Consider the following 121,896-nt stretch of genomic DNA (forward strand, 5'->3'; position numbering starts at 1 on the left):
GCTACCCAAATACTTCTCAGACAAACTTCCTCTCTACATACCAAAGAGAATGCTATGCTCCCAAGATGAAATATGCTTTACATACACCATCAGGACACTCCTGCCAACTCCAGGCAGCCTGGAGACGATCCTATTCCCATTTCTTACCAAACCGAGAACAGCCAACCGTCTCATATCAGAGCCCTTAAAGAACTTCTTAACTTTAGAAAAGCTGTAAAAACCGCCCTTTTTGCCTGGTCAACTCTGCACCAGCATCAGTAAGTAATCATATATGAAGATGTATTGCAACACACAGTATGTAAACCCTATATTGTAACACTGTGAATGTAAATTAATCCATTCTGAGCTCTTTGGGGAGGACAGGATATAAATTAAATAAGTAATCTAATCCTTCTCTTGAAAAGTTTGGGAACACCTTTAAAGCTGCCCATAGAATCCTTTGCTTTTTCTTTGTGCCTTTTGTCCTATGTGCCCCTGCCTTGGATTAGCTCCGCACAAGATGGACCCATCTTCCAGGCCCTTATGGTTCAAAAACAATATCTGGGTGCTCAGTGATGATTATTCTCCATTCAGATGTTTACCCCGATTATGTGCTTTACCCAGGCATGGCTTCGGGATGGCTGGAAAAGAAGACACTTGCAGCCAGGACATAGAGATGCACATTAATGCAGAGCACCTGCCTTAGAGCTAAAATTCAACAGGCATGCACAAGTATGAGACATGAATGTATAGACATGCATGCTTCCACTAACACCAGCACTTTTCATTCACAGAATTCCCCAAGCAACATAAGTGGTATTAGCAATCCGCCAGGCACTCCACGGGACGACGGTGAGCTGGCAGGCAGCTTTCTCCATTCATTCCAGAATGACAATGTAAGTCTCTTCTTGCCAGAAAGGAAAAAAAAAAAAAATTGGAAGGGGTCATTTATTCATTAGCAGAAGACTCCTTATGAAAGAGTTGATGAAAAACCTGATGGTGCACACAACCTTGTGGAGTCTCATGAGGACTGGGGTGGGAATGAAATTCACTTCAGTTGCAGAGGAAGTTTGTAGGAGAGATTTTTGAAGGGTCTAGATAAGTGATGGACTGGGGCAGAAGCAATTTTGAGAAAGGGGTAGTGTAATGAAAGTATTTTTGGGAGGTGGAGCAGTTTGCATGTGTAAGGCAAGGAGGGAAGGGTTTATAAGATGGAGCAGTTGGAGGATAAATTTTATGGACGTGGGGTGGTTTGTATGGTGGTGGAGCAGTTTGCATGATATTGGTAAAGTTGTAGGCAGCAGTTTATGGGGTTTGGGGCAAGTTCCAGGAGGGTAGTTTTTAACGTTGGAGGTAGTTGGGGTGGTAGCGCAGTTGCACAGGAGTATTTTTGGGGGGTGGAGCAGTTAGGAGAAGTAATATTTGGGGGTGGGGCAGTTTGTAGAATGTTTGTGGGGAGGTAATTTAGGGGGTGGGGCAGCGTGCTTGGTAGTAGGACAGTTGTAATAGTTTTTGGGGATTGGCAGCAGTTTCTGGACTAGTGGGGCCACTTCAGTCTATTTTAATTTTTGTGCCATGGAAGTTGGAACCTTCTTCCATAGAAATGCATTGGGCATTTCTGGGAGATGGGGGGAAACTTATCTTTGGAACCCCTGATGTAATTTTGTCTGTGTTTAAAGTCAGTGTGCCTCTTTACGTTTTCCAAGGCACCCATTCCATTTTATTTTTGGACTGTTGCCTCCAGGACTATGGAGTTTGGACACCAAACCTTTGACTCTTGAGTCTTCTGTTTTTCTACTGTCCAACTCAGACTCTTACTATATATAGTAAATGTAAGAAAAATTTAATTAGTTACAGAAAAATAGGATATTTATGTACAAAATTAGGACTAATAGACTATAAAAATATATTTATTTGAAGTTTCAACAAAGAGCCCATTACCACTACTACTTCCAAAGAACCCAAGGTGAAAGGAGTTAGGAGTTGAAAGTTATCTCATGGTGCGCTCAGGGAAGATAACGCCATAGCAGAGAGACTGAATGAATTATTTGCTTCGGTCTTTACAGAAGATGTAAGAAATCTACTTGAACCGGAAATTATTTTCAAGGGTGATGAGGCGGAGGAATTGAAAGAAATCTCGGTGAACCTGGAAGATGTACTAAGCCAAACTGACAAGTTAAAAAGTGATAAATAACCTGGACCAGATGATATACATCCCAGGGTACTGAAAGAACTCAAACATGAGATTTCTGATGTGTTGTTAATGATCTGTAACCTGTCGTTAAAATCGTCAGTAGTACCTGGAGGGTGGTCAATGTTACGCTGATTTTTGCTTGATTTCTTTGAAGCTGTGAATAAACATGTGGATAAAGGCAAGCCAGTTGATATAGATTTCCAGAAGGCTTTTGACAGAGCTCCTCATGAGAGGCGTCTGATAAAATTAAAGTCATGGGATAGGAGGCAATCTTCAATTGTGGATTAAAAACTGGTTATCGGACAGAAAACAGAGGGTAGGATTGAATGGCTATTTTTCTCAGTGGAGGAGGGTAAATAGCGGTGTGCCGCAGGGATCTGTGCTGGGACCGGTGCTATTTAACTTATTTATAAATGATCTAGAAATTTGAACTACGAGCGAGGTGATTAAATTTGCAGATGACACTAAACTGTTCATATTTGTTAAAACGCATGCAGACTATGAAAAATCTGCAGGAAGACCTTAGGAAATGGGAAGACTGGGCATCCAAATGGCAGATGAAATTCAATGTGGACAAGTAAAAAGTGATGCACATTAGGAAGAATAATCCAAATCGGATGCTAGGGACTACCTTGGAGGTCAGCGCTCAAGAAAAGGATCTGGGTGTCATCATAGACAATATGCTGAAGCCTTCTGTCCAGAGTGCGGCAGCAGCCAAGAAGGCAAACAGGATGCTAGGAATTATTAGAAAAGGGATGGTTAATAAGACTAAGAATGTTATAATGCCTATGTATCGTTCAATGGGGCGACCTCACCTTGAGTATTGCATTCAGTTCTGGTCTCCTTATCTCAAAGATGTAGCAGCACTAGTTAAGAGTGACCAAGAAGGGGATGGAACTCCTCTCGTATGAGGAAAGATTAAAAGGTTAGGGCTCTTCAGCTTGGAAAAGAGACGGCTAAGGGGAGATACGATTGAAGTCTACAAAATCCTAAGTAGTGTAGAATGGGTACACCCCATCAAGATTTATAAAGACTAGGGGACACTCGATGAAATTAGAGTAATACTTTTAAAACCAATAGAAGGAAATATTTTTTCACTCAGAATAGTTAAGCTCTTTAACGCGTTGCCAGAGGATGTGGTGAGAGCAGTTAAGGTAGCTGGTTTTAAAAAAGGTTTGGACAAATTCCTGGAGGAAAAGTCCATTGTCTGCTGTTGAGCCAAACATGGGGCAGTATCATGGAATGCTGATACTATTTGGGTATTTGCCAGGCACTTGTGACTTGGATTGGCCTCTGCAAACACGGGATACTGGCTAGATGGACCATTGGTCAGACCCAGTAAGGCTATTCTTCTTTCCTATCATACCTTTAGCATCTGCTGTGGTAGATCCTCTGTCCTGGGACCACTTCTTTTTTCCATCTACATGTCTTCCCATGGTGTTCTAATCTCCTCCCATGGCTTCCAGTATCACCTCTATGCCTATGACTCGCAGATCTCTCTCTACACCTGAAATCTCAACAGATATTCAATTTCCAGGATTGCTTGTCTGACATTGCTACGTGGATGTTTCTTCGTCATCTAAAATTAAACATGGTCAAGACTGAGCTCCTTATTTTTCATCCTAAACCTGTCTATCCTCTTCCCCCCATTCTCTGTTTCTTTGAAAATCACCCTCATCTTTTTCATGGGCTTGCAATCTTGGGGTAATCTTTGATTTCTCTCTCTTTCTCTTCATATATCCAACAGACTGCCAAAACCTGTCATTTCTTTCTCTACAATATCATTAAAATCTGACCCTTCCTTTCTGAGCGCACTGTTAAGACAACTCATCCATACCGTCATCACTTCTTGCCTAGGCTACTGCAACCCGCTTCTCACTGGCCTTCTGCTAACCCATCTCTCTCCCCTTCAGTCTGTTCAGAACTCTGCTGCATGCCTCTTATTCCACCAATGTCGCTATGCCTACATTAACCCTCTCCTCAAGTCATTGGCTCCCTATCCATTTCCGCATACAGAAACTGCTGCCACTCCCCAAAAACTACTACAACTGCCTCACCCTTCTCTTATTCTCGATACAGAAGGCCTTCTAGCACCTGGAAAAAAATGTACGTATGAAATGATAAATTTATGTTGTAAATTTTTATTTTGAATCTGGGGTCAGTCTGTGTATTTTTAAAAGTCTGACATCACCCATAGCCCACAGATCGGTAGATATTCTCAACCCGGTGATGGGACTAAATTGCGGGAGACAACGGTGCGCCGACAACTGAGCGCAAGGTTGACGGTGCGCCAAAGAAAAGCACTATTTTAAAGGGCTCCGACGGGGTGGGGGGGGAACCCCCCCCACACTTTACTTAACAGACATTGCACTGGCGTTGTGGGGGGTTTGGGGGGTTGTAACCCCCCACATTATACTTAAAACTGAACTTTTTCCCTAAAAAACAGGCAAAATGTTCGGTTTCAAGTATAATGAGGGTGGTTACAACCCCCCAAACCCCCCACAATGCCAGCGCGATGTCTGTTAAGTAAAATAGGGGGGTACCCCACCAACACCCCCCGTCGGAACCCTTTAAAATAGTGCTTTTCTTCGGCGCGCCGTCAACCTTGCGCTCAGTTGTCGGTGCGCCGTTGTTTCGCGCAATTTTGTCTATGAACCTCTCAACCCTTTTTATATAATTCTGACTTTCTTTGGGTTGGAAAGAACAAAAAGATTTTGTCACAGTGCTCTGATCCATATGATACATTTATATTTTGTTAAATGCTCGTTTTTAAATATTGGACACCCCTCCTCCCTTAATCTCTTTTGAATAAGTTTGCTAAGCCCTTTCAGGTATAGTTACGAAAAAGAAAAAAAAAAAACCAAACATCCTAAAGTTAATTACTGGAGTCACTGAAATTAGGATTTTATATTCCCAAGTACATCCAAAAGTAGCTGTGTGTACCTACGTGTTCATGGTTTTTGTTTGTTCCTTCTGACCTCAGCTGTCTTTGGGGGGTTTGGCTGGGTACTACACCTCAGTGGTGTAAATCTTGGTATCATCCCAGACAGGACCAGAATTGCAAGTGTAAGGAGCAAGATTTTAAAAAGACAGAGAAGCAATTGAAGAGGCAAGTTCCAAAACAATTTAAAATCATACCAGAAACAGACTGCCTTTTTGTGCAAATTTTATACATCCTATGGTTATCTATAAGGGTATTTATTCATAAGGTGTATGATATTCAGTGAAAGAAATGTTCTTATGTTGGACTTGCATTTATTTAGAAGACAGCTTTTTGCACATGGCAGGTTTTGGAACTCCTTTTGATGTCCTGATTTTTGCCTTCTCCTCCTGATCACCTCTTCTCTGAATCTCTTACAGTACTCCCCCAGCATGACCATGAGCGTCTGATCCTCTGCACTCTCCTCCTCTCCAGGACTACCCACAGCCTGCCGCTGCCTGCAAGACTAAAGACTTTATGCAAGGAGAAACTGAGTATACTGGCAAGGAAGATGGGGGGGGCAGCGCCCCTGGGTTTTGTTTCATGCAATAGAAAGGCTGAACTTTTTATTTCATAAAACATGAAGGACAACAATGAAAGGATTTAATAAACAAAAACAAACAATTTCAAGTCCCTGACAAGTCCTTCTTCTGGAAGGATTATAAATGTCGACATGACACTTTTTTTTTCCACTTTCCTTTTTTTTTTTCCCCCTATATGGAAAGACATGGAAGCCTCTAGCACCCAACTCCACCTTTCTGCTGTATCCCTTTTAAAGCTGTGCATTTGTGCTGTGCTAAGCAAGGAACCTAGTCTGCATTTGAAATCTCATGTCTCCATTGTAGCCTTTTTTTTTTCTTTCTTTTTTTTTTTAATTTTAAATAAACTGGACCGTTTACATGTGGTGGTTTTTATTTTTAAATGCTTTTAGTTTTTTCTTCCTTCCTTCCCCAAATGGAACATGTCCTCCAGCTACAAGGCACCTGTTTGTACAGTGGTCTGCAGCTTTCCTTGTCACCCCTCCCACCCACCCCCCTCATAAGGTCACATGGTGGAGAGTTAATCCTAAGCTGCTTAGCTGTGACTCTGATATGCACAGACTGGGCTTCTCCCATCCTAGAGTATACAGTGGTGATAGCACTGTCCAGTGACACACTCCAAAACTGGTGGTCCACCCCAGCCCCCTAAAAAAAAAAAGGAAGAATAGGGTGGTTGGGCTAATGATCTGGGACTTCTGTTGCTGTGATCTCACAATCCAGATTTTATTTTTTAACTGAACATGTGATCGCATCGAAGGTAGCATGTTTTGGAACTGGATACATACATGATCTTATTTTTAAGAGACCATGTACTTGCTAACCTATAGGTTGGCTAAGAAATGATATCCCCATGAAGAGGAAGCCATAGGAGGCGTACAGAAGAGTGGGGATTTACAGACAGGACTACACACGCCTTGTAGCTGGTCTTTCACTTTTTTGTTAAATTGCCATCTCTAATTCACGTGTATCATGCTATGTACCATAGTATCTGCCTGGACAAATGTTTGTGCGGATTCTTGAGAACATTGTAACCGTTTCTGTGTTTTCTTACCTTGTAGTCTTGACTCTAAGAAGAAAACAAACGAGCAATTCTGTGTTGTAGTTTGTGTTCGATATTTGTTGATAATGTTTTATCAAAGGGATGTTGTTTTCTGCACCCCTTCATGAAATGTTTTTGGGAACATAGGATTTATTTTTTTGTTTGTTTTGGGTTTTGATTTTTAAATACTGATTGCAAATACATGAGAGGCTGATCATTTTTCCCTCTGAAAGGGTGTGATAGGAACTTTTTTAAATTATCATTTGCCATCTTTTCTTAGATATTTTTACTTGTGCTTTATCTGTAGGGAGTTACATGGGGGGAGGGGGGGAGGGAAAAGAATTAGGGGAGAGCAGGGGGAAAAATGTCCATCTCAGAATTGCATTCATTTCAGTGTATAAAAGGTAACCTCAAAAAATTTTAAAAAGGCAGGAAGCAAACCAAGATTTGTTGTATTGTTAATACAGGCCTGGTTTCCAGGGCAGACCATTAACATGAGAAACAAGAGGCTGGTTATGTATTTTTAAGATGGGTAGCTAAGTTATTGTCTGTGTGGGGGATGGTTTGGTATGAATTGTTCTTACTCTGCCTCCCCCTTCATACTGTAATAAATATAAACCTGAATATTTTGTTGCTGTTTTCCTTGTTAATTCCTGATGGGCAGGGATGGGATCTGGTCAGATAAGCATGGTGCCATAATTGAGTGTGGGGAGGGGGGTGGCTGGCCTAGAAATCTGAGGGTGCAAGTATAGGTCTTCTCTTCCTTCAGGCTCTGCAGCTTGCCCATTGCCTTACCTTCACTTGTCTGGCAGTGGTTTTCAAGATTTGCTGCATGTGGTTTTATATGCCAAGATGTTCTGCTGAGCCATCAGTTATAGAGACTCTCTCTCTGCATGTTGTCGTAAAGGATCAGGATTCTTTTTGAACAAGATTTTGTATAAGTCTGAAGGCCTACAAGAAAAGTAAACCCCTTCTGTGTTACAGTTTATCAGAAGTCAAGCAGGCAGCATATTTTCATATGTGGGTGATGCCATCCACGGAGCCCAGTACGGACAGTCAAAAAGAATACTGTCACTTTAAGTCTTTTGAAGACTGCCCATGTTGCACATGTCCTGGTGCCTTCCCGCCCAACACTGGTTCGCGGGACCATCAGTTTTCTGTGGAGCTGAGAAGCTGTTCTTTGGCTTTTCTCCAAGCGTGTAAAACTTTTTCACATTTTTTTTGCCTTCCAGTTTTCTTCTTTTCTGTTTTATTATTTTTCTTAAGTTCAAAGTCCTGCACTTCCAGCATTGACACCGATACTGGCAACATCAACAGTCCATGCCACTTCTGATTTATCGGTGCTGCCTTCCTCAGGGAATGTTAAAAAAAAAAACTAACGCCTGTCTCTCTCTAGGCATGCCTCGACTTCATCCCAGGCATCGACCCCTATTGAACAACTCAAAACATAGTCACACCGAAATTAGTTCGCCATCACTTCAATTGGTGTCTCCTCTGAGGTGTGCCTTGACATCGAGGTGTACCAATGCCTCGACCCTGCAAATACCTGTGCCCCCTGTACTGCATGTAACATCTACCAATGCTGTTCTGCAAAGTCAGCTTCAAGAGCTGCTGCAGAAGGAGCTTGCTGAGACGCTGCAGTTGCACACTGTGCAAATGCCTGCTCTCATTTACCCAGCCTCAGTCCAGTCCAAGCCCTGCCCAGAGTCTTTGAGGGACCATTCTTGGACACCACACCATTGATGCTCCTATTCAAAGAGACCTGTCTCTTCCAGGGAGCATAGTTCTTTGTCCCAACTTTCTTGTGTTCCTCTGGCCAATCCCATCAATGCACGCCTCAGTGTTCATCTTGGGATACAACTCAATGCTCTTCTTGACATCTCCCTTGACCTTCTTCATCTCAAAGACCTGACATCGAGGGATATGATTCTGACTTGGCTCCTCGTTCTTCTTCAGACTATCCAGAACTTTCTGTAGAGTAGTTTTATGATATATCATCTGATCCATGTCCTCCACCTCCTTGTAGAAGGTCTTCTGAAAGTCTATCTTTTACAAGATTTATTAAGAGGCTTTGCCTATCAGTATGGAGTCAGAAACAGAGCCCTGGGCAAAACTAATGGAGGCTCTAGACTACAAAGAGTGGCTTAAAGATTGTGTAAAACTACCTGTACACAACTTAATGAAAGCTTTGTACAAAATCTGAGCAGCACCACTCTCAGTCCCAGTGGCCCATGTAAGTTAACAACAATTTAGCAATCAATATGGAGAGCGTGAAAAATCTCTCACCATATACAACCCACTACAAAGAGGTTTATACCATGCAATATGGGAATGCAAATCAAACTTAGAAATTTATAGGGAACAGACCTCAGCACTGAGGAACTAAAGATTCTATAAGACCCCCCCAGGCTGACAACTTGTATGGGAACAAGCCCTATAATGTAAAATGAGTCTGCCCCGTATCATGTCTGTGTCTTTTTAATGAAAGTTATAAGTGAAAAATCACCATCCCAAAATTAGTAAAACTATATATACATGGTATCCCCTCTTTGAATATCAGCTTATCTGCATTGCAAGGAAAGGCCGTTCTTGCCCGACCGAGCTCTGTTTCGCTGTCTTCCTCAGGAGCCGAACCCCCTTAAATTGATGTCCACAAAAATCATGGCCGATTCAAAACGATGGTAAAAACCTATTTCAAAAGCATTGAAGGTGAGCTCCCAAAGGACTTTACTCCCTCCTTCAAAGAGGGGATACCATGTATATATGGTTTTACTAGTTTTGGGATGGTGATTTTTCACTTATAACTTTCATTAAAAAGGCAGACATTATGATGTAAGGAGGCGGACTCATTTTACATTATAGGGCTTGTTCCCATATGAGTCATCAGCCCGGGGGATCTTATAGAATCTTTAGTTCCCCAGTACTGAAGTGTGTTCCCTATAAATTTCTAAGTTTGATTTGCATTCCCATATTGCATGGTATAAACCTCTTTGTAGCGGGTTGTATATGGTGAGAGTTTTTTCACACTCTCCATATTGATTGCCAAATTGTTGTTGATTTTTCTAAAAGTTATTGGCAATCTTAGGTTTTTTTTGTTTTTTGCCCATGTAAGTTAGACATCTTATACAGGATTCAGTCTTGTCCTGGCTTTGACTGACCACAGCTGCAGCACCAATAATTAGTAGTGGAGTTAGCACTTAAAAAGGCAAACAGTTCTAGAATTTATGCCAGCACTTCTCCGAGAAGAGAAGGCAGGACTCTAGATAAATTTAGCCGTAGGATATTCCAGAGCAGTATGTTGACTAATAGAATCCTCAACTACAACTAGAATTTTATTTTATTTTATTTTAGTATTTATATACCACTTACATTCAGGTACTCAGGCATAGTCCCTATCTGTCCTGGTAGGCTCATACTCTAGCTAATGTACCTGGGGCAATGGGGGATTAAGTTACTTGCCCAGGGTCACAAGGAGCAGAGTGGGATTTGAACCCACAACCTCAGGGTGCTGAGGCTATGACTCTTAACCACTGCACCACACACCTGAAGTCTCTTATACAAAATATGTTCTTTTATGAATATTATATACCTTCAAATCATATAAACTCTTGCCAGCATCTCGCCAATATCCTTTTACAGACCAAGAAATATATGGTACAGTCCATCTTTGACACTTGACATGCATAGGCAGGTCTGGCTTTGAATTTCTAACCTAGATGCCAACGTACAGGACCGTCTCTCAACTATTCCCTGTATGTGAGATGATCTTTTCGGACATTGTATAAATAGCAGGAAGCAACTCAGAAAATTAAAAAGCATGAAGATTGTATGACTACTTTATCATCTCCTAAGTCATGCCAACCTCAGCTGTCCAGGAAATATTCCAACACTTCCAGACACTCCTCCTATTATCCCAAACATAGATATAATCAGCCTGCCATGTCCAAAGACATCCAGGACAAGAGTACTCAGAAGACTCAATCACAATTGCAGCACAAACTGCAAGTCTCTTTGACTCCATCTTACAAGGCCTAACCAGTATTTCACAACCTCTTTCTCACACTTTACCCATAGGAGGTTGGATCTCCTACTATTACCATTGCTGGTCCATAATGTCAGACCACTGGGTCCTTCAGCTATTGAGACAGGGATATGCCCTTCATTTACAAAAGAGACCATCCTGTTTCAACTCCCATCAAAACACCCGCCTTCACCAGGAGCTGTCAGTCCTCATCCAGATCAGTGCTATAGTACACATACCCCTGCAGGAGAGGGGCCAAGGGCTCTACTCACAAAGTATTTCCTCATACTGAAAAAGACGGGCTATTGGTCCAATTTTAGACTGAACTCTCAACAAATACTTGGTGAAGGAGAAATTTTGAATGGTCTCTCTGGGAGCCCTGTTACCACTATTGGAAAAAGATGACTGCTTTGCTCTCTGGACTTCAAAGAAACCTACACACATTCCTATCCTCCCAGCCCACAGAAAATATCTTCTTTTACAAGTGGGAACATTCCACTTCCATTACAAGATGCTTCCATTTGGTCTAGCATCAGCACCCAGAGTGTTCACAAAATGTTTAGTAATACTGGCTGAAACACTCCAAGCCTGTGGCTTTCATGTGTTCCTTTATCTGGATAGCTGGTTATCAAGGCCCTGACACATCAAACAGCTTGTCTAGCCATGGATTCAACTGTACATTTTCTCAAACTTCTCTGTTTTGCAGTTAGTTATGAGAAATCTTACAACCCACTCAAACTCTATAATTCATTGGAGTACTTCTAGACATGGCTCAGGCTTGTACCTTTCTACCAATTCATAGGCTACACACTCTGATGCACATCTGTCAAAAACATTTCCAGTCTTCAGTGCATCGCTGCACATCAAATGATGCACATGCTAGGCCGTATAGCAGCTACAATACATGTAACTCTGTCCGTCTACATCTCAGCCTCAGTGGATTCTCTCAACGCAATTGTCTCAGTCCACCAGAATGCTGTCCCAACACATACAAGTAACCTCAGACCTTCATCATTCTCTCCAGTGGTGAATGTTACCAGCCAATCTCTCCAGAGGCTTCTTCTTCCATACTCCACCACATGAAAAACTATTAATGGTGGATGCTCCAATGCTAGGACAGGGAGCCCACCTTGACGGTGTCTATGCTCAAGGCAGCTGGAGTCCTCATGAGAAAACTCCCATCAATCTCCTCAAGCTTCAAGTTATCTGAAATGCTCTCCGCACATTCCAGGATCACCTTCTTAAGTAGTACTTATTTGAATGAACAACCAGGTAGCTATGTACTATGTGAACAAGCGAGAAGGCACAGGATCTCATTCTCTTTGCCAAGAAGCAATTCAGATTTGGTCCTGAGCTATCCCTCGCAACAGTTTCATGAAAGCAATCTACCTAGCAGGAAAACAGACTATCCTAACTGACAAGTTGAGCGAACTCTCAACTATACGACTGGTAATGCAACACCACCATTTTGCATCAGATCTTTGTGAATTGGGGGACCTCAGAAGTGGATCTCTTTGCTTCTCCCCACAATCACAAACTTCCAGTCTTCTGATCCAGACTCTACACACTCAATTGTCTTGAATCAGATGCTTTCCTTCTTAACTGGAGGGACATTTTTCTCTATGCTTTCACTCCAATATCTCTACTTGGGAAGACTTTACTCAAACTTCACCAAGAAAAGGCCACCATGATTCTCATAGCACCTTGGTGGCCTCGACAACCATGATTCCCTCTCCTCCTACAATTCACTGTATAGGAACCTATCACAATTCAAGTCTTCCCAAAACTGCTCACACAAAACGAGGGCTCTCTTCTCCATCCAAATTTATGTTCATTAGCTCTAAGTATAGTGTGTCTCTACAAGCCAATAGATACGTTTACACTATCTGCATCAGTGTCAGTCGTCATAGAGGCATCTAGGAAATCCTCTACTCTGCGCTACTATTGTTTCACAAATCTGTTATAATCTCAACTCCCTGCATCCAACCACTTGTCCACTACCAGAAGTTCTGGACTATCTTCTGAACCTCTCTAACTGTGGTCGCAAAACTACTTCAGTCGGAGTTCATCTCAGTGCTGTAAGTGCTTTCCATACACTTCTGGATAAAAAGCCATTATCAGTACATCCTCTGGTTTCTATATTCATAAAAGGCCTTTTCCATACTAAACCACTAATCTCAAACCTCCTTCAGTTGCTTGGGATCTCAATGTTATATTTTCCACTCTAATGAAGCCTCCTTTTGAACCACTTGTATCTTCAGCACTCAGCTATCTCACTTGGAAAGTAATATTTCTAATATCTTTCACGTGATCAGTGTGGTAAGCTTTAGTAAGGAAAGATTGATGTCTGCATAATATTTGTTGTTATGCCTTTATTTTTATTTTCCATGACTCTATAGAACTTTTAATTGTTGTATGATGATTTTATTATGTATTTTACATTGTGCCCTGCTTTGTGAAAGGCGGATTATAAATAAAACAAACAACTGCACACTGTCAGTGAATGGCAAGCATTGGTATCCGTTCTACCATGACGGGGTGTTTCTTCACACTCATCCCAACTTCCTCACAAAAGATGTGTTGGAATTTCATCTCAACCAGTCTATAGTTCTTCCTGTCTTCTTTCCATGACCACACTCTCACCTTGGTAAAACTGCACTTTACACATTGGACTGTAAATGTTCTTTTGCTTATCACTTAGATCAGACCAAGCCTTACAGAACTTCTTCTCAGCTGTTCTCTCATTTGATCCCATCAGATTTGGAGCTTCTGTCACCAAGAGAACCATCTCCAAATGGCTGGTGGACTGTATCTCCTTTTGCTGTGCTCGGGCTGGACGGATACTTGAACGGCACATAAAGTTTGAGCAATGGCAACAGCAATAACTCATCTACGTTCCACTCTCATTGAGGACATCTGTAAAGCAGCCACCTTGTCCTTAATTCACACATTCACATCCCACTATTGTATGAAGAATCATTCCAGATAGGGTAGTTGGTTCAGCCAAGCAGTTCTACAAAATTTATTTTCTACTTAGATGCCAACTTCCCTCCAACCCATTTGGTTTCGCCAGGCTTATGGATTACCCTTAGCGCCATGATCCTGGCAACTGGGGGACTCATGTAAGACTATGTTGCCTGTGTGTATAAAGCATAGTTGCTCACCTGTAGCAGGTGTTATCTGAGGACAGCAGGCAGATACTTTCACAACTGTCCCACCTCCCTTAGCTGGTTTCTTAGCTTTATTACTGAATTTGTAGTCCTGTGAGCTGACTTCGGGTGGGAAGGCACTAGCGATCTTCAAAAGACTTAGTGACAGTACTTTTTGACTGTCCTTACCGGGCTCTGTGGATGACATCACCCACATGTGAAAATATCTACCTGCTGTCCTCAGCTAACACCTGCTAAAGGTGATCATGCTATTTCAGAACTACTCAGGACAAATGTGGATTCTTTGAATCAGCTGAACTACAAACTTATATTTACTTACTGCAGCATTATCACAATTGATCTCAAATCAGATGTAACTTTCCCTATTTACCCTTTCTTACCCCACTTATGATTTTATAAACCTCTTCTCCCAAGCTGAATGCCCTAATCTATTAGCATTTCTTTATAGGAAAGCTGTTCTATTCCCTTTATCATTTTGATGCTCTTCTCTTTACGTTTTAGAGTTCTGCTGTATATTTTGAGATGGGGCAACCAGAACTACACCATACTTAAGGTGCAGTTTCACCAGAGATTGAAACAAATACATTTCTTCAATTGACAAATGGGAGCTATGGCAGCACACTTACTGATGACATCCTCCTGACAGTTCTATACTGGTGCCATCCCCTAGCTCAGGGAACCTTTTTGCTTCTAGATCCCTCAGCAGGAGCTTCTCATCATCTTCATAACTGCTCCCACCCCAATTTTTTTTATTTTATTTTCTCTGCAGTCTGTATAAATGCCTCTGCAGTCACAGTACAAATTTTGGGAAAAAGAAATAGAACTTTACTATAGATCTTGATAATGTTGGTGACTTGATTTGTGAGCATATAATATTTCTCCTCGGGGTAAGTAAAAAAAACAAAACCAACCCCACCTTTGGAAGGCACTTCACATAAGCAGCAGAAACTGGCTCATCTGTAAGAAATCAAGCTTCCACTCCAGCTCCTCCATGGCCGAGGTGCAATGCTAGTGAATACTTCACAGGAAGAAAACTCAAGAGTGAGACACACACTAAATCCAACAGCTGCCCTGAAGGCTGTTGAAAAAGAAAACCCACTCTTCTCACTGCCTAAATTGCATGACTCAGTCTCTAAGTCACATGAAAACTGTCCCCCCTCCCCATCTAAGCCCTCTGTTTTTTTGGCAAGACTTCTCTCCTTGAAATTCCTGAATTGTATCTCCTCGTAATATCTGCTCCTCCACAGCATTATGTGGACAATCAGAATACAGCTATTCTAATATGACAGATGTTTCTTAAGGTGAGCTCAGTTTTGCTTATGTGCTCTTTGAGTGAGCAAGGGTATAATCCTCATGCCACTTCTACCTCACACAGCATTGATTTTCAGGAGGGGAATGTTCAATTAATTCCCCACAGTACAAAAGGATATTTCCTCCTCATCGGATTTTGTTACAACAATTACCGACCCAGATGTTTGTATGGTGAGATTAGATTGTAAGCTTTGTCAAGCAGGGACTGCCTCTTTACATGTTTTGTGTACAGTAGTGGTATAGAAATAAGTAATAGTATGATAAGGACCCCACAGATATTTTTTTGCTCCTGTCAGCTTATGCAGAGAGAAGCAATCCCTTAACAGAAATCAAAAATAGGTATGTAAGTTATTACATGTGAAAGGTGAGCATATTCAGTGATCTGTGAACCTATGGAATGCATAATATGAAACTGCTGATGTGGGCGGCTATTCATAATAAGTTCTCTTTGCTATCATTTATTCTCTCTTTAAAATACATGGAGACCATGAAATTCAGTGTTTTTTCTGCTTAGACTTAGCATCCTTTATACATAGGTAAGTGTCCAAAACTTATTCTTGAGAGTAAGACTCAAATAATAAATCTACCAAACAAAATGTTAGCTTTAGACCAGCCCAGTATTGAGGACTGTCTGACAGAGTACAAGGTTTTGGTATTTCTATCAGAGACAAGGAACTTCATGGGCCCAGGGAAGAGTCATCTGCTTTTTCCAAACTGACGGCATCTCACTCTTTGTTGGACATGGAAAACTTGTTAGAAAAGATGCCCAGTGTCCCTGAGAGATGTTCCAGCTGCAGCTCTGCTTCTACCCAAAATCCTAGTAGCCAGACAAAACACGAGGGTTTTTGATGTTTGTTTTTTTTTTTGGGGGGGGGAGGAGAGCTAGAAAGAAAGCCCCTGCATTACCTTTCCCGTGAGGTTCAGCTTCTTTCCCGTGCTGCCTGCTGACCCTTTTGCATCCTGTTTCCAGAGCCCCCTCCCCCAAGATGCCTGTCTTGTCTACCCACAGGAATTTTTTTGCTGGAAGCAGATAGAACTTCTCCGAGATGGAAGGCATCCTTTGTTGGATTAGTGTTTGTCCCTAAAGAAGGAAATCTAGAAAATAGGGTATTCTGTTGGACAGCCCCCAATGACTGGTTTAAGCAGATAAGTGACCTTGCTGACTAACATTTTGTTTGGAAGATTTGTTTGCTAGTTATTGGGTCTTAATCTTAAGAATAAGTTTTGAACATTTACCTATATACAGGTAAACATGCTGAATGTCATCGTACTGTATACTAGAACTGCCTGATTCACCATCCAAATCAATTTGCCGATTCACTCTGGCTGAATCAATTTGTTTTTTCAAATTGTCTTTCGGTTTCTCCTCATTCCCTCCCCCGCACTCCTACCTTCCCCGCCAACAGTGCGTTGCCTTACATGCAAGCACTGCCAGCTGCTTGTCTGTTCAAAAACCAATGCCTTAATCCACAACAGAATATTGCCTCCTATTCCTTGACTCTTTAACCTTCCTAGGAGTCTCTCATGAGGAACTTTGTCAAAAGCTTTCTGAAAGTCTAGATACACTATAGGCTCCTTTTACTAACCCCTGCGCTAGCCGAAAAACTACCGCCTGCTCAAGAGGCGGTAGCAGCTAGCGCGGGCTATTACGTGCGTTAAACCGCTAATGCAGCTTCATAAAAGGAACCCTAATGTCTATCATCTCTCCTTTATCCACAGCACATTGGTGAGGCAAGACTTCCCTTGGCTGAACTGCAACCCATTTTTATCACACTTCTCTGCACCTTTTCTAAGACATAGTGACAAATTGCACACATTTGAAGTACAGTTGCACCATGGAGTGATGTAAAGGCTTTATAAACTTGTTGCAATTTATCCTCTGAGCAAACTCCATTTACCACAATCCTTTGTCTCCTAAACCAACTTTTAATCCAGTTTATTTATCAATAGCCTATGTGGCACCATGTTGAAAGCTTTGCTAGTCTAAGGCCTAGATTCACTAAACTTACCAATCTGGATTGTTGTTGGGCGATTCTTGGCCGCGTGACCGATTCACAACAGATTCTAAAACCTTACTCTTCAAAAAAACACGTTAAACCATCCAGCACAAAAATCCTAACCCAACATCCAACACTCTATAAACCCTTAGTACTCTCTAATTTTCTAGTTACCAAACATTTTCTAAAACCCATAATTCTCCCTTAAAATTATATCTCATCGTTTATTCTATTACTTCAAGTTGAAATGTAATTCTTGTTTTAGTTTGGATGTAAACCGCCTTGAACCGCAAGGTAATGGCGGAATAGAAATCACTAATGTAATGTAATGTAATTCTACATGCAAATAATCTGATTGGTCCATGTTGAAGAAGCATTTTAAAGAAGTTAAGCAAAATTGAATACTAAGTAAAAAAAATTCTTTAAGAAAAGATACAAGACCATTTCTGAGAAAGCTTTGTTTTCAAGTCTGTACTGCAAAGCAAAATACAACTTAGGGGACTATTGTTCTGAGCTCTGGGTAACAATTGTCCACTTCTGTGGTTGATTCAAGCCTCCTTGTCAATGGAGAATAATCTACTACTCCCTTTTAAGCAGGTACAATGACTTAAAAATTGGCCATGGAAAGCTGTGCAAAAGGTTAAATCCCAACGTCGGGTCACTCCTGGAGTGCTGCAAAAGCAACGTCCACAGCCCTGTTTCAATCCTGGGAAAATCTGTTTAGTTGGAAATAAAAAGCTCATAGTGCCAGAATGCCAACTGATGGAGCTGAAAAAAATTGTGCGCTTTTGGAATATTTTCTTATGAAATACAGCCACGTCCATGTCCTTGAACTGGCATCACCACGTACAGAATATCTCCAGATTATTTTTCTTTGCAAAGTTGTTGCAGAAACATCTTTAAAAAAAAAAGATTTTTTAGTCAGCCTGCACCTGCCACAAAAAAGTTTATAAATCTATATATATTAGATCAGTTGTTCCCCAACTTCAAGAAAAGGCCCATCTATGACATTTCGATTCACCAAGAGAGCTCACTAAGCCATACTACTTTCTTCAGGTGGTGGAACCAGTGCACCTCTGAGATTCAAGGGGCAGATCACAACCACTATGCTGTAGGCTGAACTGTAACTAAAAGAGCCCAATAACCAGTTTTTCCTTAAAAGATAGAGGAACTACAGAAAGAGGTTTGGAGCAAATACGGAATCTGGAAGGACTACATCTCCCATAACTGGAGCGGAGAGTAGCCTAATGGTTAAAGCAGCAGGCTGAGAACTGGGAAAGCTAAAGTTCAAATCACATAACCTGCAGGAAACTATCCCCTGTCATTCTTTTGTGTCTCTCTCAACCTCAGTCCTTCTTACACCAGCATCCTTCAATGCAAGGCTTGAGGGTCAATGGCTGTGCCCATTCATACTCTGATTCTTCCCTCTCTCCTTAAAGAATGACACGGGGACGGGAACAAAATATGTCCCTGTGTCATGTTCTATGTTTCAGGTATAAACGTAGATTGTAAGCCCTCCAGGGGCAGGGAAATTCCTGGATGTAATTTGCCTTGAAGTTGCAAACAAAATTCAAGTCAATGGGGTAAGTCTAGTGAGACTAAGGTGATGGTAGAGCTGGAATATATGCAGGTGAGCTCATTAAGACCAACAGTTCCAAGAGAAAAGGAAAGATTTTCCTTGGAAGTGACAGCTGTGCCTGAAGCCCAAGGAGAAAGTTATTTGCCCCTAACCTCAGAAAGGACTTTGAACATAACCAGAGTAGGAAAGCATGCAGACTGAAGAGCAGAGAACTTTTCATTTGTGATGTTCAGATCTGTGAAGTTTATTTTTCGCTGCTCATGTTATGAGACTCACCCTCAAATTGCAAGTATTTTAAAACAGTTTTTGGAGTTTTATAAAGCTTTGTATTCTTCTGAGTCTTATTCAAATAATGAAAATGAAGGTTTAGAATTTTTGAATTTAATTAAGGGACCAAAATTTCCTGATCATATAAGAGAAAGTCTTGAGGCACCTATATCAATGAAAGAATTACAAACAGCGTTAAAGTCCCTTAGAGTTGGATCCGCTCCAGGTGGTGATGGTTTCACTGTAGAGTTTTACAAGTCATTCCAAATTACCCTATTACCTCATCTTTTAAATTTATATCAGGCTCAACCAACTAAAGGTTGTGTATCAGGTACTATGGCAGAATCGTTAACTATTGTTTTACCAAAGCCAAATAAAAATCCAATATTGGTTTCAAATTACAGGCTTATTTCTTTGATAAATGTGAATGGAAAACTTTTGGCTAAGTTATTGGCTTTACGCTTGGCTAAGGCTCTCCCTTACATCATTGGTATGCATCAAAAGGGGTTTGTTGCTCAAAGGCATTCTTCTAATAACACTAGATTGGCTTTTCATATGTTGAATTTAACAAAAGCCATGGATGATCTGGCTTTCTCTGTTTCTTTGGATGCAGAGAAGGCCTTTGATCGTGTGGAATGGACCTTTATGTATCAAGCTATGGATTGGTTTGGTATTGGTTCTAGATCTATACAAATGATTCAAACCTTGTATAGCTCCTCCTTTGCCAGATTATATATTAATAATACTTTTTCAGAACGCTTTCGTCTGGAGAGGGAAGTTAGACAGGGATGTCCATTATCTCCTCTGCTGTTTGATATTGTTTTGGAACCCTTGTTATTGGCTATTCAACAGGCAGAGGAGATTCAGGGTATTCTTTATGCAGGTCGGGAATACAAAGTCTCTGCTTATGCAGATGATATTTTGCTTCATTTGAGGAATCCTGAAACAACATTCCACATTTATTTAATATGATTGATAGATTTGGGAAATTTTCAGGATATAAGATAAACTGAAGTAAATCAGAGGTTCTTCCTTTAAACATTTATTGTTCCAAAGGATTATTTAATAAATTCCCTTTCCTATGGAAGGAAGAGGGCATAAAATATTTAGGTATTTGGATTCAGAAAACGTTGGAAGAAACGATAAAAGTAAATGAAAAATCCTTATTGCTGAAGGTCACTGAAATGTGTGAGCAATGGAACCCATTACATTTGTCATGGTGGGGGAGAGTTCAAACAGTAAAAATTATGAATTTGCCTATGGTTTGTTATCAAATGGGTATGATACCAGTTTATTTTCAGGGGTCCTTTTATAAGAAACTAAATAGTATTCTTACAAAATTTATTTGGCTGGGGAAAAATGCAAGAATTGCTTTAGTATCTTTGCAAAAACCAATTGCGGAGGGTGGGGTAAATTTTCCTAACTTTTATAGGTATCATCAGGCCTATATAATGCGCCAGGGAATGTATTGGATCCTCCCCAAGCTCATGGAACATCATCCAGATTGGCTATATCTAGAATGGAAAATTGTCTCCTAGATATGCTAAAGATAACAATAATAATATTGGATACATGGAAAACAATTAAATTTATTGATAAATTAACAGATATTCCTATAATAAAATCTATTTTTCAGTCCTAATGGTTAAACTCCAAGATACAAGTGGGCAGTGATGGGATCTCCTGGAAGAATTGGATGCAGGCAGGTATTCGAACATTGGATGATGTTATTTCTAATGGAAAACTGCTTGATTTTATACAACTACAACAATCATTTGGCATTTTGAGGTCTCAACAATATAGGTGGTTGCAGTTGTAGCAGGCCATTCGGAGTGGGTTCCCTGAATGGAAAAATTTAAAAAATTATTACAGCTTGCAGATCCTTTGCTACCAGGCAGATTTAGTAGGACATCAGACTGCCCAGTGGTATAAATTAATTTCTAAATTTTTGAATAAAAAGGCAAAAAATAGTCTTAGAGACATTTGGAGCATCAAGATAAAACAGTATATTTCTGTATCTCGTTGGCCACGAATTTGTTCTTGGAGGTTGAAGTGTACAAGGTCAGCATCTATGAGACAAACTTGGTTATCTTTATTGCTTAGGATTTTTTGGACCCTCAGTTCGTTTACAAAAGTTAGATAATTCCAGGTCTAATCGATGTTGGCATTGTCATAATGATATAGGGACTTTGGATCATCTGTTATATTATTGTCCTTTGATACTTAATTTCTGGAAATCAATTTGGAGACAAATTAATCTTATTCTTGATTCAGCAATTCCCCTAACGTATGAAGCCATAATCTGGGGTACGCTTTTACATGTCAAGCCTTCTTTGGATAAATATAAAAGTCAACTTTTTATGATAATGACGGGAATAGCTATTCAATTGATTACACATAATTGGAAGAGATATGACAGACTAAATTACACGTTTTGGTGGACAAATGTTTGTACCACGTATAAATATGAAAAAATGAATGCAGAGTGTTTGGGGTTTAGCAGTACATTTAATAGAGTGTGGAGTCCATTGACTATATTTGTAACATCATAATAATTGTAATGTATTTATTTATTTATTTTTTGAGGTTGGTAGAATTCCTTACACATCTAGGAGAGGGAGGGGGAGGGAAAGATATTTTGTTTATTAAAATACTTAATTATAATATTATAATTACATAAAGCACAGTTACTTACCGTAACAGGTGTTATCCAGGGACAGCAGGCAGATATTCTTGACTGATGGGTGACAGCACCGACGGAGCCCCGGTACGGACACTTTTAGAGTGATTGCACTCTAAGAACTTGGAAAGTTCTAGAGGCCGCACCGCGCATGCGCGAGTGCCTTCCCGCCCGACACAGGCGCGCGGTCCCCAGTTATGATAAGCCAGCTAAGAAGCCAACCCGGGGAGGTGGGAGGGACGCAAGAATATCTGCCTGCTGTCCCTGGATAACACCTGTTACGGTAAGTAACTGTGCTTTATCCCAGGACAAGCAGGCAGCATATTCTTGACTGATGGGTGACCTCCAAGCTAACAAAAAGAGGGATGGAGGGAAGGTTGGCCATTATGAAAACAAATTTTGCAAAACAGATTGGCCGAAGTGACCATCCCGTCTGGAAAATGTATCCAGACAATAATGTGATGTAAAAGTGTGAACTGAGGACCAAGTGGCAGCCTTGCAGATTTCCTCAATAGGCGTAGAACGGAGGAAAGCTACAGATGCTGCCATAGCTCTAACTCTATGGGCCGTGACGGAACCTCCCAGTGTCAGTCCGGACTGAGCAGAGCAGAAAGAAATGCACGCTGCTAACCAATTTGACAGCGTACGCTTAGAAACAGGATGACCCAATTTATTAGGATCAAAGGACAAAAAAAGTTGTGGCGATGATCTGTGGGGCTTAGTACGATCCAAATAGTAAGCTAAAGCTCGCTTACAATCCAAAGTATGCAAAGCCTGTTCCCCAGAATGAGAATGAGGTTTCGGAAAGAAGACAGGCAGAACAATGGATTGGTTGAGATGGAATTCAGAGACAACCTTAGGGAGAAACTTTGGATGTGTACGCAGAACCACCTTGTCATGATGAAAGACCGTAAAAGGTGGATCTGCAACTAGTGCATGTAGCTCACTGACCCTCCTGGCAGAGGTAAGAGCGATAAGGAAAAGTACCTTCCAAGTGAGAAACTTGAAAGTGGCTGTCGCCAAAGGTTCAAACAGGGGCTTCATCAAAGCGGAGAGAACCACATTGAGATCCCAGATAACAGGAGGTGCTTTAAGGGGTGGTTTAACATTGAAAAGACCTCGCATGAATCTGGAGACCAGGGGATGAGCTGTAAGGAGTTTCCCATGGACTGGCTCATGAAACGCAGCAATAGCACTGAGATGGACTCTGATGGAGGTAGATTTGAGGCCAGAGTCAGACAGAGAAAGCAGATAATCCAACAAGGTCTCCATTGGAAGAGACGTAGGATCATGATGATGAAGAAGACACCAGGAAGAAAATCTTGTCCACTTCTGATGGTAACATTGCAGAGTGGCTGGTTTCCTGGAGGCATCTAGAATGGAACGAACGGGCTGAGACAAAAGAGTATCATAAGAAGTCAGCCCGAGAGATACCAAGCTGTCAGGTGCAGAGAATGGAGGTTGGGATGTAGAAGGGTCTCCTGATGCTGTGTAAGTAGAGAAGGAAACAGTGGAAGAAGAAAAGGTTCCCTGGAACTGAGATGAAGTAGAAGGGAGAACCAATGTTGCCTGGGCCACCTCGGAGCAATCAGAATCATGGTGGCTCGTTCCCTCTTGAGTTTGAACAAGGTTCTCAACATGAGAGGTAGAGGAGGGAAAGCGTACAGGAACAGATTGGACCAGTCGAGGAGAAATGCATCCGCTGCCAGACGGTGAGGAGAGTAGAGTCTGGAGCAGAATAGGGGCAGCTGGTGATTGTGAGGAGCTGCAAAGAGGTCTATCTGAGGAGTGCCCCATTGAGCGAAGATGGACTGTAGAGTGAAAGGATTGAGCGTCCACTCGTGAGGCTGGAGAATTCTGCTGAGCTTGTCCGCTAAGTACAGGGAGAGTCCCCCTGGACTGGAAAACAGCTAACGTCGTTCCTCTGCACAAAAAGGGTTGCAGAGCGGAGGCTGCAAATTACAGACCAGTGAGTCTCACATCAATAGTGTGTAAACTCATGGAAACACTACTTAAATGTAAATTAGACACGATTTTGGATGAGGGGAATCTAAGGGATCCTAGTCAACATGGATTCACTAAGGGTAGGTCATGCCAATCCAATCTTATCAGCTTCTTTGATTGGGTAACAGGAAAGCTGGACTCGGGAGAGTCTCTGGACATAGTGTACTTAGACTTCAGTAAAGCTTTCGACAGCGTCCCACACCGTAGACTATTAAACAAGATGAAATCAATGGGGTTAGGTGAGACACTAATTGCATGGGTCAAAGATTGGCTGAGTGGAAGACGTCAGAGGGTGGTGGTCAACGGCACCCTCTCTGAGACATCGGAGGTGACCAGCGGAGTGCCACAGGGCTCGGTCCTGGGTCCACTCCTTTTTAACAAATTCATAAGAGACTTGACCCAAGGGCTTCAGGGTAAAGTAACTCTATTCGCTGATGACGCCAAACTATGTAATATAGTAAGTGAAAGCAATCTGCAGGATAGTATGACGCAGGATCTGCTTATGTTGGAAAACTGGTCCTCGACATGGCAGCTGGGCTTCAACGCTAAGAAATGTAAGGTTATGCATCTCGGTAGCAGAAATCCATGCAAACCTTACACCTTAAATGGAGAAACACTAGCTAGGACTTCAGAAGAAAGAGACTTGGGAATAATCATCAGTGCAGACATGAAGGCCGCCAAACAAGTAGAGAAGGCCTCATCCAAAGCAAGGCAACTTATGGGATGTATCAATAGAAGCTTCGTTAGCCGCAAATCTGAAGTCATAATGCCACTGTACAGAACCATGGTGAGACCTCATCTGGAATACTGTGTGCAATTCTGGAGGCCACATTACCGTAAAGACGTGCTTAGAGTTGAGTCGGTTCAGCGGATGGCCACTAGGATGATCGCGGGGCTCAAGGGTCTCTCGTACGAAGAAAGACTAAACAAATTGCAGCTCTACACTCTAGAGGAGCGCAGGGAGAGGGGGGATATGATTGAGACATTTAAATACATCACGGGACGTGTCGAGGTGGAAGAAGACATCTTCTTTCTCAGGGGACCCTCGGTCACAAGGGGACATCCATTCAAACTCAGAGGAGGGAAATTCGATAGTGACATAAGGAAGTATTTCTTCACAGAAAGGGTTGTAGATCACTGGAACAAGCTTCCAGAGCAGGTGATCAAGGCCACCAGCGTTATTGACTTTAAGAATAAATGGGATGCCCTAGTAGGATCCTTACGAGGGTCGAGTTAAGGAACTAGGTCATTAGTACTCAGACTTAATGGGGTGGGTCAGTAGAGTGGGCAGACTTGATGGGCTATAGCCCTTTTCTGCCGTCATCTTTCTATGTTTCTATGTTTCTATAAGGAATTCTGTTCTCCCTGAATGTAGATAGCTTTCAGGAATAGATGGTGATTTATGGCCCAAGTCCAGATTTTCTGGGCTTCCTGGCACAAGAGGCGAGAGCCCGTTCCACCCTGCTTGTTGATGTAGTACATCGCAACTTGATTGTCTGTGCACAGCAGGAGAACTTGAGGGACGAGAAGATGTTGGAAGGCCTTGAGGGCATAAAACATTGCTCCGAGTTCCAGGAAATTGATGTGATGCTTCTTTTCCTGGGCTGTCCAAAGGCCTTGAGTTTGGAACTCGTTCAAATGAGCTCCCCAGGCATAAGGGGAGGCGTCGGTGGTGATGACTAGTTGATGAGGAGGTAGATGGAGCAGAAGACCTCTGGAGAGATTTGAGGATATCAACCACCATTGTAGAGACTGACGAAGAGATGATGTCACAGATATGTGACGTGAGCAAGGATCCGTCGCTTGGGACCACTGGGTAGCAAGGGTCCATTGAGGAGTGCGCAGGTGAAGACGTGCGAAAGGTGTTACATGAACTGTGGAAGCCATGTGACCTAAGAGTATCATCATCTGTTTGGCAGATATGGAACTCTGAAGAAGTACCTGCTGACAAAGAAATTGGATAGTCTGAAGACGGTTGGTCGGTAGAAATGCTCTCATGAGGACTGTGTCTAGCACTGCTCCAATGAATTGAAGTCTCTGAGTGGGGATGAGATGAGATTTGGGAAGATTGATTTCGAACCCCAGAAGTTGTAGAAACTGGATGGTTTGGTTGGTGGCCAGGAGAACTGTCTGAGATGACTCGGCTTTGATTAACCAATCGTCCAAGTAAGGAAAGACTTGAAGGTGGTGAGAGCGTAGAAAGGCAGCTACCACAATCAGACATTTGGTGAACACTCTTGGAGAGGAGGCAAGGCTGAAGGGCAGTACCTTGTATTGGTAATGACAGCGGTTGATCATGAAGCGGAGGTACTGTCTGGAGGTCAGATTGACCGGTATGTGAGTGTATGCCTCTTTGAGATCGAGGGAGCATAGCCATTCGTTTTGATTGAGAAGAGGGTAAAGCGTGGCTAAAGATAGCATCTTGAATTTCTCTTTGACCAAGCATTTGTTGAGATCGCGAAGATCTAGAATTGGTCTGAGGTCTCCTGTTTTTTTGGGGACCAGAAAGTAACGGGAGTAGAATCCCTGCCCCTTTTGATCTGGAGGAACTTCCTCTATGGCGTTCAGAATGAGGAGGGATTGAACCTCCTGAAGAAGGAGGGAAGACTGAGGAGAGTTCAAAGCAGACTCTTTTGGTAGATTTGGGACCGGGAGGTTCTGAAAGTTGAGAGAGTAGCCGTGGTGGATGATGTTGAGGACCCATTGGTCCGAAGTGATAACTTCCCACCGGCTGAGGAAAAAAGAAAGACGACCTCCTATAGGTTGAGGTTGCAGGGAAGATGGTTGGACGCTGGCTATGCCCTGGAGAAGTAAGTCAAAAGGGCTGCGTGGATTTCTGTTGAGGAGGCGGCTTGGCAGGCTGTTGCTGTTGTGGTCTAGGTGTCTGCCGTTGCTGCTGACGCTGTCTTCTAGGTTGTTGTGGAGCTGACTGCAGAGGACGAGCCACATAACGGCGTTGGTAAGCCGATTGTTGTCTAAAAGGCCGTGCCGGTGGAGGTTTCTTTTTTGTCTTGAGGAGAGTATCCCAACGTGTTTCATGAGCGGAGAGCTTTTGGGTAGTTGAGTCCATAGACTCTCCAAACAGCTCATCCCCTAAGCACGGAGCATTAGCTAACCGGTCTTGATGGTTGACATCAAGCTCGGATACCCTCAGCCAGGCAAGGCGGCGCATGGCCACAGACATAGCTGTTGCTCGAGAGGTAAGTTCAAAAGTATCGTAAATAGATCTTACCATAAACTTTCTCAGCTGGAAAAGTGACGAAGAACATTGGTGAAAAGCCAGTCGTTTTCGCTCAGGAAGGTACTGCTCAAAGGAAGCCATGGTGGTAAGGAGATGCTTTAAATAGAATGAAAAATGAAAAGCATAGTTGCCAGATCTATTGGCGAGCATTGCATTCTGGTAAAGACGCTTACCAAATTTATCCATGGCTTTACCCTCTCTGCCAGGAGGGACAGAAGCATAAACACTAGCTCCTGAAGACTTTTTAAGTGTAGATTCCACAAGAAGGGACTCATGTGGAAGCTGGGGTTTGTTGAACCCTGGGATAGGGATGACCTTGTATAGAGAGTCCAATTTGCGGGGAGCTCCCGGGATAGTAAGAGGAGTCTCTAGATTTTTGTAAAATGTTTCCCTCAGGATGTCATGAAGAGGGAGTTTCAAAAATTCCTTTGGAGGCTGGTCAAAGTCAAGGGCATCAAGAAAGGCTTTAGACTTTTTAGACTCAGCCTCCAAAGGAATGGAAAGAGACTCACACATGTCTTTTAAAAAGGAAGTAAAAGACAAAGAGTCATGCTTGGAGGATGGGTCAGGAACAACAGGATCATCCTCATCTGAAGAACATTCACCCTCTGATAGAAAAGGTTCTTCAGAATCACCCCACAGATCAGGGTCCCTAATATTGGAACTACGGTCCCGAGACTCAGGGGTGGATGGTTCCAAGTGTCGGGACTTGCGCAGTGACTTACCCGACCTCATTGATGTGGTACCGGGAGAAGTCACCGGTCGTATCGGTGCCGAAGTTTGTACCGACTGGTGGTGGGATGTCAGCTCCGGTGCGAGAAGTGGCATCGACACCGATGAGGCCGAGTGCACCGGTACCGAAACAGTAGATGCAGACAATATAGGCTGTTCCACTGTCGGTACCGGTGGCTCAGTACGGACCGGCACCGGGAGATTCAGAGCCAAGATAGCTGGAAGGAGTTGTTGTAATTGCTCCTTAAGCTGTACTTGGAGGATGGCCGCTATGCGATCATCTAATGAAGGCACCGGTACCGCCTTTTTCTTTTGCGGTACCTGTGGTGCCGCTCTACACCCCGGAGATGAGGAGCCCGATGTCGAGGGACTCACCTCAATAGGGGCGGAGCGCTTCCGCTGGCGCCTCACGGTCGGCAGGACTGGACTCGCTGCAATCGAGACCGGAGGACGCTCCAGCGGGGAAGGCTTCTTAGCCGGCTTACCTGGGTGTTGCGACGCTGGCGCGGTGTCACGCGGTGTCGATGATGTAGGTGCCGACTGTACCGGAGCCGATACCGGTGTCGATGTCGCGGGATCGGACATCTCGGTACCGAAAAGTAATAGTTGTTGAATTTCACGATTTTTTAAAGTACGTTTTTTCAATGTGGCACAGCGGGTGCAGGTGGACGCCTGATGCTCCGGACCCAGGCACTGTAGGCACCAGTTGTGCGGGTCCGTAAGGGAGATAGGCCGTGCACACCGCTGGCACTTCTTGAACCCTGGCTGAGGGGGAATGAAAGGAAAAACGGCTTCCACCAAATCGAAGGCCGAGGCCACGATGGTGGCAGAAGGCCCCACCGGGGAAAAACCAAATAATGAAGAAAAAATACAATTTTTTTTTTTTTTTTACAAAAATAAAAGAAAAGAAAAGAGGCAATAAAGCCAAGGGGGTTTTCGCGAGCGGGAAGGCGTGAAGAAAAATTTTTCAACGGCCGTTGAAAAACGTGTCTTCTTAGCTCCGCGGAAACTAAGAAACTGGGGACCGCGCGCCTGTGTCGGGCGGGAAGGCACTCGTGCATGCGCGGTGCGGCCTCTAGAACTTTCCAAGTTCTTAGAGTGCAATCACTCTAAAAGTGTCCGTACCGGGCTCCGTCGGTGCCGTCACCCATCAGTCAAGAATATGCTGCCTGCTTGTCCTGGGATAATTTGTCTTATTGTAGTAATTTGGTAAGGGGGGAGAAAATGATTGTTCTAAGTATAAATTGTATGTTTAATAATGCGTTTTATGAAATACTTATGTTCAGATAATTGTATTGCATTGTCAAAGTTTAAAAATCAATAAAGATTAAAAAAAAAAAAAAAGAAATAATATAACTGGAAGCTAAACAGTTTGCCAATGAGTGATTGTTGAGCTAGAAATGTCTACTGTACATCACCTACCAAGACATTCTGAATTAAGAATCTATTCAGACTGGGTTTGTAGAAGCTGAGCTACACCAGAATTTCAGGCATGGGTTCAAGTAGGAGCCTGATACAGGCCTAGAAAGGGTGGTGTAACCCTGCTGGGAAGATACCAGGGATAATCATGCCTACTCTTGGATCATTAAACCGTTAAGAATATTAATGGCACCTGTCTCCAGTGCTTGGATCCATTCCCCAGAGGATGGTTAGAAGTGCTCGGGATTTAAAGAAACCCTACTGATGGAGACACTACCAACATGCACCAGAGGGAGGCGTTCCAAGACACATGAAAACAAGAGAACGGGCTCTGTAGGTAGCGGTTTGGGGATCCTTTGGCTAGAGAACAAAAAAGCTGACCCACTTTAATAAAATGGACAGACATCACACAGCTCCATGCAAGTACAAAGCCAGAAACTTCTTGAAGGTATTGGGCTGATAACCATACAGTCCTGCAGGGACCTGTGGAGAGAGCAGAGTTTATTTCAGACAAACAGCCACCAGTTAACAGTTAGTCCTTTTCAACCAGCTAGTAATATTAGGAAGAACTAGTGATGCCTTATTACAGCTTTAATGCACTAACTCCAAATACATCTCCCACGCATGATTTTCGACTACTGCCACTGGTTTATTGGTTGGGAGCCATGCATTTAAGGAACTCAGGATATTCCTTTGCAGAATAAAATATTTTTCTAACTTTTTTTTTCCCCCAAATTCTTTATTCATTTTCAAATTTACAATAAGTGTAACAATATATTCAAACAATAATTATATCACTTAATAATCATCAATGGTACAAATGATATGTTCTTAACTCCCACCCTTTCTTATCATATAATCATATAAACCCAGATTGGTTGTGGCTAGAATGGCAACTCATGTCTCCATTACGCCTTTGCCAAGTGCTCAGTATCAAAATGCCTAGTTATAGTAAAGATAACAGAATATTAGCTGATACATGGAAAACATTGCGATATGTAAGTAATTTAACAACTATTCCTATTCACAAATCTACAAATCAATCTATATGGCTGAACTCCAAGATTCAAATTGGCGGAGAAAGGCTTGCCTGGAAGCATTGGAAGATAGCAGGAATACGTTTATTAGATGATGTTATCTCTAATGGTAAAATGCTTGAATTTTCACAGTTGCAACATAAATATGGCCTTAATAAATCAGAAAGTTTTAGATGGTTGCAACTGAAGCATGCCATTCAGGCGGGGTTCCCTGAATGGAAAAACCTTAGTAATCAATTTAGTATGGAGTTCTTATGCTTTCAGGCAGACTTCTTGGGTCATCAGGCCGCCCAGTGGTATAAATTGCTGACTGGACTTATTAAAAAGAAACCAAACACTGGTCTGAGAGACATTTGGAGCATTGAGATTAAGCATCAGATTACTGCATCTCAATGGCCACGAATTTGGTCTTGGAGGATGAGATGTACAGTGTCGGCATCTATGAGACAAACTTGGTTTTTTTCTGTTGCATAGAGCATTGTGGATCTCTGTTCGGTTACAAAAATTGGATAGCTCTAAGTCTAATAGATGTTGGCACTGTCATCTCAAAGCAGGGACTTTAGATCATTTATTTTTCTATTGTCCATTTATTATGAATTTTTGGAAATCAATTTGGGACCAAATTAATTGTTTATTAGAAAACCCAGTGGTATTATCATATGATACTGTGCTGTTTGGTATGGCAATGAGAGCAAAAAGTCAGATTTCTACAAATAATAACAAATTATTACTTATAATGACTGGGGTTGCTATTCAACAAATTACGTATAATTGGAAAAATTGGAGTAGATTAAATTATAATTTCTGGTGGAATTCCTTATGTCAGGTTTATAAAATGGAGAGATTTATTGCAATACAGCGGGGATGTTTCAGGAAATTTCAAGATGTGTGGGAGCCATTTACAAAGTATTGTACTGATTAGATGGCATTTTATTTATTTTTTTATTTTTTCCCTTAAATTTACAAGTTCGATTGTGAGGGGGGAGGGAAGGGAAAATTTATGTTACATATTGTATAAGGTATTGATTATATGCTAACTTTTTTTTTTTTGAGACCAGGGGAAGTAAATGTATCATCACAATTTCATATGAGTTACTTTAATTCATTAAAGTAGTAGTCTTATGTAAAGAGAGGCAGGCATGGTGACCGTCAAAGCTTGAGTATAAGACTGTGTTTATCAGTACAAAGATTTGTAATTTTGCAAATCTCATGGCAGCCATCAACTATCAAGTTACAAAATGGAAGAGTGGCAAAGAAAAATAAGCAGTTTCCGTATAGCTACAGCCCATTTATATATGCAGTGACGCAACAGTAGCAAATCTATTGTCAAGGATGAAGTGCTTGATTGCTCCATAAATCACTAAATCGGTAAATGAATGTGACCAGCCACTAGAGTTCCCAATACCAAAAATTGTCTAAGTCTCTCCTGACAAGGAATGTCAACCAAACCGCTTAAATCATTACAGAGGCTATAAAACACTCACATGGCTCAGCAACAGCTAGCTGGTAACTGTCGATTATTATTTTATGTTCTCTATTCAATTGTCAGTACTTACCACAATTTCTCTTTTTCTGATAACCGGCCGGCACTTGGCATAGTCGTACAGAGGCTGGTCAGAATCCATCCAGATTAAGTTTTTGACTCCGTCACTGGAGTCAAAGTCCATTGTATTTAACTGAAACACCAAGAACTGGAAGGTCCTGCCATCTGTACCCACACTCTGCACCACCACTGGATGCTCCAAAATCTTGGTGTCATCCTAGAACAAAAATGCCAAAACTATTCAGTTAACAGAATCCAGTAACTTGAGACAATACTCTTCCTAAAGGCAGAAACGCCAATCAGATAGATTTAACTTCATGCTCTGATGCAGCCCCTCTATTTGCCTCAGTTTACATGTAAGGAAGGTAAAATTATGGTCCTACCTGTTAATTTTCTTTCCTTTAGAAGCAGCAGATGAATCCAGAGACTAGTGGGTATAGCTCACATCGACCAGCAGGTGGAGATAGAGAACTGATTAACAGTTGGCCTTAAAGCCTGGTGTTCCTTCTGTTGATTCAGTTATGCACTTTGCCCAAGCATCCCGAAAGGAGAATGAGCAGCCACAAACTCCATTCCAGTAAAAAATGTGTCTTTCTCTTCTGAATACCAGTGATATTTTCTCTCTTTTTTTATTTTAATTGATTTGATTTTTTTTTTTTTTTTTTCAGTCATGAACGAATACACTTACCAACTATAGCCCCGGCTACCCTAATGACATAACCACCCTACACACAGCCCGTGCACTTGGGGAGGGGCTCTGGATTCATCTGCTGCTTCTAAAGGAAAGAAAATTAACAGGTAGGACCATAATTTTACCTTCCATAGCAAAGCAGCAGATGAATCCAGAGACTAGTGGGATGTAGCAAAGCAAACTCAAACTGGGTGGGACGCCAATGCCGCCTCTGCCAGCACTGCTGCGCCAAAACTCGCCTCTGAACGGGCCGCTACATCTAACCGATAATGCTTTGAAAAAGTATTCCCTGACGACCAAGTGGCCGCCCGGCAAATCTCCTCTAATGACATCCCCCCGGACTCCGCCCAAGATGTAGCCAGAGCCCGAGTGGAATGAGCATGAAGGTGCTCCGGTACCTTCTTCCCTGACAACACATACGCCGAAGCAATAGTGTCCTTGACCCAACGCGCAATGGACGCTTTAGACGCCGCCATCCCTTTGTTTTTACCCGCGAACGCGACAAAGAGATGGTCCGACCGGCGAAAATCATTCGTCACCTCCAAATAATGGAGAAGCATACGGCGTACATCCAGTAGCCGTACCGACAAAAAACGCTTCCCCCAATCATTCTTCCTGAAGGATGGCAGGAACAAACACTGGTTCACATGAAAGGACGAAATAACCTTAGGCAGGAAGGACGGCACCGTACGCACCGTCACCCCAGTCTCCGAGAAACGCAAAAAGGGTTCCCTGCAAGAAAGCGCTTGCAGCTCCGATACTCGCCTTGCAGAAGCCATCGCCACCAAAAAAACTGTCTGTAGTGTGACATCTTTCAACGTGGCCGCTGACAGGGGCTCAAAAGGTGCCCCCTGCAATTTCCCAAGGACGAGCTTAAGGTTCCAAGTTGGACAAATTCGCTTAACCGGCGGCCGGATATGTTGAACCCCCTTGAGGAAACGCACCACGTCCGGCTGCGATGCGAGAGCCGAGCGAGCCACCCGGCCCCTGTAACAGGCAATGGCCGATACTTGAACCTTTAAAGAGTTATATGCTAACCCTTTCTCTACGCCCTCCTGCAGGAACGCAAGAATAGCCGGCAGAGAAGCATGGAAAGGCGCAATTCCGTGTCTTCCGCACCATGCCTCAAAGATTCTCCAGACCCTCGCATAGGAGGCTGACGTTGAAATCCTCTTAGCCTTAAGCAGGGTGGAAATCACCCGTTCTGAATAGCCCTTCTTTTTCAGCCTTGACCTTTCAATAGCCAGGCCGTAAGACCAAAGCGGCCCGGATCTTCCATTAATATTGGACCCTGAGTTAGCAAGTCCGGAGTTACCTGGAACGCTACCTGCTCGCCTACCGACAGCAGCATCAGATCTGCGTACCACGGCCGCCTTGGCCAATCCGGAGCCACCAGGATTACTCTGCCTCGAAAGCGAGAGATGCGTTGCAACACCCGCCCTATCATGGGCCAAGGTGGGAATACATAAAGAAGGGAATTCGGAGGCCACGGGAGAGCTAATGCATCCACCCCCTCCGATCCCTGTTCCTTGCGTCTGCTGAAGAACCGAGGCACCTTCGCATTGCGGGAAGAGGCCATGAGATCCATCTCTGGCAACCCCCAACGACGGACTAGCAGGCCGAACGCTCGAGCCGACAACTCCCATTCTCCCGGATCGAGAAGAGTTCTGCTGAGGAAGTCCGCCTGCACATTTTCGTGCCCTGCAATGTGTGCCGCCGACAGAAGCGGAACATGCACCTCTGCCCATCGAAACAAATGTCTTGCCTCTTCGGCTAACTGCGGGCTCCGGGTACCCCCCTGCCGATTGACATACGCGACCGCCGTGACATTGTCCGAAAAGATCCTGGTCGGTCTGTCGTGAACTAGGGCCTGAAATGCCCGCAACGCTAACCGGATCGCTCTCAACTCCAGCAAGTTTATGGGCCATTGAGCCTCCTGGGAAGACCAAATTCCCTGCACCGATGTCTGCATGCAGTGGGCTCCCCAGCCCTGCAGGCTGGCATCCGTCGTAACTACCACCCAATCCGGTGTGGCCAACGGCATGCCCCTCCAAAGATGCAAGTCCTGGAGCCACCAGCGCATGCTGTGAGCTGCTCGAGGACTCCACTGGAGACGCACATTGTAGTTCAGAGAAGCTGGGGACCAGCGAGAGAGCAGAGACTGCTGTAAGGGTCTCATGTGGCTCCGGGCCCAGGGAACCACCTCCAGAGTCGCCACCATGGAGCCCAGCACCTGTACATAATTCCAAACTCGAGGCCTGAGCGACCCGAGAAGGAGGCGAATTTGAGCCTGCAATTTCTCCCCCCGATCTCGGGGTAGAAACACCTTCCCCAGAGCCGTATCGAACCGTACCCCCAGATGCACCAAAGATTGCGATGGGGACAAAACACTCTTGGGAAAGTTGACAATCCACCCCAACGACTGAAGGAGAGAGATCACTCTCTGCGTCACCGACACACTCTCCTGCCGGGAAGAGGCGCGTATCAACCAATCGTCCAAGTACGGGAGTACGCGAATCCCTTCCTTGCGTAGAAAAGCGGCTACCACCACCATGACTTTGGAAAATGTGCGGGGAGCCGTCGCCAGGCCAAAGGGCATTGCCCGAAACTGAAAATGTTGGCCCAGAATCGCAAACCGCAGATACCGCTGGTGCGGAGGCCATATCGGAATATGGAGGTACGCCTCCTTGAGATCGAGAGACGTGAGGAACTCTCCTGGTCTCACCGCCGCAATAACCGAGCGCACCGTTTCCATCCTGAAATGGCGCACGCTGAGGAATCTGTTGACCCCTTTGAGATCCAGCACAGGTCTGAAAGACCCCCCCTTCTTTGGTACAATGAAGTATAGGGAATAGATACCGCGGCCTACCTCTTCCGGGGGTACCGGTACCACCGCCCCCAGATCGAGCAGCCCCTGAAGTGTCCTGCGGACCTCGGATCCTTTGGCCGCGCCATGGCACGGGGATACCAAGAAAGAATCTACGACGGGAGCGGCGAATTCTAACTTGTACCCTTCGTGAACAAGGTCCAACACCCATTGGTCGGACGTGACATTGGCCCACTCCGCCCGGAATGCCGAAAGCCGACCCCCTAAGGGCAGGGCGGAGGGAGCCAAGCCCCCGTCATTGTGGAGGGCGACTGGCTGGGGTACGGGCTGACTGCCCTGAAGAGGGTCTCGCCGTACGAAAGGAACTTCTCTGCTGAAACCGAGGTCTCGAAGCCGAGAACGGGCCAGATGCAGACCTGGAAAAAGGTCTACCAGCCCTGGCCCGCCTAACATCCCGGAAACGCGGTCTAGACGAAGCGGCCCTTACCGGGGGCCTAGCCCTGTCCTCGGGTAAACGCTGCGTTTTGGTATCTCCAAAATCCTTTACCAGTTTATCCAACTCCGTTCCAAACAATAAACCCCCTTTAAACGGGAGTCTCACCAGCCGGAGCTTGGACGCTGCATCGGCCGCCCAATGACGGAGCCACAAGGACCTGCGTGACACCACAGACAGAGACATCTGTTTCGCAGACGCCCGAATAATATCATACAATGAGTCCGCCAAATAAGCCAAGCCTGACTCCAAATCAGCCAGTTCCGAAGGGATAGAACCCCCCGACTCCAGCAAATTATCTGTCATTCCTTGTGACCACTGCAGACAAGCCCGCGCCGCGTAAGAACTGCAGATTGCGGCCTGTAAGGTAACTGCAGCCACTTCAAAGGACATCTTAAGGGATGCTTCAATCTTTCTATCCTGAGCATCCTTAAGTGTCACGCCCCCTTCTACCGGCAAGGTAGTTCTCTTAGTCACCGCTGCTACCAGAGCGTCCACTTTAGGCAACCTAAACTTGTCCAGTTCGGTCGGATCGACCGGATACAAGAGCCTCATGGCCCTTGCCACTCGCAAACTGGCCTCCGGCGCCTCCCATTGCGCCGATATCAGCTCCTGCATGGCCTCATGGACCGGAAAGGCCTTAGGCGGCCTACGGGTACCTGCCATCAGTGGGTTACCGAACCCCTTGGCATCCTCCTGAGCAATGTTCAAACTCTGCAAAGCCTTTGAAATAAAAGAAGAAAGCTCCTCTCTATGGAACAACCGGATAGCCGTCGGGTCATCCCCTTCCCTACCCGGGATACTCTCCGTGTCCCAATCCAATAGCTCCCCTTCCTCCAACGACTCAGGCAGGGAGAAAGGTGACCTGGGCAAAATATCCACCTCCTCCGCAGACACTAGCCTGCGCTTCTTAGCCCCCTGCGACTGCCCCGGGGATCCTACTGCCCCTGCAGTGGGTCTAGCCTCTTTCCCCTCCCCCCCCGTAGAGGTAGAGGGTACCGCAAGGGACCGCCCGGCCCCCAGCCCCAGCTGGGTAGGCTGCGAGCTCTGTAATTTAAATGCCTGATGGAGCAACATCACAAATTCGGGCGAAAATGCCCCCCAGCTAAGAGGCACTCCCCCGCCCTGCTCCGCGCCGAGGGGAGGGGCCGCGCCAGCCTCCAGCGCTCTCTCCTCTGCCCCCGCCGCCTCACACTTGTCCTCCGTGGCCGAGTCCTGCAGTAACCCTGCATCGACTCCGAGCGGCGGGGACCTTGCGCAAGACTCCCGTACCCGGGACATGGCCGCCTCACAAGCCGCCAAAAACGGGTCGTCTGCCGGTGCTTCCAAGCATCCGGCAGAGCAGGGACCCGACCGTGTTCGGCGCTTCCCGCAGCGCGAACACATCTGACCAGCCTCTGCAGCCATCCCCCCTCAGCCTGACCAAAAAGCTCCGACGCGGGTTTTTTTTTTTTTTTTTTTTTCTTCACACACGCGGCGAACGCCGCCGAAAGACGACTCCGCCCCCCAAGACGCCCGGCACCCGGGAAACGCGACCACACTCGAGGTAGGCAAAGAAAAACACTCACCCGGTCCGCCGCTCACCCCCGAAGCCAGGCAATCGTTGGTAAATGTACTGGAAGCCGAGTTAACCACTGCCCGGCTCAGTACTAGCAGGAAGGCTCCATTTTTTTTTTTTTTTTTTTTTTATACTGGAATGAAGAAGCCAGCCAATATCCTGCACCTGGAAAGGAACCCCTCTATCCAACGGAGGGGAGGGTGGAGCAGGGACCTGGGAGGGCCCAGGTGTACCTCCCAAAGCCGGCACCAATCAGCCAGGCACCCCCACCTACTGAAGAGAACTAGTCTCAACAGAGGAATCCTAACGGAACACCCTTCAATCTATCCTGCAGCAGGCAGAGACCAGGAGCTAGAAGAATAGCTCCCACCTTGCTGGGAGATAGAGCAAAACTGAATCAACAGAAGGAACACCAGGCTTTAAGGCCAACTGTTAATCAGTTCTCTATCTCCACCTGCTGGTCGATGTGAGCTATACCCACTAGTCTCTGGATTCATCTGCTGCTTTGCTATGGAATGATTTATCCCAATACATTTATGTAGCTGCAAATGGTACGGGGGGGGAACCCCCCCCCCCACTACAGCATTAGTCAATCTATTTTATGTCTCTGTTTAAATCACCTGGTTTATTTTGTTTTCTCTGTGCAGCCTGTAGCAGTAAGGCATGCAAATTGAAGCAAAACAGTAAGATTGACATGCTGTATATACTCGAATATAAGCAGAGATTTGGGGGTCAAAAAAATGGGGGTCTCAGCTTATATTCAGAACAGCACCCACCCACCTTCCCAGACCTGTTGCAGGTCTCTGTCGGGCCTGCCATAAGACCTGGTGGTCCAGCGGTGGGCTGGGACAGGAAGGATCCCTCCCGCCTCCTGTCCCAGTTGACTGCGACAACTTTTACCTCCCTCCCGCCTCCCCTACTTACCTTTCAATTCCCTGGTAGTCTAGCGCTGAACTGAGGAAGGAGCGATCTTCCTGCACTCCTGCCACATGCAGAGCCGCTCTCGGAATGGCTGCCGGGAGTTCTTGCAGCAATCTTGCGAGTTCCTGCAGTCTCGCGGCAGCCATTCAGAGGCCTGGTGGAGGCCTGCAAGGCATCAGGAGGGAGGGGGGGAACAGGGTGCAGACACTGGCAGGACAGGTATGGAGAGGAGCTGGGTGCAGTGGAGGGCCCTTGAATATTAATCCCCTGATCTATATTTGAGTCAACCTCTTTTCCTACTTTCTTTTTTTTGGGGGGGAGGGAGAAGGTTACCTCAATTTATATTTAGATTGGCTTATTTTCGAGTATATACGGTAGGCTGCAGCATCCCAGTGTCAAGCACAGGACAGTGTCTCTTTAGATACTCTCAACTGCACTGAAAAAAAGTTTGGCTTTTTGCACTTACAAGTGGCTAATAGGTTTGATTAATCAACATGCAGTACCGTATTTTCACGTAGATAACGCGCACCCATGTAAAACGCGGGTATAGCGCGCAGGAAACCGACATATATGTAAAAAAAATTTTGTATACCGCGCATGCTGCCCGACTCTCCCGTCGCCGCCCGACTCTCCTCTGGCCGCCCTGACTCTCCTTTCGCCCGCCCCGACTCTCCTCTCCCCCTTGAAGTCCTGTCCCCACTCTGAAAGCCTGATGCCCCCCCCGACGTCCGATTCACCCCCCCCCCTCCGCAGGACCGCTCGCACCCCCACCCCGAAGGACCGCTTGCACGCACCCGCACCCCCACCCTGAAGGACCGCTCGCACCCCCACAGCCTCCCAACCTCCCCCCCATCATGTAGAAGCTCAAGCCCTCTTGCCCCAGCCAACTGCAGCACCCCCGACACGATCGGGGCAAGAGGGAGCTCAAGCCCTCTTGCCCCCCCGACTCCCCAACTCCCCGACAATATCGGGCCAGGAGGGAGCCCAAGTCCTCCTGGCCCTGGCGACCCCCCCCCGCTAGTTGTTCGGGCCAGGAGGGAGCCCAAACCCTCCTGGCCACGGCGACCCCCTACCCCCACCCCGCACTACATTACGGGCAGGAGGGATCCCAGGCCCTCCTGCCCTCGACGCAAACCCCCCCCCCCCCAACGACCGCCCCCCCCCCCCCAAGAACCTCCGACCGCCCCCCCCAGCTGACCCGTGACCACCCTGGCCGACCCCCACGACACCTCCACCCCCCTTCCCCGTACCTTTGTGTAGTTGGCCGGACAGATGGGAGCTAAACCCGCCTGTCCGGCAGGCAGCCAACGACGGAATGAGGCCGGATTGGCACATCCGTCCCAAAGCTCCGCCTATTGGTGGAGCCTAAGGCGCCTGGGCCAATCAGAATAGAATTCAAGCCATTCTTTCGATATATTAAGGGGAAACGACCCGCGAAGGAAGTGGTGGGACCGCTGGATGATTGTGGAATAAAGGGAGTGCTAAAGGAGGACAAGATCATAGCTGACAATCTAAACACATTTTCTGTGTCTGTGTTTACTGAAGAGGATATACACAACATACCAGAAGCCGACAAGCTATACGAAGTAAACGAAGACGGGAAACTGACAGGGTTGGCAGTCATTCTAGAAGAGGTATGCAGGCAGATTTTTGTTTAAATATTTATTGATTTTCAAACTTTGATAGTGCAATACAATTGGTAAATCATAAAATACTGAATAGAACGCACTAATAACTGAAATTATTACATTAAACAGTCATTTACTCCCATCCTCATCTTAATTATTAATACAATAAAACTTTGATCTTTTAGCACCTCCACCACTTGTGCTAGCTCCTTCTTTCTTCATCTGTTTATTTGTAGCCATAACCAGACTTGAAATCACTCAAAATCACTAAAATAAAACTAAATTACATAGAGCTTTTTGGACCCCAGTTCGTTTACAAAAGTTGGATAGCTCTAAATCTAATAGATGCTGGCACTGTAATCTAGAAGTGGGGACTTTGGATCATCTAATTTTTTATTGCCCCTGCATTAGGAATTTTTGGAATTCAATTTGGTCTCAAATAAATTGCTTATTGGAAAATCATATGGAAATATCATATAATACTGTTCTGTTCGGTATGTCTATGAAGAAAAAAAGTCAATTATCAGCACATAACAATAAGCTTTTGATGATAATGACGGGTGTTGCTATGCAACATATTACTAACAACTGGAAAAATTATAGTAATCTCAATTATACGTTTTGGTGGAATTCCCTGTGTCATATTTACAAGATGGAAAGAGCAATTGCAATACAGAAAGGAAGTTATAAAATTTTTTTAAAGATATGGAGACCGATGGTTGATTTTTGTAGTGAATAGGCATCATTTTTCTTTGATAATATACATAGGGGGGTGGGGGATTGGAAGATAAGATGTAGCAAAATTGAAATTTTGAAGGAATATGATAGTTTTAATGATTGTATAGAAAGATGGGAGGTGGGAGGGTTTTAATTAATTTACATATTAAGAATATAATGTATGATGTTCAAGTGTTATATGATAGTATTTCATGTTGTTCTTTTTGTGCACTTGATGTAAGTTTGAAAAAGAATAAAGAAATTAAAAAAAAAAAAATACAGTAAAACATATGATGTGATTTCAATATTATAATTAAATAATTTAACTCCTCAAAGTACATTTCCCGCCCCCCCATCCATCCACCCTCCCTGGGAGTTCCTGTTGTAGTGAGACCACGGGAACTCAGCAGCACGGCTCTGCACGGGGCAGAAGTGTAAGCAGATCGCTCCTGCCCTGGATCACCACTGAACCAGCAGGACTTAAGGTAGGCCAGGGGAGAGGCCTGCAATGAATCTGAGAGGGGGGAAGGGCTCGAATATAAACCAAGACATCCGTTTTTGGGTCATTTTAGTCCAAAAATCTAGGTTTATATTTGAGTATATACAGTATAGCTCTGAATGTTTTAAAATTGCCAACAACTCGAACAATCCCACTTTAACTAGCTAGGCTATAATTTACCCAGGTAAGGCCCAGACAGCAACCTGTCAGCTCTCCTGCACATGAAGAATGTCTCTGCACACACACTTGTAATCAACTTTAAAAGAGTTTCTACTTACTGCATACAGAGCTTTTGCCTTGGCCAGAGCGTTCCCAAAAGCAAACATTATCATCTTGCTTCGCAGATGATATTCTTTAAATCGCTTGCCTTTGTTGTTGCTATTGGAGATATATACTGTATGTGGATGAGGGTAGGGGTATCCATCCTGAAAACCTGCACATTAGACAACAAGGCCCATCATGTCAGCTAGGAAGCTTTTGTTTTCATTAACGAGTCTAGTGAAGCTATTCTCTCTCAAAGTCTCACAGTACTATTAAAGTCATATGAAACCAAAGTTTCCTGAGCAGCTGCCAGCTCTCAGCTCAATTTTTGTCTGTCTTCTGTATCGCTGGCCCAGGCATTTGAACGCTTAAACCTAATTGCACAGCTATAGCAGAGCCCAAGTGTTCCATCCTATATTTTCATACTATTTCCCAGGACTGTATTTAGAGATTTTTCAAATCTATGAAGGCTGGAGAGAAGAGTTACTAAAACCCCTTTTTAAAACTTTACAAGAAACCATCAATCAAAAACTAGAACTAGGTACAGCCAAGTCCACTATGTTCCCAACTTTAGTGGTCTTTTAAAAAATAAAAAGTTTCACCTCTTCGACAAACCACTGGCAGATTGAGGGGCACTTATAGAATAAAGATGAGCAGCTGGTGGATAATGGGTGGCTTCAACCAAATAGCAGCATTTAGTTCTTTTAAACGCAAGGGAAGCCAATGTGTGTCTGATTTTAACCTGAGGCCAGATGGAGTTCTACCTGTATCATTCTTCTCCAAATACACTTGAGTTTTTTGAAGATCAATGAGGGGAGAAATGGGATAGAAGGTCTCCAGAACATGGTTTTCAGTGGTCAGGATTTCATCCCTGGAGGCCAGAGGTGCTAGTGGTCTCTTGGCACTCAGTAGCCAACCGTTTGTGCCGCGAACCTGTAAGAGATTCGATTCTGTAAAAGAAGAACGGAAGGAATGGGTACATTTTTCAAATAAAATTTGTATAAAAGTCCATCCCGAGTAAATTTTATTTTCACTGTAAACAATCACTACTTTGGGATTATCTAAAAAATAGGTTTTTTTCAAAGACAAAACCTACTCAAATAAATCAAAGCTTATTATAATGAAAATAAATTTAACATTTATTCCAAGTAACCATTCCCAAACACGTGCATCACATAATATCACAACACACTTCCATTCACTCTACACCCACAATATAAAGAATCCTCCAAATTTTCCAATTCTCTGGTGAGGTCCTGTTTAGAGTAGAGTAATGTGGACAATTCTAGAGGTCCATCCTTCAAAGTATAAAAAGAATAAAAGCTGGTCCAGAGGGCAGCTACTAAAATGGCCAAAGATCTCATTACTTTGGAAGAACGGCAGCAGAGAGAGATATGAGAGACATTTATAATACCTCTGCAGCAAAACTGCACAGGAGGCAAGTCTCCCTCAACTGAAAAGAAGCTTCTTCTTAGCCCCTCTTTTGACATTAGCACAATCCATTACATTCACTGTCTATGCCTATGCAAATGACATCTGATTGCTTCACCCTCTGAATCCTACAGTCCCCGAAGAGATTTGAGACAAACTCGAAACTCAGTAAAATTAGCTCCTGGCTCTTCCAAAACAAACTAGTGCTGAATATACCTAAAACAAAAAAAGTGTGCTGTTTTCTACCTCAGATAATGAAGTCCTATCCCTACCAATCTGTATAGATTCCACCCCAATTAAGATTGGTTCTAAAGTTAAACTGTTAGGAATTATCCTTGATAAAAATCTAAACCTATATGAAGTCGTCCAGAAGTGTTTCTATAAACTCCGACTAATACAATCTCTGACCTCACTACTTGACCCGCCTTCAATCAACATCCTGATTCATTCCCTTGTCATTTCTCACATCGATTATTGTAATTCCTTATAATCAGGGCATAACCCAAAAGGAAATACATCGTCTACAAATTTTACAAAACGCAGCAGTCAAACTTATCCACAGAGCTAAATATTCGATCACGTCACTCCCCTCCTCCACGACGCCCACTGCTTACCCATCAGCCACTATATAACTTATAATTCTACTCACATACAAAACCATCCACACTAATACATCTGCTTTCATTGATAAACATTGAATCCCCTATACCCCCCTAGGACTTTACGATCAACCAATCAACATTTGCTAGCCATTCTATCAATACGAGAGATCTTATACAATACCACCCGTAAAACCATCTTTTTGGTCACAGCTCCCTTGCTATGGAACTCCCTCCCAATAGACAACCAGGAGAAACTGCCTTCACAAGAGTGAGAGACACAAAAACACCAACAAAGGAGACCAGATGGTGCTCAATCCATTTATTAATAAACCATACTTGACACAATCGTGTTTCAGCATCAAAAGGCCTGCCTCAGGAGTCTTGATGTTAATTGATAAAACCATGGGTGTATAAATTCATTTTCATCTCCATGCGATTTTCCGCTGGACTCGCTGCAAACTATTACTTTGGTGTTTAAAAGAGATCTTATAATAAAATTTGGACATATGGATTCATACACTTATGGTTTTATCAGTTAACATCAAGATTCCTAAGGCAGGCCTTTTGAGGCCGAAACACGATCAAGTCTGGTTTATTAACAAATGGATTGAGTACCATCTGGTCTCCTTCGTTGTTTTTGTGACTCCCTCCCAATAGACATTAGGGCCCTCGCTAGACAAATTCAAATCCAAATTAAAAACGTTCCTTTTTAGAGATGCCTTCAACCCCTGAAATGCTTTCCTTTGAAATTTGCACTTCCTGCAAGCCCAGAAAGTTAAACACTTCTTTAGAAGTGAACCCCTCCCTACTGTGCTCTCCGCTTTTTCTCTTCCCGCCCCCCCCCCCCCCATTTTTTATTTTTTTTTAACTTTGATGTATTTTTGGCTTTCCCGCTCCCCCTCTTCCCTATTTTTCCAGTCAGTCTCTCATTATACGTCCCCCTTTGCAATTTTTTTTCCTCTTTTAATTGATTTTATATGTTCTTAAGTACATTATTTTTTTGTAAACCATTTAAGTATTTCTTGACAAATGGTATATCAAATAACAAATAAACTTGGATGAAGGAGAAAGGAGATATTTCCTTAGATTATGTCTGTGTCTATCTTTACAGAAAGGGTAATGGATGCATGGATCGGGCCTCCCAGTGGAAATGGTGAAGACCAGTGCTCCCTCTAAGCGGGCGGGTGTTGTGAGCAAAATTTTTTTCGCTGTGCGCTACAAATATCGGGCGCCAGCAAGTTATGAGCCAACTCGCCCGATTCTCCTCTCGCCGCCCTGCCCGCCGTGCGCTGTGACGTGAAACTTGTGCGCTGGATGTAAATATTTTGTGCGCCAGCGCAGCTTAGAGGGAACACTGGTGAAGACCATTTGAATTCAAGAAAGCCTGGGACAAATGCATATGATCTCTAAAGAAAAGGAAGAACTCATGGGTGAGCAGACTGGACAGGCCATATGGTCTTTATCAACTGTCAGTTTCTACATTTCTGCTGCACAGCAAGATGGGAGGGAGGGAGGGAGGAATAGAAAGATGCTGCAGAGGGAAGACCTGGCCCCAGCGGGGAAGACCGCAAAGCAGCCCATTCAGAGCACTGCTGCCGCCGCTGCTGTTTTTGGAGGCCTCGGAGCAGAGGTATGTCAGTCTCACGGTGGGAAGGTCAGTGGGGTTCTGCTGCACAGGGGGATGGGAGGGAGGATTAGAAAAATGCTGCATAAGGGGATGAGTGAGAGGGGAGGAAAGAGGCTGCACAGGGTGGGGGAGGGGGAGAAAGGAGAGGGGGAGAAAGGAAAGAGGAAGAATTGGGGTGAAGAGAGATAGGGAGAGATGACTGTTGTACATGAAAAAAAAAAAGAAAAGACATCCCCTGAAAATAAGCCCTAATGCATTTTTTGGACCCAAAATTAATATATGACACTGCCTTATTTTCGGGGAAACACGGTATTATAAGTAATAGCATCAGCAGGGCAGTGGCCTATTCCCAGTGATGCATACCTACAGGGATTACCAACCTCTGAGCCATGTAGCTGCTGGCTGGTAGTTCTCTGCCAACATCCTCTCGAACAGTGATGGACAGCTGCTAGTCAGGGTGCTACACAAATGCAACAAGTCCTGCAAAAGGGTAGGGCTTCAAAGAAAAAACAAAAACAAAACAAGAGACCGTTTACAGGACTATATTTTAATATGTAAAATTATATGTTAAGTGGGACAAATTCATAGAGCAATTTAATTCCAAAAAGAAAAGAAGAAAGTGCAGTGGTGCCTTGATAAAACTAAGAGTTAAAACAAAAACCAACAGAGAAACTGGGTAAAGGAATAGAGATATTATTACTCCTCACTGTCAAAGCTGTTCATGGTAATTCTCTCAATTATGTGGTGGGGTATATTCAGTATGATATCTAAGACTAAATTGAGACCTTTTGCTGAAAACGTCTCAAAGATATATATAGCTCAGTCATAACCAAACCAGAAAAACATCTACATTTCTGGTTCAATTATGGCTTTGAGTTAGAGGCTTTTTATCCTCAACACATCCATCTGAAAGTACCATTCAAGAAAAAAGTCTCAGGGAAAAAAAGAAGAAAAACAAGCTAGGACATCTGGCTGGCAGCATTCCTCAAACTTCTTTCCTCTTTATCAATTCACCAAATCAACTCATATATAACTTCTACAAGTGATAAAGAACCAGTGTTATAGTGAGCTTAACTATGCATATGTCAATGTTTAGGTATCCAGGGATTTTCAGACAGCCACCCGAGTAACATAACTCATGACGTTTTGACAATTTTTTTTATTTTTACTTATTTCATCTATGTAATGTACTTTATGTATGTATATAAAGCCAACTTAGCTAAGGGGACAGAAATCATATATATAAAAGCTAAGTTGGCTTTATATACATACATAAAGTACATTACATAGATGAAATAAGTAAAAAGAAAAAAATTCATCAAAACGTCATAAATGCTAGGTTGGGATTAATGAGAATCTTACCACCATGAGTTATGCTACTTGGGTGGCTGTTTGAAAATCCCTGAATACCTGAGCATTGACGTATGCATAGTTAAGCTCACTGGTTCTTTATCACTTGTGGAAGTTATATATGAGTTGATTTGGCAGCATTCCTAGCAAACTGGCCACAAAGACACTTCAGCAGTGCAGAAGGGCAGCCTAGAGGTCTGTGCAATGCTCTTCACATAAAAGGACCCAAGTGCAAATCCCACATAAATCCCTTCAGATTATATTGTGAGTCCCCCAGGAAGAGAGAACCTACTATACCTAAAGATTCACCACTAGAATGATTACAACATCACTTATATATTTAGGTAAAAATAGCCTTACTGGGTCAGACCAAAGGTCCATCAAGCCCAGTAGCCCGTTCTCACGGTGGCCAATCCAGGTCACTAGTAACTGGCCAAAACCCAACAAGTAGCAATATTCCATACTACCAATCCAGGGCAAGCAGTGGCTTCCCCTGTGTCTTTCTTAATAACAGACTATGGACTTTTCCTCCAAGAAATTGTCCAAACCTTTCTTATAACCAGCTACGCTATCTGCTCTTACCACATCCTGACAATGCGTTCCAGAGCTTAACTATTCTCTAAGTGAAAATAAATTTCTTCCTATTGGTTTTAAAAGTATTTCCCTGTAACTTCATCGAGTGTCCCCTAGGCTTTGTAAGTTTTGACGGAGTGAAAAATCGATCCACTTGTACTCGTTCTACTCCACTCAGGATTTTGTAGACTTCAATCATATCTCCCCAAGCTGACATATTTGTACTGAAATGAAACAGTTAAAGTGGGACTTGAACCCAAATCCCACATTTCACTGCACCAACCATTAGGCCACTCCATTCACTTGCTTGCTGCTTTCTTAGGAATGGCCATAATATTTGGAACTGCCAGAGAGTCTACTGTAGAGAATGGCATGGGGACAAATTTTTCCCCCATCCCTGTGGGGACACATTTTCCTGTCCCTGCAAGCTCTGTCCACATCAGCACAAGTCTCAAACACTTAAATATCATAAGTGTTCGAGGCTTGTTCGGTTAAAGCAGAGCTTACAGGAATGGGACAAGGACAGCGACAAAACTCTGTGTGAACAGGGAAATTGAGTTCCTGTAGGGATGGGGACAAATTTGTCCCCGTGTCATTCTCTAGTCTACTGCAGTGTTCTCCCTAGAGCCTTTTAGCTGGGCGCTCCACCTGGCTAATTTAGGTGACCGCAGCTGTTTTCCTCCAGTGAGTAACATTCTGAGTAAGCAACATTTTGGGGAAAAAAAAGTTCCATGTCGACTATGTCCCCTTCCCTCAGGGTGTCTCTCCCACACTGCCTTTGTAACTGCAACACAAACAAGTTCCCTGATTCGGGATCTGTAAGGCTCCAGCTGGTTGATCCTCGTCAAGCAGCCAGCACAGCCTGGATTGGCCACTGTGAGAACAGGCTACTGGGCTTGATGGACCAATGGTCTGACCCAGTAAAGCTATTTTTATGTTCTTATGACTCCCACCTCAGCCTGACTTTTTTTTTTTTTTTTAAGCGCCAGCAAGCGATTTGAACCCATCCTCCGGGGTTCTATCGGTAACACTATGCGTGCCAGCTTCCCTTCTCCCACGAAACCTGATTTGAATCTCCTTATTGTCTGCCTATCTTCTTTTGTTTCAAGTTGGATTCTTTGATGGATCGCTTGCCTTGTTTTATTACAAATTAACATACATGGAGTGAAATGTACCAAAGGAGTTACAGATTTGGTTGTTTATTCATACATATGGGTTAAAGTTGGACGATATAGAGTGAGGCAGTTGAGAGGAGTTGCAAATGTTGTTATTAATATGGATTTATGTTTTGGATAGTATTACTGCTTTGCAATGCTTTTGAACACACATATATACATATGGAAAGGGTTCAGAGTTAAAGTCCTGGGCAAGTAGGTGGGAAGGGAGAGATTTGTTCAGAGATGTTTGGGGCTTGTATAGAACTAAAACTTTGCACTGGTATAGTAATCTTTGTTGTTTGTTTTGAATTTTAAGCTGTATTGCAAATCTATGAATGTATTTCTGGAGTCCCTCTGAGTCCAGCTTTTCTTCCTTTCTCCTCCGCCCCCATTGGCAACATGTATCCGTCTCTCTCTCATTCCCTCCCCTACTGCAAAGGTGGGAGGACTCAAAATGTTAGCAGGAGGAAGATAGAGAGAGGGAGAAACCTGAAACAAAGGGGCGGCAGAAGAGAGGGAGGCAGATATTGGACTTAGGGGTGTATAGAGGGAAGAGAGAGAGAGACTGCAGAGAGGTGGAAAGATTCTAGACAAGGAAGGAAGGAGAGAGAGGCAGAGAAAGACCCAGAAGAAAGGAGAACAAATGCTGGACATTGGGAGGGGTTGTAAGCAGAAGAAAGACAGAGAGAGGCCTGGACCAAAGTGGAAAGATAGGAGGCAGATGCTGGACTATGGGAGGTGCAGACAGAAGAGACGGAGGGGGAGAGTCCCTGAGGAAGAATATGCAGGATCATAACAAAGGAAGGAAAGAGAGGGAGGCATGTTGCCAATAGGGGTGGAGGAGAGAGGAAGAAAAGTTGAACTCATGGAGAGACAGAGAGAGATGTTGGTTGGGGAAGGGATTGAGGTCCGGAGGAGAGGAAGGATGCAATCAGAAGGAAGTCCAACCAGAAACTAATTAAATCACCAGACAACAAAGGTAGGAAAAATGATTTTATTTTCAATTTAGTGATCGAAATGTGTCAGTTTTGAGAATTTATAATCTGCTGTCTATATTTTGCACTAAATTTGTCTATTTCTATAATTGTTACTGATTGCATAACTGCCATGACCTCTTTGAAACCCCCCCAAATATAAATGATTAACATTTTCTCAGTTTTTATTTTGTGGTTACCATTATGAATTAATAAGATTATATTGTGTGTACATGAAAAATGAATGGAAGAAATTACATTACAATTAGTACTATAATGGGGGTGGGGTCAGAGGTGGAGCTTGGGCTGGGGTACTTGGTTGGCATTAGGGTATACTTAGGGTATACTTGGCATTAGTATATGGCATTAGGGTATGACATAGGGTATACTTGGCTTGAAGAATTTGAGAAACACTGGTCCAGGTGACTATGGAGTTCACTCAATAAGGGCCCCTTTTACAAAGCCACAGTAGTGATTCTCCCATGGCAAATGCACTGTCCATTCAATTCCTATGGGCTTCAGTGCATTTGCTGTGGCAGAATTGTTATCGCAGGATGCAAAGTATTAACTGATTCAACATGAGTTTGAAGTTGGTTGAATATCTTTCTCTCAAGTATGGTAGTTTTGAAAGAAATGGAAGGTTTGATACTGGCAAGTAGTTATTCGGAATAAGAGGATCTGCATTACTTTTTTTTCAAGGGTGGCTTAAATGCTACTGGTACACTGCCTAAATGTCAAACCTTAAAAAAGGAACTCATATTGAGCGTTGGAAAATGATTAATAATAACTAACTAATAAAAATCGTGCACATTTAATTTTCTCCACCACCAAATTTCCCCGTTCCACCCCACCCCACCCAGCTACTTTTTCGTGCCACCCGGCTGGAAAAAATTTCTGGGGAGAACACTGCTACTGTAGCATCTTTGGGGGCTGGAAGGGGTCGGTGAACACTGTGGGATTAAGGGGGGGGTTCAAGTCTTAATCCCTACAGTGCTCAGTTAGAACACCTTTTTCTGACTTAGTCATAGCTGAAATAGGTCTAGATAAAAATGTAATTTTTTGCCCTGGATCTTTTTTTCAGTTTCCATATCGTTAAAAAAAGACTATATTTTAAAATCTGCCTAAATCCCGCCCAAAACATGCCTCCAACACACCTCCTTGCTATATGGATAAACTCCATGAAAAACATTCCATTTCTTCCTTTTCAAAAATCATGATTTAGGAATTTTGGTGAGAAAACTGTCCATCTGCCACCTTTGAGATGTTTTTCTCTTTAAAAAAAATGCGTGCCTTAGCTCTTCCATATGTTCCCTTCCCCTATGCTGCAGAGGAATCCTTTAGCAAATGTAAATTGGTATTAAAAACTCATTTTTCCGATTGACTTAGGTGGATTAGGGGACAAGTTTTTAATGGTATCAAGGAATCTCTTTTTTGGCATACCTGAGAATTTTCCGATAAAATATTGTAGTTCCTTTCTAAATTCTATTATTTGAGTTGTAAACCACTTTTATAAGTAGTAGTAGTATATCAAGAATAAATAATCTAACCTAGGGCCCCTTTTACAAAGCAACGGTAGTGATTGTAAGAACAAATGAACCAAAGCCCATTTAAATTCCTATGAGCTTCAGTAGTGCATTTACCACAGCAGAATTGCTACCGCAACGTTGTAAGAGGGGCCCCTAACATCTACGAAGCAAGTTTCAACAAAGTCAAGGAAACAGATTTGATAATCCTCAAAGCATCCATCTCCAAATATTCAATAGCCTAGAAAAAAAGGATCTCTACATACTTTTTTTAACCAAGAATTTTTTTTCCAAGTTTTGTGCCAGTGCATCAAAGTCCCCAAACTTACCAAAATTTCTGTCTAGTTGATAGTTCTTCAGTGGTGCTCCAGAAGCGAGCATGGCGAATAATATTCTGTACTTTCTCATCCTGGTTGGCTATTTGGTAAGCTGGATCTTCAGTAATATCAAGGATTTTCGGAGGTAAACCCTCTATTAACTTTGATTTGCTCAGCCAGAGTGTTTGCTTTACTCCTTCAGCAAAAACAAATAAGTCATTAAAATTGTTTAACCCTTTTGTTGCTAAATTTCTGATTCTTTGAATTAATGTCACAGCTGTTTGTCTAAGAACTTACCAATCCAAAAGATAAATCATTAATTTTCTATTTATAAATGTTTATCAATACAGCTACAATACTACTTTATTCTAAAGCAGCAACAAAAATAATTTTTTATCTACCTTTTGAAAGCTCTGATTTCTGCTTCTCATCTCTTCACTCTACATTCCATCCAGTATCCGCCCTCTTTCTCTCTTGCTTCCATTTTTCTCTGTCTCCACTCCCTTCCCCCTTGTTCTGGTATCTCTCCCTTCTCCTTTCCCACCCCAACTCATCTCATGGTCTACTTCCCTTCCCCATGCCCTGGGATCTCTCTCCTCTCTTCTTCGTCCATCTCTCCCTCTCCCTTCATGTTCTGACATCTCCTTTCCCTCCCTCTACCTCACTTCCCGATGTTTTGGCATCTCTTGTCTCCTCTCCCTTCCCTGGTCTTTCTTCTCCCTCTCTCCCCATCTCCCCAATCAGATGCAGCATTTCTCTACCTATCCCCTCTCTCTTTTTTGTCACCCTCCAGTCTGCAGCGCAACCTTCACAATTCACTGCTCTTCGCATCAGCCCTTCCTCTTGGCTAGGTCCCGTCTACTTCCTGTTTCCGCAAAGGCAGGACCCGGCACAGAGGAAAGCCCAATGCCAAGTGCAGTGAACTGGGAAACACTAGTTTTGTTGCTGCTGCCCAGAAGAAGTTCTTGATGCTGGTACCAGTCGTCAGAGCATCTGGAGCAAAACACCTCCCCCCCCCAGTATGCCACTGGTCACTATCCAGTCTATTTTGGGGTGGAGGGGGTGCTATCCACATTACATGCCCCCACCCCCTAAGTCAATGTCCTCCAAATATCCATTGGTTCAGCTGCCACTGCAGATTCACTGACCTCCATGCACTTGTAGGTTCTGCTGCGGCCGATCCACTGTATGCTGAACCAGATGGAACCTTGAGCATCTGCGCATGCTCAAGGTCCAACGGCTTCCGTTCCCTATGAGATTCTTAGAGAAGGCAGGAGCCAGCAGGCCTCGAGCATGTGCCCCGCCCGGTTCAACATACAGCAGATCGGAGGTCAGCAGGACTGGGGGGTAAATGAAGGTCAGCAAATCTGTAGCAGTGGAACCAACGGGTATATGGGTATCAGTGACTAGGGCATGTATTATGGATAGCGGCTCCGGAGATGATGCGTGTATTGTGGATAGCGGTTCAGAAGGGAGGACACCGATGTAGTTCAGCAGGAAGAGGACAGCTATACTAAGTGGTCAGGTGGTGGCTCAAATATAAACCGAGACCCCCATTTTTCTGACCCCAAAATCTCAATTTATATTTGAGTATATACGGTAGTCTTATTTGTCTCATGCTTTAGAAGATTTTTTCCATAGCTTGGAGATTTGGGGTTCATAAGATAGGGTAGAGTTGAGTATAATTCAGTGGACTTTAGAGGTTTTGTCTATATTTACACCCCCCCCCCCTTCCTTTTTACAAAACAGTATTGCAGTTTTTAGTGCCAACCATAGTGGTATTAGCTCCGACACTCATCGAATTCCTATGAACATCAGAGCTATTACTGCAGCAGCCTGTGCTAAAAACCGCACTAGTTTTGTAGGGGGGGTTTAGAGATGTTCCTGAGGGAAGTGTTTGTGAGATGTTGTGAAACCATAGGACTTTGTTTTTTGTTGTGTTTAGTTTGAGTTTACCAATTGTAGCCCAGGTATGTGTTCTGTCTATGCAACTGCATAATTTTGAGAGATATCATGTGCATTGTGTTTGATCAGGAGGATGTAATCTGCACAGGATAGAAAGCTGCTTTTTAGAAGTCCAATGAACTTGGTGTCCAAGCTGGAATTATTCTAATATTTATATATTGTAAAGCTATATATTAAAAATTTCCACTTTTAGAAAACACACACAAGGCATTGATTCTGCTTTAAAAATTAAATGGATTTTTTTTGGTTACCTTTCTCCCATTTCTGGATGCCCTGCTTACTGATCAAAGCCAAAAGAGGATTAATTGTTCATGCTATTTTTAAGACATTTTTTTCTTTACTAGAAAGCATTTCCTAGCACCCTTTAAAGCAACAGTACAAGATTTCCTGGGTGGACTGTGCCTATAGGTTTACAGCAGTCGTTGGGACACTTTTTCCATGTGATTGGATCATGACTCTAAAAATACTTATGTTTCAGTTAAAATGCAAGAACTTGTCAATAAAATGTTTGAACTTTAAAAAAATCCAGACATAAAACCTATATGATTTTTGTTTGTTTGCTTTTCTATAATGGTTAAGACATATGTAAGTAATTATTAACTGACAAAAGATGAGATAATATTTTTGAAGTACAGGGTTTGCAAAGCTGAGTAAAACAAAATCAATAGAACATCAGCAACAATTACCTATTCATCCTGGGATGCACGGGGTGGGGGGGGGGAGGAAGGGCCACCATTTTGAAGAGGTGGGCCTGCTGGTTGGAAGGAACAGGCATCCCTCCGGCCAGCCTTTGTAAACAAGGGGGAGTGGCAGAGGGTTGTTGGGGGTACAACGGAAGTGGTGGGAGGGAATGGGCTTCTCTCCCACTGCTGGGAGGGAGTGGGTATCTCTCTTGGTGCCAGGGAGGGGGAGGGGGTGTCAAGGATTGATGCATGGCAACAGGGGGGAGTGGGCATCTCTCCCGCTTCCCAGGGGATTGTATGGCAGCGGGAAGGAGTAAGCATCTCTCCAACTGTTAGGGGTTGTGGTCGGGGATTGTTGTATGATGGCAGGAGGGAGTGGGCATCTCTCTCGTTGCTGGGGGAGGGGCAGCAAAATTTTCTGGCAGGTTTTACCTGTCAAGCCTACTTTCCTGTCAATGCCTGAGCCAATCAGGGCTAGGACATCTCAGACTTGCTGGAAAAGTTTGCAGCAAATGTAGGCCAGGGAGGTTAGAGAGTCGCCCAGTGTTTCTTTAAATATTAATGACCTCATTGTAATACATTTGCATGGCAGAGTCGGAGACTGCTAGAAAGCTCAGAAAAGACCACAGTAAGCCGTTTTGATAATCTACTGCTAAAATGCATGGACGCTAAACCTGCTGTAACCAGCTTAGTGACCACGTTAGTTTTGAGAATCTTCCCCTCCGTGAGGTACCAACTAGAGAATGACACGGTGGCGGTTTACCCGCGGCCACCGCATTTTAGCCGCGGGTCACCGCCGAAAACGGGGAAGAAAACTAGCAGTCGCTGCGGCGACGGGGACAAGGCCATTCACCGCCCGCGGGGCGGTGAATGGGTCTTGTCCCCGCAGTGAGGCATGAAGGATCGCGCGGTCCCCGCAGCTCACACCCGCCTGCCCAATCGATTCTAGTGTTTAGCCAGCTCTCTCCCTTCTCCTCACCTTAGTTTGTAGATTTTCTTTTTCGGCGACCCGCACGCTATCAGAGAGCCGCGCACCCGCTGCTGCTCAGTTTCGATCTTCTGCTCTGACGCAACCGGAAACAGGAAGTTGCAGCAGAGCAGAAGATTGAACACTGAGCAGGCGCGCGTGTGCGGCTCTTTGGGAAAGCGTGCAGGTCGCTGAAAAAGAAAGCCTGCAAATTAAGGTGAGGAGAAGGGAGAGAGCTGGCTAAACACTAGGATCGATTGGGCAGGCGGGTGGGGGCTGCGAGGACCGTGCGATCGCTAGTGTTCCCGGCTCAGACTGTAAGGAGGGAGTGAAAGGGAAAAGGATTCTGGGCCAAGGTGATGAAAACGGAAAGAAAAACCCACAGCAGGAAAGAAAGGGAAGGACAGGCAGGTGAGCCAGATGCTAGAAGCAGGGGGGGGGAAGAAAGAGGGAAAAAAGCTAGATGGGGTTGAAAAGAAGAGACACACTGGTATGGAAGAGGAAGATAGGGGAAATCTGGACACAGGAAGGTAACAGAAAGAGGGGAAATTATGTGCATTGGGGCATAGGGACAGAGACAAAAAGGGGACATGCCATGTGGATGGAATATGGACACAGGGGGGGGCAATGGCAGATACATAGGGGAGATATTAGAAAAGTATATAAAATCGTACCCGTTTGAGGCTTTTATGTATGCAGCAGTGACGGTGACGGGGCGGTGAATGGGATGGCAGTGGCGGTGACGGAGCGGTAAAGAGGATGGTGAGACGGGGACGGGGCGGTGACGGGGATGGTGAGACGGGGACGGGGCGGTGACGGGGACCAATTTTTTCACCGTGTCATTCTCTAGTACCAACTTGTTCTACTTCCTAAGCTCAACAGATTCATCAATAAGGACAGTAGCCCGTTCCCTATAAATATCTGATGCCCTGATTCTCAAAGTTCTGGCCTCTGAGTTCCCTTCATCCCACCTAGGGTTACCACACGGCTCCAGAAAAAAAAGGAGGACGGATTGAGAAATCCACTGAAAAAGCAATAGAAACAGAACCTTTTTCCGGAGCCATGTGGTAACCCTAATCCTACCACTATTTTCTGTTGCACAGCATGCCCTACCTTCTAGCAAGCGTGTGTTCTGGTGGAACATGTAGCAGGGCTTCTCCTTGTAGTGTGTGTGCTCCTTAGGGGCATTGCCTACACCGTGGAAAGGATCGTGCCAGTCTCTAATCCACGGGTCGAACTTGGGTTTCGCCAGCCAAGGCACGTAATGCATTCGGTCCGCGTAAGTGATGGGCTCTATGCCAGGGATGTCGTACACTTTTCGTTTCGGCGGGGGCGGGATATAGCGACCTGACAGGGCCGCCGATACTGACAGGAGGCGGCGGCCCAAAGGCGGGGGGCTGCTGCTGAACCCTACAATGCAGCGGCGGTGCCAGAGGCGAGCTGCGGCCATTTCCGGTGTCCCGCCGAGAAACGAGAACGTAAAACAAAACGAGCCCGATACGGAGCGCTCAGAGCGCAGCCATGTTGGAAGCGCAAAGGCCTTCGGGAAATCACCCTGGAAACGGAGCGCGTTCCGCCCCTCCGAACCAATCCAGAGCAAGGGAGCGTCGGGGAAGTGCCGCGCCGGTGTTCCTTCTTGGCTTCCGGTGACCCTGGGCCGCGGTTGGAGAAGATGCGGAGGAGCCCTGGAGAGCGGCCTTGGTCCATGGAGGAGTTCCGGACGCCGTGCTGTCGGTTGAGAAAGGGCGGGAGGTGGAACTGGCGTGGCCTTGTCACAGGTGTCGGACGTCGCGCGCGCTGGGCAGGGGAGTGGAAGGGGCTCGCGACTGTTTCAGTAGCGGGAAGGGGCTAGTTTGTAGTTATTGCAGGCAGATGGCGCCCTGATCCTGCCACCTAATCGCCCTTAGTGGGGCGTAAGGAAAGCGTGCTGATGAGTCCGAGGCATCTCGATGCAAGCCTCGTGAAACGACTAACCAGCAAAGTTTTCAGGATACGATGGAGGTAGTGTGTGCATGTTCGTTGTGGGCATCCTGAAAACCTTACCGGTAACTGAACATAAGAATAGCCTTACTGGGTCAGACCAATGGTCCATCAAGCCCCGTAGCCCATTCTCACGGTCACTAATCCAGGTCCCTAACACCTGGTCAAAACCCAAGGAGTAGCAACATTCCATTCAGAATCCCCAAAGAGTAGCAAGGTTCTAGAATCCCAGAGAGTAGCAACATTCCATTATCTCAAGAGTAAGATTTTGGAACCCCAAATAGTAGCAAATCTAAACTCTGCATGAAGGGAGAGGTGAATCTTACATCCTTGAGGCAAAAGGAGTGAACAAAGTTTTTAAGTAAGAAATGATGGCTCCAAGGTAAACATGAAAAAATAAGAACATAAGCAATGCCTCTGCTGGGTCAGACCAGAGGTCCATCGTGCCCAGTAGTCCGCTCGCGCAGCGGCCCAACAGGTCCAGGACCTGTGTAGTAGTCCTCTATCTATACCCCTCTATCCCCTTTTCCTCCAGAAAATTGTCCAATCCCTTCTTGAACCCTAATACTGTACTCTGTCCTATCACGCCCTCTGGTAGTGCATTCCAGGTGTCCACTACCCGTTAGGTGAAGAAAAATTTCCTAGCATTGATTTTGAATCTGTCCCCTTTCAACTTTGCCGAATGCCCTCGTTCTTGTAGTTTTCGAATGTTTGAAGAATCTGTCCCTCTCCACTTTCTCTATGCCCTTCATGATCTTGTAAGTCTCTATCATATCCCCTCTAATTCTCCTCTTCTCCAGGGAAAAGAGCCCCAGTTTCTCCAATCTCTCGGCATATGAAAGGTTTTCCATACCTTTTATCAAATGCGTCGCTCTCCTCTGAACCCTCTCGAGTATCACCATATCCTTCTTAAGGTACGGCGACCAATATTGGACGCAGTACTCCAGATGTGGACGCACCATCGCCTGATACAACGGCAGGATAACTTATTTCGTTCTGGTTGTAATACCCTTCTTGATTATACCTAGCATTCTATTCACTCTCTTTGCGTTCGCTGCACACTGTGCCGACAGCTTCATTGTCTTATCCACTATTACCCCCAGTCCCTTTCTTGGGTACTCTCACTCAATAACATCCCTCCCATCGTATAGCTGTACCTCTGGTTTTTGCTTCCTACATGCAATACTTTACATTTCTCTACATTGAACTTCATCTGCCATCTCGTCGCCCACTCCCCTAGCTCGTTCAGGTCCCTTTGTAATTCTTCGCAGTCCTCTTTAGTCCGAGCACCATTAAATAGTTTGGTGTCGTCTGAAAATTTTATTATTTCATACTTCGTCCCTGTTTCTATATCATTTATAAATATATTGAATAGCAGCAGTCCAAGCACCGACTCCTGCGGATCACCACTCGAAACCCTCTTCCAGTCCGAGTAGTGGCCCTTCACTCCTACCCTCTGCTTCCTATCCGCCAACCAATTTCTGATCCATCCATTACAGGATTACATTTTAAACTTAACAGAAGTTTAAAATGCAATCATGAATTAGAGGATATGATTAGATGAAAAACTTTGTGAATGTAGTCTGATGGATCCTCTTTGATATTATATAGGTGATGAGTGAGAGTGATGAAGACTGGCTGTCTCTCAGACCTGTTGAACCATTACCCAACCAGTGCTGTGGCAGCGGATGCAAGCCTTGTGTATTTGATGTGTATCAGAAGGAACTGGCACAATGGGAAGAGGCGAAAGAGAAGAATGATAGCAGTCTTCTGACTAAGAAGAAAGAAGAAGTGGTAAGTTCCATGCATTTCTTTCTTCATTATGGCCATTGGTTTAAATTTTTGGAAGTAATTGTTTATTTTAAATGTGCTGTATGTTTTTTTTATTTTTAATTGTAAGCTGCCTAGGAAAGCAAAGATGCAAATGGATTTGTGATTGTAAGTGATGATCTTAAGATGGCCAAACAGGTTGAAAAAGTGACGGTGAAAGCTAGAAGGATGCTAGGTTGCATAGGGAGAGGTATGGCCAGTAGGAAAAAGGAGGTATTGATGCACCTGTATAAGACTTTAGTGAGACTTCATTTAGAATATTGTGTACAATTCTGGAGGCCACACCTTCAAAAAGATATAAAAAGGATGGAGTCGGTCCAGAGGAAAGCTACTAAAATGGTATGTGGTCTTCATCATAAGGCGTATGGGGACAGACTTAAAGATCTCAATCTGTATACTTTGGAGGAAAGGCGGGAGAGGGGAGATATGATATAGACATTTAAATACATACATAATGTAAATGCGCATGAGTCGAGTCTCTAATTTGAAAGGTAACTCTGCAATGAGAGGGCATAGGATGAAGTTAAGAGGTGATAGGCTCCGGTGTAATCTGAGGAAATACTTTTGTTTGGAAAGGGTGGTAGATGCATGGAACAGTCTCCTGGAAGAGGTGGTGGAAACAGAAATTATCCCAGGACAAGCAGGTAGGTATTCTCACTAGTGGGTGATGTCATCCGACAGAGCCCCGATACGGACGTCTCACAAGCATGTCTTGCTTGAAGAAACTCAGAAGTTTCGAGATGCCCGCACCGCACATGCGCCAGTGCCTTCCCGCCCGATGGTCCGGGCGTGTCTCCTCAGTTCTTTTTCTTCCGTGGAGCTGAGAAGTTTACTTCAATTCTGCGCCAATTGAACCCGTTTTTTCGCCTTCTGCATCGCCGCGGTTTGAGTTCTTTTGCTCTTGCCATGCGTTTGTTTCTTTCTTTGATTTCTTTTTAAAAAAAAAAAATTTTCTTCCGACACCAGGTCGGCCGCGAGGCTTGGGCCCCGCGCCTTCGACCTTGCAGCGGAGGTTTTCCGGCCTATGTCCCGGCCGATCACTGGTTTTAAAAAGTGTAGCAAGTGCCAGCGCGCAATTTCGCTCACGGACCCGCATCGACGCTGCCTGCAGTGTCTGGGTCCGGACCACTTTCTGAAATCGTGCCAGCCATGCTCCACTCTCACAGCGCGAGCGTTTAAACACCGCTGTTTTTTGTGGGAGTCGATGTTCAAGATGGAAGCTGTGTTGGATCCTTCGGCTTCGACATAGACTGGTGCTTCGACTCCGTCTGCGAAGCCCTCTGCCTCCCCTGCTGCTTCGGGCCTTCTGAAACCGGCATCGTTTACACCGGTTTCGGCCTCGACCTCGGCGCCGGTGCCTTCCTCCGTCTCCTCAGAACAGGTACCGACCCCTACAGTTCCACCGGTGGTGCTCAAAGTGCCGAAGGCTGGCAAGCAAAAGCACTCGGCACCGAAAGAGCGCGGAGACCGTGCGGAAGGGCCCCCTTTTGGTGCGGATCCCTCCATATCGGCTTCGTTGTGGTCCATTTTGGAGGCTCAGTTTGTGGAACTCATGACCACCATGGGACCCCGGCTGATTGCCACGATCCAGGGTGACCTCCCAGTTCCGATTCCGAGGGGCGGGCCGCCCCCTCCTCCTCCTCCGCGACGCACGACCTCGTTGCTCGGCGAGGAGGAGCGGCGGTCGGTGGCCGGTCCCTCGAGGAAGGCCTCATTTAGTGACATGCCTCCCTTGGAGCCGATTCCCTCGAGGAAGGCCTCCCTTAGTGACTTGCCTCCATTGGAGCCTATTACCCCTCCCCATGACGCAGTGTGGCATCCACCCTCGGGGCCTCCCAGTCCTGGGCATAGCAAGAAACAGGACGAGTTCTTCCGAACCCCCTATCAAGCCTGGGCGGTGTCTCGGGAGGCGTCGAATCTTCCGCCTCTCCGATCTACGGCCTCGAGTCCTATCTGCTCTTTGGAGGCTTCTGGGGATCAGTATTCTCACTGGCGGTCTCGATCCCCCTCCAGGCATCGTGAGGGGCATCGATCCAGGCACTCTTCCAGGCATTCCTCTCGGCACTCGACCGTCTCTCCTCAAAAGAAATTGCCTCGTATGGGGTACTCTGCTTCAGCTGTGTCTCCTCCTCCGGGTCCGGAGTTCGAAGACCCCGATGTTTTTCACTCACCCTGTTGTTCGCAGGCCTCTGTAGAGCCCGAGGCCTCGTCTTCTTCCAGTCCTTCTCGACGACCTCGTTTCTAAGACAAATGGTGGATGACCTGGACATTACCCTCGATTCTGGTTCTCGATACTCCAAGGAGTACCTCGATACCATGCACTTGCCTCATCCCCCAGCCGAGTCCCTGCGCCTGCCTCTGCATAAGCTCCTCGAGCAGACCTTCATGAAATGTTTTGAGTCTCCTTACTGTATCCCTGCGGTCCCTGGAAAATTGGATGCTCGGTATCGCACGGTGCATCATAAGGGCTTCGAGGGTCCTCAACTTTCGCACCAGTCCCTTCTGGTCGAATCCTCTCTCAAGCGGTCTCATCCAGCCCAGGTGTATGCTTCGGTGCCTCCGGGCCGCGAGGGCAGAACCATGGATAAGTTTGGACGACGCATCTATCAGAATTCTATGATGGCGTTCCGAGTTCTGAATTATAGTTTCCACTTTGCCACTTATTTGGAATTCTTTCTTCCTGTGCTTCGGAAGTTTACGCCCTACATCGAGTCCCAGGCTCGTTTTGAGTTCGAGGAGGTAGTCTTCAGTTGATGCAATCTTCCTATGATGCCTTCGAGCTCTCGGCCCGGGCTGCTGCCTGCTCTGTGGCGATGCGCCGTTTGGCCTGGCTGCGTACCATTGACATGGACCCGAATCTTCAGGACCGTCTGGCAAACGTTCCGTGTGCTGGGGCGGATCTTTTTGACGAATCCATCGAGAGAGTCACGAAGAAATTGTCTGATCATGAAAAGTCCTTTCAGTCCATTCTTCGGCCAAAGCCGAAGCCTCAGCAGTCTCGACCCTCTCGACCGCCCTTGATTTATCAATGGCGTTGTCAACCAAGGCAAGCTCCTCCTGCGAGGCAACCAGCGAAGCGGCAGCCTCCTCCGAAAACTCAGCAAAAGCCTCAGCCGTCTGCTGTCCCCAAGGCTCCTCAGCCTTTTTGACTGTCTCTTAGAGGGCATAACCAACCTCGTTCTGCCTCCTCCTGTTTTTCCCATTAGGGGGCGCCTCCATCAATTTTATCATCGATGGGAGGCTGTCACCACCGACCTCTGGGTCCTTACTATCATCAGGGAGGGGTACTCTCTTCAATTCCATCGGGTACCTCCGGACCACCCTCCAAGAGAGTATCCTTCCAACTTGACTCAGACCGCCCTTCTTCTTCAGGAAGCTCAAGCTTTGCTCCGGCTTCGTGCCGTCGAGCCGGTCCCTGTGGACCAGCACAACCGGGGGTTTTACTCCCGGTTCTTCCTTGTTCCGAAGAAGACGGGCGACCTGCGACCCATTCTGGACCTCAGGGTCCTCAACAAGTTCTTGGTCAAAGAGAGATTTCTCATGCTGACCCTAGCTTCTCTCTATCCCCTCCTCGAGCAAAACGACTGGTTATGCTCTCTAGATCTCAAGGAGGCCTACACTCACATTCCTATTCATCCGGCCTCTCGCAAGTTCCTCAGATTTCGGGTGGGACATCTACATCTGCAGTACCGAGTGCTGCCGTTCGGCCTGTCCTCGTCTCCCAGAGTCTTCACGAAGTGTCTGGTGGTGGTGGCCACTGCACTCCGGACCAGAGGTCTTCAGGTATTTCCCTACCTCGACGACTGGCTCATCAAGGCCCCCTCGGCGACCCTGGCCACTATTTACTTCCTGCAGAGTTTGGGCTTCGAGATCAACTTCCCCAAATCTCATCTACAGCCTACCCAGTCTCTCCCTTTCATCGGGGCGGTCCTGGACACCATTCGACTCAGGGCATTCCTTCCTCCTCAACGCATGGATGCTCTTCTTCATCTCTGCCAGTCTGGGTCTTCTCGCCAGTCCATCTCAGCGAGACACATGATGGTCCTCCTGGGCCACATGGCCTCTACAGTTCATGTGACGCCTTTTGCCAGACTCCATCTCAGAATTCCTCAGTGGACCCTGGCTTCTCAATGGACTCAGGTGTCAGATCCGTTGACTCGGCACATCATAGTCACTCCTGCTCTTCGGCAGTCTCTACTTTGGTGGATGACCTCTTCAAATCTATCCAGAGGTTTGCTGTTTCACACTCCTCCCCACCAGAAGGTTCTCACAACCGATTCATCGACCTATGCCTGGGGAGCTCATCTGGATGGTCTTCGCACTCAGGGATTCTGGACCAGTGCAGACCGACTCCATCAAATCAATCTTCTGGAGCTCAGAGCTATCTTCAATGCTCTTCAAGCTTTTCAACATCTGTTTCACAACATGGTGGTCCTCATTCGCACAGACAATCAGGTCGCCATGTATTATGTCAACAAGCAGGGGGGCACGGGCTCGGCCTCCCTCTGCCAGGAAGCTCTCAGAGTCTGGGATTGGGCGGTCCGCCACAATGCCTTCCTCAAAGCTGTCTACATTCAGGGGAAGGACAATGTCTTGGCAGACAACCTAAGTCGTCTTATCCAACCTCACGAATGGACACTCCATTCCAAGCCCCTTCATCAGATATTTGCACATTGGGGGACGCCTCAGATTGACCTATTTGCGGCTCCCCACAACTTCAAGCTGCCTCAATTCTGCTCCAGGATCTACACTCCTCATCATCTCGAGGCAGATGCCTTTCTACTGGATTGGGGGAATCGCTTTCTGTATGCGTTTCCTCCCTTTCCTCTCATTCAAAAGACTCTGGTCAAGCTGAAGTCCGACCATGCCACCATGATTCTGATAGCTCCTCGGTGGCCCAGACAACCTTGGTTCTCCCTTCTACTTCAACTCAGCAGCAGGGAGCCGTTTCTTCTTCCAGTGTTTCCTTCACTGCTTACTCAGCATCAGGGATCTCTACTTCACCCCAACCTGCAGTCTCTCCACCTGACAGCTTGGTTCCTCTCAACGTAACTCCTCACCAGTTTTCCCAGGCGGTGAGGGATGTCTTGGAGGCTTCCAGGAAGCCTGCTACTCGTCAATGCTACTCCCAAAAATGGACTAGATTTTCTTCATGGTGTGTTTCCAATTCTAAGGAGCCTCAGCGAGCTTCCTTATCCTCTGTATTGGACTATCTTCTACACCTGTCTCAGTCTGGTCTCAAGTCTACATCTATACGTGTCCACCTGAGTGCTATTGCGGCTTTCCATCAGCCTCTACAAGGGAAACCTCTCTCTGCTCATCCTGTGGTTTCCAGATTTATGAAAGGACTTTTTCATATCAATCCCCCTCTCAAACCTCCTCCAGTGGTTTGGGATCTCAATGTTGTCCTTTCTCAGCTTATGAAACCTCCTTTCGAGCCTCTCAGCAAGGCTCCGCTAAAGTTTCTCACTTGGAAAGTGGTTTTTCTAGTAGCCCTCACGTCTGCTCGCAGGGTCAGTGAGCTTCAGGCCTTAGTGGCGGATCCACCTTTCACAGTATTCCATCATGACAAGGTGGTCCTCCGCACTCATCCTAAATTCCTGCCTAAGGTGGTCTCTGAATTTCATCTCAACCAATCCATTGTACTTCCAGTGTTTTTTCCAAAGCCTCATTCTCATCCTGGAGAATCAGCTCTTCATACTCTGGACTGTAAGCGTGCTTTGGCTTTCTATTTGGATCGCACCAAGCCACACAGAACTGCTCCTCAACTTTTCGTCTCCTTTGATCCAAACAAGTTGGGACGACCTGTATCGAAGCGCACCATCTCAAACTGGATGGCAGCTTGTATCTCTTTCTGCTATGCCCAGGCTGGATTGCCCCTTCGCTGTAAGGTCACAGCCCATAAGGTCAGAGCAATGGCAGCCTCGGTAGCCTTCCTCAGATCGACACCGATTGAGGAGATTTGTAAGGCTGCCACTTGGTCCTCGGTTCATACATTCACCTCTCATTATTGTCTGGATACTTTCTCCAGACGGGATGGACAGTTTGGTCAAACAGTGTTACAAAATTTATTCTCCTAAGTTGCCAACTCTCCCACCATCCCATTGAGGTTAGCTTGGAGGTCACCCACTAGTGGGAATACCTGCCTGCTTGTCCTGGGATAAAGCAATGTTACTTACTGTAACAGTTGTTATCCAGGGACAGCAGGCAGCTATTCTCACATCCCACCCACCTCCCCTGGGTTGGCTTCTCTGCTAGGAGGAACTGAGGAGACACGCCCGGACCATTGGGCGGGAAGGCACTGGCGCATGCGCGGGGCGGGCATCTCGAAACTTCTGAGTTTCTTCAAGCAAGACATGCTTGTGAGACGTCCGTATCGGGGCTCTGTCGGATGACATCACCCACTAGTGAGAATAGCTGCCTGCTGTCCCTGGATAACAACTGTTACGGTAAGTAACATTGCTCTGTCTGAAATCAAGAGGGCCTGGGATAGGCACGTGAGATCTCTCAGAGAGAGAAAGAGATAATGGTTACTGAGGATGGGCAGACTAGATGGGCCATTTGGCTTTATCTGTCATCATGTTTCTGTGTTTCTAACAAATCAATCTGACTCTGGCCATCTAAACGGGAATTCAAGAGATCTTCAACCTGTATGTGTTGGCTAGAAAAGTATTAAATCTATGATGTTTATTTTTCTAAACATTTTATACATTTATATTTTTTATTTTTCTTAGTTGATTAGATTCCTGATGAAGGCAATTGTGCCAAAACAGGGCCCAAATTCAGTCCATACCTTACAACCATTGTATAATCCTAAGGTGTTTAATAATAGCATATTTTTTTTGGGGGGAAGATCTTGGATCATCAGTTCTTTACATTTGGTCATTCCCACTGTGTTTTCTGCCACTTTTTGTGTTGTGTGGGAATTGTATGTTTATTAAAATTTGGTATCCTACAATTTATAACAGATCACTGTGGCTTACAAAACACAATAAAATGAGTTAAAACAAGAAAAGAACGCCATTATCACTAGGAAAGAACTAATCTAAATATTGAGGAGAGAGAAAAAGAACCCTTTTTGTTGTGATCTTGTGAATTCAGTCTTCTCATGTCCACTGACAATCTAAAAATTACCTAAATTAAATGCCAAATTGGAAAAAAATGAGTTTTCAACATGTACTTACATTTTGGAAATGAAAGTTCACTTTGAATAACTTGTAGATGGTCATTCCATAAGATTGGAGATAAAAAGGAAAAAAAAGCGCAGAATTACGAGTTGATTCATAATGAGCCGTTTTTGGTGACGGAAGTACCAGTCTCCGAGAGTCAACTGACTGTAATGTACATGTTGGAGTATATGGAATGGTTACAGCAGCCAAGTATGATGGAGCTGCATAATGTAGAGATTTAAAGGCCTGACAAAGAATTTTAAATTTAGATCTATAATGTACAGGCAACCAGTGTAAACTTATCAACAGGAGTGATATGATCATATACGTTTGTGAACTTCATTTAGCAGATGTCAGTCAGACTAGTGCTGTGGGACGTTTTGCAGCAGCCATGACAATATTGTTCAGAATGGATAGTTCGTGACCTACTCAGGCCTACTAAAGGTGACACCCCTACTGTCCTTGCTTCATACCTTCATTCAGCACTACTTTTTAGAGCAGTTCACAATCCGAGGCAGTGCATTTAGTCAAACTATGCTGGCTAACCTCTCTGTGTAACATTATCAACTCTCACGACTTCTTGACAATGGGACTGCTCCTGAATGATGGACAGTTCATAATGAGTTAAGCAGCCTTGAGTTTGGGAGTAGAGAATGGCACAGTGACAAAATTCATCACCGTTCCCGTCCCCGGGGATAACTGTGGGAAACCATCCCATGTCATTCTTTAGTGTCTCAACCTCAGTCCTTCTACACCAGCATTCTTCAATGCAAGGCTTGAGGGTCAGTGGCTGAGCCCATTCATACTCTGATTCTTATGCAAGCCAAGTCTAGGACAATCAAGCCATTGTGACATCACTGATCAGGTTGACTTTTAGGCATTGGTGGAATGAGGCATTATGACATCACAATCTCAGCTCTGGAATGTTGCTACTCTTTGGGTTTCTGCCTGGGACTTGGGGACCTGAATTGGCCACTGTTGGAAACTGGGCTTGATGGACCTTCGGTCTGTCCCAGTATGGCATGTCCCAGTATCCCATGTCATTCTTTAGTGTCTCAACCTCAGTCCTTCTACACCAGCATTCTTCAATGCAAGGCTTCAGGGTCAGTGGTTGAGCCCATTCATACTCTGATTCTTATGTGAGCCAAGTATAAGATAATGAAGCCATTGTGATATCACTGATGAGGTTGGTTCTTATTGGTGGAGTAAAGCATCATGACATCACAATATCGGCTCTGGATACCAGAGACTGTCATTCTTTAGTGTCTATCCCAACCTCAGTCCTTCTATACCAGCATTCTTCGATGCAAGGCTTCAGGGTCAGTGGCTGAGCCCATTCATACTCTTATTCTACCCATCTACTTAAAGACAAGGAGATGGTTTCCCACGGTTATCTGTGGGAACAGTGATGAATTTTGTCACCGTGTCATTCTCTACTTGGGGATCATCTTATGTGCCTAACTCAGTCCTGCTAGTCCATGGCAAAAGCATTGTTTCTTATTTGTAACAACTGGTTTATGTAGACAGTAGGATTGATCAGACATACAGTCCCTCCCACTTCTTGAACTATGAAACTAACTAAGTTACCAAGGGGACTGGTGCACACAAGAAGGGCTGTAGATGTTCAGAACTTCAACTCTGTTCTGAGCTCTGGGAGGATCTGTGCTTGGATCAGTCCCTCTCTACAGAAAAAAAAACAAACCCTGATGCAAGTGAGAAACCATGCTTGTTTCAAACAAGTCTCACCCAACTTAGCTTTCTGTGTTGACATTATTTTCCTTTATAACTTTTCCTTCTTGCCTTTCACTAATGGTAAGAAGGTGTGTTGGACCTAGGGTGGCAGAAGAGATGTGTGCCAAACAATTAGCTAACTAGAAGTCTTTGGGGGGGGGGATACAGTGAACATCTTTCATCCTTCTGTTTAGCCAGTCTAATGTCTTTTGTTGCAGAAGAGCGACTTGCTACTTCTGAATTCAGACACCTTCACGGCCTTCAAGTTAAGCTGTGTGGAGCGGCTGACATCCGACACCAATCTTTATCGCTTTGAGCTGCCCAGAGGTAGAAGCCTGCAGCTGAGTTTAGGACAGCATATTGTGCTAAGGTAGTATTTCTTCAGGATGGGGACTGCTTGTGTGTGTGTGATGATTATAGTACTTGCCACTCACTGCCTGTACTTTTGTAGCTAATAAGAACATAAGAATTGCTATACTAGGACAGACCGAAGAGCCCAGAATCCTGTTTCCAACAGTGGCCAACTCAGGTCCCAAGGACCTAGCTAGATCCCGAATGATTTTATCCTGCTTATCCTAGCAATAAGCACTGGATTTCCCCCAAGCCATCTCAATAATGGCCTATGGATTTCTCTTTTAGGAAGTTATCCAAACCTTTTTTAAACCCCGCTAAGCTGACTGATTTCACCACATTCTCCAACAGCAGACTTCAGAGTTTAATTACAAGTTGTGTGAAGAAATATTTTCTCCAGTTTGTCTTGAGATATGATTGAAGTCTACAAAATCCTGAGTGGAGTAGAACGGGTACAAGTGGATCGATTTTTCACTCTGTCGAAAATTACAAAGACTAGGGGGCACTCGTTGAAGTTACAGGGAAATACTTTTAAAACCAATTGGAGGAAATTTTTTTTCACTCAGAGAATAGCTAAGCTCTGGAACGCATTGCCAGAGGTTGTGGAACAAGCGGATAACGTATCTGGTTTTAAGAAAGGTTTGAACAAATTCCTGGAGGAAAAGTCCATAGTCTGTTATTAAAGACATGGGGGAAACCACTGCTTGCCCTGGATCGGTATCGTAGAATATTGCTTCTCGTTGGGATTCCAGAATCTTGCTATTCTTTAGGATTCTGAATGGAATGTTGCTACTCTTTGGATTTTGACCAGGTACTAGTGACCTGGATTGGCCACTGTGAGTATGGGCTACTGGGCTTGATGGAGCATTAGTCTGACCCAGTAAAGTTTTTTTTAATGTTCTTTTTTTTTTTTTTTTTTTTTTTTTTTTTTTTTAAATTCTTTATTCATTTTCAAAATTACATTAAGTGTAAAATATATTCATTCACAGTAACAATAAATACATCACTTATAAACAATCATTGGTACATTATATAAATTTTTATCCCTTCCCCTTTCCCATCCCTCCCAACCATATATTCCATTATTATATAATATATGTAATAATAAAATACCCCCCTCCCTACATCCTGAACTGATAAATAAAAGGGAAATAATTTGACTTAATCCTTACAATATTTTGTTAATGGTTTCCACACATCCTGAAATTTCTTAAAGTATCCCCTTTGTATAGCAATAAATATTTCCATTTTATAGATATGGCATAAAGAATTCCACCAAAAGTTATAATTTAATCTCCTCCAATCCTTCCAATTATATGTAATTTGCTGAATGGCAACACCAGTCATTATTAGTAATAAAATTTATTAAACTATTTACCATAAGAACATTAAAAAAATTTAACAACAATACATTTTTTTAATGTTCTTATGGTAAATAGTTTAATAAATTACAGAGATCATTTTCGTCCTCTTTTACAAAGCCGCGCTAACGGCTGCGCTTATGGGCCCCGAAGCCCATAGAGATTTAAACGGCTTCGGGGCTGTTGTCGCGCTGCTTTTTAAAAGAAGCCGGTTTATGTTGAACCCAAAAAACAATCGGCAACCTATGTAATTTCTTTAAAACAGGAGCACTATGGGCTGTTCTTTCAACACCCAGAACCAGCCTAGCTGGCGAACACGGGGTGGGGGCAGGGACAAATTTTTTCCCTGTGTCATTCTCTACTGCTAGGCATTGTAACTGAGTAGCAGGCTTTGTGCTGCTAACACAACAGAGACCTGGCTTGAAAGGCATCATTATAATATTCTTGTTTGCTCTGCTCCTGTTTGTTTTCTTAGAGGGATGGTAAATGGTTTAGAAGTTCAGCGTGCCTATACGCCGATTAACCCTGTGAATGCTGAAAATTATTTTGAAGTTATAATAAAGGTAAATATTGCTATTTTACACTTTCCAAATACGTAGCATTTCATTTGGAGAAACCGTTGGGGGTAATATTTTTATTTTTTTTTCCAAAATCTAATTTAAATGGAAAGAAAAACTCCATTTTTAGTCATTGTAATTGCATTTGAACATTCAAAGTCCATTCTCGAAAAATACATCCAAATTTTTTTTTTTTTTTTTTTTCGAGAATCGTCTACTTCTACGTCCAGCCATTTGATCGTCCAGGCCACTAAGTCGTCTATCTTTATACCCCATTCTCGTCTAAAAATTCGTCCAAGTCCAAAACACCTAGAACAAGACCTTTTGGACGTGGGAAGGGCCAGCAAAGTAATGGACTGGCCACCCAGACATGGCAACAGAGCAGTGGGGCACCTTACAGGGCACTGCTGTGAACTTCACAAAAAGGCGATTCTTGTAGCTGTAGCTGCTTGTTTTATTGTTGCTTTGTAGTTCCAGGCAGAGAGACTGAGGAGAGGTGAGCCGGGGACGCCGAAGGGAGGAGGACTAAGGAAGCAGGCAGATCGGGGTCGCGGCGAGAGTTAGCTCCGCCCACCCCCGCACGTCACAGGTCGCATCGGCCCGGGCTCCCCTTAAGAGGAAGGGAGCCGGGACACGAGGCGAACTGCAGAGGCGATTCTTGTAGCTGTAGCTGCTTGTTTTATTGTTGCTTTGTAGTTCCAGGCAGAGAGACTGAGGAGAGGTGAGCCGGGGACGCCGAAGGGAGGAGGACTAAGGAAGCAGGCAGATCGGGGTCGCGGCGAGAGTTAGCTCCGCCCACCCCCGCGCGTCACAGGTCGCATCGGCCCGGGCTCCCCTTAAGAGGAAGGGAGCCGGGACACGAGGCGAACTGCAGAGGCGATTCTTGTAGCTGTAGCTGCTTGTTTTATTGTTGCTTTGTAGTTCCAGGCAGAGAGACTGAGGAGAGGTGAGCCGGGGACGCCGAAGGGAGGAGGACTAAGGAAGCAGGCAGATCGGGGTCGCAGCGAGAGTTAGCTCCGCCCACCCCCGCGCGTCACAGGTCGCATCGGCCCGGGCTCCCCTTAAGAGGAAGGGAGCCGGGACACGAGGCGAACTCCAGAGGCGATTCTTGTAGCTGTAGCTGCTTGTTTTATTGTTGCTTTGTAGTTCCAGGCAGAGAGACTGAGGAGAGGTGAGCCGGGGACGCCGAAGGGAGGAGGACTAAGGAAGCAGGCAGATCGGGGTCGCGGCGAGAGTTAGCTCCGCCCACCCCCGCGCGTCACAGGTCGCATCGGCCCGGGCTCCCCTTAAGAGGAAGGGAGCCGGGACACGAGGCGAACTGCAGAGGCGATTCTTGTAGCTGTAGCTGCTTGTTTTATTGTTGCTTTGTAGTTCCAGGCAGAGAGACTGAGGAGAGGTGAGCCGGGGACGCCGAAGGGAGGAGGACTAAGGAAGCAGGCAGATCGGGGTCGCGGCGAGAGTTAGCTCCGCCCACCCCCGCGCGTCACAGGTCGCATCGGCCCGGGCTCCCCTTAAGAGGAAGGGAGCCGGGACACGAGGCGAACTGCAGAGGCGATTCTTGTAGCTGTAGCTGCTTGTTTTATTGTTGCTTTGTAGTTCCAGGCAGAGAGACTGAGGAGAGGTGAGCCGGGGACGCCGAAGGGAGGAGGACTAAGGAAGCAGGCAGATCGGGGTCGCGGCGAGAGTTAGCTCCGCCCACCCCCGCGCGTCACAGGTCGCATCGGCCCGGGCTCCCCTTAAGAGGAAGGGAGCCGGGACACGAGGCGAACTGCAGAGGCGATTCTTGTAGCTGTAGCTGCTTGTTTTATTGTTGCTTTGTAGTTCCAGGCAGAGAGACTGAGGAGAGGTGAGCCGGGGACGCCGAAGGGAGGAGGACTAAGGAAGCAGGCAGATCGGGGTCGCGGCGAGAGTTAGCTCCGCCCACCCCCGTGCGTCACAGGTCGCATCGGCCCGGGCTCCCCTTAAGAGGAAGGGAGCCGGGACACGAGGCGAACTGCAGAGGCGATTCTTGTAGCTGTAGCTGCTTGTTATATTGTTGCTTTGTAGTTCCAGGCAGAGAGACTGAGGAGAGGTGAGCCGGGGACGCCGAAGGGAGGAGGACTAAGGAAGCAGGCAGATCGGGGGTCGCGGCGAGAGTTAGCTCCGCCCACCCCCGCGCGTCACAGGTCGCATCGGCCCGGGCTCCCCTTAAGAGGAAGGGAGCCGGGACACGAGGCGAACTGCAGAGGCGATTCTTGTAGCTGTAGCTGCTTGTTATATTGTTGCTTTGTAGTTCCAGGCAGAGAGACTGAGGAGAGGTGAGCCGGGGACGCCGAAGGGAGGAGGACTAAGGAAGCAGGCAGATCGGGGTCGCGGCGAGAGTTAGCTCCGCCCACCCCCGCGCGTCACAGGTCGCATCGGCCCGGGCTCCCCTTAAGAGGAAGGGAGCCGGGACACGAGGCGAACTGCAGAGGCGATTCTTGTAGCTGTAGCTGCTTGTTATATTGTTGCTTTGTAGTTCCAGGCAGAGCGACTGAGGAGAGGTGAGCCGGGGACGCCGAAGGGAGGAGGACTAAGGAAGCAGGCAGATCGGGGTCGCGGCGAGAGTTAGCTCCGCCCACCCCCGCGCGTCACAGGTCGCATCGGCCCGGGCTCCCCTTAAGAGGAAGGGAGCCAACGGCGCCCAGCCGTTCGGCGCGCGGCGAAGGCGAGCGGTAAAGGCGCTCGCCTTAGCGAGAGCGCCTTTGCGAAGGAGCCTTGAGAAGGAGCCCAGGCAGCCCAGCAACAAACCTAACTTTAACTTTAAAAAAAAAAAATTGTTTCTTCTCACTATTTTCTTCTTTCTCTAACTTTTAGGCTTCTCATTCTTCTCTCTCTCTCTCAACCCTTCAGCTTGTCATCCTTCTCTCTCTCTCTCTACTCTTTCAGCTAGCTGCAAGCCGAAAGCCACTCTCAACCACCGAGGGACCGTAGGAACAAGGAGAAAGAAATGGAGGCTACAGGAACCCAGCAGAGCTACCCAGTTTACTGCGTCGAGTGTCATATGTATGACTACCTCCCCTCCGGGAGGCGGGCATACATATGCGGTCGGTGTCAGGAACTGGAAAGCCTGAGGATGGAGGTCGGCAGACTGAGGGTCAAGGTCCAGGAACTGGAGGGACTGGAGGAACTGCGCAACACAGAGGAGACGAGCTGGCCAACCGAGGACACAGACGGAGCAGGCCTCATTGTGGACCAGGTGAGGGACCTCGAGAAATTCATCGAGGAGGCCTATAGGAAGGTGGAAGGACAGGACCAGCAGCTGCACAGACGGATGTCGGCAGACGAGACCCAGGATCCACAAGGCGAAACCGAGGAAGGACCTAGCGGAGGAACCACACAAGAGGAGGAGACCGTGACTCACCGAGACCCCGAGGGTGAGACACCACACTACACCGAGGACACGGACCTGAGACAGAGGAGGTTGCTGAGGAAAGGGAAGTCTGCTATTGTGGTAGGAGACTCGATCTTGAGAGAGGTAGATAGTCACGTAGCTGGAGGAAGGGAGGACCGGCTAGTGACTTGTCTCCCAGGGGCCAAGACACGAGACGTCTCTGATAGGATCGAGAGGATCCTGGATGGAGCAGAGACAGAGGAGACAGCGGTGATAATCCACGTCGGAACGAATGATGTGAGCCGGAGGAACTTCAGCATGGCCACGCTGACTGACCAGTTCAGGGTCCTGGGACGAAAACTGAAGCGGAATACCCGGAGGGTAGCATTCTCAGAGATCCTACCTGTACCGAGAGCAGATGCAAAGAGGCAGGCAGACCTCCAGGCTGTGAATGCATGGTTGAGGAGATGGTGCCAGGAGGAGGGCTTCCACTTTGTGAGGAACTGGACGTCCTTCTGGGGAAAGAGTAAGCTCTACCGGCGGGATGGCCTGCACCTGAGCACAGAGGGAACTAGACTACTGGCTGCCAATGTGAGGAAGGAGATCGAGAGGGCTTTAAACTGAGGAGAGGGGGAAAGCCGACAGCTGATCTGATGTTGACGCTTCGGACAACAGTATCCAGAACAGATACTGAACAGGCTGACTGCAAGGAAGAAGTAGAGGGACCGGTGGATCTCATGATCAGACAGCGAGGGAAACAACAGGTAAAGGGAGCTTGCTGGGAGAAGGAGGAGACTGAGGGGCATGGAGACACAGGGGGACTGGATGGCAAGAAAGCGAAAGCTGAGGGCATTATAGGGGCTAAACAAGGCGAGGGGGATCGAACAGAGGCCGGGGCCCAGGAGGGGGCAAGAAAACCCAGAGGAAAAGCGGGGAAGTGGAGTGGCGGAAATGTGGGGAAGCTGAAAGCTACAAGGGTAAAGGCGGAGGGCAAAGCAGAAGTACAGGGAACAGGAGAGGCGGCCCAGGTGAATGCAGAGGTGAATGCAGAGGTGGAGGAAAAACGACGAGACCTGCGGTGCTTCTACACAAATGCAAGAAGCCTCAGGGCCAAGATGGGTGAACTAGAGGTCGTGGCCAAGGGGGAAGACCTGGATATAATTGGAATTACAGAAACATGGTGGACTGAGGAGAATCAATGGGATGTGGCGCTGACGGGGTACAAGCTCTACAGGAGGGACAGGACCCACAAGAAGGGGGGAGGCATAGCACTATATATAAAGAACTCTATCGACTCAGTCGGGATGGATATGGCAAAGAAGGCAGAGGGGCTGGAATCGCTATGGGTCAAATTGCCGGGAAACAAGGGTGCAGACATAAAACTGGGGATGTACTATCGCTCACCTAGTACGCCAGAAGGAGTCGGACACGACTTGGAAGCTGAACTGAGACAGGAGTGCAGGACTGGAAATGTAACAGTGATGGGGGACTTTAACTACCCGGGGATAGACTGGAGTACGGGTCACTCCAACTGCACTAGGGAAACAGGATTTGTAGAAGCTGTGAGGGACTGCTTCATGGAGCAACTGGTCAGGGAACCGACGCGAGGGAGTGCTACTCTTGACCTCATCCTGAACGGATTAGGGGGGCCTGCAAGCGGGGTAGAAGTGGGAGGACCACTAGGCAACAGTGACCACAATGCGATCAGATTCACATTAGAAAGGGGGACACCCATAGTAAGGAGGACCGCAACAACTGCGCTCAACTTCAAGAAAGGGAACTATGTTGCTATGAGGAAAATGGTGGGGAAGAAGCTCAGAAATATCTTTAAGATGGAGACTGTGGAAAGCGCCTGGACCCTATTCAGGGACACCCTGCAAGAAGCACAAAAAATGTACGTCCCCAATTTCAGGAAAGGCTGCAAGAACAAGCGGTCAAAGGACCCGATTTGGATCTCAGCAGAAGTAAAGAGGGCAATAAATGACAAAAAAGTATCCTTCCGGAGATGGAAAAAGGACCCAACGGAGGAAAACCACCAGGCGCACAGGAAATGCCAAAAAGAATGCCACCGAGAGGTTAGAAAAGCAAAAGGGAAATACGAAGAGGGGCTGGCCAGGGAGGCAAAAAACTTCAAGGCATTCTTCAGTTACATAAAGGGGAAACGACCAGCGAGAGAGGAGGTGGGGCCGTTGGACGATGGGGATAGGAAGGGAGTGATTAAGGAGGATAAAGAGGTAGCTGAGAGGTTGAACACGTTCTTCTCATCGGTTTTCACGAGAGAGGACACATCTAATATACCGGACTCAGAGGAGCTCATGAGTGGGGAACAGGCTGAAAAATTGGAACACATAGAGGTAAGTAAGGAGGATGTCCTCAAACAGATAGACAGGTTAAAATGCGGCAAATCACCGGGTCCGGACGGGATCCACCCAAGGGTTCTGAAGGAACTAAGACAGGAAATAGCGGGCACAATCCAGCATGTTTGTAACCTATCCTTGAAAACTGGAGAGGTACCAAAGGACTGGAAATTGGCAAATGTCACACCTATCTTCAAGAAGGGATCGAGGGGTGACCCTGGGAACTACAGGCCGGTGAGCCTGACTTCAATTGTAGGGAAGATGGTGGAAGCTATGATCAAGGACGGCATTTGCGAGCACATTGAAAGAAATGGTCTACTGAGAACAAGCCAGCACGGATTCTGTAAGGGAAGGTCGTGCTTAACGAACCTTCTGTACTTCTTTGAGGGAATAAGCAGTCGGGTGGACAATGGGGAACCCATCGACATCATTTACCTCGATTTTCAAAAGGCTTTCGACAAGGTGCCACATGAAAGACTGCTTAGGAAGCTGTGGAACCACGGGGTGGGAGGAGATGTGCACAGATGGATCGAGCACTGGTTGTCGGGTAGACTGCAGAGGGTTGGAGTAAAGGGCCAATATTCTGACTGGCGGGGAGTCACAAGCGGTGTGCCACAGGGATCGGTGCTGGGGCCGTTACTCTTCAACATATTTATCAATGACCTGGAAAAAGAGGCAAAGTGCGAGGTCATAAAATTTGCAGATGATACCAAACTGTGCGGCAGAGTTAGGTCCAGGGAGGAGTGTGAGGACCTGCAAAGGGACCTGGAGAAGCTGGAGGACTGGGCAGACAAATGGCAAATGCGCTTCAATGTGGAAAAATGCAAGGTCATGCATATAGGGAAAAAGAACCCGTTGTTCAACTACAAAATGGGGGGGGCATTGTTGGGAGACAGCAGACTTGAGAGAGACTTGGGTGTGCTGGTGGATGCATCACTGAAGCCATCTGCACAGTGCGCAGCAGCCTCGAAAAAAGCCAACAGGATGCTGGGCATCATAAAGAGGGGCATCACAACCAGGACGCGGGAAGTCATCATGCCATTGTATCGAGCGATGGTGCGTCCGCATCTGGAATACTGCGTGCAGTATTGGTCGCCATACCTCAAGAAGGACATGGCGGTGCTTGAGAGAGTCCAAAGGAGAGCGACGAAACTGGTAAGAGGGCTGGAACACTGCCCATACGCCGAGAGGTTGGATAAGCTGGGGCTCTTCTCCCTGGAAAAAAGGAGGCTCAGGGGAGATATGATAGAGACCTTCAAGATCATGAGGGGCATAGAGAGGGTGGATAGGGACAGATTCTTCAGACTGAAGGGGACAACAGGTACGAGGGGGCACTCGGAGAAACTGAAGGGAGATAGGTTCAAAACAAATGCAAGGAAGTTTTTTTTCACCCAGAGGGTCGTGGACACTTGGAATGCGCTGCCGGAGGAGGTGGTCGGGCAGAGTACGGTACAGGGATTCAAACAGGGATTGGACGGATTCCTGAGGGATAAAGGGATCGTGGGATACTGAGAGAAGTATCCAGGAAATAAGTATAGAAACCCGACCAGGTCGTGCATGTGCAAAACCGGAGGGTTAGGACTTCGATGGGAAGATAGGACTTCAATGGGAAACCGGGGTGGCAAGGGGGCCCCTTCTGATGATTCAGACAGGTGACCTGTTTGGGCCGCCGCGGGAGCGGACTGCTGGGCATGATGGACCTATGGTCTGACCCGGCGGAGGCACTGCTTATGTTCTTATGTTCTTATAAACATCTCACCACAACTCCCTTGCAGGTCATGGTAAGACCCTCCCAAACACCCCAAAACCTACTAAACCCACCTGTCTATAACCCCAATAGCCCTTATGGCTGCAGGTTGCACCTATATGGCAGTACAGTAGGGTTTTGGTGAGTGCACATGTTCCACATGAATGCAGTGGTTAGAGTGGCTTATGGGCCTGGGTCCTCCTCTCTATGGTTCACTAGTCCACCCTCCAGGCTATTTAAGACATCTGTGTGAAGCTCTACTAGGCTTTCCTATGCCAGGTGCTGATGTTCTGGAGGGAGATGTACTTTTTTTATTCCGATTTTTATGGCTGTTATTGGGGGGGGATCAGTGATCACTGGGGGAGTGTGTGGAGGTCTGGACTTTGTTCCTGCAGTGGTTATCTGGTCATTTTGGATGCCTTCCGGGTACTTAGACCAGTTTTTTAGATCGCCTAAGTATAAGTTCCGTCTAGGCAGTCTCGTTAAACTTTCGGTTATACTTGCAGTATGACTAAGTCTAGGTCAGCCCATGTCCTGTCCAAATACCGCCCTCACCACTCCTCCTAAAACGCCCCTTTTAGCTCTGGGCTTACAGCGGCACTGAAAAGGCCTAAGCTGCTTTTAGATATGTCTAAAACCTGTTTCGGTTATCGGCACTTGGACGACCTGTCTTTTTGATCATCCACCTGCCAATTTAGGTGGGTTTTTAGACGTATTTTCGTTTCGATTATGAGCTCCATAGGGAGAATGCTTGAAGTACATGCATGTAAACTGCTTTGAAGGTGTTTGTAAAAGTACGCAAAAGGCAGTATACAAGTTCCAATCCCTTTAATTCTGACTTGCTTAGCAGTTATCCACAACAACAGGTAGCCCCACAGAAGGTTCTGAATCAGTGAAATGCTCTGCCAGAAAACAGAAGTTTAGGAAACGTTCATCGTGCAAAAAGTCACTGTAGCAGACTCCTTGGCTGGAATTCAGTAGCTAACATTTGAAAGAATAGTGTTGGACTTTCCAGACACATGATTGGTGTTCCATTTAATTTTTCTAGTGCTACGACAATGGGCTGATGTCGCAGTACATAAAATCTTGGCAAGAAGGTGATCTGCTCTTTTGGCGAGGACCATTTGGAGGCTTCCCATATGAACCTAATCAAGTTAGTTATAAGGAATAACACTGTAATATGCTGAATAGCTTGTTACTGATTATAGGGTAATTCACAGCCACAGAGAGCTCAAGAGAATATGGGAAGCTCTGAAAGGAAGTGAGTTCATAGTGATTCTGGGAGTTGTAGTTCTTGAGTGCTAAACTGGCAGGAAATGAGCTCAGAAATGGAGAAAGCAGTCAGGGTAGGGTTACCAGACATCCAGGAAAACCCAAACATGTCCTCTTTTTAGAAGACTGTCTGGGTTCCCGGATGGACTTCCCAAAACCCGGCAGTTTGTCCGTGGTTTGGAAAGCCCCGACAAGCTCCGGCTACATCTGGAGGGCTCTGAGCATGTGCGGATGACATCACACACATCTGCGCATGCTCGAGGCCCTCCAGATGCGACTGGAGTTCGTCGGGGGAAAAAGACAAAGCTTTGAGGGGGCAGGGCTGGGGGCGGGACTTGAGGCAGAACAGGGTGGGGCCATGTGTCCAGGTTTGTGAAGCTCTAAATATGGTAACTCTAAGTCAGGGTTCAGAAAACAGACGAAGGTAATTGGAAGGCTGCTTGTAAAAGCGTCAGGTTGGGGCAGAAGGAGCAAACAGAAATGGATGCTAGAACTTAGTTGTTGGACCCTGGAGCGAGACAGAAGCTTCATGGAAAGAATGCCGTTACAGATTTCATTATGGGATTGTAGTGTTTTCAGGAACTGGCATGAAAGCTGAGAGTTTTTTATTTTTATGAATTGATGCAACCCTCACCATCTTCCTTTTGTATCCTATGCAGTCTCCCCCCTTGTTTGTACCATCAATAGTCTCTTATATTATTTTAATTATTTATGTCTAGTCTCCCTGATTTAAATGATTTTTTAGCTTTGTATTATGTAAACTGCTTAGGATGGTTAAGCGGTTTATGAAACCTAAATAAACTTGAAAAGTCCTGAGTAGAAACCATTGGGGCCTTTTATCAAACTGCGGTAAAAAGTGACCTTAGCGTATGCACTTAGGCCATTTTTCCACCTTCCTTAACACAAGTTGTGAGCCTAGCACTGCTTACCAAGGCTTCTACCCTAGCTGTTCTCCATTTGCACGTTTCTCTTATTTCTCAACTTACTATACCATCTTTAACTGGTACCAGGACAAGGCAGTGTACAGACAAATAATAGCATAGAAAGGAAATACAGTGGTTGATAGGAAAGAATCAAACAGCAGAAATCTTAACTGGTCTTTCTCCCATGTGTTGGTCTTGTAACTTGCAGGAGGGCACCTTAGCGCATATGATCTATGATTGTGGTGCACACTTAGTAGGTTATTGGAATAAAGTCTAGGAAACTATTTCTAAAATCTTAAACATGTCAGAACCTCTGAGTTTACGCCTTATTATACCGTGTCATCATGGCCTCCCGCATGCGCTGCCTGATCATAATGCGCTACTGCTCAACATATTGATATTTCTAGCCCTTAAAAACATATTACATTGCTGGAAAGACACGTCTAAGGCGAATTACAACACATGGTGGAATACGCTAGGCCTTACAGTAAAATATGAAAGTGTTATAGCGGAAAAACATAAGGCCATGAGTTCCTATACTAAAATATGGAGTCCAGTTAACTCCTATTGCAACACAGGCTGACGACATTGAGTTCAAGTGCTGAGCCATGGATATCATCATCTCAACCTGGCTCTTACTTTATGGCTCGCTCCCAGTGTTCCTGTAGGTCAGGGTTAAGGAACTCCAGTCCTCGAGAGCCGTATTCCAGTCGGGTTTTCAGAATTTCCCCAATGAATATGCATGAGATCTATTCGCATGCACTGCTTTCAATGCATATTCATTGGGGAAATCCTGAAAACCCGACTGGAATACGGCTCTCGAGGACCGGAGTTCCCTTCCCCTGCTGTAGGTGTATGGCTCCGGTGTCTCTCTGTGTTTTGGATATTACATGTACTTTGGCCGCGTGGTGTGCTGCTACTTTCCTCCTTATAGATAGGCATAGGTCTGCCTGCTGTATTATATTATGTAGATAATATTTCGTGAATCTTTGCATTGGTGCGGGATGCATGTTTCTTGCCTCGATAACATTTATTGTACTTTATATACTAAACTCAATAAAAATTTTTGAACTAAAAAAAGGAGAAAAGAGGATAAAGGTTCAAAGGCAGGAGAGAGGAGTAGATGCTTGCAAAATAAAACCTGCAAGGACAATCCAAAATCAGTCCGAGTAGACCTGTACAAAAAGCCTATCTTAAAATGTTTAATGGACAGTTCTCCCCAAACTGTAATTGGGAGTGAGTTCCATAAGGCTCAGTGATTGGAGATTCATAATAGACTGACCGAGGGGTATGCAGTGGAATGTGATTTAGGGACGGGTGGGAGGATAGCAAAGAAGCACTTTCTGGTATTCTAAAACAGTGATATCTTTGCCCATTTCAAGAGCGAATCGGGCGATGTGGGCTGGAATTTAAAGGGATGATGCTAGTTTCAGGGGGCAGGAAGGCATGTGCAGGGTGATCTGCTACTCACTGGTGGTGTTCACAAGTGGTTTCTTATAGAATGCCACCTACTGGAAGAGTAAACACCGTGATCTGTTGCCAGTTCATGTGGATGTGGGGAAAATCTGAGTGGCGCATGGATGGAGTGCACATGTGAATTATTGTCATTTCTGTAATAAGACATTAACTATTTTTTCTGAGGCCCTCCAAGTACCTACAAATCCAAAATGTGACCACAGCTCTAAACGTACTGAATCAAGACCCAGATATAGTCTGAATGCTCCACTGTCATTGTGTGGTCTTAAGCAAAGCCCCCCCTTTCCCCCCCCTGGGCTTCATTAAAATCATTTCCCATGCTTAATTGTTACCTCATCGCATTCTGGGGGAATGAAAACATATTATGGTGAAATACTTGTACACCGTGTATTAAACTTCAATCTCATACTGGGATAATTGTTATTAATAATTTTGAGGTGTTGCATTCACAGCTTGGTATTTGCAATGTTCCACAGAAGATGAAGACCTCATCACTGTATAGAAATGTGGTGTTTATGCTACACATTCAACAGAATTCATGCAGTTAATTAAAAACAGAGAAAGAAAATATTACATAATCGAAAGACAGAAAGTAGAGTCCTGTTGAGATCTTACTACAAATGGGATTTATGAATGAAACTGGGAGGGCTCTGTTTTTCTTTTAGTAAGTAGTTCTTTTCACTCACAGCCATCCATCTTTTCTGCTTAGAAGGGGGTCCTGGTTTTTCTCCTGTACTGCCTGGTGAGACAATCTCATCAGTCTCCAAGAAACTCCCCTCCCGCTACGTTCCCTCTAAGTTGAGCACATGAGCAAATCGCTCGTACATTTTAGGAGCGTCACTCACAAAAATACTTGCAAATCTGGAAAATTGTTAGTTTTTAGAATTTGTTGCTCACATGAGGAAAAATTTGAACACACCCGGCCAATCCTTAGAGGGAGCCTTGCTCTTCCATCACCCAGGACCCGTTGCGCATAGATCTGCCATGGACTTGGAGTGAATCAGCCTGTGCCACATTTCTTTTACATTGTTAGTTAGCTAAATTGTTTATTTTCAAATCTACTTGAATATAGGCTTTAAACTCTTTGATTATTTTCTAGCTTAGTAGACAGAAATAGAGAAATCATAGTGATGCATTTACTAGCTGAGTCAATACATGGTCAATCCTTATTCCATATTTGCTGTTGCCCTGTAACATAAAGCAGTGTCTATGCTTATAAATATCTTTATCCTTTCTAGTATGGCCAGCTTCTCATGCTCACCTCAGGGACTGGCTTAGCACCGATGCTCCCCATCCTGCAATGCATTACTGAAAATGAAGAGGATGAAACTTTTGTAACTTTGGTTGGATGCTTCAGCACGGTTGAAAGCATCTACATGAAATCTCTTCTCCAAGATCTGGCTCGATACTGGAATATCAGTATATTTTATGTATTAAGCAAGGTAAGGGTCGGATTTGACATTGGTTTTGTTCCTCCAAATGACACCTTTGCGTGATTGGCAGCCACTGACAACGGCGTCGTTTAAGAATCCAGGCCTTAGTCTATGAACTTTCAGTGTCCTTGTCTCACCCATCACACATCCAGACCCCACCCCCTTGCCATTTACATGCAATTAGATTTGATTCATGCATATCCTGGCTTTTGGGAACTTAGACATTTATGCAAGATAAGCATTTAAGTGCTGGTTTATGCATGTATCAAATGTGAATAGAGTTTGTAAAATGAGGGCCATTATGTTTCAAGCATAATGTTTCAAGCAGGGGCAAATATTTTGTGCTTATTAAGGGTTTCTGAACTGATAGCACTGGAACGTGAAGCCCTGTACGGCTTCATGTATCAGACTGAGTAAAATATTTCCTTTAAAACCTTTTGTTGATCAACTTTATCTAAGTTTTTATTGAAATATTAGTCTTTGAGGCCCAAATAAAAGTAGACTTGTATCCTGGAAGTGCTTTGTGCAGGAGCAGCTTAAGTACATCCTCACTTACGTAGTCCTTTGCCTTTACTTTGTGGTTTAGTTGTCAACATTGTTTGTATAAAGTTTTCTTCTTTTTGACTTTCTAGGAAACATCTGTGGAAAACCTGCCATGGAGCTGTCGGGAAAACACCCACATTGGGCGTGTAAACAGTGATATCCTCCATAGTGTGATGGACTTATGTAGAAGAAAACCATTTGTGCTGATCTGTGGCTCAGTGACATTTAATAATGATATGCTCAGCTTTCTTGAAAGCCTAGGGTTGCAAGGAGACTCCTGCTTTGTGTTTTAGCTATAGTCTGATCCACAGGCCCAACGTGGCTTTGCTGTTCAGCTTACAGCAGCTCAGACAGATGAGGCTAGCGGTATCAAATGAATTCTTATAAGTATTGTCATATTTCATGGGTGCTTTGTGGAATAGTTGCTTGGCAGGCGATAGTCTGCAGAACGAGGTGGTGCAAGCAGGGCTAAAGATAGAAGCTAAGGAGACAGTTGAAGACTTACTTATTTTCAAAGTTCTTGGGCTGCTAGACTCCTCACTATTTCTAATTATGTATTCTTAGCTAATCTTTTGTAAACCGCATAGAACTTAAAGGTGATGCAGTCTAGAAATGGATTTAATGTTATGAAGGAAAAGGGAGACTGGGATGCTTTGATGGGCTTTTCAGTGTTTATCTGTCAATGCGATTACTGAGCCTAGAGCTGTGAATTTGTACCAGGGGGCCACTCGATGAAACTGCAGGGAATACTTTTAAAACCAATAGGAAGAAATATTTTTTCATTCGGAGAATAGTTAAGCTCTGGAACGCTTTGTCAGAGGATGTGGTAAGAGCAGATAGCATAGCTAGTTTTAAGAAAGGTTTAGACCAGGGCTGCCCAAGTCCGGTCCTCGAGATCTACTGGCAGGACAGGTTTTCAGGATATCCACAATGAATATGCACGAGAGAGATTTGCCTGCACTGCCTTCTTGGTATGCAAATCTCTCTCGTGCATGTTCATTCTGGATATTCTGAAAACCTGGCCTGCCAGTAGCTCTCGAGGACCGGACTTGGGCAGTCCTGGTTTAGACAAATTCCTGGAGGAAAAGTCCACAGTCTGTTATTAAGACATGGGGGAAGCCTCTGCTTGTCCTGGATTGGTAGCATGGAATATTGCTACTCTTTCGGTTTTGGCCAGGTACTAGTGACCTGGATTGGCCACCTTGAGAATGGGCTACTGGGCTTGATGGACCATTTGTCTGACCCAATAAGGCTATTCTTTTCTTTTTTTTTTTTTTTTAAATGTCTTTTTATTGAAACCAGTAAGGCTATTCTTATGTTCAGTGCCAAACCTTTCTTACAGCATTGTTTCTTGAAATCCAAACAAATCTAATTAAAATGTTAAAGGGCAAAATAATTCACAATTGGAAGAAATGATCAATTTAGTGTCTGATGGCTGTAATTTCATCCTGGATTCAGAGTCAGCGGAGAACATATCTTCACCAGTCACCATCAATAGAAATCCCACGACCAAACAGGTTTTATTGATATGTAGGTGTTTTTAATAAGGGGTTCGGTTCCACTGCCTGCCCGCACAGAAACTAGACTCAATTAACTACACAATGCCAAATTCAGAACATCCAGTTGGCTAATTTTTGCACCATGTAACTTGCCTCCATTTGGATGATGCACCCTGATGGTAAATGCAGTTCTGAAAGGCCACTTTTGGCTTTGCAAATAATGGACTCCTTTTACAAAACCACGGTAGCAAATGCACCAGAACCCATTCACTTCCTATGGGCTTTGGTGCACTTGCTTCGGCTTTATAAAAGGGGCCCAATTTGAGCACATTCACTATGACGTTATAGGAGTAACGGGACTTTTTGATCTAACACTGATAGTAGCTAAGAGAGAATTCAAACCAAACTGTCCTGGAAGCCAATATATAGCTATGCATCTTAATGGCATTTGCCAGAAACGGCTGATTTTAGCTAGTTAGTTCGCTTGTAGACAACAAATTAATCAATGGTTCTGAACCCAACTCTAAGAAACTGTTCAACGATTCTGCTTTTCAGAATATCTACAGCAGGGGTGCAGCAATCCAGTCGGGCTTTCAGGATTTCCCCAATGAATATGCTTGAGATCTATTAGCATACAATGAAAGCAGTGCATGCAAATAGATCTCATGCATATTCATTGGGGAAATCCTGAAAACCCAACTCGAGGAGGGACTTTGACACCCATAATCTACAGTGATTATATGTGAGTCGTATTATTTCTGTAATACATACAGTATGTCTGTCTCATGCATACTTAAGTTATGGATATTCTGAAATCCTGATTGGCTGGGTGGTCTTTGTGCACTAGGATGAGAATTACCGACCTAATTCACTGCATTTTTTTCCAGACATTAGTTTCCTTTTGCAGAAGTGAGAGATATACAACGTATCTACCCATATTCCTTGTTTAAAGGTTTGAGTTTGTTTATTGTTTATTCAGATTTTTGATTAAACGCTTTTTTGAAACTACAAAGCGTTGAACAAGGTTTAAAATAACATTTAAACAAATTTAACAATTAAGACATATATTTATATGAAAAATTACAAGACTGGCGACAATTACGTACTAGGTAAATACGGACCTAAAGGCCCTTAAACACAAATAGGAAGGGGGGGAGAAATACAATTGATATAGAAAATGTGAGAAACATTTAAGGTAAACACAAAAGGGACTGGGAAAATAAATATAAAAAACAAGAATAGGTTAATCTCTAAAATTCAGTTGATCAATTAAAAGCATCTTTAAAAAGAAAGCACTTTAAATTGCTTTTAAAATTTTTTAAGTTTTTTTCCATTTTTAAGTCTAAAGGAAGAGTATTCCAGATCATAGGGGCTGTCGCAGAGAAAATGGAGGTGCGACGAGTACCAATTATTTTTAAAGATGGAATGTTAAGATTGTATTGAGATATAGATCTTAAAGCTCTCGGCGGGTCATATGGGATCAAAAGTCTGTCTATAAATGCTGGTGTATTGGTCTGCAAAGTTTTGAATGTCAGAAGGGCGATTTTATAAGTTACCCTGTGTGGGACAGGCAACCAGTGGGCTTTTTGAAGCAAAGGAGTAACATGATCAAATTTCTTTGCACCCGAGATTATCTTAATGGCTGTGTTTTGGATAAGCTGCAAGCGTTTTAAGTCTTTATGATAGATCCCTTTTAATAATGAGTTGCAATAGTCCACTTTTGATATTACAAGTGCATGGATCAGAACATTCAGGGAACTAACATCAAGTAGAGGGGCCAATGATCAAATCATCCTTAATTTATAAAAACAATTTTTAACCAATGCACTAATTTGTGGACAAAATGTTAATTTATTGTCTATAAGAACACCTAATATTTTAGTAGTTGTGATTGGTGGAAGTGAAGTATTTTCAATGGTGACTGGAGAAATTAATTGTGCTCCCTCTTTCCCAGGGAAGAGGAGAGTGTTAGTTTTTGAAATGTTTAAAGAAAGTTTGATGGGGTATTGTTGACCCACACTGGAGCACTTAACCAAGAAGGAAGACACTGGGCAACTAAATGAAAAACCTGAAAGCAGGTAGAGAGAGCCCTGGGAGAGGGAAGGTCCTGGTACTGACCCCACCCAAGGGGCAGATATTGACAATAGGGCACTGGAATGACATGGAGCCAGCCAGTCTAGGAGTGGAGGGGATGGAAGTCCTCTGAGATTTGAGATGTTAACAGATAAGAACACCTGGGGCATGCAAGTTATTGCAAGGATCAAAGAGGGACCCAAGCTCAATTAAACAAAAGGCAGGGTACTGAGAAGATAAGAGATTTGATCTGGGAGAAAGAAGGTGTCAACGTAATCAGCCCAGAAATTAGACTGCAGCTCAGTTAGACTACTCCCCTGATTGGTTTTTGTTCCTGCTTATGCTTTGGAAGTAGTAAGGTACGAATAAAGAAGAAACCTACTACACTTCTCCCTCCGTATTCGCTGTGATAGGGGATTAACAGAACTGCAAATACAGAAAAACCATGAATAACTTTTTCATATGTTATTCACTGTTTCTATTAAAAACCATTGTGAATATGGTGAAACCGCGAATAGCATGGTGGGATACCTGGCCTGTTCCTGAAGGAGAGGCAAAACATGGTGAAGAAAGTGCTGGGAATTGGCGATTTTTCTCTTTCAACGCTTGGAATCAGCGATTTCTCTATGCAAGCTGACGGTCATTGAAACCGCGATTGCGGAAACCGCGAATACGGAGGGAGAAGTATAATTATTGGGACTGAAAGTTCTGTAGTCTTGCAGAGGGAGGGAGGGAGGTGGCAGGCAGCATGCCGAGACCAAGTACCAGTCACCTGTAAATATGGAGCAAGTGACGTCTTGCTTTTACACAACAAGAGCAGTCGAACAAGTGCTGTGGCTTTGAGAAGAGATGTTGATATTCCTGCGGTTACTCTAAGTAGACAGCATATACCAAGACAACGCAGAACAGTGTGGGATTCGTGTAACTGCAGGACATAAAGTTGTCTGAGTAGGGGTCCCACAGGCACTGGCTGGTCACCGCGATATTATCATTGCTGTTGCTCCCAATGGTGACGTTACAAATCAGCCTGTAGCGAGCAGGGGTGACTTTCTTGATCATGCTCTTTATTTCTTCACACAATGCTGTGGTTAAGCCGGCGCATCCGACGGGATCATAGGAAACGTGTGCGAGCTTGGCCGGCAAATATCCCTTGATCAGTTTTTCTGCTTTGGAGCAAGAGAACTTCACCTTTGGCTTTGCAGAATTGACGGGCACCTGAAAGAGATATGGAGAGAAAATCTAAAACGTTGAACTGATTCGCTAATAGGTATCCACGTAAGTATACAGCACTGAGGTGAGAAAAAGTTTGTGAGCTCAAGAGTAGGGTTACCATACAGCTGTAGAAAAAGGAGGACGGGATTGAGACATCCAGGTTTTACTTCCATGACTTTCAATGCAAGTAAAACCCGGATGTCTCAATCCGTCCTTTTTCTGGAGCCATTTGGTTACCCTACTCAAGAGGATGATCAGTATTTCAGCACAAAACATCATTAAATCTTAATCTAAACCCTGATAAGAAAGAAATACAACTCCGTCGAATATGAGAATGACATAGACAAAAAAGGATTTTTAAAAAAAATTTTAATTTAAGTAGTTATAGCCTAAGTGGTTTACATTCAGGTACATACCTTATCTCTTTTAAAAAACTCTTAAAAACTTTTTTATTCAACGATGCTTTTAATGATTAATTGACTAAACCATTTTTCCTTTTTTTTTTCCCCTTCCCCTTCCCTGTGTTTTTATCCCTTTTATGTTTTTTTTTCCTAGTTAGACTACTGTAACTTTTTTCCCCTCTTTCCCCTCCCTATCATGTTTGTCACCAAGCCTCAACTTTTAAGAATATCCACTATAAACTTTGATTTTTTAAATTTTGCCCTAATATTATGTGTCTCTTAAAATGTTGTTGTATTTTATTGTTTTAACATAATTTGTTTCTTAAAATGTTGTCTTACAAATTGTCTAAAAAACTGTATGTTTCCCTGCACTGTGCTTTTATATTGTTCATCGCTTAGAATGTTTTAAATAGGCGATTCATCAAATAAAAATGACCTTGAACCTTGATAAGCATTTTTCCCTATCTGTCCTGGTGGGCTCTTTCTAATGTACCTGGGACAATAGAGGGATTAAGTGACTTGCCCAGGGTCACAAGGAGCAGCATAGGATTTGAACCCACAACCTCAGGGTGTTGAGGCTGTAGCTTTAACCACTGCGCCACACACCTGAAAAAGGTTTACAAATAAGTGTCCTTGTGCATAAAAATATGTGAACCTTTCATTCAGTAAATGGTGGCACTTTCTTGAGCAACAATAACTTCACCTAAATATTTCCTTTTGCTGTTGATTAGTCTCTCACATTGCCCTTGTGGAGTTATGGCCCATTCAGCTCTGCTCTGTTCTGTGACGCTCGAGGGCTTCCTTGAATAAGCAGTTTTCTTCAGGTCTAGCCATAATATTTCAGTAGGGTTTAGGTCAAGACTTTGACTTGGTCAATCCAAATCATGAACTATCTTCTTTTGCCATTCTGTAGTAGATTTACTTTTAATATTTAGGGTCATTTTACATTACATTATATTAGTATTTGTGGATCGCTAATATGTCCTAGAAGGAGTTCAATGTGATTTAGAAGAGTCTGGCCATATCCAGGGATTGCATTATTTCATTAGAGTTTGGGTTTTTTAAAAAAAGTTTTTATATACCGCTTGGACAAAGTGTATTAAGCAATTTACAGTCAGGTACACAAGCATTTTTTCCAGCAAAGTCAGTCTATCCTGGGGCAGTGGAGGATTAAATGGCTTGCTCAAGGAGCAGCGCAGGATTTGAACCCACAGCCTCAGACTGAAGCTCTAACCACTATGCAAAGTCCCATTCAAACTCATTGACACAGATAACTTGATTTGTGTTCAAGAAAGTGTATTATATTGCCATATGGTGTGGAGAGCAGATAGGCCATATCTGCCTAATAGTTCAGTGAGGGGCAGATTTTCAAAACTTAAATCTGCCATAGGAGGGGCCTTAAACAACCTGGATCAATCAGAGCCTTGGGCCCCTCCTTGGTACATCCCAGGAAGGGGATGGCCCTCCATTTTGAAGAGGCGAGCCTGTTGGCTGGAGGGAGTAGGCATCCCTCTGGCCAACCATCGTAAGCAGGGGAAGGGGGCAGGGGGTTGGAGGCACAGGGTGTTGCGAGGGAGTGGGCATCTCTCCCGCTGCTGGGGGGAGTTGCTTGGTGGTGGGAGGGAGTGGGCATCTCTCCTGCTGTTGGGGGGAGTTGCTTGGTGGTGGGAGGGAGTGGGCATCTCTCCTGCTGTTGGGGGGGATCTCTCCCGCTGCCGGGGGGTATTAGGTGGGCATTGCTCTTCAGCGCTTGATGCAGCAAAGCAGACTCACACCAACCTGTACCACCATACTTGACAGCCAGGATGAAGTTCTTTAGAAAGCAGCATATGGCAAAAAAAATCAGTCAAAATGTTTGCTATTTTGACCGGAAAGTTAATTTTTGACCTGTCTGGCAAACATTATTCCAGAGTCTTTTGGGTCATCCAGCTGCTCGTTAGCAAATCTGTTGTGGGCAGCAATATTCTTTTTTATTTATTTTTTTTTTTTACTATCCTTTCATTTACATTATTGCCATTCATTTTCTCTGATGGTTAACATAAGCAGTGCCTCTGCCTGGTCAGACCAAAGGTCCATCATGCCCAGCAGTCCGCTCACACGGCGGCCCATACAGGTCCAGGACCTGTATAGTAATCCTCTATCTATACCCTTCTATCCCCTTTTCCTTCAGGAAATCATCTAATCCCTTCTTGAATCCCAATACCATACTCTGTCCTATCACACCCTCTGGAAGCGCATTCCAAGTGTCCACCACCCTTTGGGTGAAGAAGAACTTCCTAGCATTGGTTCTGAATCTGTCCCCTCTTAATTTTTCCGAATGCCCTTTCGTTCTTGTAGTTTTCGAAAATTTGAAGAATCTGTCCCTCTCCACTTTCTCTATGCCCTTCATGATCATGTAAGTCTCTATCATGTCCCCTCTAAGCCTCCGCTTTTCCAGTGAAAAGAGCCCCAGTTTCGCTAATCTTCAGCATATGAAAGGTTTTCCATACCTTTTATGAATCGTGTCACTCTTTTCTGAACCCTCTCAAGAATCATCATATCCTTCTTAAGGTATGGCGACCAATATTGGACCCAGTACTCCAGATGCGGGCGCACCATTGCCCGATACAACGGCAGTATAACTTCTTTCGTTCTGGTTGTAATGTTCTGGTTAATGCAAGAACTTTTACTTCAGCCATAGCGCGAGAGGCCTGCAGAACTTTAGATGTTAGTCTGGGGTTCTTTGTAAATTTGTAGATGATTTTCCAGTTTGCTCTTGGGTGATCTTAGAAACATGACTATGCCTATGTAGATCCGACAAGAAGAGGCACTGGAGATGTCAAATCCAACCGAGTGGTCAGAATTCCTTTATTAGCAGTTTGTATCAAAGTTTAAAAATGAGCAAAATACCAAAAATCAAAGAAGCGCTTCTTTTAGATGTAGAGATGCCGACACGTTCACAATTGTCCCCTGAGGAAGGCGATGGTATCGCTGAAACTCGGATCCTAGTCGGGACTTTGACTTTCGTTTTTTGCTCATTTTTAAACTTTGATACAAACTGCTAATAAAGGAATTCTGACCACTCGGTTGGATTTGACATCTCCAGTGCCTCTTCTTGTCGGATTTGCTTCGCTCTGAGGCTTGGTACCTTCTTTCCCCTTCCCTATACCTATGTAGATGGCATATAATATAACCAATACCAACTGAAATTATAAACAACAAAATAAATTATTTTCACGATCCTCAGAGATGAACTCAATGAGTTTGAATCTCAAATTTCAAATCCTTCAAAGAAAAGTAAATTCTATGTATGAGGGGCCACTGAAAAGTTCTCATCTCAACCAAGAAGTGAATGATGTGGAGCCATGAAACCTACAAGTTATTTCACGCTTTTCATTTCATATCATTGAAACGAAAAGTATCAAGAAAAGCGTGGAATAACTTATAAATTTCATGACTCTACATCATTCTCTTCTTGGTTGGGATGAGAACTTTTCAGCAGACCTTCCTATTGTGATGTCATAATACCTCATTCCACTAGTGCCTAAAAAACAACCTTATTGATGATGTCACAATGGCTTGATTTCCCTTTAATTGTGTCCATGTACTAGATGTATTTGCCTCATTGAAATGAAAAGTGTGGAATAACTTGTAAATTTTATGGCTCCACATCATTCTCTTCTTAGATGGGCTAAGAACTTTTCAGTAGTCCTTCTTATTGTGATGTCATAATGCCTCATTCCACCAATGATGTCACAATGGCTTGGTTTCCCTATACTTGTGTCCATTTACTAGATGCATTTGCCTCATTGAAGCGAAAAGTGTGGAATAACTTGTAAATTTAATAGCTCCACATCATTCTCGGGCTGAGAACTTTTCAGTGGCCCCTCCTATTGTCCTGAAATGTAAGCCGTGGTATGAAAGAAACATGATGGCAGATAAAGGCCAAATGGTCCATCTAGTCTGCCCATCCACAGTAACCAGTATCTCTATCTCCAAGAGATCACACGTGCCTGTCCCAGGCCCTCTTGAATTCAGACACAGTCTCTGTTTCTACCACCTCTTCTGGGAGACTGTTCCACGCATCTACCGCCTTTTCCGTAAAAAAGTATTTCCTCAGATTACTCCGGAGCCTATCACCTCTTAACTTCATCCTATGCCCTCTCATTGCAGAGTTTCCTTTCAAATAAAAGAGACTCGACTCATGCACATTTACATTACGTAGGTATTTAAATGACTCTATCATATCTCCGCTCTCCTGCCTTTCCTCCAAAGTATACAGATTGAGATCTTTTAAGTCTGTCTCCATACGCCTTATTACGAAGACCACACACCATTTTAGTAGCCTTCCTCTGGACCGACTCCATCCTTTTTATATCTTTCTGATGGTGCGGCCTCCAGAATTGTACACAATATTCTAAATGAGGTCTCACCAGAGTCCTCATTTAGAATATTGTGTACATTTCTGGATGTGTGCTGAATATGAATTCTATAACAACAGTTCTGCATGGACCTACCATTATACTAGGGAAAGTTCACCGTTTTGTGCCTAATTTTAAGCACAAGCACTTAAACCATGTCAAAGGCTGGTGTATGAGCTGTTGGCAATTAAGTGCGTAAACCCTAGTATTCTATGACATGCATGCCTAACTCCTAGGCATGCCCATAACCTTCTCATGCCCGTCCCATGGCCACACCCTCTGGAAGTTATATGTGAGAGAAAATGAGTGTGCAGCATCTATAACAGCAACTAGGGTTAGTTGCACATGCAACTGTCAATTGATGTCAGTTAATAAGAACATAAGAAGTTGCCTCCACTGGGTCAGACCAGAGGTCCATCGCGCCCAGCGGTCCGCTCCCGCGGCGGCCCATCAGGTCTGTGACCTGTGAAGTGGTTTCTGACCATTTCTATAACCTACCTCTAGTTCTATCTGTACCCCTCAATCCCCTTATCCGTTAGGAACCTCAATCCCCTTATCCTTTAGGAACCTATCCAAACCTTCCTTGAACCCCTGTAATGTGCTCTGGCCTATCACCAATGCAAGACAATAATTGACTGATAACTCCAATTAAATCCAAATTTATAGAATTATGAGGTCATTTGCAGATATACACACCAGAAAATTCTACCTGTGGGAAAAAGGTGGGAGTGTGTAAACTTTGTATCAGTGGCTGCTCCTAATAATACATTATTTGGTTGATAATTTGCATAATCAGACTGGTACATATTTGAATAATTCTAACTATGTGACGTTCTCCCTCTATGTCTTGCCTTAGTTTTTTGCTGTGCATGCAACTCTGTACGCATTACTTTCCAAGAATATCAGAACTGCATTTCGAGAGATTATACCTCTCCATGAAGAATGCCCAGCACTCACAAAGTATAAATAGCAAGTCCTCAAAATCCTTAAAAGCAAAGCTCCATAAGAGCAGATCCTGTGTTTTCATGCTTCTGACTAATTAGCAATCAAGCATGTAGGATTAACAGTGCTAAACCAAATAACTGTGGAGCACTTCCAGCCCATACTTCAGCCCTCTGAAGTGCTTTTTAATGAGGCTTTAAATGCTTTTCTAGTATATTCTCTCCTCTCTGCTGTCTCTACTGGTTTGATTTGCAACTTCTTATACATTTAACATAGTAGTGAGTACTAGAGAATGACACAGGGATAAATTTTTCCCTGTCCCCGTGGGAACTCATTTTCCTGCCCCGTCCCGGAGAGTTCTTTTCCTGTCCCTGCCCCATTCCTGCAAGCTCCGTCCTCATCTGCACAAGTCTCAAACACTTTAAAATCAAGTGTTTGAGGCTTATGTGGTTAAGGCAGAGCTCAAAGGAATGGGGAAGGGCCAGTGACAAAACTTGCAGGGATGGGACGGGGAAATTGAGTTCCTGCAGAGATGGGGACAAATGTGTCCCCTTGTCATTCTCTAGTGAGTACTAGATGAGACAACCCAAAGGCAAGCAATAACAGGGTCCCACGGCAACAAGAGGGCATCTGTGGAAAATCAGGGGCGGGAAACTGCGCGGTGACACCAGGAAATTCTTTTTCACTGAAAGGGTGGTTGATCGCTGGAATAGTCTTCCACTTCAGGTGATTGAGGCCAGCAGCATGCCTGATTTTAAGGCCAAATGGGATCGGCACATGGGATCTATTCACAGGGCAAAGGTAGGAGAGGGACATTAGGGTGGGCAGACTAGATGGGCCGTGGCCCTTATCTGCCGTCTATTTCTATGTTTCTATGAGCTTCCCTACACTGAGTAGAAGTCCAACTGCATTTCAGCCAAGGGGGAAGAGAGGAATCCTCCACTTCACTGCAAGTTGGTGTAACTTGTGGAGGATTGACATAGCACAGTCAGTTCTAGCACTACAGTGGCATTTTGAACAACCTGAAGAGTTTTCAAGGAAGCAGCGGGAAGACCAAGATATATACAACTGTACAACCGCAGTGGCTGTGCATAATTTAGTGAAATCTTTGTGGGAAAACTGCTTTAATTTGAAGTTTCATATTGAGTTTACAGTAGAGTCAAAAAGCGCAACCAACTTTTAACAGGTTGCCACAATCCAATATCTAGTACCACAGGTTGATTCCTGTGAACCTCCTCACAAGCAACATTATTCTAATGGCCAATGGAGGCACGTGTGAAGTTCAAGTTTGGTTGTTTCTGTTTTAAGGTACTATTCGGTTTAGCCCCTAAATACATAACTGACCTTTTCTCTTTCTCAGCCAGCAGACATAAGAGAAGCTCACACTTGAATTTTGTTTCCCCTCCGGTCAGAGGATGTAAATTTAAAAGACATCGTCAGCATCTTCTCTCACATCAGGCAGCATTATGGGGTAAAGATCTGGAACAACTGCTTACGCCTACTACTTATGGGGAATTTAGGAAACGCCTAAAAACATATCTGTTCCTGAAGTATTTAGGTAACTGACCTGTACAATCTTATTCCACAATAACTGATCTCTAGAGCTGTTAATCACTAGCTTTTAACTTTGTTAATTCTACTCAATCTGTAGCATCTTTTAATCATTGTAAACCGCATAGAACTTCACGGTCCTGTGGTATATAAACTGTTATTATTATTATTATAGCACTGCGTGATGCTCCTGGACGTATCTTAAAGGAACTGGCCATCATATGAAATAGGTGAAGCTAGAGTACTTCCTCAATCACAAATCCCCAATTAACACCCCTAATTCTATCCCCCCTAAATAGTGCCCCTCCAACCAGAACTCCCCCCAACCTGAATGACACTTCCTATTACAAACCCCCCCCCAAAGAAAACACACACACAGAGGCAAAAGGGATTTCCAATCATCCTTGCTCATGCCAGCACTATTACCTAGTGTTGGCAACTCCTACAACAATTGAACATTTACTGTATGTACTGTCTATACCATAAGGCTCAAAATTGATTCATAAAAGCTAGAAATATACAATTAAAACATTACAGAAATTACAATAATTAAGAATTAGAAGCCAGGCCACATCTAATAGAAAATGACAGAGAATTCCACATAGATGGAATTACAATATTAAAATGTTGTTTATCAGGAAAATGCAATCAGTAAGGTACTTGAAGGTGATTCAAGCTTATTTAAATGAATTCACCGAGAAGAAATCAAACATGGGTGAATTTGTATCAGATTAGAAATACATAAATGCAGTCACCATGTATAATTTTAAAAGCTACAAAAACAAGACTTATATCCTCCAGTTCAAACGCTGAAGCTAAAGCTCAAGGCTTAAGTATTTTATACCAGAAGCTACCGGGCTCCAGAGCTAGGAAGGAGAACCCGAATTCCTCCTTGGTTAACCTTCAATATTCTATCATAGGCAACCCCACTGTAATCTTAATCTAACAAAGTGCAAGCCACACTTATCTGTTGCTTCACGGCAGACCGGCTTGATAATTTGGTACAGGCACTAGTGAAAACTTCCTCTCCAAACAGCCGACGAAGGCCCACGTTTCATGATTGCAAAATCATTTCTTCAGGGCTCTGCAGTTTACGAATGCTGAGATTATAAAATAGTTAAGCCTTGAGCTTTAGCGTCAGCGTTTGAACTGGAGGATATAAGTCTTGTGTTTGTGGATTTTTGCTCCGGTTCCTCTTTATTTTTCTTTTTAATTTTAAAAGCTAAATTGAGAATAGTTCAAAACACGGCCGTCCGCTTAATATTCGGACTAAAGAAAAGCGATCATGTTAGTCCCTTCTACAAACTGTTACACTGGTTACCAATTGAGGCACGAATTCTATTCAAATTCTCCTGCTTTTGCTACAAACTAATCTGGGGAATGGCCCCCAACTATCTGCTACCTCACTTCGAATTCTACTCCTCCACTAGGTCTACCAGAAACCGCAACATCTTTACATACCCGAAAATCACAGGCTGCAGATATCGAACCTTCCTAGACAGAATATTCAAGTTCCAAGCTGGCAGACAGCAAACTTGGCTAGGCTACTTCATCGATGTCACTAGACAGACCTACAGTGTCTTTCGGAAAGAATTAAAAACCACCCTGTTTAAGAAATTCATACCCTAGCCAGACTTTTTTCCCCCCTCAACCAAAGCTACCACACCTCACCCGAATTCCTTCATTCCTCATAATAGGAACCCTTTATTCTCTGTCTGCCATTATGTCCTCCACACAATCGTACCCAGCTTCCCGCTGGTGCCCGATCATTTAATGTAATACGAAAATAAGTTAATTCTTCTCAACAACCTATGTATATTTTTCTTCAAACCATTTTGCACCTTGTAATTCACTGACCACTCAATGTTCTCTTATCTTTTCACTCTGTAAATCACTGATTGTATAGCTTTACTTATTGTGAACCTTGTAATTCACTGTCCTTGTAACTCACCTTGTAATTTCACTGACCATTCAATGTTCTCTTATCTACCTTATACTCGGTAATTCGCTGTTTGTACAGCTTTTTTTCATTGTGAACCGCCTAGAAGTCACAAGATTATGGCGGTATAGAAAAATAAAGTTATTATTATTATTAAAATCTTAAAATCTATTCTGGCAGCAAGTCCCTATTATTTATTGTCTTATTATAGATTATTTTCATAGCTGTAAACGTGTCAAAAGTGATTTTGAAATACTAAGAAAAAATTACAATAATCTAATTTCTGCAAATTATTAATTGACAATAAGGGATGAATCTGTCATAAAGTATATAGGGGCAGACTTATACTTTGGAGGAAAGGCAGGAGAGGAGAGATATGAAAGAGACATTTAAATACCTACATGGCATAAATGTGCATGAGGCGAGTCTCTTTCAACCGAAAGGAAACTCTGGAATGAGGGGGCATAGGATGAAGGTGAAAGGGGATCGATTCAGATTGAACCTCAGAAAGCACTTTTTCATGGAAAGGGTGGTGAATGTTTGGAATGGGGAGACAGAAAGTGTATCTGAATTCAAGACAGCTTGGGACAAGTACATTGGATCTCTAAAGGACAAGAGAGGATAGTAGAAGGCATGGTTAGGCACACGAGAAAAGACAAATGGTCTTTATCTGCCTTCAATTTTCTCTATTTCTATGTTAAGTGCAATTTTGGTCACTGCATCTCAAATAAGATATAGTAATACTGGAAAAGGTGCAGAGAAGAGCAAGCAAACTGAATAAGGGGATGGAGTGCTTGGCGTATGAGGAAAGGCCACAGCAATCATGCCACCAGATGGAGAAAGCTAAAACTGTGTCCATGGAATGACCACCTTCAGATACATTTTGTCTGACCAATGGGGGAGGGGGAAGGGGGGTTTGAAAATCGAAGACTTGTCCACTCCGAAAGCTAACTCCGAAACTCCAAAAATGTTTATTTGTTAGCTCTTGTTTACCTGGTCATTGATGACTGTGACAGTTGAGTGACGACTGGTTCGGAGACTGGGCCTGTTTCTGAAACTCACTCGGTTCTGCAAATGAAATGATGATATTTTAAGTACAGGCAAAAAAAAAAAAAAAAGGAGCATCAGTGTGAAAAGCACATACGTTGTTTTAGCTACCAATGGCGCTTTCACTCCAGATTTCCCTAATGTTGCTGCTTCCATTTCTACTATGTAAAACTACTTACCATATTTTAGACATATGACCTGGTTTTATAAACATAAGAATTGCCGCTGCTGGGTCAGACCAGTGGTCCATCGTGCACAGCAGTCCGCTCACACGGCGGCCCCCAGGTCAAAGACCAGTGCCCTAACTAAGACTAGCCCTTCCTGCGTATGTTCTTGTTCAGTAGGAATTTGTCTAACTTTGTCTTTAAACCCTGGAGGGTGTTTCCCCTTTGACAGACTCCGGAAGAGCGTTCCAGTTTTCTACCACTCTCTGAGTGAAAAAGTTTGTACGGAATCTATCCCCTTTCAACTTTAGAGCGTACCCTCTCGTTCTCCCTACCTTGGAGAGGTGAACAATCTGTCTTTATCTACCAAGTCTATTCCCTTCAGTACCTTGAATGTTTCGATCATGTCCCCTCTCAATCTCCTCCAATACAGCACCTCGTTTAGAAACTACACTAAACCTAGTTTTATAGCATAGAGGCTTTCAGAACCAGCACCCACTTACTTTTGCAAACTGTGCAACAGTTGGTGTAAGTGTGTGTGTGTGTCAGTTCTCTGCATGTACTCATGAATAGGGTTATCAGATGTCCGGATTTCCCCAAATATGTCCTCCTTGTCGAGGACATGTCCGGGGGTCTGGACGACTTTTCAAAACCAGGCACTTTATCCGGGTTTTGAAAAGCTTCCTCAAAATCATGTCCGGGTTTTACTCAAGTATAATGTGGTAACCCTACTCATGAATTTATAAAATATATACACTGCAGCTTTCAGCATTCTGCCCAAATTAGGGCTGGATTTTATAAATCATGCTCAAAATGGGCACCAGAAGAGATCAGTACTAAGAGCATTTCTATAAGGGGCACACCCAAACTTTTAAGTGCCATACTTAAAGCCTGGGTGCACTAACCCTCTATTCTATAACTATGTATGCAACTTTTTGGAATGTCCCTGACATACCCATGCCCTTCCTATGGCCATCGCCCCTTTTGGGTTACATGCTATGGGAGATAGGGAGTTGCCATATAGAATAGTGTACAGCCAAAGGCACACACAAATTATACGGTAATAAGTGCCAATTAACCTCAATGGTTGTTAGCACTACTGATCGTTCTGAGTTCATTATTCAATTCATTTGCACATAGAGAGTTGCATTGGAATGGGGTTTGCGGGAATCCTGTAGAGCCCACTAGATTCCCAAAGACATGAAAGAAGTTGCCACAGGATTCCCGCAGGGATGGAAGAAAGTCCTGAGAGATTCCTGCAGGAGTATATACTGTGTAGTCAAAATCTCTGGTATCTCCAGAATGAGGCTTGAAATCCAGTGCAAGAGGCAATTGGAGCATCAAAATGAGGCTTGGAACATATGGAGAGACAGTTGGAGTGCCAGAATGAGGCTTGGAGTGTCCAGAGAGGTGGAATACCAGACTGATGCTTGGAACTCTGAATGGTTGAATAGTGGATACTATCCAAAAAAACCTAGGGTTACCAAAAGACTCCTGAAAAGGATGGATTGAGACATCTGGGTTTTACTTTCTGAAAGCAATGGAAGTAAGGAGAGCAGATTGAGGCATCTGGGTTTTATTTCCATTGAAAGCAATGGAAGCAAAACTCGGATGTCTCGATCTGCCTTCCTTCTGGATCCATATGACAACCCTACAAAAAACCATGGGAGGAAACAGAGGACTGCGAGCAAGTAAATAATAGCATCGACTCTTGTGGGTATGAGTTGGCATGGAAGAGATTAATTGTGAGAATGGATGGGGATGGAATGATGCTCTAATCTCTAATGGCTTCCAGTACCACCTCTATGCAGACGACACACAGATCTACCTCTCTACGTCTGAAATTTCTACAGGAATCCAGGTCCGAGTATCAGCCTACCTGTCTGACATCGCCTCCTGGATGTTTTGCCGCCACCTACAATTAAACATGGCCAAGACAACTCCTTATTTTTGTTCCTAAACCTGCCTTTCCCCTCCCTCTGTTCTCTATTTCAGTGAAAAATTATCTCATCCTCCCTGTCTTGTCGGCTCCCAACCATGGAGTCATCTTCAATTCATCTCTTTCTTTCACATATCCAGAAGATCGCCATGACTGTTTGATTTTTTCTCTACAACATCGCTGCCAAGACCGTCAGCCACACTCTCATCACCTCTCGCCTGGATTATTGCAATGTGTTTCTTGCAGGTGTTCTAAGCCATCTCACTCCCCGTCAATCTATTCAGAATGCTGCTGCACACCTCATAATCCGCCAGATTTGTTGTGCTCATGTTTCCCCTCTGCTCAAGTCACTTCCCTGGCTCCCTGTCCATTTCCGCATACAGTTCAAACTCCTCTTACTGACCTACAAGAGTATTCACTCTGCTGCTCCTCAGTATCTTTTCTCTCTTATCTCTTCATACACTGCTTCTTAGAACTCCATTTGTCGAGTAAGTCTCTCTTGTCGGTACTCTTCTCCCCACTTCCAGCTCCTTTCTACCTTGCTGCCCGTATGCCTGGAACAACCTGCCTGACTCAGTGTCAGGCTCCCTTCCTGGCATTATTCAAATTCAGGTTAAAGGCCCACTTTTTTGAAGCTGTGTTTAGATAGATTGTGAACCCACCGGGATAGACAGGGAATAATGCTTGAGTACCTGAATAAATTCATGTAAACCATTCTGAGCTTCCCTGGGATAACAGTATAGAAAATTGAATAAATAAATAGTGTGAAAAGTTTCAGCCTCTGATAACCAGAGCTGGTATTGTGACATCACAATGCCTCATTCCACCAATGCCTAAGAGCCAACCTCATAAGTGATGTCACAATGGCTTGATTGTCCTATACTTGGCTAATTTTTACTACATTTTGATTTCTAAGCTGATACAGTGGTTAAAGCTATATCCTCAGCACCCCAAGGTTGTGGGTTCAAACCCATGCTGTTCTTTGTGACCCTGGACAAGTCACTTAATCCCCCCATTGCCCCATGGACAGGGAGTGGACATGGAGGCATTAGCCAGCTGTTGTGTTATACTTACCATGCACTAACTGGCTAAGGCAGAGTTAAAGGCAAACAAAAAAACAGAGTGGAACAAAGGATCTGGATGATCAGATCAAAAATTTATTCAGCAGCAGGTATAAACAATTTCAGCGCATACTGTAAATCAAGGAGGGACTCATTTGGGATAATGGAACTCAAACAGCATTGCAGTGTTGGACATTTAGAATATTGTTTGAGTTTCTCTATCCCAACTGAGTATATTTTATGGGTTCTTATAAGGAGGACCCCTGTGAAAGATATAAAGTGCCATGTTTGGTCCCTCCTTGATTACACCACACACTATTTGGGATTGTTTATACCTGTTGCTGAATACATTTTTGATCGTCCAGATCAGTGGTTCCCAAACCTGTCCTGGGGGACCCCCAGCCAGTCAGGTTTTCAAGATATCCCTAATGAATATGCATGAGAGAGATTTGCATACCTGTCACTTCCATTATATACAAATCTCTCTCATGCATATTCATTAGGGATATCTTGAAAACCTGACTGGCTGGGGGTCCCCCAGGACAGATTTGGGAACCACTGGTCCAGATCCTTTGTTCCACTTTGTTTTTGATCGCGTTTTGTGGGACACATTGGTCTTCTTTTTGGTTTTTAAGGCAGAGTGCTAAGCACCTTCTAAGTAAGAGGCATTTGTCAAGAATTGTTTCTGGAAACTCAGAATGATCAGATCCTTAGCGAACATTCCTGATCCTCAGTCTCTTAACATTTTCATTCACTCCCTCATAATTTCCAAACTCGACTATTGTAATTCCTTATATAAAGGTATCTGTCAAAAAGACATCCGACGCTTACAATTAATACAAAACGCTGCCATAAAAATTATAACAAACAAGAAAAAATTTGATCACATTACCCCTTTGCTAAAAAGTGCAGATTGGTTACCAATCCACCATCGTATTACATATAAAATTGCTTTAATCTCCTTTAAAACTATGAACACCAAGGAACCTGCTTTTATTCTTAAGTTTCTCATTCCTCGTGATCCTCTGAGAACTTTAAGATCTGCATCTCAGCACCTTCTTCATGTTCCATCCTTAAAAATCATTAGTACCCGTAGGGCTTCTTCATTCGCAACTATATCCCCTACAAAATGGAATTCGCTACCATCACATTTAAGGTCTGAGCAAAATTTAGATGTTTAAAGGCAACCTTAAAAGCTTCTTATTTAAAGATGCATACGATTGCTAAATGATCTCTGGGTCCATCCTTGCCAAATTCTGTATTATTTATATTCAACATGGAATTGATCCCTCCCATTTCCCTCTTGTTTTTAACCTTAATTGTACTCTTTTCTTTTAAAATTGTACTTCTCCCTACTATCCTATTGTTTTCACGTAAGTAATGTTGTGTCACGTTTCAAGTTTAATTAATTTTAATATACCGACCATTGACGTGCACCTGGCCGATTTACAATGCTAAAAATGAAAGGTTAAAATAAATTTTTATAGGGGGGGGAAATGTGAACATTAAATAGACAAATTACAAATACAAACAAGAGCTTGAGAGTAAAGGGGGAGGGGAAAATTAATAATTACATCATTAAAAACAAATTAATTATAGGGAAGAGGGGAGGGAGGATAAAACACCAGGAATGGGGATCGCTTCTTAAAAGCAGTTTGTGTTTATTTTGCAGACTGTTGGATAGGAAATATTTAGACGCTATAGAACGTTTTTAGTTTAATCTTGAATTTGTCGAGTGAATTTTCGAGGCGGAGTCATAAGAACATAAGAACCGCCATCTCCGGATCAGACCTACGGTCCATCGAGTCCGGTGATCCGCACACGTGGAGGCCCAGTCAGGTGTACACCTGATGTAGTTTTAGTCACCCATATCCCTCTATGCCTCTCGTAAGGAGATGTGCATCTAATTTGCTTTTGAATCCTAGAACGGTGGATTCCGCAATAACCTCCTCTGGGAGAGCATTCCAGGTGTCCACCACTCACTGCGTGAAGCAGAACTTCCTGACATTTGTCCTGGAATTGTCCCCCCTTAGCTTCAGTCCATGTCCTCTTGTCCGTGTCACGTTGGACATTGTAAATAATTTTTTTCCCTGCTCTATTTTGTCGATGCCTTTCAGTATTTTGAAAGTTTCAATCATATCCTCTCGCAGTCTCCTCTTCTCAAGGGAGAACAGTCTTAGTTTCTTAAGTCGTTCATCATATTCCAAGTTCTCCATACCATTTATTAGCCTCGTTGCTCATCTCTGCACCCTCTCCAGCAGTTTTATATCCTTCTTTAGGTTGGGAGACCAATGTTGGACACAATATTCCAAGTGTGGTCTGACCATTGCCCTATAAAATGGCATTATAACTTTCTCCGATCTACTCGTGATTCCTTTCTTTATCATGCCTGATATTCTATTTGCTTTCTTTGCCACTGCCGCACATTGTGCTGACGGCTTCAGGGTCCTATCTACCAGTACACCCTGGTCCTTTTCTTGTTCGCTCTTACCCAGAGTTGCACCTGACATTCTATACTCGTATTCCTTGTTCTTACTGCCTAAATGCATCACTGCACTTTTCCACATTAAACTTCATCTGCCATTTCTCCACCCATTTCTCTAACTGACACAAGTCACTCTGGAGTACCTAGCTATCCTTCTGCGATCTGATTGCCCGGCATAGCTTTGTGTCGTCAGCAAACTTTATGATCCCACTGAATGTTCCTTCTTCTAGGTCAGTTATGAAAATATTAAATAAGATGGGCCCAAGTACCGAGCCCTGGGGCACACCACTAGTCACTTTCTCCCAGTCTGAGAACTTACCATTTATGCCCACTTTCTACTTTCTGTCCTCCAACCATTTGCCTATCCATCTTAGTATATCTCCCTCTATTCCATGGCTTTGTAGTTTGCTGAGAAGTCTTTCATGTGGGATTTTGTTGAACGCTTTTTGGAAGTCCAAGTATATTATGTCCACCGGTTCTCCATTATCAATTTGTTTGTTCACGGTTTCAAAAAATTGAAGTAAATTTGTCAAACATGATTTCCCTTCCCTGAAGCCGTGTTGACTGGCTCCCATCAGGTCGTGTGTGTCCAAGTGCCGGACTATGCTATCTTTAATCAGTGCTTCAACCATCTTTCTAGGGACAAATGTAAGACTTACAGGTCTGTAGTTGCCTGGTTCTCCTCTTGATCCTTTTTTGAAAAATTGGCGTGACGTTCGCTATCTTCCAATCATCCGGTATCTTACCAGTTCTAATTGACAGGTTGGCAAGTTTTTGCAATAGCTCTCCGATTTCAACCTTCAGTTCTTTTAAGACTCTCAGGTGAATTCCATCAGTCCCAGGGGATTTGCCTCCTTTAAGTTTGTCAATCTGGTAGCATATCTGGTCCAAGTCCACTTCTACTGTGGTGAGGCTGTCCTCTATTACTCCTTTGAACACTTTCACTACTTCTGGTATTGTTGCGGTGTCCTCCTGCGTAAAGACAGACGCAAAGAAGGAATTTAGTTTGTCAGCAATTTGTTTGTCTTCCTTGATGTACCCTTTTCTTCCCTGGTCATCCAACGGTCCCACCGCCTCTTTTGTGGGTTTTTTTTCCTTTTATGTATCTGAAGAAGGGCTTGAAGTTCTAGGCCTCTTGCGCTATTTTCTCCTCGTAGTCCTTTTTGGCATCCCTCACCGCCTTGTGACATTTCTTCTGCTCATCCTTGTGTTTGTTCCGAGCTTCGATTGTTTTCGTGCGTTTCCATTCTTTAAAGGAGTCCTTCTTTCCTTTTATGGCTTCCCTCACCTCTCTAGTAAGCCATGCCGGTTCTCTTTTGCCTTTATTTTCCCGCCCTTTGGTTATCTGTGGAATGTAGAGGTTTTGTGTTAATTGTTCCCCTTTTTAATTGTTAAATGCTTAGAATTTATGATTAGCGTTTTATCAAATTTTAATAAAACTTGAAACTTGTAAGCAATCCTGCGTTAACTCTCTGCAGGTACTGTGCACTAGCAACCTGCAAAAAAAACGTGAAAAAGCCCTCAAAAAGTGCCACGTAAAACTTTCAATTTAACACGTGGTATAATCCCATGTTAAAACACCTTAACTGCAAATTTTATTGCACTTTAGTAAAAGGCTTTCAGGCTACAGTGTCAATGTATCTGTTTAAGAAATTCCTAACGGGCAGCTGAAAGAGGATACTTCTTTAAGAATTTTTTATAATTAATTGTTGAATGTTAATATCCATTGTTTTTTTTTCCAATTTCATTACTGTTCACTAAACTTAAAGTTTGTTAACCGGGTCGAGTCCCCCAAGGGAATGATCCGGTATATAAGACTGAAGATTAGCTTAGATTAGAATTTAGCAAACCCTCTGATTTTCCTGAAAGCTGGAGAAGAGATTTCACTTTTACCTTGAGTTCTCTTGTGAGCCTCTGAGCTGCCAGAAGCCCCGTCAGACTGAAGATCCCAGGTGTATCCGGAACGGGGGCTTTTCTGTTTCCTGCTCTTCGAGGCCCCTTGTCTGCCTGTGGTTTTACAGTGAAGCTGCCCTCATTGGCAGGGATGGCAGACGATTTCTGTAAAATAAACATTTCAATTTCTATTTCTAAACCGCAAATACCTTTCAGTTCATTGGGGTGTACAAGAGGGTAAAGAGGTTGAACAATAACAGTCATTTACGAAATTTGTGAAGGACAAATTTTTAATAATAAAAAATGACCAGATTTTCAATTACCCATAATTAATTTTATAAATTGCAAATATGAAGAGGGCAGCGTTAAGAGCTTTCGAAATTCGTCGTCCCAATTAGCAGCCTGAAAAGAAATCAACCTATGTAAAAAAACTTCTTATGAGTACATCCTTTTACCAGTGGAAAAGTGAAAATGGACGTAATCCGTAAAGGACGATTTGTATTTAAAAAACTACGAAACCGCGCTAGCGGTTTTTAGCACAGAGAGCCACGCTGAATGGCCCGCACTGCTCCCGACGCTCATTGAGTTTCTATGAGCGTCGGGAGCAGCGTGGGCCATTCCGTGTGGCTGCCCGCAGCTGACCCAGAAACCGTTCTTCTGATGCTGGGATTTTGCATTAGAGGGAAGGCTTTTGGGTCAGCCATGGGCAGTGTGTAGGAACCACTGCCTGAGGCTTTTTGAAGACAGCAAATTCAGCTGCACTGAATAATGAAGAAGGAAGGAGAAATTGCTACTTGGACTTCTGGAGCTGGAGGGGACATAGGAGGGCAGAGTAAGGGAAGGGACAGGGCCATGGAAGGGCAGATCCAGGGGGCCCAATGTACTTGGGTGCCTAGGGCCCACTGAAGAATTAATCCTGCCCTGGTAATGAGGCTTTGCAGACCTGCCGGCATTCACAATCGATACCTCTAGACTGGAGTTTAAATTAAAGAGTCGGGATGAACATTCACTTGAAATGAACGCTCTTTATGTTTTATTTGACATTTGATAGAACACCCTCTCTTGGAGAAGTTCAGGGCGGTGTACGACTTTTTTTTTTTTTAACAGGTATCATACTCTGCCTTATCTGTCCCACAGGAAGTGACATCAGAGTTGCGAGGAACACGTTGTTGAGTGCTGTGAACAACAACTTCAACTAGATGTACATGGAAGGGAAGGGGGAAGCGCGCGTGGCAGGCAGGATTGGGGAAGAAGCGGCAGGGGGGGAGCATACCACCGCCCTGAGCGCCTCTCACTCTTGCTATGCCACTGATAATTTCATATTGTTTTTTTAGATAGTATTCATGATTCCATATTTAGCACGATTGGACCAACTTTATGGAACTCTCTGTCTACATCTGCAATCATACCAAACATTTGAAAGATAATTTAAATCCTACCTATTTGCGGAAAAGTTTTTTTTTTGTACTGAGGGAGTAAAGTAGGATGGTTTGGACCGAGACTGGATGGCTGGAAAATGTCTACTTTCTCTCTATGATTACGATGTAACTTTTATTTACTTTTGATTCACCTATTTTATTATAAATGTTTTCTTGTAAACCGCTATGAAGGCTCACCATTAGCTGTATATCAAAATTAAATAAACTTGGAAGCTTACGGGCTCCTTCAGCAAGTAGTTTATTAATTTGAATGCATCCTGCCTACGCTGGAGATCCTTACCGGACTAGCACAAAACCGGTTTCTTTTTAGATCTGTAAGTCATCAAGTCGCTAGGACTGGGGTTGCCAGATTTTTTAACTCAGTAAAATCCGGACTTCTAGATCACACGGATGGTCACAGGGCTCAGGGATCTCCCGTATGAGGAACGGCTGAATAAATTGCAGCTCTACTCACTAGAGGAACGCAGGGAGAGGGGAGACATGATCGAAACATTCAAATACCTCATGCGCCGTATCGAGGTGGGGGAGGATATCTTCTTCTTCAAGGAACCCACATCAACACGAGGGCATCCGTGGAAAATCAGGGGAGGGACATTGCATAGCGACACCAGGAAATACTTCTTCACTGAGAGGGTGGTGGATCGATGGAATGGTCTTCCGATACAGGTAATTGAGGCCAGCAGTGTGCCTGATTTTAAAACTAAATGGGATCGACAGGTGGGATCTCTTCACAGAGGGAGATAAGGGAGGGTTATTGGTGTGGGCAGACTTGATGGGCCTTGGTCCTTATCTGCCGTCACTTTCTATGTTACCCCCAGGCCCGCCCAGTTCCATCCATCCCTGCCCCGTTACGCCCCAGCTCCTCCCTCAGCTCTGTCCCCAGCCCCGCCCCTGCCACCTATTCGTTGGGCAGGAAGGCGTGACGTCACCACATTGGATCCGCGCATGTGCAGATGCTCCCGCCCAATGCGATTTCTTTTCAAAACCCGTACAAAGTGCCGGGTTTTGAAAAGCCGTCCAGACCCTCCGGACATGTCCTCAAAAGGAGGACATGTCCGGAGGGCCCGGACGGTTTTTCAAATACCCGGCACTCAAAAGGAGGACATGTCCATGGAAATCCGGACAGCTGGTAACCCTAGCTAGGACTCGAACACGAGTCGATGGCCCCTAACCTACCTCTTTGAAATCTTTAGCGTTGACACGTCCCTCTGAGCCTGGAACTTTGAAGGTCACATTACCATTCTTGGCATTTGAAGACTTTTCTCCCAGTGTCTTTGCTTCTTTCCCTTTTCTGCCGTTCATGCTTTGTGGAAGAAGAGTTTGCAGGTTAGAGGTCTCTGCAAAACAGAAGCAAAAACATGTGTACTCTCAGAAATAAATCCAGCCATGACCATGTTAATAGAAAACATTACCATTAATGCAGTGGTGTAGTGAGGTGCTCCGGGTGGTGGCACCCCCCAGCACCCTCCTGTCCGCCCCCCACCCTCACCCCACTCGCTCCTTCTGCTTCAACTCCACCCCCGTTTCTTCCTTGCTCCCCCACCATACTCATGCCCTCCCTGCCCACCCTCTTACCTCTTTAAACCTTCACCAGCACAAGCAGATTCTCTGGCCTGCTGCTCGTGCTGGCATTGGCTTTCCCTCTGACATCACTTCCTCTCCCCACAACCTGGAAATGATGTCAGATGGAACCAGGCCGGCGCGAGGAGCAGGCTAGAGTAGTTGCTGGTGCTGGCGAAGATTTTAAAGAGGTACGAGGGGCGGGGAAGGGAAGTCGTGAGCGTGGCATGGGGGGGCGGAGAGCTGCTGGTGCCCCCACCAAGACAGCGCCTGGGGAACTCCGCCCCCCCCCCCTTATTATGCCACTGCATTTATGTAAAACACAGGATGGTAGGTCAACAGTAAAGAAATAAGGATGAAGCTGCTGAAATTTCATCTAATCCCAGTTTGTTTTCGGGGAATGTTGGTCTCTTTCTCTCCTGTCTGGTGGACTTGCTTTGGCAGTTGTATTATGATTATATAAATATATGGGTTTTCTTTTTCCATATCTCCACTAATAATGTTGCTAGATTTGTCTATTCTGAGTGTTTTCCCCAAAGGAAAGGATCGACTCCTTTGCTGTTGCACCTGCTTGTGGCTGCTAGATCAAGGAAGCCTTAGTGCCGGAAACTGTAAGATAAATCATCTTTGGAGAGTTGGCCATGACTAGCTAGGTAGGTGTTTTAAAAGGAATTTACACGTCTTCCTCCATATTTGCAGTTTCAGCGTTCGTGATTTTGAATATTTGTGGTTGATTGGCTTGCTGGCTCCTCCCCCAAATGACATCATCCCAGAGTCATCCTTCAGTGTGCAGATAAAAAAACCAGTCGCTTGGGTTGAGATCTGAGAGGAAACGTACAGGACAGGGAGGAGCAGAGTGCCTGAGGCGGCTATGAGACTCACCAGAGTGGGAGAGCTGTTTATCAGTGCCTTGTGGGGGATCGTCCTTGCTGTGCATAGGCCGCGGTCAGGAGCCTTCTGCAACCTGCGATCTGAGCTCGGGCATGTGCATTGGGTGCACAGGCCTGTGTTGCCATGCAGCCCAGGCACTCCACCTTGTTTATAAACTCCACCCCCTTCACTGTCCGCTGCATTCCAGAAAGGTGAGAGGATATGAGTTCTGAGTCTGGGCAAGTAAAGTTATTTGTGATTTTTCCGTATTTGCGGGCGTGCCCTAACCACCATGAATATAGAGGGAGGAATGTATTACCGTCAGGATGTAATGTGAAAACCATGGGTGGGGAAAGAAAGCCCCGATTGTGGCTGGAGAGTTGTGGAAGGGCTTGGGTGGGGCTTTGATGACACCTTCAGTAGTTGGAGACAGTGGCATAGCGAGGGTGAGAGGTGCCCGTGGCAGTGGAGCCCTTCCCCCTCCACCCCTCACCTCACACACTCCTTCCCCGTCCCCTCCTGCCATGCATGTGTGCCGCTTCCCTTCCCCCATACCTTGGTAACATTCCTGGCACAAACATCAACCCCCAAGCTGATGTCGGGCCAGTGTCAGCTTTTCCTCTGATGTCACTTCCTGGACCCGCCCCTAGGAAGTGATGTCAGAGGAAGAGCCAACGCTGGCGCGAGCAGCAGCTTGGGGTTTCTGCTTGCGCTGGGAATGTTAAAGAGTTAAGGGGGAAGTGGCTCGCGTGTGCGGCAGGAGGGGGTGGAGAAGGAGCAGATGGGGTTTTGGGCCTGAGGTATGCCGACTTATAGCGGAATGGTAGCAGAAGAGGCTCCTTCGGAGCATATGCTAAAAGTGCGATGGGAAAGACAGATTTTCCCAAATTAATTCCACCTATTATATCGACATATTATGTGTCTACTAGGAAGAAGCAATGTCAACCTTTTTCTCGCTGAGATGAATACCTTAAATATGTCTGACATTTTGGAGTACAGTGTTCCCCCGCGAATTTGCAGTTCGCGACTCATGGACTAGCTCATTCGCGGTCTGCTCTGACCGCCTCTTCCTGTAATAAAGTTGGGCTACACCAATCAGGAGCTGCGTATCAAAGAAGCTCCTGATTGGTGTAGGCCAACTTTACTCCAGGAAGAGGCGGTCGGAGCAGATCGCGCGTGATTTTCTTCACCCGCCGGCACTCCAGTTGCCCTCTCCTGCTTCCCCTGTCTTTTGACAGGTGAAAAACCACATTTGCGGTTTTTCAAAATTTGCGGGGGTTCCTAGAACGGAACCCCCATGAATTTGGGGGGGGGGGAGTATTGTATTCTGAATCTGATTTGGTTACTTCTGCATGTGCCCCCCCCCTTTTTACAAAACTGTAGCGTATTTTTAGTGCTGGTTGTGGCGGTAACAGCTCCAACGCTCATGGAATTCCTGTGAGCATCGAGCTGTTACCGCTGCAGCTGGCACTTAGAATTGTGCTATGGTTTGTAAAAGGGGGGGGGGGGTGGTATGTTAGTCACGTTTACATTAATCTCAGATAAAGAATGGTTTCTTAGACTTTTCTTCAAGCATCTGCATTAAAACATTTTTTTTAAAAACTCCTTTGAGTGCCACGTTAAATTCGGGCATAGCATGCAGAAAAGTCTCACGTTAGAATGCCCTAAACCCAGATTTTACCACACTGTAGTAAAAGGGCCCTCTTTATTCAGCCTGTGAAGAAGCCATCAAAATATCTAACATTTTCCAGAACATAAATGTCAAAACTCATGTAATTTACTCCCTCCTTTACAAAGCGTTTTTAGCGCCAGCCGCAGCGGTAAGAACTCCGACGCCCATAGAATTCCTATGAGCTCCGGAATTCTTACCGCCGCCGCCACCGCTAAAAATGCTAGCGGGTCTATGTAAAGGAAGGCCTTAATTTGCAAAAATTTTCTTTCAGGGGGTGTTTTAAATTAACGCAGAAGAAAGAGAAGCCGTTCAGACCATAATATGCAAGCATTTCTTTTGAAATAAATCTCCCGCGGCACCCGTGCGTACATTCATTTTTAAACCTGACAGGGAGCGTGGCATTTGATCAGACAATTCTTTATTTCTTTGCTCAATGGCTTTCTCCTGCTCCAGGAGATTTTCTGCCCCTACTGAGGCTACAGCACAGGAGCTTTTGTTTGTAAGCACTCAGGCAACCCAGGTTCCTCCCTTCTAGTTAGCTCTGCCAGGACAGCAAAAGCTCTTTTCGGTAACACTGAGTGGTGATTCTCAGTCCAGTCCTTGGTTAAAGCAAAACTTTACTGCACTATCTCCAAGCTGAAGAGCCTAGGGTTACCAGGTGTCCAGGAAAACCTGGACGGGTCCTATTTTTAAAGGACTTTCTGGGTGCTTGGACAGCTTTCCAAGACCTGACAGTTTGTACGGGTTTTGAAAAGCCTCGAGCTCGGGGCCGTGTCTGGAGGGTCTCCGAGCATTCACGGATGCAATGCAATGATGTCACATGCATGCACGGCCAATAATTTGCAATTTTTAAATTTTTCTTATAATTCTGTGATATCTTCTAATGAGATGCTGAAACAATATACAGTACTCTCTCGAAATTCGCGGGGGTTCTGTTCCAGGAACCCCCGTAAATTTTGAAAAATCGCAAATACAGTTTTTCGCCAGTCAAAAGGCAGGAGAGGGCAGCTGGGGCGCTGGCGAGTGCAGAAAATCACTCGCAATATGCTCCGACCGCCTCTTCCTGTTACTAAAGTCAGGCTACACCAATCAGGAGCTGCTTTGACACGCTAGATAGCTCCTGGTTGGTGTAACCATGACTATAGTACAAGGAAGTGGCGGTCAGAAAATACCGCAAATTACTGAGTCCGCGATTCGCGAATTGCGAATTTGCGGGGGTTTACTGTATGGTGGAAGTCTTATCCACGAATCATCTATCTCTCCACCCGAAATAATTTTAATAGAAGTGGAAATATAATAAGGTTTAGAAATTTTAGGGAGAGAGAGATGAGGTGCTGGAGGTAGACTTAACCACTACGTTAAAAAACATCTATTCAGGAGGCCACCTTAAGAGGCACCATGTTGATGTCTTTTCAAAACAACGAAGATGGGAATAAGACGTTAATTCATTTCTTTTGTAAGCAATAGGCTCTTTTTCATGGTTCTCCACTCCAGTATATATTTATCCTGATGTTTCTCGGAGAACTCAAAATGTTCAGAAGAGAATTTCTAAAGCTCTGTCTCTTGACGTGATCTTTTTTCTAAAAAAACAACTAGAGAACTATATTTTGTCTCAGGATTCCAAATCAACTGAAGCTCCATCTACTTCATGAGGTGGGGGTAGTAGATTCGGATAACTGCCCGCATGTTGAAATGTACCTGTTTGTGATTCTACTTGTAAAGTTCTAATCCAGGGGTAGGGAACTCCGGTCCTCGAGAGCCGTATTCCAGTCGGGTTTTCAGGATTTCCCCAATGAATATGCATTGAAAGCAGTGCATGCAAATAGATCTCATGCATATTCATTGGGGAAATCCTGAAAACCCGACTGGAATATGGCTCTCGAGGACCAGAGTTCCCTACCCAATCTAATCTAATCTTTGATTTTATATACCGATTCATCCCAACAAAAGGGCTCAGCTCGGTTAACAGAACATTAATAGAAACTCTGGCCTCCTTTTACGAAACTGCGATAGCAGTTTCTAGTGCTGGGAGCCGCGCTGAATGGCCCGCGCTGCTTCCGACGCTCACTGAGTTCCTATGAGCGTCGGGAGCAGCATGGGCCATTTAGCGCAGCTCCTCACACTAGAAAATGCTATCGCAGTTTCATAAAAGAGGGTGGTATATCTTTTAAGCCAAAATTTTATCTTTTATGGTTGATTAGTTGAAAAAGAAAAATCATTAGTAAATTTCTGGGATAAATATGTCTGCAATGCTTTACGGAAAGTGGGTAGATAAGAGAGAACTCTAATTATAGAAGGAAGGTCATTCCAAACTTTTATGAATGAAAAAGAAAATAATAAAGAAAAATTGGCCATAGTTTTTATTCTTTTAACAGTAGGAAAGCCAAGTTTATATTTCTGAGAGCTCCTAGAATTAGAGATTTCTTGTGAATTAAATGAAACAGAGGCCAAAAGAGAAATAATACCATATAGGATTTTGAAAATTACAGTTGCACACTTAAATTGGATCCTCCAGCAGACAGGAAGCCAGTGAAGAGATCTCAGTAAAGGTGTGATATATTAGGTATTATATTATATGCAGGGATTGAGTGGATAGGGGTTGATTTACCCTTATTTTTTTTCGTTATACGCTTCTATTTCTAATTTATTTATTCAAAAAATTTCTTAGCCGCCTATAACTAGGCAGTTTTACAAAAAACCCCAATCATATAAAAAAATAAGAAATATACAGCACATAATATACAAACAACAACAACAGTTCCTTCATATCAGCCATATTTTACATCACTTAACAGCGTATCACTACAGAAACATCCATAACCCAGGAAAAAACCCAAATAATGTCATTTTCCGAAGTTTCTTAAACTTCTGAAAATCTACAAGAGCTCTTAATGGTCCAGTCAACTTATTCCACAGCGCTACTCTCATGAAAGAAATAGCGGAGGACCTAGTATGCTCATAGTGCGCTGCTGAGAAACCGGTCAGGGACAATTGCACTGGCCCTCCTAAGATCGCAATGCTCTGAGTGGCCTATAAAGTGCTAATGATTCTATGTACTGATCTCCCCCATTTCCTTTTATTGCAATGACATGGGAATTTGAATAAATGGGGGGGGGGGATTCTTTCTTTTGTTATGCTAGGGTTCTGGCTATTTTTTTCTTCTTTTATATGTCAGTAGACGGATTGCCATTTAAACTGTAATTTAAAAATTTTCAATTTTAAAAAGACAAACCAACATAAGCATTGCCCAGTATCCTGTTTCCAACAGTGGCGAACCCAGGCCACAAGCACCTGGCAAGATCCCAAAAAGGAAGACATATTTTATGCTGCTTATGCTTGGAATACCACTTACAATGTAATTTTTTTAATTGGTAGGATAAAGCTCAGAGACATGGAGGGGCTGACACGGGGGACAAGTCCCCAACCACCTCACCACCCAATCATTGCATGATCCTCCATTTTTAAATTATTGTGCAAATGAACACTTGTAGCTGATAAAAAAAAACTTGAACTTACGTGATGAATCCGCACTAGAAAAATTCAAAAGCTCTTTAAAAAGTTTCTTGTATAAGGACGCATTTGAGACATAGATAGGATAATTCATTTATCATTAATGCTTATGCTCTAATACCTAATTTCAATCAGACCTTTATAGGTTGAAATCTTCATTATCTCCTTTACCTTCATGATTATTCTTTGTTACCCTCCAGATGTTCTTTCCCTAAATGTTTCTTTCTTTTCTTTAAAGACTGTAGTTCATCCCCCTCTCCTTTTGTATCGGTAATTATTTGTACGTAAATACTGTATGTTTATATGTATAAAATTGTTTTATTTTTGTCTCCCATTTTTAAATTGTTATACGCATTGAAATATTTGACATTGCGTGTACAACAAATTTTTTTTTAATTCTTTATTCATTTTTAAATGTGCAGTAAGTGCATCAATATAATATAACAAATAGATCATAAATATATCAATAGTCATCAAGAGTACAAATAAAATGCTATTAACCCCCACCCTCCCCAACCCTTCCTATTATATAATCAAATACAATATACAATATACATTAATAAAATAATAAAATTACCCCCCCCTCGTAATTGAACCTGTAAATCAAGGGAAAAGAATCATTTAATCATTGCAACAAATTTTTAATAAACTTGAAAACTTGAACACTTCAAAATATAAATAGAGTTGTAAAAAGTGAAAAAACACTTAACTAATAGATGGTTTGTCCCCCGTGTCAACCCCTCCATGTCTCTGAGCTTTATCCTACCAATTAAAAAAAATTACATTGCAAGTGATATTGCATGCATATCTATTTTTGGGAGCTTGTGTTTAACAACGAGCTTCCTTTGCTTCCACTATTAACATTTTTGGCGTTATACTTCTTCCCCTGTTTTTTGTTTGACTTAGTATGCTTGGAATATTCAGTGGATTTCCACACAACCATCTTAATAATGGCTTATAGACTTCTTTTAGGAAGTTATCAATTTCGGAAAACTAAAGCATGGTCTAGGTTGCTTGACATTATAGAACAATTTAAGTTAGCGGATCCCTGGAGGATTCTTCATCCTAAAGAAAAAAAAAATATACATTCTATTCAAATCCCCACAACTCATACTCACACTAGAGAATGACACGGTGACAAAATTCATCACCGTTCCCATCCCCGCGGATAACCGCGGGAAACCATCTTCATGTCATTCTTTAAGGAAAGAGGGAAGAATCAGAGTATGAATGGCCACAACCACTGACCCGCAAGCTTTGCTTTGAAGAATGCTGGTGTAGAAGGACACTAGAAAATGACATGGGATTATTTCCCGCGGTTATCCGCGGGGACGGGAACGGTGATGAATTTTGTCACCGTGTCATTCTCTAACTCACACATCGATTTCTTCCTAGTCAGCAGCCACCTACTATGCAAGATTAAATCAGCAGATATTAAAGAAATATCGGTTTCTGACCATGCGACAAGATCTCTGGCTATGCACTATGAACAATCAACCACTCCTCCTCCCAACTGGAGATTTAGGGCTCCTTTTACTAAGCCGCGTTAGGGCTTTAACGTACGGAATAGCGCAAGCTAAATTGCCACGTGCGCTAACCCTTAATGCCAGCATTGAGCTGGCGTTAGTTCTAGCTGCGTAGCATGGGTTTAGCGTGCGCTAAAAACGCTAAAGCAGCTTAGTAAAAGGAGCCCTTAATTCTTCGCTTATCTCAGACCCGGAACTCATAAAATATATGGAAAAGGCAATACTGGAGTTCCTAGAATTTAATAGACCCACTGACACTAATTGGCGCTGGTTTTGGGACACATTTAAAGCGCACTTCCGAGGAATGATTATCTCTTTTACTCGCACTAAACACAAAAATTCTAACTTGAACTTTCTAGAATTGGACCAGCAAACTAAAAAATTGGAAGAACACCAAGCAAATATTACCAACATAACTTAGGGCTCCTTTTACAAAGGCGGGTTAGCGGTTTAATGCGTGTAATAGCGTGCGATAAACCGCTAGCCGCTACTGCCTCCTCATGAGCAGGCGGTAGTTTTTTGGCTAGCGTGGGGATTTAGCGCGTGATTAAAAGTTACGCGCGCTGAAGCCGCTAATGCGGCTTCGTAAAAGGAGCCCTAAGTTAATGGACTTGCAAAAGCTTAGATTGCAATATAATTTAGTCTTAAGTACAACGGCAGCTAACTCTGTTTTCATGAGTTCTTCAACAAATTATGCAGAAAGTAATAAAAGTGGTCATTTTTTGGCATCGTATCTGAAAGCATAAGCGGATAGGAAACTGATCTCTTCCAACCAAGCTGCTAATGCTGATATCCTTACAAAGCACGAGGACATATTGTCGGTTTTCAAAACATTTTATGAATCTTTATACTCCTCTGAGACTAATGGTGAGAATGCGCATTACCTCTTCTTGGACAAATTGCCGCATGCTACCTTACGTAAGGAAGATAATGACTTGATAGAAGGTGATATCACTTTGGAAGAAATTTTCACTGCTTTGAAGTTCAGGGCACCCAACAAAGCACCAGGCCCGGATGGGCTCACAATTGAATTTTACAAGGCTTTTCAGAATTTACTTGCCCCGATTTTACTCCAATATTTTAACCAATTGTGTAGCACATTAGAAGTTATGGGCACCTTTACTGAAGCTTCAATTATAGTGATCCCCAAGCCAGGGAAAGACCCTCAAATCATACAAAATCTTAATAAATACTGATGCCAAACTTTATGCCAAAATCATTGCAAGTAGGCTACAAAACATACTCCCCAGTATAATCAATCCTGATCAAAGTGGATTCATGCACGACAGGTATTCCCATAATAATACTAGAACTTTTGCAGATATCATTGGTAAGTCCTCCTCCGCCTCACAACAACTACTGCCAATAGGCTCAGATGCAGAAAAAGCCTTCAATAGGGTGGAATGCCCTATTTTTTTGGCACTCTCCACTGGTTTGGCTTTTCGGAAAGTAGGATAAACAAAATCAAAGTGCTTTACAAACTGCCCTCCACTTGACTTTTTATTAACGGTTATCGCTCGCAAACACACTTTTTCCATCTAGAGCAGTGGTCTCAAACTCAAACCCTTTGCAGGGCCACATTTTGGATTTGTAGGTACTTGGAGGGCCTCATAAAAAAATAGTTAATGTCTTATTAAAGAAATGACAATTTTGCGTGAGGTAAAACTCTTTATAGTTTATAAATCTTTCCTTTTGACTAAGTCTTAATAATAATATTGGAATTTATAGCTAAAGAGACATATGATCAAGAAACTGTTTTAATTTACTTTTATGATTATGATAAACATACCGAAGGCCTCAAAATAGTACCTGGCGGGCCGCATGTGGTCCTCGGGCCGCGAGTTTGAGACCACTGATCTAGAAGAACTAGACAAGGATGCCCGTTATCCCCCACGTTTCTTCAACATTGCCTTAGAGCCGTTGTTAATTGCAATCTGAAATAATCCATTGATTAAAGGATTTGAATTTGATGATCATACGATCAAATTATCAGCTTATGCTGACGACTTTTTGCTTTACACGACCTCAGATTCTATACAACACTTGCTAAAAACCATAAATGAATGTTCACAAATCTCTGGGGTATAAACTCAACCAGAGCAAAACAGAATTGATGGCTTTGAATTGTGCAGCTATGTTACCTGAACTCAAACAATTTGGACAAATCACAGATTAAAGTACTTTTGCTGTTTCTATTCAGAATAATTCATGGAATTTCCCAGTATATTTGAGCTACTCTGGGCCCCTTTTACAAAGCCACAGTAGCGATTCTCTTGTAGCAAATGCACTGAGGCCCGTTCAGTTCCTATGGACTTTGGTGCATTTGCCCCAGGAGAAGCACCGCCATGGTTTTGTAAACAGGCCCCTATGTTTCCTTATATACAACTGCATTCTAGAGACAATATTCATGTGAAAATCGCTTCAATGATAGAATTAAGATCATGTGATACCCAAATGAAATCTATTTTGAAACAAGACCTAGAGCTTCGGGGCTTGCTTTCATATAAAGATTTTAGGAGGGTTTTAAATACTGTACAAGGCTACTTAAGAGAATTTTATGGGGTATTGGATAATGTAGCTTAAATTTCAGGTTTAGGCTTATGTAAAATGTTAGCAGTGTATTTTGTGTTGATATGTATTGGTATGTTACTTTATATTTTGTTACACCCGGTCTTCTATTCAAATTCTACTGTCTACTATTTAAAACCATAAACGGTGACAGCTCAACCTACCTGAACAACCGCCTCATCCAAACTACATCAACTAGACATAGGAAAACCCACCCTCCATTCACGCACCCTCCAATCAAAGAAGTCAAACGGAAAAAACTGTATGATGGCCTCCTAGCCACACAAGCAGCAAAACTCGACAACCAAATCTCCAATCTACTGATTATGACCCCCAGACTACAAAACATTCAGAAAAGAAGTAAAGACTCTACTCTTCAAAAAATTCCTGCAAACGACTTAATACCACTAGCTCTTTCCCAATACCTTCCCTATTCCCCAAAGCAACCTCATCTCTTCTTTATCTCCTCTAGAAATGACCACATATCTTCTTGTAATACGTTTTTTGTAATTCTTTTGTAATCCGCCTTGAACCGCACGGCAATGGTGGAATAGAAATCTCTAATGTAATGTCTTCTATTCTGCCCCTTCCTTCACAGTTCAGGAGAGAGCCCACAAACAAGAGACTAGATTAATATATCTGAGAATTACATCAAAAAGGAAAAAGACAATCAAAGCTAACAAAGCCTAACCCAGACGATCAATTTGAATCATAATCCAACAGAGCAAATTAATGAAAGAAAAACACTTTCACATTTTTCCGAAACTGCAAATGTTGTTTACAAGATCTTAGGCCCCCTTTTAGGATGCCGCGTTAGGCCTTTTTTTTTTTTTTTTTTATCGCCGACCGCAGCAGTATTAACTCTGGCGCTCAATAATAAAGCCCAACGCCGCGTCCTAAAAGGAGGGGAGGGTTAATGATAAAGGCAAGATATTCCAAATTTCTACCATTTGATATTGGATAGATAAAGAAAGATGCTTCACAGATATTAAATTGTTAATTCCTGGAAAACATAATAAGAACTGCTTATGGGTATTTGAAAAGTAATTAGAGTGCTCTGTGGTTTTATTGTAATCCACCTTGAACTTATTTTGACTAAAGCAGAATCCAGACAACTTTAGATTTAATTAAATAAAATTAAAACCAGAGCTGTGGGGAGGAGGTCACCACCGGCCTCCACACTGTTCCGACTTTAGAGGCTGTGGACAAAGGAGGAAGCAGTTTCACTTCATTTGCCCCCACCCCCTTTATTTGCAGTTTCTACCGCGGCCCGGGGAACTAAATGCTCCGACGCTCATAGGAATTCTATGAGCGTCGGAGCAGCATTGGAGCATTTAGAGCAGTGTATCGCAAACTGTGTGCCGCGGCCTACCCGTGTGCCTCCTGAGATTTCTGATGTGCCGCGACACACTGGCGAGGAGGAGAGTCGTCCACGCCGGCTGCCTGCCTACAGGACGTGCCTTCCACGGCGAGAGGCACATCCTGTAGGAAATCAGCCAGCGCGGACGACTCTCCTCCTGGCCGGCGTCTCTCCTCATCTCCCTGCACCTCCTGGATCCCTGTAACGGCGGGCTCACGGCGAAATGGTCCTCCGCCCATGCGCGGACATTGATGCATTGACTTCCGGGTGCCTTCCGGCCGGGGCACTGCATTTAGTGGGCCGTGGGCCGGAAAAGTTTGCGGGACACTGATTTAGAGCTTCGGGCTGGGGTAGAAACCTCTATTGCAGCTTAATAAAAGCGGGAGGAGGGGGGTGTTAGGTGAGACGTGCTGCTCACTGACTCCCTTGCCAGCTGGAGGGAACAGCAAAGAGGACCATGGAGAGGACTTTATCGCTAGCCACAGTGACCTGCCCCATCTTCTCCCTGCATGGCAATATTTTCACAGCACAGTAGCGTGCAATCTCTAAAGCAGTGTATTACAAACTGTGTGGCTCCTGCGATTTCAGGTGTGCCATGACACACTGGGGAGGAGATGCACCTGTGCCGGCGAGAGGCACGTCCTGTAGGCAATCAGCCAGCACCTGTGTCTCTCCTTCTCTCCGGCCCTCTTCCCTGCCGGCACCCCCCTCATTGGCAGCTCAGGGCCAGTCTGGAGGGCCCTGGCGCATGCGCGTGATGTCATCACAGCACCATATGCGCACCTCCGGATGCCATGAACCTCAACCACTTCGTTTAGTGTGCCGCGGCACAACAAAGTTTGTGTGACACTGCTCTAAATAATTACTCGTGCATTCAAACGCCTTTCAACAAATAGCTTTAATGAAGCAGTATTAGAAGCACTCGTCCCTCACGTCTGGCTCTCCCAAATACCTCAGACACTCTCTAATTTGGTCCCATGAAAACCACCATGCAGAAAAAAAAAAAATCAGTTTCCCCATTGGAACTTGGCACTACTGGAACGGCTGCCAAATAGTGAAGGCAAAACAAACAGCAGAAGGCGTGTTGTCGAAACTCAAGAGATGACATTTCGAATCAAAAGAAGATGGAGCAAAAAGTTTTGTGGGGAAGTCTGCGGAGAGGAAAAGATAGGAACATGATGGCAGATCAAGGCCAAATGGTTCATCTAGTCTGCCCATCCACAGTAACCAGTATCTCTTTCTCTCTCCGAAAGATCCCATTCCCACGTGCCTATCCCAGGCTTTCTTGAGTTCAGACTCGGTCTCTGTTTCCACCACCTCTTCCGGGAGACTTCCACGCATCTACCACCCTTTCTGTAAAAAAGTATTTCCTCAGACTACCTCTTACCTTCATCCTATGCCCTCTCATTCCAGAGTTTCCTTTCAAATAAAAGAGACTCAACTCATGCGCATTTACATGACGTAGGTATTTAAACATCTCTATCATATCTCCCCTCTCCCACCTTTCCTCCAAAGTATACAGATTGAGATCTTTAAGTTTGTCCCCATACGCCTTATATTGAAGACCACACACCATTTTAGTAGCCTTTCTTTGGACCATAGAAACATGATGGCAGATAAAGGCCAAATGGCCCATCCAGTCTGCCCATCCGCAGTAACCATTATCTCTCTCCGAGAGGTCCCACATGCCTATCCCAGGCCCTTTTGAATTCAGACTCAGTCTCTGTCTCCGTCACCTCTTCTGGGAGACTGTTCCACGCTTCTAACAGTAAATGCATTCAGGCTGGGTTAAAGCACTTGAGCACAGTTTAATGCTACACAGCAATATATTCCAACCTTACTTACCACTTAAGATATTCGCCAGCTTTTGTGGCAGAAGGTTCATTAACCAGCGTAAGGCTTCAGGTTAAAGAAAGACTGGCCTCTTATCGCTCCGTGGCATTTTACTTTCCAGTGAGTTGCCAGCACGCCCTCTGTATTTATTATGCCTGTTTTGTTGACTTTGCACGGTCCAGCCTCTAGAAACATTGTGGACAAATGCCATATCTCTGACATGTTTTCCTGAGAGAAGCACTTTAAATTACACAAAGTTCTTGTCTTTGCAAAGGATGAATTGTTTGAATGTACTTTGGCTTGTCTCAGCCAAAAGGGTAGAGGCGTGGGGGGAGCATTGTTCTGAGTGTTGGCATGCAGATATTGGACGCCTC

The 121,896-nt window shown here is 44.3% G+C and overlaps 4 protein-coding genes across 8 annotated transcripts in view; 2 read left to right on the plus strand and 2 right to left on the minus strand.

Annotated features, from left to right (window-relative positions):
- The window catches only part of SSBP3 (single stranded DNA binding protein 3), a 300,528-nt gene extending 293,168 nt beyond the window's left edge, over positions 1–7,360 (plus strand). For both annotated transcript variants that reach the window (XM_033916155.1, XM_033916156.1), the window contains exons 17-18: positions 774–875; positions 5,534–7,360. In XM_033916155.1, the coding sequence (XP_033772046.1) occupies positions 774–875; positions 5,534–5,563 (132 nt within the window). In that variant the 3' untranslated portion in view covers positions 5,564–7,360. The remainder of the gene's footprint in view (positions 1–773; positions 876–5,533) is intronic.
- A 10,144-nt stretch (positions 7,361–17,504) lies between these two features.
- MRPL37 (mitochondrial ribosomal protein L37) lies at positions 17,505–56,089 on the minus strand. 3 transcript variants are annotated; one of them, XM_033916269.1, is made up of 8 exons: positions 55,610–56,089; positions 50,894–51,077; positions 45,368–45,483; positions 42,092–42,277; positions 41,345–41,499; positions 31,746–31,949; positions 29,538–29,635; positions 17,505–18,127 (listed from the first exon to the last, which is right to left on the minus strand). In XM_033916269.1, exons 1-7 carry the CDS (start codon positions 55,944–55,946, stop codon positions 29,558–29,560), a joined length of 1,260 nt encoding a protein of 419 aa, XP_033772160.1. In that variant the 5' UTR covers positions 55,947–56,089; the 3' UTR covers positions 17,505–18,127; positions 29,538–29,557. The 3 variants fall into 3 exon arrangements, with proteins under 3 accessions (XP_033772160.1, XP_033772161.1, XP_033772159.1); XM_033916270.1 differs by lacking the exon at positions 17,505–18,127 and adding an exon at positions 20,857–20,917; XM_033916268.1 differs by lacking the exon at positions 17,505–18,127 and having other exon boundaries at positions 29,514–29,635.
- A 52-nt stretch (positions 56,090–56,141) lies between these two features.
- Positions 56,142–83,423, plus strand: LOC117346537 (NADH-cytochrome b5 reductase-like). Of its 2 annotated transcripts, XM_033916272.1 has the most exons (7): positions 56,142–56,274; positions 58,088–58,270; positions 67,425–67,576; positions 69,394–69,481; positions 77,980–78,084; positions 81,841–82,044; positions 82,668–83,423. In XM_033916272.1, the coding sequence occupies exons 2-7, from the start codon at positions 58,091–58,093 to the stop codon at positions 82,869–82,871; spliced, it is 933 nt and encodes a 310-aa protein (XP_033772163.1). In that variant the 5' UTR covers positions 56,142–56,274; positions 58,088–58,090; the 3' UTR covers positions 82,872–83,423. The 2 variants fall into 2 exon arrangements, with proteins under 2 accessions (XP_033772163.1, XP_033772164.1); XM_033916273.1 differs by lacking the exon at positions 77,980–78,084.
- Positions 83,424–86,715: 3,292 nt separating this feature from the next.
- LOC117346933 (tctex1 domain-containing protein 1-like) lies at positions 86,716–121,665 on the minus strand. Its single transcript, XM_033917217.1, has 5 exons — positions 121,535–121,665; positions 107,800–107,960; positions 105,185–105,349; positions 97,589–97,663; positions 86,716–87,365 (listed from the first exon to the last, which is right to left on the minus strand). Exons 1-5 carry the CDS (start codon positions 121,572–121,574, stop codon positions 87,018–87,020), a joined length of 789 nt encoding a protein of 262 aa, XP_033773108.1. The 5' UTR covers positions 121,575–121,665; the 3' UTR covers positions 86,716–87,017.
- Between the last annotated feature and the right edge of the window lie 231 nt (positions 121,666–121,896).

The sequence above is a fragment of the Geotrypetes seraphini genome, chromosome 12, assembly GCF_902459505.1.
Source record: "Geotrypetes seraphini chromosome 12, aGeoSer1.1, whole genome shotgun sequence".
Classification (NCBI taxonomy): domain Eukaryota; kingdom Metazoa; phylum Chordata; class Amphibia; order Gymnophiona; family Dermophiidae; genus Geotrypetes; species Geotrypetes seraphini.

Coding starts and splice junctions, on each gene's coding strand:
- MRPL37 (XM_033916269.1), bottom strand. CDS start 55,946: ATGGCCGCAGCTCGCCTCTGGCACCGCCGCTGCATTGTAGGGTTCAGC. Junction 41,500..42,091: donor TTTGGAGAAGAATGATACAG/GTAGAACTCCAT, acceptor TCTAATGTGCAG/GTTTTCAGGATGGATACCCC. Junction 29,636..31,745: donor TCAGAAAAAGAGAAATTGTG/GTAAGTACTGAC, acceptor CTCTCTCCACAG/GTCCCTGCAGGACTGTATGG.
- LOC117346537 (XM_033916272.1), top strand. CDS start 58,091: ATGAGTGAGAGTGATGAAGACTGGCTGTCTCTCAGACCTGTTGAACCA. Junction 58,271..67,424: donor CTAAGAAGAAAGAAGAAGTG/GTAAGTTCCATG, acceptor CTTTTGTTGCAG/AAGAGCGACTTGCTACTTCT. Junction 82,045..82,667: donor TATTTTATGTATTAAGCAAG/GTAAGGGTCGGA, acceptor TTGACTTTCTAG/GAAACATCTGTGGAAAACCT.
- LOC117346933 (XM_033917217.1), bottom strand. CDS start 121,574: ATGAACCTTCTGCCACAAAAGCTGGCGAATATCTTAAGTG. Junction 105,350..107,799: donor ACGCTAAAGATTTCAAAGAG/GTAGGTTAGGGG, acceptor TTTATTTTACAG/AAATCGTCTGCCATCCCTGC. Junction 87,366..97,588: donor TCACAGTCATCAATGACCAG/GTAAACAAGAGC, acceptor TATCTCTTTCAG/GTGCCCGTCAATTCTGCAAA.